General features: G+C 38.7%; 4 protein-coding genes, 1 long non-coding RNA gene and 2 pseudogenes across 8 annotated transcripts; 1 reads left to right on the top strand and 6 right to left on the bottom strand.

Moving 5' to 3' along the window:
* The first annotated feature begins 49,135 nt into the window (after positions 1-49,135).
* On the top strand, positions 49,136-50,201 carry LOC138904587 (calcium-transporting ATPase 5, plasma membrane-type-like). Its single transcript, XM_070193094.1, has 3 exons — positions 49,136-49,224; positions 49,313-49,395; positions 49,479-50,201. The coding sequence occupies exons 1-3, from the start codon at positions 49,180-49,182 to the stop codon at positions 49,579-49,581; spliced, it is 231 nt and encodes a 76-aa protein (XP_070049195.1). The 5' UTR covers positions 49,136-49,179; the 3' UTR covers positions 49,582-50,201.
* Positions 50,202-74,759: 24,558 nt separating this feature from the next.
* Positions 74,760-79,452, bottom strand: LOC104120020 (protein EARLY-RESPONSIVE TO DEHYDRATION 7, chloroplastic-like). Of its 3 annotated transcripts, none has more exons than XM_009631667.4 (4): positions 78,400-79,452; positions 76,883-77,049; positions 75,577-75,661; positions 74,760-75,255 (listed from the first exon to the last, which is right to left on the bottom strand). In XM_009631667.4, the coding sequence occupies exons 1-4, from the start codon at positions 79,446-79,448 to the stop codon at positions 75,066-75,068; spliced, it is 1,491 nt and encodes a 496-aa protein (XP_009629962.2). In that variant the 5' UTR covers positions 79,449-79,452; the 3' UTR covers positions 74,760-75,065. The 3 variants fall into 3 exon arrangements, 2 of the variants coding, with proteins under 2 accessions (XP_009629962.2, XP_070051373.1); XR_011413854.1 differs by having other exon boundaries at positions 75,222-75,255; positions 75,577-75,657; XM_070195272.1 differs by lacking the exons at positions 74,760-75,255; positions 75,577-75,661 and adding an exon at positions 75,903-76,261.
* A 428-nt stretch (positions 79,453-79,880) lies between these two features.
* Positions 79,881-84,592, bottom strand: LOC104103643 (alpha-mannosidase). Of its 2 annotated transcripts, XM_070195270.1 has the most exons (11): positions 84,503-84,592; positions 83,698-83,745; positions 83,459-83,578; positions 82,391-82,456; positions 81,659-81,771; positions 81,472-81,556; positions 81,124-81,234; positions 80,922-81,017; positions 80,786-80,833; positions 80,418-80,486; positions 79,881-80,267 (listed from the first exon to the last, which is right to left on the bottom strand). In XM_070195270.1, exons 3-11 carry the CDS (start codon positions 83,525-83,527, stop codon positions 80,190-80,192), a joined length of 735 nt encoding a protein of 244 aa, XP_070051371.1. In that variant the 5' UTR covers positions 83,528-83,578; positions 83,698-83,745; positions 84,503-84,592; the 3' UTR covers positions 79,881-80,189. The 2 variants fall into 2 exon arrangements, with proteins under 2 accessions (XP_070051371.1, XP_070051372.1); XM_070195271.1 differs by lacking the exon at positions 80,418-80,486.
* A 17,270-nt stretch (positions 84,593-101,862) lies between these two features.
* LOC138891466 (protein EARLY-RESPONSIVE TO DEHYDRATION 7, chloroplastic-like) lies at positions 101,863-106,970 on the bottom strand (annotated as a pseudogene).
* Positions 106,971-107,498: 528 nt separating this feature from the next.
* On the bottom strand, positions 107,499-108,234 carry LOC138906455 (uncharacterized). The gene is made up of 2 exons (XR_011413853.1): positions 107,979-108,234; positions 107,499-107,828 (listed from the first exon to the last, which is right to left on the bottom strand). It is a non-coding gene; the product is annotated as an uncharacterized lncRNA (long non-coding RNA).
* A 16,169-nt stretch (positions 108,235-124,403) lies between these two features.
* LOC138906454 (protein EARLY-RESPONSIVE TO DEHYDRATION 7, chloroplastic-like) lies at positions 124,404-129,866 on the bottom strand (annotated as a pseudogene).
* Positions 129,867-129,970: 104 nt separating this feature from the next.
* Positions 129,971-140,942, bottom strand: LOC104088851 (alpha-mannosidase-like). The gene is made up of 29 exons (XM_070195268.1): positions 140,333-140,942; positions 140,173-140,256; positions 139,811-139,899; positions 139,555-139,729; positions 139,121-139,240; positions 138,955-139,038; positions 138,793-138,864; positions 138,566-138,679; positions 137,981-138,081; positions 137,804-137,897; positions 137,026-137,193; positions 136,828-136,914; positions 136,613-136,678; positions 136,469-136,525; positions 135,522-135,741; positions 135,246-135,379; positions 135,085-135,144; positions 134,936-134,995; positions 134,652-134,723; positions 133,847-133,894; positions 133,608-133,727; positions 132,540-132,605; positions 131,808-131,920; positions 131,621-131,705; positions 131,273-131,383; positions 131,071-131,166; positions 130,935-130,982; positions 130,567-130,635; positions 129,971-130,416 (listed from the first exon to the last, which is right to left on the bottom strand). Exons 1-29 carry the CDS (start codon positions 140,549-140,551, stop codon positions 130,228-130,230), a joined length of 3,021 nt encoding a protein of 1,006 aa, XP_070051369.1. The 5' UTR covers positions 140,552-140,942; the 3' UTR covers positions 129,971-130,227.
* Between the last annotated feature and the right edge of the window lie 3,237 nt (positions 140,943-144,179).

Genomic DNA, 144,179 nt, shown 5'->3' with positions numbered 1-144,179 from the left:
CTGACTTGGTCAATCTATCAACAATCACCCAAACTGCATCAAACTTCCTCTGAGTCCGTGGGAGCCAACAACAAAATCTATAGTGTTCCGCTCCCATTTCCATTCTGGAATCTCTAACTTCTGAAGCAATCCACTCGGTCGTTGATGCTCATACTTCACCTGCTGACAATTTAGGTACCGAACTACATATTCTACTATGTTTTTCTACATCCGCCTCCACCAATAGTTTGTCTCAAGTCCTGATACATCTTTGCGGCACCTAGATGAATGGAGTACCACGAACTATGAGCCTCCTGGAGAATCAACTCACGCAAACCATCTACATTGGGCACACATAGCCTGCCATGCATCCGTAATACACCGTCATCTCCAATAGTGACTTCCTTGGCATCACCGTGCTGAACTGTGTCCTTAAGGACAAGCAGATGTGGGTCATCATACTGACGCTCTCTGATACGATCATAAAGAGAAGACTGAGAAACCACACAAGCCAAAACTTGGCTTGGCTAAAAAATATCCAATCTAACAAACTGGTTGGCCAAGGCCTGAACATCCAAGGCTAAAGGCCTTTCTGCTACTGGTAAGTATGCTAGGCTGCTCAAACTCTCCGCCTTACGACTCAAGGCATCGGCCACTACATTGGCCTTCTTGGGATGATAAAGAATGGTGATATCATAATCCTTAAGCAACTCCAACCACCTCCGCTGCCGCAAATTAAGATTCTTCTGTTTAAACAGATGATGTAGACTTAGGTGATTGGTGTAGACCTCACGATGGACACCATACAAATAATGCCGCCAAATCTTCAAGGTATGAACAATAGCTGCTAACTCAAGGTTGTGGACCGGATAATTCTTCTCATGTACCTTTAACCGTCGGGACTCATAGGCAATAACCCTACCGTCTTGCATCAACACAACATCGAGACCAATGCGCGACGCATCACAATACACAGTATAAGACCATAAACCTGTAGGCAATACCAATATTGGGCTGTAGTCAAAGCTGTCTTGAGCTTTTGAAAGCTCTCCTCACTTTCCTCAGTCCATCTGAACGGAGCACCCTTCTAGGTCAATTTGGTCATAGGTGCAGCAATAGAAGAGAAGCCCTCTACAAATCAGTGATAATACCCCGCCAAACCAAGAAAACTCCGAATCTCAGTAGCTGATGACGGTCTGAGCCAATTCTGCATTGCTTCAATTTTCTTCGGATCTACCTGGATCCCCTTGTTCGTTACCACATGACCCAAAAATCTTACAGAATCAAGCCAGAATTCACACTTTGAAAATTTTGCATACAACTTCTTTTCTTTCAAAGTCTGAAGCACAGTCATTAGGTGCTTCTCATGATCTTCCCGGCTCCAGGAGTACACCAGAATGTCGTCAATAAACACAATGATGAATGAGTCAAGATAGGGCTGAAATACACTGTTCATCAAATGCATAAATGTTGTTGGGGCGTTGGTCAGCCCAAATGATATTACAAGGAACTCATAATGACCATACCGAGTCCTGAATGCAGTTTTCGGGATATCTGGCACCCGAATCTTCAGCTGGTGATAGCCTGAATGCAAGTCAATCTTAGAGAACACCATGGCACCCTGAAGTTGATCAAATAGGTCATCAATGCAAGACAATGGGTACCTATTCTTGATTGTAATGTTGTTCAACTGGCGGTAATCAATACATATCCGCATAGAACCATCCTTCTTCTTCACAAATAAGATAGGAGTACCCCAAGGCGATACACTGGGCCGAACAAAACCCTTATCAAGCAGCTCATGTAACTGCTTTTTTAATTCCTTCAATTCTGTTGGGGCCATACGATATGGTGGAATAGAAATGGACTGAGTGCCCGGTAACAAATCAATGCCAAAGTCAATATCCCTATCGGGCGGCATACCCGGAAGATCCGCTGGAAATACATCGGGAAAGTCCCTTACTACCGGAACTGACTCCATGGTAGGATTATCAACACTAACATCTCTCACATAGGCCAGATACACATCACACCCTTCTCAACCATTCGTGAGCCTTAAGAAATGAAACAACCCTACTAGGAACATAATCTGAGGTACCTCTCCACTCTGGCCGCGGTAGACCTGGCATAGCCAGCATCATTGTCTTAGAGTAACAATCAAGGATAGCGTGATAGGGTGACAACCAGTCCATGCCCAAAATAATATCAAAATTTACCATACTGAGAAATAATAAATCAACTCTAGTCTCAAAACCACTGATAACAATCAAACACGACTGATACACGCGGTCAACAATAATAGAATCACCCACGGCTGTAGATACATAAATAGAAGAACTTAAAAAATCACGGGCTATGCCCAAATACGGGGAAAAATAAGATGACACATAAGAGTAAGTGGAGCCTGGATCAAATAAGACTGATGCATCCCTATGACAGACCAGAACAATACATGTGATAACAGAATCAGATGCAACTGCCTCCATCCTAATAGTAATGTCATAACATCTGGCCTGGCCTCTCCCTTTAGGGTGACCTCTACCTGTCCGACCTCCACCTCTAGCTGGTTGTGCAGGTGGAGTAGCAACTGGTGCAGCAATCATGGCTTGAGAAACCTGAGGGACCTGTGGAATGGGTGGGGCCTGAGAAATCTGTGGAGGTGCACCCCTCCTAAGTCTGGAGCAATCCCTCATGATATGACGAGTGTCACCACACTCAAAATAAGCCCTCGGAGGACGTGGCTGCTGGGACTGGCTTGGGCCTGATCGACTGGACTGCCCGCTGAAAGCACCCCGTACAGGAGGTATAATAGACACTGACGGTGCATAATATGGAACCTGAGGTATGGGAGTAGCCGGAGTACCGCTGGCAGCTGAAAATGCTGAATGAATAGGACGGCCCACATAGCCTCTACCATGATGGACTGCAGCTGGGGCACGAGAATTGTAATATGTTCCAAACTCTCGAGGTCTCTTAGCTTCCCTCTGTTCTCTCTCCCGGATCCGCATACCCTCCAACCTCCTAGCAATTGACACCACCTGCTAGTGTGTGATGTCCATCTCCAGCTCTCGGGCCATACTGAATCTTATACTAGGGTGGAACCCTTCAATAAATCGATGAACCTGCTCTCAAACAGTAGCAACCAAGGCGGGTGTATGCCTAGCCAAATCACTGAATCGAACTGCATACTCTGACACGGTCATAGAACCCTAGCGCAACTGCTCAAACTCTGCGCGCCATGCATTTAAGATTCTGAGGAACATATTCCCTCAAGAACATATCTGAAAACTGAGTCCAAGTGAGTGAAGCTGACTCAACCGGACTATCCAACTCGTATACTCGCCACCACTGGTAGGCCGCTCCTCTAAGCTGGAATGCCGTGAAAGAAACCCCACTAGAATCCACAATACCCATAGTATGGATGATACGATGACATTCCTCAAGAAAACCCTGAGCATCCTCTGAAGCCAAACCGCTGAAAGTGGGAGGGTGGTACTTCTTGTACCTCTCAAACCTGAGCTGCTCCCCCTCTGAAACTACTGCCCTAACCTCGGGCCGAACTGGGACAACTGGCTGCACTGGTATAACTTGTGGGGCATAGTCAACTTGGGCCCGTGGCTCTGGGGTACGAGTGGCGGAAGTCTGTGCTCCTCCCCCAGCCTGAGATGTGGCAGGAGCAAGTGAAATCAACCCTGCCTAAGCTAGAGTGCCAAACATGCTCAAAAACTAGGCAAGAGTCTCCTGAAGTGCAGGAGTAGTAACAGACGTCTCAGGTGCATATTCTCCAACTAGAGCTACTGGTGGTTCCTCTGCAGCAGCTCGTGCGAGTGCTCTGGCTACACCATGTGGTCTTCCTCGACCTTTGCCTCGGCCTCTGCCCTGGCCCCGGCCTCTTACGGCTCCAACAGGGGGCGTGGGTGTCTGATCATCGGATCTAGTTGTGTGTGTCCTCACCATCTGTGAGAGAATGGAAAGATAATGGTTTAGAATTTCGAAGTCAACAATTACGCACGATAAGGAATCAAAGAAATGAATATTTTCCTAACAGTTCCACAGCCTCCCGAAGATAAGTACAGACATCTCCGTACCGATCCGCGAAACTCTACTAAACCTGCTTGTGATTCATAATACCTATGAACCTAGAGCTCTGATACCAACTTGTCACGACCCAAATTTCCCTCCGTAGGATGTCGTGATGGCACCTAACCTATAAGACTAGGTAATAATAATAATGATAATGGGGATGAATCAAGTAAGTAGTATGTCACAATTTAACTACACAGAATAAGGGCAAATAACACATTGCGGAAGGAAAACAATAATTTACAACTTTAAGAAAAATACCAAAATAACCAAAGAAAATGCAACCATAAAGAAATATCAACAAGGGCACTCCCGAGGTACCGTCTCGTAGTCCCAAATCATAAATAAATTTAGAATATCTCATTTCCTTATATCACCGCGGGAGCCTTCACATTTAATTTTAAAGAAAATATTTTTTTCGAAATAGCATCACGCGTTTTAGTTACCCTTATCACACCGCATGACTTTTAGTAGTTCCCCTACTAGCCACGCTTATCAATCCACTTTTATCTCACCGCATGCGTTTCAACACCCAGACCTTTTACCACCGCATGCGTATCAATATCACAATTCACAATATATTACAATTTGCACCTCAAGTGCCCAAATATTTTAACTTGTCAAAATAGATCAACAACAACAATATTGTCCACAATAAGGAGCTCACGACTCAATCACAATGAGTACAAAATCTCACAAAATATTCAGGAATGAATAACTCAGCAAAAATAATATTTCACAAATTTAACACCTTGCCTTAATATCAAAATTGTAAATGTAAAATACTTCATTTTAATAATATTTAAATTAAGAAATCCAACCTTCAAATAATGCACAGAACAAAAGAAATAGAGTTTCAACTAAACAGGTAAAACAGTTAGTAAGAACATGTCAGGCAAATTTTAAATACGAAAATATATTAATGATGATGAATATAACAATATAAAATAATTTAATTAATTTGCAACAGTGCTCTACACAATTTAAGACATAATTTTTCACAGTTAGCCCATGTACACACTCGTCATCTCGTGTACACGACTTTCAATATATCAAAATTTTCATATCAATAACAATCCTAAAGGGGAAATTTCCCCACACAAGGTTAGACAAGTCACTTACCTCAAATTTCGCTCAATCAGTCAAGTGGTTTGCATTTTCCTCTATTTTCTAACTCCGATCGGCTCGAATCTAGTCATAATTAATTCGATTCAATCAATACAAATTATAGGAATAAATTCCATATGAAAATAGAAAATTTCTAATAAAATCCGAAATTTAACCCAAAAATCGCTCGTGGGACCCACGTCTCGGAACCCGACAAAAATTATAAAATATGAATGCCCATTCGACCACGAGTCCAACCATAAAAATTTTACTAAATTTCGGCATCAACTCGACCCTCAAAACTTCAAATTTAACCAAGATGGTTTCCAAACGTTTCCAGCTTAATGCACCAATTAAATGTTAAAACCTACCATAAATTCAGGCACTTTAACCAAAATTGAGTTAAGAATACTTACCCCGATGTTTTCCTTGAAAATCTCCCCAAAATCGCCTCTCCCCGAGTTCCAAATCGGTAAAAATAGAAAATGGGATCAGAACTTAAACATTCTGCTCGGGGGTTTCTTCTTCGCGAACGCGACCATTGCCTCACGTTCGCGAAGCACAAAATACTTCAGTCCAAAAACCTTCTTCGCGAACGCGATGGCCCAATCGCGAATGCAGAAGATCACACAGTTGACCCTTCGCAAACACGGTAGCCTCATCGCGAACAAGTAGGCTAAATCGCCTGGGACCTCATCTGCCCCATCCTCTATGCGAACGCGAGGACCCAATCGCGAACGCGTAGGCCTCACCTCCTTTCCTTAAGCGAACGCGAGCCCCATGTCGCGAATGCGATGAACAACCTCGCCTACCTCCAGTTCCTCTTCGCGAACACGAGGCCCCTCTCGCGAACGCGAAGAAGGAAACCAGGTGCAGATATCAGAAAAATTCCAGCAGCATTCCAAGTCCAAAAATTGATCTGTTAACCCTCCGAAACTCACCCGAGGCCCCCTGGATTTCAACCAAAAACACCAACAAGTCTTAAAACATCATACAAATTTAGTCGAATCCTTAAATCACATCAAATAACGCTAAAATCACTAATCATACCTCAATTCAATCCTAATGAAACTAAGAAATTCCACCTTCTACATTCGATGCCGAAACCAATCAAATCAAGTCCGATTGACCTCAAATTTTGCACACAAGTCATAAATAACATAACGGACTTATTCAAATTTTCAGAATCGGATTTCGACCCCGATATTAAAAAGTCAACTCCCCGGTCAAACTTTCAAACTCAAATTTCTATTTTAGACGTTTTAAACCTAATTGAACTACGGACTTCCAAATAATTTTCCGGACACGCTCCTAAGTCCAAAATTATCATACGGAGCTATTGGAATCATCAAAATTCTATTTCGGGGTCGTTTACACATAAGTCGATATCCGATTAACCTTTTCAACTTAAGTTTTCATTCTGGAGACTAAGTGTCTCAATTCATTTCAAAACCTCAGCGGACCCGAACCAATTACTCTGGCAAGTCATATAACATCTGTAAAGCACAAATTGAGCATTACATGAAGGAACGGGGCTACAACTCTCAAAATGGCTGGCCGGGTTGTTACAATAAATCAATCCAAAATAATTAAATAAAGTTAAATAATTTTTTTCTTTAGTTTTGTCGTCTTTTGCTATATTTTGGATTCATTTTTTCACACAAGAAAGAAACTTGATGTACAGTTAGTCCTCATTTTTAAGACTTTTCTTTGACCCAGTGGTCCGATCAGTGACTGCTTCCTATAAAAGAAAGAAGTTCAGCTGAGACCAATGGCGTTAACCGTGAGAATTACCAACAATAGATGAGTGGTTAGGTGATAATGGAAATAAAGTTCTTCAAATATTATTGAGGCGGCTATAAATTAATCAAAATTACATAAGTGATATAAAATAAAGACCGTAAAGTAACAAGTATAGAGAGAAACTGATATATTATTCAAACTTCAAAGTTATGTACATAATGAACTGAATTCTCCTCTATTTATAGAAGAAAAGAAGTTGTTGTGTAAGTTGCTTGTAAGCTGCTACTGCAAGCTGCTATGCAGGCTGCTTATAAGTTGCTACTCTAAGCTGTTGTGTAAGCTGCTACTGTACCAGATATAGATAATCTTCTACCAGAGGTAATATTTATCCATAACGGAGTACCGAAAGGATAAGCTTCTTCAGGAGGCTTATTTCCAATAGAGTACTAAATAGATAAACATATTTACGGCAGAGTCCCATATGTATAAGCTTCTTCAGGAAACTTATTTACAACGGAGTACTGAATGAACATCCGTAATATAATATATTTATAACACTCCCCCTTGGATGTTCATTAAAAGATATTGTGTCTCGTTAAAACCTTACAAGAAAAAATCCATGGAGAAAATTCTAATGAAGGAAAAAGAGTACACGTATTTCGTAATACGCAATTCTAGCTGCCTCATTAAAAACATTACAAGAAAAATCACATGGAAAAAATCTTAGTAAGGAAAAAAAAAGAGTACAACACGTATTTCACTACCCCTGATGAAAACCTTGTTCTAAATATTTAAGTCTCTGCATTCCAATCTTATATACCATCTTCTCAAAAGTTAAAGTTGGCAAAGATTTAGTGAATAAATCTGCTGGATTGTCACTTGAACGGATTTGTTGCACATCAATGTCACCATTTTTCAGAAGATCGTGGGTGTATAATAATTTTGGTAAAATGTGCTTCATTCTATCTCCTTTTATAAATCCTCCCTTTAATTGGGCTATGCATACAGCATTGTCTTCGTATAAAATTATTGATCTTTTATCACATTCCAAACCATATTTTTCTTGAATAAAATGAATCACTGATCTCAACCATACGCATTCCCTACTTGCTTCACGAATAGCTATTATCTCAGCATGATTTGAAGAAGTAGCAACAATAGATTGCTTTGTGGAGCACCATGATATGACAATACCTCCACATGTAAACACGTACCCGGTTTGAGATTGAGATTTATGGGGACCAGATAAATAATCTGCATCTGCATAACCAATAAGATTTGCACTACTTTTGTTAGCATAAAACAAACTCATATCAAGAGTTCCCTTTAAATATCGCAAAATATGCTTAATCCCATTCCAATGTCTCTTTGTAGGAAAAGAGCTATATCTTGCTAGTAAATTAACAGAAAATGCTATGTCATGCCTTGTAGCATTAGCAAGATACATAAGTGCACCAATTGCACTGAGATATGGTGTTTCAGGACCAAGGAGTTCCCTTTCCTCTTCTAGAGGTCGGAACGGGTCCTTATTCACTTCAAGTGATCGAACAGCCATTGATGTACTCAATGGGTGCGCTTTGTCCATGTAAAAGTATTTTAAGACCCTTTTTGTATAGGCAGATTGATGGATAAAGATCCCATCTGCTAAATGTTCAATTTGCAGACTAAGACAAAATTTTGTCTTTCCAAGATCTTTCATCTCAAATTCTTTCTTAAGATATTCAATTGCATTTTGGAGCTCTTCTAGAGTTCCAACAAGATTTATGTAATGAACATAAACAACAAGTATAACAAATTCGGATGCCATTTTTTTATAAAAATACATGGACAAATAACATCATTTATGTATCCCTCTTTCAGCAAATATTCACTGAAGCGATTATTCCACATGTACCTAGATTGTTTTAAACGTACAAAGATCTTTGTAATCTGATTGAGTACATTTCTCGAGATTTTGAATATGCTTCAGGCATTTTAAATACTTCAGGGATTTTCATGTAAATTTCATTATCAAGTGACTTGTACAGATAAACTGTAACCATATCCATTAGATATATTTCAAACCTTTCACGTAAGGCTAAACTGATGAGATATCGAAATATTATGGTATCCATAACGGGTGAATATGTTTCTTCATAATCGACTCCAGGTCGTTGTGAGAATCCTTGTGCGACAAGGCGAGCCTTGTATCTTTCAACTTTATTTTTGTCATTCCTTTTATGCAGAAAAATCCATTTATGACCAACTGGTTTTATACCAGCAGGTGTTTGGACTACTGGTCCAAAGACCTCTTTTTTAGCAAGCGCATTCAATTCTGATTGAATTGCCCCTTGCCATTTTGGTCAATCAGATCTTTGTCGACATTCTTCGACAGATCGGGGTTCAAAATCCTCACTATCTTCCATAATGTTAAGTGCAACATTATATGCAAAAATATTATCCACCACTATTTCAGATTGATTTAAATTAATCCCATCACCAGTAGAGCTTATTAAAAGTTCCTCGCTCACTTGAGTCTTGGGTTCATTGATTTCTTCAGGAATCTCAGAACTAATTAGATCTTGAGTCTCTTCAGGAGATCCCTTCATAGTATCGTTATCATTTGTCGATTTTCTTTTTCGAGGATTTCGATCCTTAGAACAAAAAGGCCTACCACGCTTCAGGCGTGCTTTAGGTCCACTAGCTCTCATGCTAGTAGATGGTCCTACTGGGACATCAATTCGGATAGGCACATTCTCTGCAGGGATATGTGACTTAGTTATCCTATTCAAATAAGTAAATGCGTCTGGCATTTGATTTGCTATATTTTATAAATAGATGATCTTCTGGACCTCCTGATTACATATAGGGGTACGTGGATCAAAATGAGATAACGATGAAACTTTTCACACAATTTCTATTTTAATTTCCTTTATCTCTCCCCCTAATTGTGGGAAATTTGTTTCATCAAACCGACAATCTGCAAATCGAGCAGTAAATAAATCTCCCGTCAATGGTTCAAGATAGCGAATAATAGAGGGTAATTCAAACCCAACATATATTCCTAACCTTCTCTGTGGGCCCATCTTACCTCGCTGTGGTGGTGCTACTGGCACATATATAGCACATCCAAAAATTCATAGATGGGCAATATCTGGTTCATGACCACAAACTAATTGTGACCGAGAATATTTATTATAATGTGTCGGTCTGAGATAGATAAGTGATGTTGCATGCAAGATAGCATGACCCCAAACAGTAGTGGGCAATTTTATTTTCATAAGTAGTGGTCTTGCTATCAATTGCAGGCATTTAATAAATGACTCTGCAAGGCCATTTTGGGTATGAACATAAGCTACAAGATGTTCAACTTTTATCCCAACTGATAGACAATAATCATCAAAAGCTTGAGATGAGAATTCTCCAGCATTATCAAGGCGAATAGCCTTTATGGGATAACCTGGGAATTGTGACCTTAATCGAATTATTTGGGCTAATAGCTTTGCAAACGTTAGGTTGCGAGATGATAGTAGGCACACATGAGACCATCTTGAAGATACATCTATTAGGACCATAAAATATCTAAACAGCTCACTTGGTGGGTAAATAGGTCCACATATATCCCCATGTATACGTTCTAAAAAGGCAGGGGATTCAATGCTTCATTGGTGATGGTCTAGTGATCATTTTGCCTTGATAACAAGCATCACAAGAAAATTCATTATTTGTAAGAATTTTCAGGTTCTTTAATGGATACCCACTCGAATTTTCAGTAATTCGTCTCATCATTATTGATCCAGGATGGCCCAAACGGCCATGCCAAAGCACGAAAATATTTGAATCAGTAAACTTCTAGTTTACGATAGAGTGTACTTCAACTGTACTAATCTTTGAATAATATAAGCCAAAAGATAAAGTTGATAACTTTTCTACAATGCACTTCTGGCGAGAAATATTTTTTGTAATACAAAGATATTCCATATTCATTTCATCTATCGTCTCAACATGATATCCATTTCGGCGGATATCTATAAAATTCAACAAGTTTCTTCGGGACTTGGAGGAGAATAATGCATTGTCTATTATAAGTTTTGTTCCCTTAGAAAGAAATATAGTGGCTCTTCCGGAGCCTTCAATTAAACTTATATTACCAGAAATTGTTGGAACATTCGCTTTTTCCTTATGCAAATAAGAAAAGTATTTCTGATCTTTGAATATGGCATGAGTTGTTCTACTGTCAATTACACAAATATCTTCATGATTGGTCTTTGATCCAAACATAATTTGAGGATTATCCATATTCTTCAAAATGACATAAACAAAATAAATATGATAGTAAACATCATTATCAAAGCATAACTTTTATTTATGTACAATAATTACATAATCATTGTGAACACCTAATTTTTGACTATATTTAAATTTTTACCACCTTCTACTATGTAAATATTTTTAGAAATTTAATATATTTTTTTTAGCTTTGTTACATTTTTTTTATTATAGGGTTAAGAATTAAAAATAATTTAAAAGGTCAAATTATTACTATTAGTATTATTTTTATTTTTTATCTTTATTTTAAAATAAAATAAATTTAAAAAAACTGAAAAAATTAAATATTGTTTTTAATTTTTGGATGGGAATAAAATAATAGGAAAATTAAAAGTATGAAATAAAAAAGTAAAAGTAAAAGTAGGTGAAAATTATTTAATAAAAAGGTAAAATATAGTGGAAAATAAAAAAAAATAAAAGTAAAAGAATGTGAAAATTTTAAAAAATAAAAAGTAAAATAAAGTTGGAATTAAAAAATAAAGTAAAGGTAGCTGAAAATTTTAAAAAAAATAAAAAGAAAGTGGAAATAAAAAAAAGTAAAATAAGTGAAAAATAAAAAAAAAAAACTAAAATAAGTGGGAAATAAAAAAAGAAAAGTGAAAATTTAAATATAATAAAAGTAAAAAATGGGGAATTATTATTTTTTTTAAAAAAATAAGAAAAATGGGAAGTGAGAATTTTTTTTAATTAAAAATAATAATGATAAAAAAATTAAAAAACAAATCTGAAAAAGTTCCGAAATATTTTCTATAAATAGGAGAGAAAGGAAAAAAGAAAGAGGGAGGAGAAAGAGACGAAAAGAAAGAATTGAGAGAAATTATTTTTCTTCTTCTACGCTAAGGGAATTTCTACTTGTGTCATTCTTTCTTCGTCTTTCTTTCGAAAAATCCAGTAATTCATCACCCAAAACCCAACAAAAATACTTCAAAACATCCCTTTTCACACGCCAAATAGTGAAGTCAATAGTCGAGGTCGAGAATTCCGTTGGAGTTCCGTTCACTAGCTTTGATGTTCTTCTTCGCTTATGCTTGTTCGGCGTTCGTCTGAGTTATTGTACTTGTTCTTGAAGAGTCATTTAATTGGAAATTTTGCATTAAAGGTTTATTCTTTCCTCTGTTCTTTTTATCTTATTTCATGTGATATTATTTATTTGCCTTTTAAAAATTTTAAATAATAATGTAAATTAGTCCTTAAAAGATATATGCTTAATTATATTTTTGGAAATATGGTATTCAAACTTGCTTTAAAGTTGGGAAGATTTGGACCATAATAAGTTTGGGCTTCCATTGTTGGGTTATAAGGTATTGGTAGATGACGGTTTATTTATTCAAATATCTAAAATCATACACTTCTTCCACAAGTAATTCCATAATTCATGACCTCACAATAATCTCAAAGTTTAGGAAGAATAATAAACATCGTTAGAGTGCTTTAGACGCGCTTTTAATTAGTTTATCGCGATTATGTATACGTTTGCGTGGCATAATTATGATTTTCAAAATTAAAACCGAAGTATGTATTCGCGCAACTTTGGTCAAAACAATCTTAATATAATAAAATGCTATTAATTGTATACACGTACGCATGACATTATTTTGGCAAAATAAACAAAACGGATTCACACATGTGATTCGTTTTAAAGATAATTCCATATCTTAATAATTAAAAGCGGATAGATAAAGCATGGAAACTAATAAATCACAGTTTATCCAAAATTAATTCAAGCCAAATGTAGTCAATAAAGTGACCGTGCTAGAACTACGGGACTCGGGGAATGCCTTACACTTTCTCCCCGGTCAACAGAATTTCTTACTCGGATTTTATTTTCGCAGACCAATAATAATAGAGTCAAACCTTCCTTTGACTAGGGATTCAAATAAAATGTGACTTGGAACACCTCAAAAAATCATTTTCAAGTGGCGACTCTGTAAATAAAATAATCTCTACTTAAGTTTATCACTTTAATTGAAAAAACTCTTTAACCCATAATAATTCATAATACATATCTTTTTGGGGGGTATAAAAGGGGTGTGACAACCGTACTATCTACTACAAACAATAAAAATTAAAATATTTATATCTCTACAGATTCATCACCGATCACATGACTTGTTTCTCCTTCCGGGAGTGCAAAGTAATCAGCTACATCCAAATGCATGAAGTCTAAATTATCTTCAGAAATAAAATTTGCTTCAGCATTTTTCTCTGTCTTCTTCAGGGAGGCTTGATAAAGCTCAACCAGGTGCTTTGGCGTACGACAGGTACGTGACCAGTGCCCTTTTCCTCCACATCTATAGCATGCATTTTCTGCCTTTGCTGCTTGCACCGTTTCATGCTTTTGTTCCTTCCTTTTCCACTACAGGTGGTGAGGAGGGTTCTTCGGTGCATTATTATTACCATGATTAGAGTTTCTTCCCCGACCACGGCCATGATCACGACTGGGGCCACGTCCTCTTCCACGCTTAGCTTGGTGGAAGTTCGTCTCATTCACTTCAGGGAATGGACAAGAACCAGTAGGTCGACTTTCATGGTTTTTCATTAATAGCTCATTATGTTACTCGACTCCAAGAAGATGTGAAATAAGTTCAGAATACTTTTTGAATCCCATCTCTCGATATTGCTGCTGCAGGAGCATATTCGAGGCATAAAAAGTGGTGAAGGTTTTCTCCAACATATCATGATCAGTAATATTATCACCACATAATTTCAATTGGAAAATAATTCTGAACATAGCAGAATTATACTCACTGATAGATTTAAAATCTTGTAGCCTTAGATGAGTCCAATCATAGCGTGCATGTGGAAGAACGACCATCTTCAGGTGGTCATATCTATCTTTCAAATTATTCCACAGTATGACTGAATCTTTAATAGTGAGATATTCTATTTTCAAGCCTTCATCAAGGTGACGGCGTGAGAATATCATTGCTTTGACACGGTTTTGGTTTGATGCTTGATTTTTGTCCTTGATGGTGTCTGCCAGACCCATCGCATAAAAATGAATTTCAACATCAAGTACCCAATACATGTAGCTTTTGCCCGATATATCCAGGGCTACAAATTCAAGTTTAGAAAAATTCGACATTATTTTAAAAAAGAAAGTTCGTACCTCTGATATTTTTAAAGTATTTGCTCGAGATGACAGAGTCTCGTGCTGATATCGTGTTATAAAATAAAGACTGTAAAGTAAAGACAAGTATAGAGAGAAACTGATATATTATTCAAACTTCAAACTTATGTACATAATGAACTGAATTCTCCTCTATTTATAGAAGAAAAGAAGTTGTTATGTAAGCTGCTTGTAAACTCTTGTGTAAGCTGCTACTCTAAGCTGTTGTGTAAGCTGCTTGTAAACTGCTACTGTACCAGATATAGATAATCTTCTACCAGAGGTAATATTTATCCATAACGGAGTACCGAAATGATAAGCTTCTTCAGGAGGCTTATTTTCAATAGAGTACTAAATAGATAAACATATTTACGGCGGAATCCCATATGGATAAGCTTTTTCAGGAAGTTTATTTACAACGGAGTACTAAATGAACATACATAATGTAATATATTTATAACAATAAGGAGTATGCTCTTATTTTCTATTTTGGCTTTGATTTTGTGCGTTTCATCCTTAAGAACAGTATACCAGCGACTCCACTCTGTGCATTCATCATCATCCCCCAATTCCTATAGTTTTGCTTCCCTCTTAATTAACACTCACTAATTAATAGTGGTCTGATTTGTGGCTTCCCTTTGATACAAATCAGTTTCCACTCTCCAGCAAAATAAACATATATAGTGCTACGGCTCAAACTATTCTCTAGGTCACATCATCGTCGGCTGCATAATTATTCACTAAGCAAATGTTAAATACAAAAGTTTTACCAAAGAAAAAAAAAAGCTTCAAAGAGATCAAAAGTATTTTTTTCTTGGTAAAAAAAGTACTTTTTGAAAAATTTAAGGCATTTGGCCAAAATAAAAATATACTTTTGAGCCGCAACAGAAGTATTTTTTCTGTTTTTGTGAAGAAGCTACAAATTCTAGCTTCTTTAAAGAAGCAGAAGCAGAAAATTAATTTGTTCAAGACAAAAATAACATTATAATAAATTTATATTTTCAAATTATCCGTTATTAATTTAATATTTTTCTTTTTCTTTTTATTTCTACTATACATTTCTTCTCTTTTTTATTTTAATCATATTTTTATTCTCTTTCTCCTGTTCTCAAGGGTGCATTTTAAATGTATATTGAATGATGTATTTTGACATATTTGAATTATCATGTAAACAATAAGTAATACCAAACACTCAATGTTATTGCTTTCGAATAACTATATTTTATATTAATTGAAATTTTTAATTCATATTTTTTACTTTAAGTTTTATATTTTAATTAAATTCTTTTATAATAAATATTTAATTATTTTTTTCTTTTCTAAATAATACTAATCGCAAATTGAACATTTACTGTCCTTTTTCATAATTTGATACGTAAAAGTGCTTTTTTTTAAAAAGATTGGCCAAACACAATGAGCTTGCAAAAAGCATTACTCAAACGAATTGACCAACCACAATATGCTATTTTGCAAAAATATTTTTTCAAAAAGCAGTTTTGAACAAAAGCATTTTTTAAAATAAGCAGGTTTTGGCAGCTTAGCCAAACGAGGTCTTAATGACATTAAAATATTTAACTATAACCAACGAAAGATTTCCCTTTGAGTCTTATATCCAGTTTTAAGTGATATCTAAGGATGTACATAGACAATGATAATCAAAAAACAAAGTTTGCGATACTTTTGATCGTTAAACAAATCATGAATGAATATAATCTACCACCGGAAAGGACCGAAAAGAAGCTTCAAAACCCACAAAAAAGTTTGGCAATAACGTCAATGTCAATCGTTTGACACTAATTGAGTATTTGATTCGCTACTTTGGTAGTTTGATAAAGTATAATTTATTTTTGTGGCCATTCGGAGCATAGCTAGTGGTACTAATTGAAAAGGAGTGGAAACTTTAAATTCCATGCATTTTACTACTTGTGGGTTGGTACCCGCACTACCCACAGGGAAAGATAAAATAAATTAAGGACATGCCTTTTTCTCTTCAAAGTTCTCTTTTGGTGCCCAATGGCCGTTTCTAAGAGCTGCTTCTCTGTCTCCATCTATTATTACTTGCCATTGTTTAGTACAACAGGAAGTCATATTGTGTAAAAAAAGATTAACAAAATATTCTCATTTTGCTAAATAATATTGGAATAAATATTTATCAAAGATTGATAGGACTAATAAATTTAGCCGGATAGTATTTTTAATAAATTTTTGAGTATTAATTAAAAACTAATTATAATATTTAAGTGCTGGCTGGAACACTACTAAGTTGTTAAGAGTTGAGAGAATTATAATAGAAAGTAACATCAACCATAGATAACGAGAGTTATTGTTCTACCTTTTGGTGAAAAAGTTTTCTTAAATACTTATTTTTCGGAGAAAAAAATTCAAAAAAATATTTGATGTCATACCAAACACATTATCTCCAATCTTTTTGACAATATACAGAGTGCAAACAATGACCTAATTTGCTGATCAGACCCTCATCAAAGTTTTAGTCCTTGACACGATTAACAGCACTGGCTTCACGAGTAGAAAATCAAATAGTGCCATATTTCCAAGAATCCACACAACATAACATGGTTTTAGTCATCTGGGACCCAAAAGTACATAGTAAGATCCGAATGACTAAGTGGAAAACTATCTAAGAACATTAATGGAATCTATTTCATCCATTAAATAACATCAAATGGGGCACTATAGCATACAATTTCATATTATCTTCGTACCCACATGTCAAGTAATTAAGAAGTTTCTAAATGATTATACAGAAAACAATTTTTACCAAACTGATGAGACACATTTTAAAAAGGAGAGTGATTTGTGACATAATATCCAGCCTCTAAAGTCTAAGCCACGTATTATTGTGATAGCCAGATAAGCTAATAACTAATAGACGCTAAGTGACGAGTACAGTCGTGATTATATATTCTTAGGTGCTCTTATTTTAAGAAAAAGTAATCTTACTTTGAGGAAAATAGACATTAGATAGCCACAAATCTTCACAATCGCACTAAAGTTAATTATTTAATATGGAGATGAGAACGCAGTAAAGTAGTTTTAACATTATGTGATGTGATGGTGCAAATATAATATTCCATTGCTTAGTCCAAAGCCACTGAATATGAGAACAGTGGTAAATCTACAGGCACTGCTTGCCAGCATAATATGAGAATAGTGGTAGTTTTGTTTATAGCCAATATGCAGCATAAAACTGGACAGCTAGAAATTAGCAAAATCTTCCATAGAAAGAAGTCCACTTACTTGTATCAGTTCTTCTTTTAGGCGTGTTTGGTATGATTCAAACTAATATTTCTGATTTTTTTCAATGTCTGGTTGTCTTAAATTGTTTGCTTTCTTCAAATAGGTGAAGAAAACTCATGTGTCCTTTATTGGAATAAGTCACTTTCCATATCACTTGTTCCTGCTAAAATGTACCGTAAATGTATTTGGGTACGGTTGAAATCGAGCTTACCTACGACATAACAGGTTAGGAACATGACAACCAAAGACTAAAGATCGATCCCGAGTCCCACCGAGTTAGAACCCGGGGTCATAACGCCTGCCTTCGAGAACATTGAGTCTGTAATCTCGGAGTCGACCTTAGCCCGGATCAAGCTCGAAGAAACATTGTTAGCATAACCAATAGAAGATCGAAATATCCGTGACCGGTCGGATATTACGGCGGGAATCTCGACACGTATCAATAAGGCACCGACAATCATCAAATCAAGAGATTTTTACCTTTTATAGAATTGTACCTAAAGTATCACTCCTCTATTATATAAAGGGGGTCCGATAATTCATTGAACACATTGTAACATGCATTCCAAAGCTATAAATCATTATTGTTTTAAAGCTCTTATTTTTCTGTATCCTGGCACCGATCGGAGCGTATCTGATTCGAGGGTGATTAACTTCCCAAGGCTAAGATCATTTAATTCGTGTGGTTTGCATTTACTTTATCATTATTTATTTCAATTGCAATCTAATTTATCGTTTTGTGTCAAAGTAGTCCACGTATCCTTAAAACTACTTACAAATTCAATTATTATCCGATTTTGAGGGTAAACAGTTTGGCACCCACCGTGGGGCTAAGGATAATAGTAGTTATTTGATACAAATCTCCATAACACACACTACTTTACACTTGTTCTTTGAAGTGTCTTTAATTTCAGGTTAAACCTATAACATCGAACTGTTAATCAGCACCCCTATATGTTGACAACGAGTCCGGCCATCACGGTGAAAATAACAACATAGCGCCCGGTAACGAGGTACCGCCCGTTGGTCATACTAGAATTCCCGTCGCGGGCTCAATTGATGCTAATTCACATGTGGCTATCGACGCAAACTTGCCTACCGACTCCAAGAATAACATCCGTGGTGGAGCCCGATCGGCAACTCAAAACACACAAAATATTGGAGGAGACGAGATTAGTTTACGGGTGATCTTTGAAATGTTGCAGGCTCAACAGGTGACGATAGCTCAGTTACAGAACCAAAGTCGTGCACCGAGCAGGGTGTAAGGCCCTGTTAAAAATTTTCTAATGATTTAAGATTTTAAAGTGCGCCAATAGTATTTGGGAATAACGTGTTCGAGTATTAAAGGATACCCATGGATAGAACCACAATATTTCGAAATGAAAATATATGTTTAAGGTGTATTGGAACATACTAAGGAGTTTTGTGAATGGAAAGAATTTTTGTGGAACGAGTTGGATACATTAAGTGGAAATGATATCTCAATTCGCACAAGATCCTACTTCAAACGCATGCTGTTACCCAAATAAAAAGAATTAGGAGGTGATCTACCTATCAAATGATCTTCGAGTCTAGTTTCTAATGCTTCAAACCGTTCATCATTTGGACACTCCTACAAGAAGTTATGACCAAATTCCCAAAGACTAGCAGAATGTAATTTTGCGGTCAATTCTGCGACCGCAGAATCATTATGCAAACCGCAAAAGTGGTCTGTGGACCGCAGAATGGTCGCAGACCGGACCAGTACAGTTCAATTCTGGGCATCAGTTTTGCGGTCCATTGTGCGGACCACATACCCATTGTGCGGTCCATTCTGCGACCCCAGACCTGAGTTCGGAGGGTCAATTTTCTGATTTTTATAACCCGACCCCATATGAATCTTGGGTGTGAGAGTGTTACTTATGTATGTATGTATTATCAAGGGTTGTGGAAAGATTATTGAACTAGTATGGGTGAACTCTTGGTGTTAAGTTGGTTATGGGGTGAAGAAAATCTTGTAGAAGGATCTTGTAACTCATTTGCACATATAGTGTATGATAAAATGCTCAAATGAGCTGGACTATGAACTTCTTCCTAATTTGTGTACAATTTTGTTATGTCTCAAAATAGACTAGGATTGCTAGGATTTTCGGAATGTTGTAGTAACTTAAGGAAAGCACAAGCAAGGTATGTTGGTTAAACTACTCTCTTAGGATCGAATTCCATAATGTTCCCATAAGTTTCAAGTATTGTTGGCTCAAGTTCCTAATTTCTATGTTTCGGGTTATCCCTTATAAACTTAACTATTACGAATGAGCCTTATGTCAAAATATATATGTTCAAAGTATGGGTTGCGTATTAAAATTAAGGCTTTGAGTCGTGTTTCAAATAAAAGCTAGTATGCCAAATTTGTGTGAGAAAAACTCGATATGCCTAAGACTCTTAGTTGCTCATATGTGTACCTAAAGTTTTGATTGAAAATGTCATGTTGTTGATAATCTATAAAGATGCTTGAAAATGAAATAAGTGAATTGGGGATATAGAGTGTGGCCAACGTGCCAAGAATGAAAGTTATACTTGTGGCTAATGGTTCCAATGAAATAAGATGATGTGAGAAAGATTATGATATGAGCTTTGATTCAACTGTTCCAAAATTATTTCAAAAATAGAATTTTCTAAAAGCTTATGTTCTCAAGTCATACCCATATGTGATTGTTTTAACTAATGCTATGCTTTCTGAGTATTTTCAATGTGTTTTGCGTTCTTACATATTCGTGAGTGTAAATTGTGTATTGCCCTTTTTGGAAAAAAGTATTTCAAGAATAAATGGTGTGTCACTTGTTTATGATTTTAACTTGCGCATCGATTGCCAATCTTTTTACTCCATGCTTGGAAAGATATCTATTGTACTTAAATTCTTCATTTCTAATGAACTTAAAGTTGTGATTTTCGGAATATTATATATGTTGATATTTATGATGATGATACATGAGAGGAAAGAAATGAAAGTGTGGAATATCAAATATGGCCACCGTGCCTTGAATAAAGAATTTTGTGAATGGCCAAAAGAGCCAAGGGAATATTGTTGTTGTTATTGGTTGAAAATACTAGTGGAGATTCATACAATGTGAAAGATGATGAGGTAACATTTGTACCTATGTTACTTTTGTGTGCAAAAACAAAAATAATATTTTTGGGAAGTATCATTAGCAAACCGAGGAAGGGTGGGTTGTAACAACCTACACCTAAAACTACACGTGCCGGTGTAGGAGTAAATTATGATTATTCCTCTTATTTGGGATGATATTATTTGGTTGATATTATTTCCCTAAATTGGGATGAAACTGGTAATAATTTTGGATTGGAAAAGTCAACCCACACGACATATGTGGGAAGGCGGCCTAGTTGATCGGGTGGAGATCGAACGCCATGTTGTGCACATGGTGGTACTACTCTTGGTAACACTTTTCTTTCTCATCACATGTCGAACCACTTTGTTCGTGGGGAGATGGCCTACACGATCGGGCGTGATCGGACTTCGTTCTACAAACACGATGGTATATCGGTGCTAATGATCTCCCAACTTATAATATATATTAATTTCGTATTTTGAAAATTATTATATTTTAACTGGACATTTGGATATTGTTGATTGTAACTTGTTATTTCTATGTTTTAGCCTTTTTTATATGGACATTCTATTTTGAAAGAGGACAGTTAGCTTTACATACTAGTACTATTCCATATATACTAGCGTCCCTTTTGCCGGGGGCGCTGCATCTTCAATGGATGCAGGTGGTTCATAAGCGGCAACTTTGGTCCTCGTTAGCAGTTACTCCTTATTCAGCAGGTTTTGGTGAGCCCTACTCTATTCCGGGCCTGATATCATTTGATGTTGTACTTTGTGTTTTGAGGTATAACCGGGGCCTTGTTGCCGGCATTTCCATATTACTCTTCTGTTGTACTTAGAGGCTCCGTAGACAGGTTGTGGTGGTGTTTGATGTGGGAAATTAAACTAGAAATATTGGTATTTGGCAAACATATTTTTCATTATAGCTATAAACTTGTAATATTTTGGAAATTATGAATGAAGTTGCTAATGGAATAAAATGGGAGTTGTTAATGAAATCTTTTCAATATTTTATAAATGGAGTGCATCTCCTCTTTATTCATGAATGAGTTTAGGTAGAAAGAAATCTAATAGAATTTCTCGGTCGGATTCACTCGGTTGAGCGCCGATCGGGCTCGCCGAGTTCGGGGCGTGACAAACTTGGTATCAGAGTCTAAAATTTTAAAGTATCCTAGGATGTCTCACAGCCGTGTCTAGTAGAGTCCTTCTTATCGGTGTGTTGTCGACCACATCTATAATGAGGAGGCTACTTGGACATTTAGGAATTTCACACTTTTTTGATATTCCAGATCGTGCGATAGAGCTCGAAATAGAAAGCTAATTTCCTCGTCATGTCTCATTTTCCATATAAGTAACCCATAGGTTCGAGGCAGCAAGTGGGGAATGAAAGAACCAGTTTCTAGGGGGAGTGTTTAATGTCACCACATCACCAGATCATGTGGTGAGAGCACCTAAGAAATGAAAGAGGGTTGTTTGTACCAATAAGCCAGAATATTTGATATGAAAGAAAAGCCACTCGGGTTTATTGTAGATGATTCTTGAAATATGTTATAGTTTTGAAAAGAGGGGGAACAAGAAGAACAAATGCCCTAGGTTGGAGACACCCATCCCGATCTGCCCGATATGCAGGAAGGAACATTTGTTGTCGTGTTGTGAGTATGCTCAGGAACATGTTAGGGGTGGCAGGCTTGGGCAAGTCCTAAGGCCCACATAGTAAATCGGTACAGAGATTGTTACTCCCGCCGTGAAGACCTGGAGAAGGATAAGGGGGATGCTTATGATGTATGCAAAAAGGGTAAATATCAGGTAAGTGGGGCGAGTTAGTTTAGCGGACCCATCCTCATTGTGTGAAGTGTATGAGATGTCATTCGTGGGTATGTGGTACTAATGTATGTTTTGGATGTGGAGTAGAGGGGCATCAATTAAGGTACTGCCCTGCCAATCTAAAGTTACCAAGTAAGTCACTCCTTATTATATCATTCCGTGCACCGCATAATTTTCCTTGTTGTATATGAACATCCATACTGAAGGGGCCCTACATAAATATGGTCTTAACCAAAACGTTGAATCACAAAACATTGCATATACCTACTCTTTGAACGAAATGCGTTATTCATGAAGCCTCTTGATCACAATTTTCTTATTTACAACCTCTTGAGGAATTGAGTTTTATAATGATTTCCTTGGAATGAGTTATAACCCTAGGCTAATACTTCCCACTGCTTCCCTAAATTCTCAACAATGGACTATACCTGATGAATTTCTTGCAGAGAACCTTTTGATTCGAATGGATAACATATGCTCACTTGTTCCTGTGCACGCGCCATCATAACATTTACCTATGTGGTATCATATCTAATGTAAAGCAGCCTAGTGTTGAGATCCTTCTTGAGCCACTCTTTTTCTCTCCGGTGTATGTGGCTCCTATTGTTGGAACAATCACTTTACTCCTTTGTGAATATTATCATGAATCCTTTTCACTGTCTAGTAACATGAGAGCATATCTTAGCACCTATCATATGTGTACTTGTCAATTGAAAGGGGTCACTTGTCCGCATAAAGTTTCTGGGAAATTTGAGATTTTCATAAATTCGTCACATGAAGATCTTTTTGTTCACCCATCTCAGTATGACTTTCATGTCCACCTAGATCATGTCTTAATAAGTAACTCACTTTTCTCCTAGTATTGTATTTGCACATGAAGTGGCCTGGTATTGCAACTGGAGAGTTATTATGGCAGAAACATGTCTAGCTCATAGCAAAGTGTTCATTATCTCTAACCAATACATGATTTCACCCCAATATTAAGATGTCCTAGCTACATGGTTTCACTTGTGTGTGATTGAAAGTTAAGCAGCCTTACCATGACTTTTCCCTCCCAACCTCAGGTGGATGTTTAAATTCTAGCACATATCATGAGCATATTGATTGGGAAGACTATTTTGTTGTATCTCTAGTCCTCTCATATAGGATCAACTATTGTGAAGGGTTAAGCTGTCAGAATGATAATAATCTCATAAGTGTTCAACTTTTTTTTTTCATTCTCATGGGCTTGTGGCATAGATTCCTTGTGCTAGTTAGTGCTAAGAGCATAATTCAACGTCATGTATTTTGAAACCCATATCACATTTAGAGTGATAGAATATTCTCATTTCAAGTTAAACTGATTTTTCCTACATTCCAAGAGACGACTGGTGTCACATACTTGGCTATCTCTCTTTGAGGCCTACTATTGCTAAACAAAGCACATATGGAATGAAACAATTATTGTTGTCCTTTTCATGACTCATTTCTTTTAAATCTCAGAATCATGAACATGGTCCCTACATTATCAATGCCTACTAGGCAACTCTATGCCCCATTTGTCGAATCAATGATGTCATCACAATGATTAACTATGTCAGCGCTATTGGTAGTAACCTTCATGTCTCTTAGGATATAACTTTCTGAAATACCCTCGAACCTCGTTGTTCCTATTTATAGTAAACCTATGGGGGTTAAAGGTTCAAACATATCAAAGAAGAAGCATCATCTCGTGATCAAATATATTGGATAGGAAGTTTTATGGTCATATTCAAGATAGCACATCTTAGAATAATTGAAGGTCCCAAAGGTTTAGTTTGGGTGTACACAGTAGAGATTTAGAGTTGAAGAAAGTGAACGAGTTATTCTTAAGATTTTCTCTATGAATATATTGGGTGAATTGTTAAGGAAGGTAAAGTATATGTAGTCACATTAGGCCTTATGGAATATTGAAGGAAATAGGCCAAACTATGAGTATGATATTTTCCTATTATTGTTCTCCGTGTACCCGGTGTTTCATGTGTCTATGTCTAAGAAGGTAGTTGGAAATCCTTTGTCTATCGTTATGGTGAAAGCTAGTGAAGGTGAAGTTAATGGATAATTAGATTATGAGGGGTATCTATTTGCCATCCTTGGTAGATAAGTCTGAGAGTTGAAATTGCCTCCGTAAAAGTGTTATGGCGAAACCAGCAGGTTGAAGAGGCCACCTGGGAGGTCGAGGAAGAAAGGAAGAAGAAGTATCCTTATTTGTTTGAATAGCTATGTAATCGTTCTATGAAATTGTTCCCTATGAATTTCGTATCATTTGTACAACTTATGCTAAAAGTGTTCCTTTTTTGGTAATATATTGTTTATGAGGCCGTGGTTGGTGTTGTTTTTATATTATATTGCATCATCGGGTTATGTATGTGTTGTTAGGATTGGTTTCTGGGATTCTATGACATGTGGATAGGTCCAGTTATAAGGGAGACTCTAGCGAATTCTTTTTGAAATTTAGGGAGTTAGCCAAATTTCGAAACTGCTGGTGTGTGGGAATTACAGTTGGGCCACATTGGATGCTAATGATGGATTTTGACCCTTATTCGAGGATGAATGATCCTAAGTGGGGGAGAATGTAAGGCCACATTAAAGATTTCCTAATAATTTAAGATTTTAAAGTGCGCCAATGGTATTTGGGAATAACGTGTTCGAGTATTAAAGAAGACCGATGGGATAGAACCACATCATTTAGAAATGAAAATATATGTTTACGGTGTGTTAGAACATACTAAGGAGTTTTGTAAATGGCAAGAATTTGTGTGGAACGAGTTGGATACATTAAGGGGAAAAGATGTCTCAATTCGTACAAGATCATACTTCAAATGCATGTTGTTACCAAAATATAAAGATTTAGGAGGTCATCTACATAGAAAATGAAAGCTCTTCGAGTCTAGTTTCTAACTCTTCAAACCGTTCGTCATTTGAACACTCCTACAAGAAGTTACGACCAAATTTCCAAAGACTAGCAGAATGTGATTCTGCGGTCAATTCTGCGACCGCAGAATCATTATGCGAACCGCAAAAGTGGTCTGCGGACCGCATACCCATTGTGCGGTCCATTCTGTGACCGCAAACCTGAGTTCGGGGGTCCATTTTCTGATTTTTATAACCGACCCCATTTTGATAAATAGCCTTTGGGGATTATTTTGAGGCAATCATCTGATGATTTTAGAGAGAGGTAAGAGCATTTTAGAGAGATAAAGAGGTAACCTAACCTTCCAATCATCCAATCTTGAACCAATCTTCAAGAATCAAGGAAGTCAATCACAAGATCTTCATCTAAGAGGTAAGGTTCCATACCTTATTTTTTAATTTCGAATTTGGGGTGGAAGATGGTTAATGGAAAATATAAATCTTGGGTGTGGGAGTATTACTTATGTATATATGTACTATCAAGGGTTGTGGAAAGATCATTGAACTAGTATGGGAGAACTCTTGGTGTTGAGTTAGTTATGGGGTGAAGGAAATCTTATAGAAGGATCTTGTAACTCATTTGCACACATAGTGTTTGATAAAATGCTCAAATAAACTGGACTATGAACTTCTTCCTAATTTGTGTACAATTCTGTTATGTCTTAAAATAGATTAAGATTACTAGGATTTCCAAAACGTTGTAGTAACTTAAGAAAATCTCAAGCAAGGTACGTTGGCTAAACTACTCTCTTAGGATCGAATTCCATAATATTCCCGTAAGTATCAAGTATTGTTGGCTCAAGTTCCTAATTCCTATGTTCCGGGTTATCCCTTATAAATTTGACTATTCCGAATGAGCCTTATGTCGAAATATATATGTTCAAAGTATGAGTTGCGTATTAAAATATTATGGATTTGAGTCATGTTTCAAATGAAAGCTAGTATGCCAAATTATGTGAAAAAAATTCGATATGCCTAAGACTCTTAATTGCTCATATGTGTACCTAAGGTCTTGATTGGAAATGTCTTGTTGTTGATAATCTATAAAGATGCTTGAAAATGAAATAAGTGAATTGGAGATATAGAGTGTAGCCAACGTGCCAAGAATGAAAGTTATACTTGTGGCTAATGGTGCCAATGAAATAAGATGATGTGAGAAAGATTATGATATGAGCTTTGATTCAACTGTTCCAAAATTATTTCAAAAATAGAATTGCCTAAAAGCTTATGTTCTCAAGTCATGCCCATATGTGGCTATTTTAACTAATGCTATGCTTTGTGAGTGTTTTCAATGTGTTTTGTATTCTTACATATTCGTGAGTGGAAATTGTGTATTGCCCTTTTTGGAAAAAGTATTTCAAGAATAAATGGCGTGTTACTTGTTTATGATTTTAACTTGCGCATTGATTGCTAATCATTTTACTCCATTCTTGGAAACAAATCTATTGTGCTTAAATTCTTCATTTCTAATGAACTTAAAGTTGTGATTTTTCGGAATATTATATATGTTGATATTTTTGATGATGATACATGAGAGGGAAGAAATGAAAGTGTGGAATATCAAATACGGTCACCGTGCCTTGAATAAAGAATCTTGTGAACGGACAAAAGAGCCAAGGGAATATTATTATTGTTATTGGTTGAAAATACTATTGGAGATTTATACAATGTGAAATATGATAAGGTAAATTCATTTGTACCTGTGTTACCTTTGTGTGCAAAAACAAAAATAATATTTTTGGGAAGTATCATTAGCAAAAGTGAAGAAGGGTGGGTTGTAATAACCCATACCTAAAACTACACGTGCCGGTGTAGGAGTCGATTGTGATTATTCCCCTTATTTGGGATGAGATTGAGGGGTTGATATTATTCCCCTTAATTGGGATAAAACTGGTAATAATTATGGATTGGAAAAGTCAACCCACACGGCATATATGGGAAAGAGCCATAGTTGATCGGATGGAGATCGGACGCCATGTTGCGCACATGGTAGTACTACTCTTAGTCACACTTTTCTTTCGCATCACATGTCGAACCACTTTTTTCGTGGGGAGATGGCCTAGTCGATCGGGCGTAATCAGACTCTGTGCTACAAACACGGTGGTATATCGGTGCTAATGATCTCCCAACTTATAATATATATTAATTTCGTATTTTGAAAATTATTATGTTTTAACCGGACATTTGGATATTGTTGATTGTGACTTGTTGTTTCTATGGTATAGCCTTTCTTATATGGACATTCTATTTTGAAAGAGGATAATTATCTTTACATACTAGTACTATTCCATATGTACTAATGTCCCTTTTGCCGGGGGCATTGCATCTTCAATGGATGCAGGTGGTTCATCAGCGGGCAACTTTGGTCCTATTTAGCAGTTACTCCCTATTCAGCAGGTTTTGGTGAGCCCTACTCTGTTGCGGACATGATATCATTTGATGTTGTACTTTGTGTTTTGAGGTATAACCGATGTCTTATAGCCTGCATTTCCATATTACTCTTGTGTTGTACTTAGAGGCTCCGTAGACAGGTTATGGGTGGTGTTTGATGTGGGGAATTGAACTAGAAATGTTGGTATTTGGTAAACATATTTTTCATTATAGCTATAAACTTGTAATGTTTTAGAAATTATGAACGAAATTGCTAATGGAATAAAATGGGAGTTGTTAATGAAATCTTTTCAATGTTTGATTAATGGAGTGCATCTCCTCTTTATTCATGAATGAGCTTGGGAAGAAGGAAATGTAATATGCTTTCTCGGCCAGATTCACTCGGTTGAGCACCGATCGCGCTCCTCAAGTTCGGGGCGTGACACAGGGTTGAACCCGATCCACCCCGGTAAGTCACCCGCAGTGATGAACCGGTCGCAGTAAGGTCAAATGAACATGAATCTGGGGCTAACCCCAAGTTCATAAAGATGATCGAAGAGCTGACAAAACGGATAGAATCAGGAGAGAAAAAAATCGATGCTAATGACAAAAAGGTGAAAACCTATAATTCCAGGGTAGACAAGATCCAAGAGAACCGCCAATATTGAAAGGCCTGGATTCCAAAGAAGTTTGTGCAAAAACATTTTTCTCCGAACGCGGCTCCGAAGCCGATCCCTAAGAAATTCCACATGCCCAAGATTGCTAAGTATAACAGAATGACCGACGCAAATGAGCACGTAACCTCTTACACATGTGCCATCAAAGGGAATGACTTGGAGGATGATGAGATCGAGTCTGTCCTATTGAAAACGTTCGGAGAGACCTTGTCAAAAGGGGCTATGATATGGTATCACAACTTACCTCCTAATTCTATTGATTCATTTTCTATGCTTGTATATTCTTTCGTGAAAGCAAACGTCAAGGCCATCAAGGTCGAAACCAGAACCTTTTCAAAGTAAAACAAAAGGAGAACGAGATGCTCAGAGAGTTCGTGTCCCGGTTTCAAATGGAACGAATGGACCTGCCACCTGTCGCTGATGATTGGGCCATTCAGGCTTTCATCTAAGGGCTCAATGTTCGAAGCTCGGTGGCTTCATAATAGTTGAAAAAAACCCTGATAGAATATCCAGCCGTTACTTGGGCCGACGTGCATAACCGGTATCAATCGGATATCACAGTGGAAGATGATCTCCGGGGTCTGTTTATCCCATCAGAAACATCGACAAAGTCAAGAGAGACATCGATCGTGAACCAAGACCAAACAGGGATCGGTACCAGCCGTATAATGGAGACCGAAGAAGTGGTGGGTCCGGGAGAAACTCTATGAGAAATGAAAGGAGAAGTGACTGAGGTCAAAGCAACCAGGGACTCATGAGCAAAAATAGCTTCAATAGGCCCATCGGGCCTAAAGAAGCACCGAGGTTTTTGGAATATAACTTTAATGTCGATGTTGCCGCCATTGTATTAGCTATCGGACTCATCAAAGATACCAAATGGCCTTAACCTCTATAATACGATCTAACCCAAAGGTATCCTAACCAGATATATAAATATCACGGTACTCACGGCCACATAACGGAGGATTGCCGACATTTGAGAGAGGAAGTAGCCCGACTATTCAACAACGGGCATCTTCGAGAATTCCTGAGCGATCAAGCCAAGAATCATTTCAGAAGTAGGGATTTTAACAAACAGACCAAACAAGGAGAACCTTAACATGTCATTAACATGATCATTGGTGGAGTTGATGTCCCTCAGGGGCCGATGTTGAAACGCACCAAAGTGTCCATCACGAGGGAGAAAAGAAGTCGAGATTACATACCAGAAGGAACCTTGTCTTTTAACCACGAGGACGCGGAAGGGATCATGCAGCCCCACAATGATGCACTGGTAATATCTGTAATCGTAAATAAAATTCAAGTTATACGTGTGTTAATTGATCCGGGTAGCTCGGACAACATCATGCGATAGAGGGTCGTGGAGAAGCTCGATCTACAAGATTAAATCGTGCCTGCATTTCGAGTTCTAAACGGATTCAGTATGGCATGTGAAACCACTAAGGGTGAGATAACATTACCGGTGAACACCTCCGGGACCATCCATGAAGTTAGGTTTTATGTAATCGAAGGATACATGAGGTACAACACTGTGTTTGGAAGGCCATGGATCCACAACACGAGGGCAATACCCTCAACTCTGCACCAAGTGTTAAAATTCCCAACACCAGACGGAATTAAAACAATCTATGGAAAACAGCCAGCCACAAAGGAGATATTTGCGGTCGAAGTGGCGATTCTGATATCCATACTTGCAACGACAAAGGGGTCGAGTTCGATCACAAAGCCAGAAACTAAATAATAATTACCGACATCAGCTCCGACCCAACCGGAGAAATAAGGGATTGATGAAGGCGATGATTATGATTACAGGATACCCAGGTCTTTTATATGCCCTGATGATTCCGATGCCACTAAATCGACGGTCGAGGAACTGGAATAGATTGTATTGGTCGTGTACGTACCCGATCGAAAGATATACGTGGGCATGGGGTTAAATCCCGAGCTCAGGAAAAAAACGCATTCAGTTTCTTATAGATAACATAGATTGTTTCTTTTGGTCCCACCTTGATATGTCAGGGATCCCGTTGGAAATAATCACTCATAAGCTAAGCCTGGACCTGAAATCCCATCCGATGAAGCAGAAGAGGAGACCCCAGTCCGAGATCAAACATGCTTTCATCAAGGACGAGGTATCTAAACTCCTTAAAATAGGTTCCATTCGGGAGGTTAAATACCCGAATTGATTAGCGAACGTAGTGGTAGTCTCTAAAAAGGGAATACATTATGAATGTGTCATTACATTAAAAAGTATTTTTAGCGGCAATTATTTAGTGGCAATAAGATAATTGCCAATAACTAGTTTCTTATGTCAAATTGATAGCGGCTAAGGTAAATTAGACGGGAAAAGCTATATTTTTACTGGTAATTAAAAGAAATGGCCAGTAAAAGAACTTTTTAATCTTGCCTCCAAAAGAAAACTTATGTTTTTCATTTCCCTCTCACTTACGCCTCACGCTTCTTCCTTTTTCTTTCTATAGTGTTTTTCTTCTTTCTTCCCATTTAAAACATCTCATAATTTCTAGACCTTTTGGCAATCAATGAATGTTGAAGATAATAGCAGCAACCAAAAAGAAATAAAAATGATGAACACCGACATTATAGCATTGACAAAGCCCGATTAACTAGTTATAGATCAAAACCCTCTTCCTTACCACTATCGTCGGCATATCCATCACTACCAGTTACCTCTCCGATACTTTCACAAATTTTTCTACATGTATTTTTCATTTGCTATCCACATCCTTAAATAGATAGAATATTTTTTGTATTCCATTTTGGTAGAAATTAACTGTTCTCAAATTTGATTTTCGTTTTTAGCTTTGGGTTTGTTCGATATTTATTTTGTAATAATATGTACTAGGTTTAATTCCTTCATTTGCCTTTTACTATATTGCTTGTGATGGGATTTGATTATGAATCATTTGAGTATTCTATATTATTTTAGGAGTTGCTTCTAGAGGACAAAATTAAGAAACCTATTCAGTGTTTGATAAAATATCACAAAGAGATATGTTTACTTGGCTAATAATAATCAATGTGTATGGTGTTTTACTAGTAGTTCTATAAATCTTTGAATGTCTAGACATCGTGTTATTTCCTGACATTTTTAGGTTGAGAAGTTTTAATTCATGTGACCCTGAGTTAGATTAGTATGATTTGAAAAGTTTTAAAGACAAATGCTCTGAGAGAAGTGAAATAGAGCGCAAGCAGATGCAACAATAGATCAAATTAGGAGAAATATAATCGCATGTATCTGTTGTTTGTTTTACCAGATTCTATACAAAAGCTGATGCAACAATAGGCTAAATGAGACCACTCAAAGAACTGATGATGACTAAAGAGAGGTAAAAACTTTTCTAAACATAGTAAACCATATATCCAATTATATGTTGTTTAACTTAGTAAGCAATTGACAGGTTAAATTATTGGTGTTAATTCATTATTTGTGGGCGTAGGGTTGAATTTTAAAGATATAGTGCGAGAGTCCAAGCAAGGATTAGTTATATACTGTGGGTGAGGATTTGAATGGAAGCTCCTTCTAGTTAAAATTACCTTGTTAGCTTGACCCCAAATAGGGAAACCTTCTACTCAATGAACATTCTTCCTTATTATTTATATTTCAGGACAGGGAGAGGCAAAAAATAGAACTTTCTGGGGATTATCACACATTGATAACTCTTTATTTAATCTATTTTCTTGCATGCCATATATAAATAATTGTTTGGATATATTTATTTATAAATAAGTAATTGGATGATAGGCCATTTTTATTATCAATATTTTGTTTGTGCTAGGTTGTTTGCAGTTGTGGATGGCATATTCTGCTTTTTTAAGGCCATATTGAGAATGTATAACATCTAAAGTAACAATATGGTTAAATAATATAACAAATAAAGTAATTATTGTTGTAGAGGCTTACGGGGCTTTAAGAGATAGAAGTCCTTATTATGCAAATCAAGTTGCTAGAGATTTTCATAGAGATTTTGCTTTCATTCTCTATGACAGATCTTGAATAACTACCTTTTTAACTAATGTGAGTGTTCTATATATCTTGATCTTGATCTCAAATTATCCATAATTGATTTGAATTAGACTTACTGCACATTGTTCTTTGCTATATGATGCCGATGGAAGTGTACCCTTCTTCTGGGGTATGCTCCTTTCTTGTAAATAATGTGAAATTAGTTGAGCTTGCATTTAAATATTATTCTGTTGTTGAACCTTTTATAGGAGAAAAAAAATGGATCTATATAAGAAAATTGTTCAATTGGATCAAGATGGCAAGACCGATGGTATCCAGGTTAGTATATTGTTTCGCTAATCTATTTAATAGAGATAAGTTAAACTGTCTAAATTAGAAGTTTCTTTTTTATAGCACCGTTCTAGTTACATTCAGGTGAATTTTGAGGTGCTAGTAAAATGACTGGACGAATGTGGCAAAACTTATGAGTTATGACCTAAACTAAATACACTGCTTGAACTTTCATTTGGTATCTGCACACGTTTTTTTGTTCTTTTTGTGATGATATAAAGTTTCATCGAGTTGTCTCATCTGTTGCTATCTTTTTATTATAAAATCAGTAAAATCTAATAAAAATGATTGTGTCAAAAATATAACCAATTCCTTGTTATTCTTTGCGCTGAATTGGTACTAAGTTATTGTTCCCGAGAAGAATCTTGCTAATAAAAACCTATTTTCGGGAAGAAATTGTGGTTCTAGAAAAGATTTTTTTCTCTTAGAAGAGCCGTTTAAGTTTTATTTTTCTTGGAAGAGGGTCAGTTTCCAGCAATTTTGTTGATTACCTTGTATTTTTCGAAAACCAAATCAAAATTTTCTTGTCTGAATGTGTGTTCTTACTGACTTGATAGAAACTAGCATCGATATATGTGACCCTCAATGAACAAAGAGCTAGGGATGAGAACTTGAAGAGAATCAAGGTTCATTTCTCCTTCATAGTCTACATTTCAACTGTAGATAAGTTAATCATTTTTCATGAGTAGATGCACTAAATTTTTTGCAACTTCTGTTGTGCAGTTTGATTTGAATCTACAGTCCATAAATGTCATGGATGCAGAATCAGTGTCCGACGAATGCAACTTGTTGCCTTATCAAGAACCATCCATGTTGGTTTAAACTTGTCCGGACACACCATATGACTTGGTATCATCTGATTCAAGATGCAAAGTCGATTGAGAATCGTAATAGATGCTTTATTCTATCATATCTAATTACAATATCCTTAGAGAATTAGATGTTGAAATTAAAATAGTGTCGAATAAGGCTTGTCAGATGGAGAAACAATTGATATTGGATTCAAATGACATATATTTTTCTTTTATATTGTTGACACTATTAATGATACATATTGTGCTTTATAGAATGAATGTTAGGAACATTTTAATGTTATTATTTATATGAGAATATTGTTATCACCGCCAAAGAAGGGTAAGAAAAATGGCCTCTAGAAGGTTCTTTTTTTTTTTTCCGGCAATAAACGATACTTGCCATAACAATTGCTACTAAAACTATTAAAAAGGCTAATTTAGGGGTAGCCGCGATACTCTGGATCGGGCCGTACGTCCTCGGCAGAAATCGTGCTTAATTATAATAATTACACGATACTTTAATAATTTATTTCAGCTTGAGAAGCTAATTAATAAATTGGAAAATCCTTAGAATTTAATGAATTATTATTCTTGCTTGTTTATGGAATTAATTGTTACTCCTGTAAATGAGATTTAAATTGATAAATTGGAATTTTTCTGAATTGAAGGAATTTAATTAATATATTGAGAATTGTTACATTTAAAGGAATTTGATTATCTCTGTTAATTAAACAAATTATTGTAAATTCTGTAAATCATGCTGATTTAAATATTCTAGTTATATTTCAGTTATTATTATTGACCTATAGTGAGTGTCAAAGTCGGCTATCTCGTCTCTACCACTTCGAGATTAGGCTTGATACTTACTGGGTACACGTTGTTTACGTACTCATACTACACTTGCTGCACTTTTTGTGCTAGGATCTGAGACAGGTACTAGTGGAGGACCTATCATCACATACCCAAGTCATCCCAAGGCATAGTGGTGAGCTGTCTTTCTGAGCCGTTCTGCAGCTATCAGGGTCTCTTCTTATATTTATATTCTGTCTATTTTATTTCACACAGTATTTAGAGTTTTGTATAATCTACTAGATGCTCATGCACTTGTGACACCAGGTCTTGGCACACACACATTGGTAGAAGTTGGTATTTTATTATTTTCTTAGAATAAAAGTTTAACCAATGTACGTATGACTTATTAGTTGGCTTGCCTAGCTATAGTATTGGGTGCCATCATGACCTATAGGTGAAATTGGGTCGTGACAACAACAAACTAAAGTTTATTAGGAGTCTTATTTCTAAATTTTTAAAAAAATGGAGTATATCTAATAAGGCACTGTGATAAAATTTAGGGTTGCCGTCACATTACTATCGTTTATTTCCCTCAGTTTTTCTTCACATTGGTTCACTCTTCATCGCTGATTTAACAAGAAACTGAAGTTTTCTTTTTCAATGATTGTCACGACCCGAAATTCTCACCTTCGGACCGTGATGACGCCTAACATTTCACTTGCTAGACAAGCCAACGTTAGAATAATATTAACCAATTTTTAAACAATCTTTACATTATTAATAATCAAGGAACCAAAAGCGGAAGCAAAGTTTGAAATATAGTGAAATAATCCATAAAAATAACGGTGTCTAAATACCATCCCAGAATTGGTGTCACAAGTGCACGAGCTTCTAGAATAATACAAATAAAGGTCTGAATAAAATAAAGCTGTCTGAAAATAAACACACAGCTAAAGTAAAATAGACTGGGACTTCAGAACTGCGGACGCCATGCAGTTATACCTCAAATCTCCTCTGAATAGCTGAAATCCGAGCAAGTCTATGGCACGCCGATGGGACCAACTCCGAAATCTGCAGAAGAAGTATAGAGTGTTGTATCAGTACAACCGACCCCATGTGCCGGTAAGTGCTGAGCTTAACCTCGACGAAATAGTGACGAGGCTAAGGCGGGTCACTTACATTACCTGTACGCAATATTAGTAACAACAACAATAATATAAATAAATCAGGTAACTCATTTATAATAATTGAAGCCAACTCAGCAGTCATAACCAATTATCATTTCCATCAATTCTGTTGCAGCGTGCAACCCGCTCTCACAATATATTCACCTACAATTCTGTTGCAGCGTGCAACCCGCTCTCACAATATATTCTTTTAATCAAATCTGTTGCGGCGTGCAACACGATCCCCCAATATATATATATATATATATATGTCGACTTTTAAATAAGTCTGTTGCAGCGTGCAACCCGATCCTCTAATATGGACATTTAATAAGTTTGTTGCGGCGTGCAACCAGATCCTCCAATATGGACTTTTCATAAGTCTGTTGCGGCGTGCAACCGGATCCTTCAATATGGACTTTTCATAAGTCTGTTGCGGCGTGCAACCCGATCCTCCAATATATTCATTATAATTAATTCTGTTGTACTGTGCAACCCGCTCCTCCAACATATTCATTTACCAATTCTTATAGAAAAAAATTCCCCAATAAATGCAACAATTAATATAAAATTATAAGACAATAAGCATACAATAATTATAATTTAATTATGAAACAAACAATGACAAATAGCAGATTATTATAGAAATCAGGGAGAAAATAAGCAGTTTAATATTTAATATGCTAAATGTCAAATAACAATTAAAATACATAATTCAAATAGCATGTAACAATTAATGCAGGAATTCAAGAATTAATATTTGACAAAGAATAGGAGAGAAACAGTTATTATAATAATTAATTTATGATTTAAAATAATTTATAATTTTTTTCAAGTAAGCAGGCAAACAATTATTTGACGACGTATAGACACTCGTCACCCCGCCTATACGTCGTTCACATGCAATTCACATAACAATTAAATTAAAGGTTCTATTCCCTCAAGTCAAGGTTAACCACGACACTTACCTCGCTTTGCAAATTCCAACCAATTACTCAACCATAGCTTTTCCTTTTAAATTTAACTCCGAAAGCTTCAAATCTATTCACAAGGAATTCGATATATTCAATACTAATCATAGGAATTAATTCCATATGAATTTATAAATTTTTCGGATAAAAATCCAAAATTCATTTAAATATTCGAAAGTGGGACCCACGTCTCAAATCCCGAAAAAACTTACAAAATCCGAATACTCATTCCGAGACGAGTCCAACCATACAAAAATTATCCAATTCCGATGTCAAATGGACCTTCAAATCTTAAATTTTCGTTTTTGAAAGATTTTATAAAAATCTGATTTTTCTTCCATAAATTCACGGATTCATGATATAAATGAGTATGAAATCATGAAATATAATCAATATAGGATAAGGAACACTTACCCCAATATTTTTCCGTGAAAATCGCCTTACCCGAGCTCAAAAATGGAAAAGGGTTGAAAATGGGACGAATCCCATTTTCCAGAACTTAAGTTCTGTTTCTGGGACTTTTACCCTTCGAGAACGCAGTCAGTGTCTCACGTTCGCGAAGCACAAATTTGTGCTGTCCCATTTTACACTTCGCGAACGCGAGGGCTACTTCGCGAACGCGAAGCTTGCCTAGCTTGGCCTTCGCGAACGCGAGATGCCCTTCGCGAACGCGAAGCTTTGAACCTCAGGCCTTCGCGAACGCGATCACTCTATCGCGAACGCGAAGCACAAAATGTGCCAGACCCAATTTGCTCTTCGCGAACGCGAAGAAGAACACACTAGAAGCCTGAAGTCTGCAGAAAACCAGATTTCCTAAGTTCGAAAATGATCCGTTAACCACCCGAAACCAACCCGAGACCTCGGGGCTCCAAACCAAATATGCACCCAAGTCCTAAAACATCATACAAACTTGCTCGCGCGATCAAATCTCCTAAATAACACCAAGAACTACTAATCGGACACCAAATCAAAGGAAATTTCCAAGAAAACTTTAAAACTTATATTTCTACAACCAGACGTCCGAATCACGTCAAATCAACTCCGATTCTCACCAAATTTGGCAGACAAGTCATAAATATTATAGTGGACCTACACCGGGCTCCAGAACCAAAATACGGACCCGAGGTCAATAAATCCAATATCAGTAATTTCTTAAAAATCATTAAGCTTTCGAGCTTTTAATGTTTCTTCAAAATTCCATATCTCGAGCTAGGGACCTCGGAATTCGATTCCGGGCATACGCCCAAGTCCCAAATCACGATACGGACCTACCAGAATTGTCAAAATACTGATCCGGGTCCGTTTGCTCATCATATTGACTAAAGTCAACTCAGTTGAGTTTTTAAAGCTCTATTTCACATTTTAATCCATTTTCACATAAAAACTTTCCGAAAAATTTTACAGACTGTGCACGCAAGTCGAGAAATAATAAATGGTGCTTTTTGAGGTCTTAAAATACAGAATTACTTACTAAATTTAAAGATGACATTTTGGGTCATCATATTCTCCACCTCTAAACACAAACGTTCCTCGAACGGAGTTAGAAAAAGTGCCTGAGCTGGAGAAAAGTTGTGGATATTTACTCCGCATGTCCGACTCGGACTCCCAGGTAGATGCCTCTACCAGCTGACCTCTCCATTGCACCCAAACTGAAGGATAACTCTTAGACCTCAACTGTCGGACCTACCGGGCTAGAATAGCCACCGACTCCTCCTCGTAAGTCAAATCTTTGTCCAATTGGACTGAGCTGAAATCTAACACATGGGACGGATCACCATGATATTTTCGGAGCATAGACACATGAAACACCGGATGAACCGCTGATAAATTAGGTGGTAATGCAAGCTTGTAGGATACTTCACCCACCCTTTAAACAATTTCAAAGGGTCCGATATATCTAGGGCTCAACTTGCCCTTCTTTCCGAACCTCATTACACCTTTCATAGGTAAAACCTGGAGCAATATTCTTTCTCCAACCATGAATGCAATATCACGAACTTTACGGTCGATATAACTCTTTTACCTAAACTGAGCTGTGCGAAGTCGATCCTGAATAATCTTGACCTTATCCAAGGCATCCTGTACCAAATCGGTACCCAACAACCGAGCCTCTCCCAGTTCAAACCAACCAACTGGCGATCGGCATCGCCTTCCGTATAATGCCTTATATGGAGCTATCTGTATGCTCGACTGGTATCTATTATTATAAGAAAACTCCGCAAGTGGCAAGAAATGATCCCAAGAACCTCCAAAGTCTATAACATAAGCGCGAAGCATATCTTCCAATATCTGAATAGTGCGCTCTGACTGTCCGTCTGTCTGTGGATGAAATGCTGTACTCAAATCCACCCGCGTGCCTAACTCACGCTGTACAGCCCTCCAGAAATGTAAGGTAAACTGCGTACCTCGATCTGAAATAATAGACACGGGCACACCGTGAAGGCGGACACTCTCACGAATGTAAATTTCAGCTAAGCTCTATGAAGAATAGGTAACTGCGACTGGAATGAAATGTGGTGACTTGGTCAACCTGTCCACAATGACCCAAACTGCGTCAAATTTTCTCTGAGTCCGTGGGAGCCCAACAACAAAATCCATGGTGATACGCTCCCACCTCCACTCAGGAATTTCTAACTTCTGAAACAAACCACCAGGTCTCTGGTGCTCGTATTTAACTTGCTGACAATTCAGACACTGAGCTACATATGCAGCTATATCCTTTTTCATTCTCCTCCACCAATAATGTTGCCGCAAATCTTGATACATTTTGGTGGTACCTGGATGAATAGAATACCTGGAACTGTGTGCTTCTTCAAGAATTAATTCACGAAGCCCATCCACATTAGGCACACAAATACGATCCTGCATTCGCAGAACCCCATCTTCCCCCCACAACAACCTGTTTGGCATCACTGTGCCGCACTGTGTCCTTAAGGACAAGTAAATGAGGATCATCATACTGCCTCTCTCTGATGCGCTCATATAAAGAAGACGGAGCGACTGTGCAAGCTAGAACCCGACTGGGTTCTGAAATATCTAACCTCACGAACTGATTAGCCAAAGTCTGAACATCTGCAGCTAATGGACTCTCACCAACCGGAATATACGCAAGACTGCTCATACTCACAGCCTTTCTACTCAAAGCATCGGCCACCACATTGGCCTTTCCGGGGTGATACAGAATGGTGATATCATAGTCTTTCAACAACTCCAACCATCTTCTCTGCCTCAAATTAAGATCTTTTTGTTTGAACAGATACTGAAGGCTGCGATGATCAGTAAATATCTCACACGAGACACTGTAGAGGTAATGCCTCCAAATCTTCAGCGCATGAACAATGGCTGCCAATTCTAAGTCATGAACATGATAATTCTTCTCGTGAACTTTCAACTGCCGCGATGCATATGCAATTACCTTACCATCTTGCATTAATACTGCACCAAGCCCAATGTGAGATGCGTCGCAATATACCGTATACGATCCTGAACCTGTGGGTAATACCAATACTGGCGCCGTAGTCAAAGCGGTCTTGAGCTTCTGAAAGCTCAATTCACACTCGTCTGACAATCTGAATGGGACACCCTTCTGGGTTAGTCTGGTCAATGTGTTTGATATAGATGAAAACCCTTTCACGAACCGACGATAATAACCTGCCAAACCCAGAAAACTCCGGATCTCTGTAACTGAAGTAGTTTTAGTCCAATTCTAAACAACCTCTATCTTCTTAGGATCCACCTTCATGCCTTCTACAGATACCACATGCCCCAAAAAGGTAACTGAGTCTAACCAAAACTCACATTTTGAAAACTTGGCATATAATTGATTATTCTTCAAAGTGTGAAGCACACTTCGAAGATGTTGTTCATGCTCCTCTCGACTGCTGGAGTAAATTAAGATATCATCAATGAATATAACCACAAAAGAGTCCAAATAAGGCTTGAACACCCAATTCATCAAATCCATAAATGCTGCTGGGGCATTTGTCAACCCAAATGACATCACTAGGAATTCGTAATGCCCATACCGAGTTTGAAAAGTTGTTTTAGGGACATCAGAGGCCCTAATCTTCAACTGATGGTAACCAGACCTCAAATCGATCTTCGAAAAATACCTTGGCACCCTGAAGTTGATCAAATAAGTCATCAATTCTTGGCAGCGGATTTGTTTTTGATAGTGGCCTTGTTCAACTGCCGATAGTCTATACACATCCGCATAGAGCCATCTTTCTTCTTTACAAATAATACTGGTGCACCCCAGGGCGAGACACTAGGTCTAATGAATCCTTGATCAAACAAGTCTTGTAACTGCTCTTTCAATTCTTTCAACTCTGGCGGGGCCATACGGTATGGTGGAATAGAAATGGGCTGAATGCCCGGAGCCAAATCAATAAAGAAGTCAATATCTCTGTCGGGTGGCATTCCCAGCAAATCTGCAGGAAATACTTCTGGAAATTCACGAACAGCTAGTACTGAGTCCATAGAAGGGACATCCGCACTGGAATCGCGAATATAAGCCAAATAGGTTAGACACTCTTTCTCTACCATACGCCGAGCTTTCATATAAGAAATAGCCCTGCTGGCAGAATGGCCAGGAGTTCCTTTCCACTCTAACCGAGGTAACCCCGACATAGCTAGGGTCACTGTCTTGGCATGACAATCCAATATAGCATGATAAGGGGACAGCCAATCCATACCCAAGATGACATCAAAATCTACCATATCAAGAAGTAGAAGATTCACACTAGTCTCAAGATTACCAATAGTAACCACACACGAACAATACACATGATCTACTACAACAGAGTCTCCCACCGGTGTAGATACACACACAGAAGCACTCAGAGAATCACAAGGCACAGCCAAATATGAAGCAAAATAGGAGGACACATAGGAATAAGTAGATCCTGGATCAAATAGAACTGAAGCATCTCTATGGCAAACTGGAATAATACCTGTGATCACAACATCAGATGACTCGGCCTCAGGCCTAGCTGGAAAAGCATAAAATCGGGGCAGGGCCCCACCACTCTGAACTGCGTCTCTGGTACGGTCTCTAACTGGCTGGCCTCCACCTCTAACAGTCTGACCTCCACCTCTAATAGCCTGACCTCCACCTCTAATAGCCTGACCTCCACCTCTAGCTGCCTGGCCCTACCTCTAGCTGGCTGAGCAGGCGGTGAAGCAACCGGTGCCGGTATGATGGCACGAGAATCTTGCCGAGATCTGTTACTCGCCAATTTAGGGCAATACCTCCTGATGTGACCAATGTTCCCACACTCATAACACCCATCCTGATGCCGTGGCTGCTGAAGCTGAAGCTGACCCAGATGGGCCGGATAACCATTGTAGTAACTCTGGAGTGGTGGTGCACTGATATGAGCTGAATGTGCACTGAATACTAGCTGCCCAGAGTAAGGCATAATAGGGCCGTGACTCCCTGAAGCACTGGGAGATGTATGAAGTGCTGAATGAAATGGTCTGGGAGGATGACCCCTACCAAAATTACCCCTGCCTCCAGACGAGGCACCACTGAAACCACCGAACTGACGAGGCCTCTTATCGGACCTCTGCCCTCTCTCCTATTCAAGAACCATCTCGATCCTCCTTGCGACATTAGCAGCCGCCTGAAAAGAAATCTCACTTATGGTATCCTTGTCCATCTGAAGTGTGATAGGGTGAGTGAGTCCCTCAATAAACCTCCTCACTCTCTCTCCCTCCGTAGGTAGTAAAAGGAGAGCATGATGGGCCAAATCCACAAAACGGGACTCATACTGAGTAACAGTCATACTGCCCTGCTGTAGATGCTCAAATTGCTTGCGGAATTCCTCTCTCAGTGTGATACAGCAAAATCTCTTGGCAGAACCCGTCATCTGAAATACAGTAAAATCAACCCCATTGGTCTCAACTATATCCATGTTCCGCAGCACCTCATGGCAGCATTCAAGATAATCCTGTGGGTCCTCAGAAGGTGTACCACTGAAGTGAACTGGAAAGATCTTGGTAAACTTATCCAGTCTCAATAAGGCCTCAAAAGACATGGCGGGCCTATCACCGATCTGTGCAGCAACAACTGACTGAATTACCCCAACTGGCGGGGTTGCTAGAGCCTGATTCTGGGGAGCCATCTGCTCCGGAGTGGGAGTAGTGGGAGTTTGTGCTCCTCCCCCAGCCTGTGAGATGGCTGGTGCCACTAGAAATGTACCATTCTGGGCCACGCCCTCCATAAGACTTACCAAACGGACTAGAGCGTCCTGAAATCCGAGCAAGTCTATGGCACGCCGCTGGGACCAACTCCGAAATCTGCAGAAGAAGTGCAGAGTGTAGTATCAGTACAACCGACCCCATCTACTGGTAAGTGCTGAGCCTAACCTCAACGAAGTAGTGACGAGGCTAAGGCGGGTCACTTACATTACCTGTACGCAATATTAGTAATAACAACAATAATAGAAATAAATCAGGTAACTCATTTATAATAATTGAAGCCAACTCAACAGTCATAACCAATTATCATTTTCATCAATTTTGTTGCAGCGTGCAACCCGCTCTCACAATATATTCACTTACAATTCTGTTACGGCGTGCAACCCGCTCTCACAATATATTCCTTTAATCAAATCTGTTGCGGTGTGCAACCCGATCCTCCAATATATTTATTATAATTAATTCTGTTGCGGCGTGCAACCCGCTCCTCCAACATATTCATTTACCAATTCTTATAAAAGAAATTTTTCCAATAAATACAATAATTAATATAAAATTATAAGACAATAAGCATACAATAATTATAATTTAATTATGAAACAAACAATGACAAATAGCAGATTATTATGAAAATCGGGGAGAAAATAGGCAGTTTAATATTTAATATGCTAAATATCAAATAACAATTAAAATACATAATTCAAATAGCATGTAACAATTAATGCAGGAATTCAAGAATTAATATTTGACAAAGAATAGGAGAGAAATAAATATTATAATAATTAATTTATGATTTAAAATAATTTATGATTTTTCAAGTAAACAGGCAAATAATTAATTTGACGACGTATAGACACTCGTCACCTCGCCTATACATTGTTCACATGCAATTCACATAACAATTAAATTAAGGGTTCTATTCCCTCAAGTCAAGTTTAACCACGACACTTACCTCGCTTTGCAAATTCCAACCAATTACTCAACCACAGCTTTTCCTTTTAAATTTGACTCCGAAAGTTTCAAATCTATTCACAAACAATTCGATATATTCAATACCAATCATAGGAATTAATTCCATATGAATTTATAAATTTTTCGGTTAAAAATCTGAAATTTATTTTAATATTCGACAGTGGGACCCACGTCTCAAATCCCAGAAAAATTTATGAAATCCGAACACTCATTCCGAGACGAGTCCAACCATATAACAATTATCCAATTCCGATGTCAAATGGACCTTCAAATCTTAAATTTTTATTTTTGGAATATTTTATAAAAATCTAATTTTTCTTCCATAAATTCACGGATTCATGATATAAATGAGTATGAAATCATGAAATATTATCAATATAGGATAAGGAACACTTACCCCAATATTTTTCCGTAAAAATCGCCCAAAACTCGCCTTACCCGAGCTAAAAAATGGAAAAGGGTTGAAAATGGGACGAATCCCATTTTCCAGAACTTAAATTCTATTTCTGGGACTTTTACCCTTCGCGAACGCGGTTAGTGTCTCGCGTTCGCGAAGCACAAATTTGTGCTGTCCCATTTTACACTTCGCGAATGCGAGGGCTACTTCGCGAGTGCGAAGCTTGCCTAGCTTGGCCTTCACGAACGCGAGATGCCCTACGCAAACGTGAAGGCAATAATCCTGGCCAGCCTCTTTCCCTTCGTGAACGCGAGGCTTCGGTCGCGAACGCGAAACTTTGAACCTCAGGCTTTCGCGAACGCGATCACTCTGTCGCGAACGCGAAGCACAAAATGTGCCAGCCCCAATTTGTTCTTCGCGTTCGCGAGAGTACCTTCGCGAACGCGAAGAAGAACACACCAGAGGCCTGAAGTCTGCAGAAAACCAGATTTTCTAAGTCCGAAAATAATCCGTTAACCACCCGAAACCAACCCGAGCCCTCGGAGCTCCAAACCAAACATGCACCCAAGTCCTAAAACATCATACGAACTTGCTCGCGTGATCAAATCGCCAAAATAACACCAAAAACTACGAACCGGACACCAAATCAAATGAAATTTCCAAGAAAACTTTAAAACTTATATTTTTACAACGAGACGTCCGAATCACGTCAAATCAACTCCGATTCTCACCAAATTCGGCAGACAAGTCATAAATATAATAGTGGACCTACACCGGGCTCCGGAACTAAAATACGGACCCGAGGTCAATAAATCCAATATCAGTAATTTCTTAAAAATCATTAAGCTTTCAAGCTTTTAATTTTTCTTCAAAATTCCATATCTCGAGCTAGGGACCTCGGAATTCGATTTCGGGCATACGTCCAAGTCCCAAATTACGATACGGACCTGCCGGAGTTGTCAAAAAACTGATCCGGGTCTGTTTGCTCAAAATGTTGACTAAAGTCAACTCAGTTGAGTTTTTAAAGCTCTTTTTCACATTTTAATCCATTTTTCACATAATAACTTTTCGGAAAATTTTATGGATTGCGCACGCAAGTCGAGAAATGATAAATGGTACTTTTTGAGGTCTTAAAATACAGAATTACTTATTAAATTTAAAGATGACATTTTGGGTCATCACAACGATGCAATTGCAAAATTAATTTACAGTATTATGCCAAAAACACAATTGAAAATGTATTGTGGTAGACAAGTTTTTCAAGTAAGCATAGGTTACCTTTTGCTTAGGAGTAAGCATAATTAAATTATAAATATAACTTCAAGTGGAGTTATCTTTATGTTTTCATTGAATAAATGAAAGTACGAGAAAAGATATGTAGTCCGCCTCCTCTTTTTTTTTTTTTCTTTTTTTTTTCTTATCAATAAATCATAATAAACTACATCTTTGTTTTGTCGTATAATTTATGGAATAATATTTGAACAAATGAATGTCTAGCTAAAAAACTTAAGTTTTTCCCAGTTGATTTCTTGTGTTTTCAGTAACTTGCCGTTGGTTCAAGTTGACGTTAACATAAGGAACATAAATTATTAAGTATTTTATACTATTATTTAAAATTATGTGAAAAATATAAGATAGTTAACTATGGTTATATACTAAAAGATGTGATTAAATAAAATAATATGTATCATTTATTTATAGGATGCGCGTAAACACCCGATGCGAGTAAGTATTTACCATATAGACAAGGACGAAAGTGCCAGTGATCTCAGCACCCAAAGCTATGCCGGTTGAGTAGCTTGCGGGAGTTAAAAATCATTTTCCGAGGAGACGCAACCCCGTAAATTTTTTTGCATCGTTTCACATACTTAGGAAAGAGTACAGTTTCTCTTTTGTGTTTTAGCCACGTGGCAATGGTGAAGGCATTACCGACTGTTAACATAAAGAGATTCAAATTTCTTTAGATCAATAAAGCTGTTCATTTTGAAATTAAAACTCTCAGTAAAAACAGGAACTCAACCCAAAATAACATTTATATGCATCAAAATAGAATAATAAAAACTGAGTTATGCAGTAAACAGGTATAACCATGACTGAATATAGATTTTCAATCGAAAACAGTGAGAGGATAGTAAAAAAAAAAAAAGCCCCCAAGGGTCCAAACAGCACTGGCACAAGGCCCAAAATATGGCATTCAGCCCAATTTACAGAAACTCTTTCTAAAACATATAAGTATCACGTAGTTTCAATAAAATATGCAACTTTACAGTTGCCACGGGATGGACCAAGTCACAATCCCCAACAGTGCACGCCCACACGCCCGTGACCTAGCATGTGCGTCACCTCAAAATAGTAGAATGATACGAAATTCGGGGTTTCATACACTCATGACTAGATTTACAATCGTTACTTACCTCAAACCAATCAAATCCATATTCCGCGATGCTCTTGCCCCTCGATTCGGCCTCCAAATGCTCCGAATCTATTCACAATCAGTACAATATCATCAATTTATGCTAAAGGAATGAATTACACAAGAAAACTACTAATTTAGACCAAAAACTCGAAATTGACTCAAACCCGGCCCCCGGGACCACGTCTCAAAATCTGACAAAATTTACAAAACTAGAAAGCCCATCCACTCATGAGTCTAACCATGCCAAATTTATCAAAATCCGACATCATTTGGTCCCTCAAATCCTTAAATTACTCTTCAAAATTTCTAGCCCTAACCCCTCATTTTTCACCCCTAATTTACACTAATTACATGATTAAACAACGAAAAATCACTATAGATAGGAGTATTAGGGCTCAAGCAACTTACCTCACTGATATCTCCTTGAATCCCTCTTCAAAATACTAAATTCGTATGATATTTTAGGACTTGTTGGTATATTTGATTGAGGTCCCGAGGGCCTCGGGTGAGTTTCGGATGGTTAACGGATCAAAAATTGAACTACAACAGCTGCTGCAATTTTCTTCTGCCAGATTCGAGCCCAGAAATCTCTCAGAATCTAGCCTAGATCGAGCCCAGGGTCGAGGGCCATGATCGATCCCAGGGCCGAGGGCCACGATCGAAGCCATGATCGAGCCCAGAGTCGAGGGCCATGATCGAGCCCAGGGTCGAGGGTCACGGTCGAAGGCCGGGTCAAAGACATGATCGAAGACCTAGGATCGAGAATCATGATCGAAGGCCTAGAATCGAGAACCAAGATCGAAGGCCAAGATCGAGGCAGAACCGAGGTTGTCTCGGCAGAATTATAAAAATAAGGACTTCGTCCCATTTGCCATTTTTGACAAATTGGAGCTTGAGGAGATGCGATTTTTGATATATTTTCAAGAAAAACTTGAGGTAAATCCCTTGTGATCATTTCTACTCCATAATATTGAATTATCATCGAATAATCCGACTAGATTACATGATTTTGAGGTGTAAATCGGAGATTGGAACTTAGAAATTTGAAAATAAGATTTGTAGATTTGAGGGTCGAGTTGAGGTCGGATTTTGGTAAAATTGGTATGGGTAGACTCGTGGTTGAATGAGCTTTCGAATTTTATAACTTTTGTCGGGTTCCGAGACGTGGGCCCCACAGGCGAGTTTTGAGCCAATTTCGGGTTTTGGTCTAATTTTAAAGTTTTTCTTGTGGAATTCATTCCATTAGCGTATATTGATGGTATTATACTGATTGTGAATAGATTTGAAGCATTTGAAGGCCGAGTCCAGAGGCAAGATCATTGCAGGTTAGAGATTTGACCGGTTTGAGGTAAGTAACGATTGTAAATCTAGTACTGAGGGTATGAAACCCTGGATTTTGTATCATTCTACTATTTTTAGTGACGCACATGCTAGGTGACGGGCGTGTGGGCGTGCACTGTTGGGAATTTGTGACTTGGTCCGTCCCGTAGCAACTGTAAAGTTGCATACTTTGTTGAAACCATTTGATACTTATATGTTTTAGAAAGAATTTCTGTAAATTGGGCTGAATGCCATGTTTGGGCCTTGCGCCAATGCTGTTTGGACCCTTAGGGGCTATTTCTTACCATCCTCTCATTGTTTTCGATTGAAAATCTATACTCAGTCATGTTTATACTTGTTTACCGCATAACTCAGTTTTATGACTCTATTTTGATGCATATAAATGTTTTGGGCCGAATGCCCTGTTTTACTGAAATGCCCGAGAGGCTTGAGTTACTTATGACTGAGTGAGGCCGAGGGCATGATTTGTGAGGATGAGTGTGGATCAGGGCTGCCCGCCTGTAGCATACTTATGACTGAGTGAGGCCGAGGGCCTGATTGGTGAGGCTGGGTGTGGATCGGGGCTGCCCGCCTGCAGCATACTTTATTATCATCGCACGTGAGTTGTCCGTGAAGATTATAGCGCTTGGGCTGAAGGAGCCCTTCCGGAGTCTGTACACATCCCCAGTGAGCGCAGGTACCTACTGAGTGCGAGTGCCGAGTGCTGAGTGACTGGGAGGCATAAGTGATTGTGAGGTATGCCCGAGTGGCAAGAGTGATTGTGAGGTATGCCCGAGTGGCACGAGTGACTGTGAGGTTTGCCCGAGGGGCTGTAAGATCATCTTATTTCCTTCTTTGTTTTCTTTTTCTGGTCTCCCCCATCCATTTGACGATTTAGGAGCCAATAGAACCTTCATTAGACCATCGAAGATATTTCCTTTTGGAGCATTTAGACATTTTTCGCACTAACTGAAATCACATATTGCAGAAATTTCTATGAGGACAAGTAGTCCTTTTGGTATAACACCTGTTTTTATCATATTCTGTTCTGATAGTTTGCATCATGATATTGTCTACTTGATGATGACCTAGTAATTGAACTTAGCATATGCTGTATTGGAATTGTCATGGTTTTAAAATACTCTTTTTCAAATTCAACTTCAAATATTCTTTCTTTTTTCAACTTCAACTAAAAATATTCTTTCTTTTTTCAACTTCAACTAAATATTGTCCAAACACCTACTAAATGTTTTGTCTACCCTTATCATCATCTCATTAAGCATAATTTTTTTATTTAGGTAACTGGTGTAGGAATCAATACTGAATGGGGATTGTTGATGGCGAGCATATCAGAGGATACCGGTGAAGAAACTCCGTTGCAGGTTATAGTCAAAATGTGCTGCTCATCATTATTAACTTCTTTACTTGTTTTATCCAGTCTGTGTTTAGCTTCCAATGACAATATGGCAGGTGCGCTTGAATGGGGTTGCCACCTTTATTGGCATCGTTGGCCTTGCTGTTGCACTCTTTGTGCTCATTGTTCTTTTGTGCAGGTAAAGGTATTGCGTTCGTTCGAAGCCTTTCTGTATGGTTTGCATGCTAAATATTGCATATGACTTTAAATATTATGTCCCAGGTTCTTCACTGGAAATACCAAAAATCCAGATGGGACTACGCAGTTTGTCCATGGAAAGACCAGTGTTAGTAAATCAATTGATGGAGTTGTACATATCATCTAGGTACTGTCATTCAGAAACCTTTTGTTAATATAGCACAAATGTGGACAAGTGTCATGTCCAATGAGGATTACTGACATGGGAGAATTTGAATCTAATAAGATGCTGTCTATGTTAGATTGAACAGATAGTGCTCTACTTTTCATCAACTCTATTATACAATCTAAATCTTACTTAAAACATGTTTATAACCTATCAATGAATGTAGAAGTGGCGTACTGTGTGTCACATATCAATCAACCAACTATGCCTGAATCCTGAAGGACTCGAAGTAATTGGGGTCGGCTATATGAGTTCTCTATATTCACTTTTTGTGTATGACATATTGTTAGAAATTAACAGTGCATATAAATTGTATTCTTATCATTCGATAGACTTTTTGTCCTTTCTCCTACCTTCTCTAAATGAGGGCCACGGTTTAAAGTTTTGAGATTCTCCAGTAAACTTGCCCTGGATGGACTTGCATTGCACCAAAAAGAGAGTAAGGGAAAGACATGTTCTTAGATTCTCTTTCAAATGGTCTCCCCTTTTTGGACAATATCCTCTTGTACTACATTGTTTGATGGTCAAAAAGTGTGTGGGGAAAAATGATTTAGAGATGATAAAAAATGCTCCAAATTGTGTTCAGCAATCTCTTAGAAGAGCCCACATCTTGTTATTATTCGATTTTGTCTTTGCCTCCAATAATGAACGGTTTGATCCTTTGTATAAAATTCGAGGGACGTGCGGCGCGATCCATAGATGCATCTATCCTGCCGAGGCATTCGGCCCGCTCCACAAGAAAGGAGATCATTTTCTTATGTGCCTCCGGAAGGACAATATGTTTATTATAAGATAAATTTGGGAGGAGAACAATTTCTTTTGACAATTAATTGATTTAAATAGAAATCAAGCCTTTGAGATTTTCATCCCTTAATATCTTTATCAAACAATTCACAATATATTCATATATATTAATTAATATTAATTAATATTAATTAATCAAAGAATACAATTTACACAAGTAATACATGCTTTGAGTCCTAAACTACCCGGACTTTAGCATTAATAGTAGCTACGCACGGATTCTCGTCACCTTGTGCGTACGTAGCCCCCCCCACAATTAGCAACAATTATTTAATCTTAATCACCTATGAGGTAATTTCTCCCTCATAAGATTAGACAAGAGACTTACCTCGTCTTGCTCTAATTTAATCCACTATAAGGCCTTTTTCATGATTATTCAACTCCGACTGGCTCGAATCTAGCCAAAATAATTCGATACAATCACTAAATATTATAGGAATCAATTCTATAAGAAAATACTACATTTTAAAGAAAAGATCCGAAATTAATTAAAAATTCGCCCGCGGGGCCCACATCTCGGAATCCGGCGAAAGTTATGAAATCCGACGACCCATTCAATTACGAATCCAACCATACGAGTTTCACTCAAATCCGACTCCGAATCGATACCGAAATCTCAAAATTTCGTTTCTTTGAGATTTCTAAACTTTTCCAAATCTCAAATCTCAAAACACTAATTAAATTGTGAAAAACAATGATACACTTGTATATGTAGACCAAATCCGAGTTAGAATCACTTACCCCAATATTTTTCCCTTGAAAATCTGCCAAAAGTCGTCTCTACTCAAGCTCCAGTTCGTCAAAAATGGCAAATGGGACGAATGCCCTCTTTTTATAAAACTGCTCAGCAGCCTTCGGAACTGGTCCTCGAACTGGACCTCGATCGCGGTATCGAACATGTACTTTCGATCAGGGCATCGAGGTTGTGCCTTCGATCAGGGCATCGAGCTTGGGTCTCGATCCTAGCCCTCGAGCCATACCTTCTATCATGCCCTCGAGCCTTGCCTTCGATCGCGACTTCGATCACAGGCTCGAGCCTGGACCTCGGTCATGGCCTCGATCAGGGTATCGAGGTTGGGACTTCGATCATAGCCTCAATCATGTCATCGAGCTTGAGCTTTCGATCGTAACCCTCGATCTTGGGTCTCGATCCTAGCCCTCGAGCTGGACCTTCGATCATGGCCCTTGAGTTGGACCTTCGATCATGGCTTCGATACTATAGCTCGAGCCTATACCTCGTCAACCCTGGGCTCGATATCTGGCTCGGTATCTGGGCTCGATCACAGCCCAGAATGTCCAACAGAAGAGGAAAAATTGCAACAGCTTTTTAACTCAAATTTTTGATCCGTTAACCATCCGAAACTCACCCGAGGCCCTCGGGACCTCAACCAAATATACCAACAAGTCCTATAACATCATACAAACTTAGTCGAACCTCTAAATCACATCAAACAACGCTAAAACCATGAATCATACCCCAATTCAAACTTAATGAAACTAAGAGTTTTTAACTTCTACATTCAATGTTGGAACCTATCAAATCAAATTTTACACACAAGTTATAAATTACATAATGGAGCTATGAAAATTTTCGGAACTGGATTCCGACTCCGGTATCAAAAAGTCAACTCATCGGTCAAACTTCCAAACTTTAAATTCCTATTTTAGCCATTTCAAGCCTAAATTCACTACAGACTTCCAAATAAAATTCCGATCACGCTTCTAAGTCCAAAATCACCATACGGAGCTGTTGGAATCATCAAAATTCTATTTCGGGGACGTTTTCTAAAAATGTTGACCGAAGTCAAACTTAGCACTTTAAGGCCAACTTAAGGAACCAAATGTTCCGGTTTCACTCCAAACACTTCCAAATCCCGAACCAACCATCCCCGCAAGTCATAAATCATTACAAGTACCTACGGGAAGTTTTATTTTAGGGAAAAGGGTTCTAAAAGTTAAAATGACCGGTTGGGTCATTACATTCTCCACCTCTTAAACAAACGTTCGTCCTCGAACGGGTTTAGAATTTTACCTGAAGTGCTGAATAAGTTTGGATATCTGCACCGCATGTTTTCCTCGGCCTCCCAAGTCGCTTCCTCGACTGGTTGGCCCCTCCACTGGACTTTTACTGCAGAAATCCTCTTAGACCTCAACTAGCAAACCTGTTTATCAACAATGGTAATTGGTTCCTCTTCATAATCCAAGCTATTATCTAGCTGAACTGTGCTGTAGTCTAACACATGTGATAGGTCGGCATGATACTTCCGGAGCATAGATACGTGAAAAACCGGATGAACTCCCGATAGGCTGGGAGACAATGCAAGCTCATAAGCAACCTCCCCAACTCGTTTCAACACCTCAAATGGGCCTATAAACCTTGGGCTCAACTTGCCCTTCTTCCCGAATCTCAAAATTCCCTTCATCGGCAAAACCTTCAAGAGAACTTTTTCACCTACCATAAATGATATATCACGCGCTTTCTGATCCGCGTAACTCTTTTGTCTGGACTGTGCTGTACGAAGTCGTTCCTGAATCAACTTTACCTTTTCCAAGGCATCCCTTACCAAATCAGTACCATATAACTTAGCCTCCGACAAGAGCCACCGGTTCTTCACACTATTGAAGAAGAAGAATAACTTCTCATGGACCTCGGAGTGCTAACGGGCTTTGGAGAAACTCAAGCGGTATCTATCGAGCACACCGCTGCTCCACACGCCGAAGACAGAAAAATAACTATACTTGTACTTGGCAGTATCAGAGATAGTGGTAAGTGGAGTCCTGGTCCGAGAAGAGCACGGTACGCAATTTCCAATTTACTATGTTAGCAGGACCCTAGGTGAGACCATACTTTCAGTGTTACCCCATATGTATCGTGACTACTTACCCATTGAGGAATGTTATACATAAGCCCGAGCTCTGGGGCTGGTTGGCCAAATGGGCCGTGGAAATCAGTGAGTACGATATTGAATATCGACCCCAGACCGCCATTAAGTCTCAAAATTTGACAGACTTTGTGGCCGACTTTACACCAGCCCTAATACCCAAGGTCGAAAGAGAGTTATTAATCAACTCAGGAACCTCATCGGGGATGTGGAACCTCTTTACGGATGGCGCCTGGAACGCAAAAGGATCCGGACTTGGCATCGAATTGAAGCGACCAACAGAAAATTCAGTTAGACAATCTATTAGGATTATGAAATTGACTAACAATGAGGCCGAATAAGAGGCCATGATTGCAGGTCTCGAACTAGCCAAAAGCTTGGGGGCAGAAGTAATTGAAGCCAAGTGCGACTCCCTCCTTGTGGTAAACCAAGTTAATGGGACATTCGAGGTCAGAGAAGAATGAATGCAAAGGTACTTGGATAAATTTCAGGTAACATTACAACGATTCAAAGATTGGACTTTGCAACACGTACCTCGGGATCAAAATAGTAAGGCCGATGCCCTCGCTAACTTAGGGTCATCGGTCGAGGATGACAAGTTCAACTCGGGGACAGTCGTACAACTTATGAGATCGGTAGTAGAAGAAGGTCATGCAGAGATTAACTCAACGAGCCTAACTTGGGACTGGAGAAATAAATATATAGAATACCTAAAGATCGGAAAACTACCATCGAATCCAAAGGAATCGAGGGCCCTACTTACAAAGGCAGCCCAGTTTAGCCTATCTGAAGACGGAATCCTGTTCATAAGAACATTCGATGGCCCACCCGCGACATGTCTAGGACTAGGGGACACCGAGTATGTTTTGAGGGAAATCCACGAAGGCACCTTAGGAAATCATTCAGGCGCCAAATCATTGGTTCAAAAAGTGATCAGAACCGGCTACTACTGGATCGATATGGAAAAGGACTCGAATGAGTTCGTACGAAAATATGATGAATATTAAATACACGCTCCGATGATTCATCAACCTAGGGAGCTGCTATATTCGGTTTTTCACCATGGTCGTTCATGAAGTGGGGAATGGATATCGTTGGCCCCCTTCCGTGGGCACCGATAAGGCTCAATTTATATTATTTATGACTAACTATTTTTTTAAATGGGTGGAAGCCCAAGCATACGAAAAGGCCAGGGAGAAGGAAGTCATCGATTTCATTTGGGATCACATCATATGCCGGTTCGGAATGCCAGCCGAGATCTTGTGCGACAACGAGAAACAACTCATTGGCAGCAAAGTTAACAAGTTTCTTGAAGATCATAAGATCAAAAGGATCATATCAATACCCTACCACCCTAGTGGGAAAGGAAAAGCATAATCGACCAACAAAACTATACTTCAAAACCTCAAGAAGAGACTGACCGACGCCAAAGGAAAATGGAAGGAAATCCTGCCCGAAAGCTTATAGGCATACCGCACGATCTCGAAGTCCAGTACTGGGGCCACCCCATTCTCACTGGTTTATGGTGCTGAAGCTCTAATACCAGTCGAAGTCAGAGAATCAAGTCTCAGATTCCAATATGCAACCAAGGAATCGAATGACGAGGCAATGAACACGAGCCTAGATCTATTAGATGAAAGGCACGAAGCAGCCCTTATCCTGTTGGTTGCCCAAAAATAGCGGATCGAGAGATATTATAATCAAAGGGCCAATCTTAGACACTTCAATGTCGGGTACTTAGTGTTAAGGAAGGTCACACTAAACACCTGGAACCCAAACAAAGGAAAGCTGGGGCCGAACTGGGAAGGACCTTATTGAATTATTGAGATCACCGATAAAGGATCGTACAAACTCGGAACAATGAACGGTGAGCAACTATCGAACAAATGGAACATAACTCACTTAAAGTGATACTATTGTTAAGGTAAGATCCCATTCATTTGCTTTTTTACATTACGAACTAACACTTGCAGGCAATCATCAAAGAACGATGCAATTTTTAGGCCTGAAAGCACGCATTGCACTCTTTTTCCCTTGAACCGGTTTTGTCCCAAATGGGTTATCTGGCAATGTTTTTAATCTTTTGAGGCCTTATTGAGACTGGATAAGTTTACTAAGCTCTTTCCAGTTCACTTCAGTAGTACACCTTCTGAGGACCCACAGGATTATCTTGAACACTGCCACGAGGTACTGCGGAACATGGGTATAGTTGAGACCAATGGGGTTGATTTTGTTGTATTTCAGATGATGGATTCCGCCAAGAGATGGTGGAGATATTATACATTGACCAGACCAGTTGGATCGCCTGCACTTACCTGGGAGCAGTTCTCTCAGCTATTTCTGGAGAAGTTCCTTCCTATCACACTAAGAGAGGAATTTTGCAAGCAATTTGAGCATCTACTAATGTCGCGACGAGGATCGAGATGGTTCTTGCACGGGAGAGAGGATAGAGTCTGATAAGAGGCCTCGTCAGTTTGGTGGTTTTGATGGTGCCTCGTCTGGAGGTAGGAGTAATTTTGGTAGGGGTCATCCTCCCAGACCGTTTTATTCAGCACTTCATGCATCTCCCGGTGCTTTAGGGAGTCACGGTCCTATTATGCCTTACTATGGGAAACTAGCATTCAGTACACATTCAGCTCCTATTAATGCACCACCACTCCAGAGTTACTACAGCAGTTATCTGGCCTATTTGGGTCAGCTTCACCTTCAGCAGCCACGGCATCAGATGGGTGTTATGAGTGTGGAAATATTGGTCACATCAGGAGGTATTGCCATAGATTGGCGAGTAACAGATCTCAACAAGATTCGCGTACCATCATACCGGCATCGGTTGTTTCCTCGCCTGCCCAGCCAGCTAGAGGTAGGGGTCAGGCAGCTAGAGGTGGAGGTCAGGCCATTAGAGGTAGAGGTCAGGCCATTAGAGGTGGAGGTCAGACCGTTAGAGGTAGAGGCCAGCCAGTTAGAGGCCGTCCCAAGGACGCAGTTCAGAGTGGTGGGGCCGAGCCCCGATTTTATACTTTTCCAGCTAGGCTTGAGGCCGAGTCATCTGATGTTGTGATCACAGGTATTATTCCAGTTTTCCATAGAGATGCTTCAGTTCTATTTGATCTAGGATCTATTTATTCCTATATGTCCTCCTATTTTTCTTCATATTTAGTTGTGCCTTGTGATTCTTTGAGTGCTTCTGTGTGTGTATCTATACCGGTGGGAGACTCTGTTGTAGTAGATCATGTCTATCGTTCTTGTGTGGTTACTATTGGTAATTTTGAGATTAGTGTGGATCTTATACTTCTTGATATGGTAGATTTTAATGTCATCTTGGGTATGGATTGGTTGTCTCCTTATCATACTATATTGGATTGTCATGCCAAGACAGTGACCCTAGCTATGACGGGTTACCACGGTTAGAGTGGAAAGAAACTCCTAGTCATTCTGCCAGCAGGATTATTTCTTATATGAAAGCTCGGTGTATGGTAGAGAAAGAGTGTCTAGCCTATTTGGCTTATATTCGCAATCCCAATGCGGATGTTCCTTCTATGGACTTAATACCAGTTGTTCATGAATTTCCAGAAGTATTTCCTGTAGATCTGTCGGGGATGCCACCCGACAGAGATATTGACTTCTGTATTGATTTGGCTCCGGGCACTCAGCCCATTTCTATTCCACCATACCGTATGGCCCCGCCGGAGTTGAAAGAATTGAAAAAGCAGTTACAAGACTTGCTTGATCAGGGATTTATTAGACCCAGTATCTCGCCCTGGGGTGCACCAGTATTATTTGTAAAGAAGAAAGATGGCTCTATGCGGATGTGTATAGATTATCGGCAGTTAAACAAGCCCACTATCAAAAACAAATATCTGTTGCCAAGAATTGATAACTTATTTGATCAGCTTTAGGGTGCCAAGGTATTTTCGAAGATCGATTTGAGGTCTGGTTACCATCAGTTGACGATTAGGGCATCTGATGTCCCTAAAATAGCTTTTCGAACTCGGTATGGGCATTACGAATTCCTAGTGATGTCATTTGGGTTGACAAATGTCCCAACAACATTTATGGATTTGATGAATCGGGTGTTCAAGCCTTATTTGTATTATTTTGTGGTTGTATTCATTGATTATATCTTGATTTACTCCAACAGTCGAGAGGAACATGAGCAGTATCTCCGAAGTGTGCTTCACACTTTGAAGAATAATCAGTTATATGCCAAGTTTTCAAAATATAAGTTTTGGTTATACTCAGTTGCTTTTTTGGGGCATGTTGTATCAACAGAAGGCATAAAGGTTGATCCTAAGAAGATTGAGGTTGTTCAGAATTGGCCTAGACCTACTTCAGTTACAGAGATCTAGAGTTTCCTGGGTTTAGCAGGTTATTATCGTCGGTTCGTGGAAGGGTTTTCATCTATAGCAAGCCCATTGACCAGACTGACCCAGAAAAGTGTCCCATTCAGATGGTCAGACGAGTGTGAGTTGAGTTTTTGAAAACTCAAGATTGTTTTGACTACGGCGCCAGTGTTGGTATTACCCACAGATTCAGGATCATATACAGTATATTGTGATGCATCTCACATTGGGCTTGGTGCAGTATTAATGCAAGATGGCAGAGTGATTGCATATGCGTCGCGGTAGTTGAAAGTTCAGGAGAAGAATTATCATGTTCATGATTTAGAACTGGCAGCCATTGTTCATGCGCTGAAGATTTGGAGGCATTACCTCTATGGTGTCTCGTGTGAGGTATTTACTGATCATCGTAGCCTTCAGTACCTGTTCAAACAAAAAGATCTTAATTCGAGGCAGAGAAAATGGTTGGAGTTGTTGAAAGACTATGATATCACCATTTTGTATCATCCCGGAAAGGCCAATGTGGTGGCCAATGCTTTGAGTAGAAAGGCTATGAGTATGGGAAATCTTGCGTATATTCCAGTTGGTGAAAGGCCATTAGCTGCAGATGTTCAGACTTTGGCTAATCAGTTCGTGAGGTTAGATGTTTCAGAACCCAGTCGGGTTCTAGCTTGCACAGTCGCTCGGTCTTTTTTATATGAGCGTATCAGAGAGAGGCAGTATGATGATCCTCATTTACTTGTCCTTAAGGACACGGTGCGGTACGGTGATGCTAAACAGGTTGTTGTGGGGGAAGATAGAGTTCTGCGAATGCAGGGTCGTATTTGTGTGCCTAATGTGGATGGACTTTGTGAATTAATTCTTGAAGAGGCACACAGTTTCAGGTATTCTATTCATCCAGGTACCGCCAAAATGTATCAAGATTTGTGGCAACATTGTTGGTGGAGGAGAATGAAAAAGGATATAGTTGCACATATAGCTCGGTGTCTGAATTGTCAACAAGTTAAGTACGAGCATCAGAGACCTGGTGGTTTGCTTCAAAAGTTAGAAATTCCTGAATGGAAATGGGAGCATATCACTATGGATTTTGTTGTTGGACTCCCACAGACTCAGAGAAAATTTGACGCAGTTTGGGTAATTGTGGACAGGTTAACCAAATCAGCACATTTCATTCCAATGGCAGTTACCTATTCTTCAGAAAGGTTAGCTGAAATTTACATTCGTGAGATTGTCCGCCTTCACGGTGTGCCCGTGTCTATTATTTCAGATCGAGGTACGCAGTTTACCTCACATTTCTAGATGGCTGTACAGCGTGAGTTAGGCACGCTGGTGGAAATGAGTACAACATTTCATCCATAGACAGAAGGACAGTCAAAGCGCACTATTCAGATATTGGAAGATATGCTTCGCGCTTGTGTTATAGACTTTGGAGGTTCTTGGGATCATTTCTTGCCACTTGCGGAGTTTGTGTATAATAATAGCTACCAGTCGAGCATTTCGCCAGTTGGCTGTTTTGAACTGGGAGAGGCTCAGTTATTGGGTACCGATTTGGTACAATATGCCTTGGATAAGGTCAAGATTATTCAGGATCGACTTCGCACAGCTCAGTCTAGGCAAAAGAGTTATGCTGATCGTAAAGTTCGTGATATTGCATTCATGGTTGGAGAAAGAATATTGCTCCGAGTTTCACCTATGAAAGGTGTAATGAGGTTTGGAAAGAAAGGCAAGTTGAGCCCTAGGTATATCAGATCCTTTAAAACTCTTGAAAGGGTGGGTGAAGTAGCCTACAGGCTTGCATTACCACCTAGTTTATCAGCGGTTCATTAGGTGTTCCATGTGTCTATGCTCCAGAAATATCATGGTGATCCGTCCAATGTGTTAGATTTCAGCTCAGTCCAATTGGACAAAGATTTGTCTTACGAGGAGGAGCCGGTGGCTATTCTAGCCCGGCAGGTCCGACAGTTGAGGTCTAAGAGTTATCTTTCAGTTCGGGTATAATGTAGAGGTCAGCCGGTAGAGGCATCTACCTGGGAGTCCGAGCCGGACATGCGGAGTAAATATCCACACTTATTCATCAGCTCAGGTACTTTTTTATTTCTAACTCCGTTCGAGGACGAACGTTTGTTTTAGAGGTGGAGAATGTGATGACCTAAATTGTCATCTTTAAATTTAATAAGTAATTATGTGTTCTAAGACCTCGAAAAGCACCATTTATCATTCCTCGACTTGCGTGCACAGTCCGTATAATTTTTCAGAAAGTTTTTATGTGAAAAACGGATTAAAATGCGAAATAGAGCTTTAAAACTCAGCTAAGTTGACTTTGATCAACATTTTGAGCAAATGGGCCCGGATCAATGTTTTGACAATTCTGATAGGTCCGTATCGTGATTTGGGACTTGAGCGTATGCCCGGAATTGAATTCCGGGGTCCCTAGCACGAGATATGGAATTTTGATGAAACATTAAAAGATGAAAGCTTAAAGATTTTTAAGAAGTTACTGATGTTGGATTTATTGACATTGGGTCCGTATTTTGGTTCCGGGGCCCGGTATAGGTCCACTATAATATTTATGACGTGTCTGCCGAATTTGGTGAGAATCGGAGTTAATTTGACGAGATTCGGACGTCCGATTGTAAAAATATAGTTTTAAAGTTTTTTTGAAAATTTCCTTTGATTTGGTGTCCGATTCGTAGTTGTAGGTGTTATTTTGGCGATTTGATCATGCGAACATATTCGTATGATGTTTTAGGACTTGTGTGCATATTTGGTTTGGAGCCCCGAGGGCTCGGGTGAGTTTCAGATAGGATACGGGATGATTTTGAACTTAGAAAAATTTGATTTTCTGCAACTCCAGGCTTCTGGTATTTCCTTCATCGCATTCGCGAATGTACTCTCGCGAACGTGAAGAGCAAACTGGGCTGGCTGAATTTTCCTTCTTCGCGAACGCGAAGATTGGGTCGCGAACGCGAAGCTATGGAGACTTTACCCTTCGCGAACGTGAACCTTTAGATGCCTGGGGGAGGGGTCAGTCGTCCTTCTACGCGAGCGCGAGCACTGGCACGGGAACGCAAAGGACAGGGGGGAAAAAGCATTCGCGAACGTGAAGAAGGCCTGACGCCTGTGACTTAAAACTGAATCAAAACGGGATTTTTCCCATTTTTCACAAACCCTCAATTAGAACTCGGTTTAGGGGCGATTTCAAAGGAGTTTTTCACGATTTCGAACTGGGTAAGTGTTTTTTATCATATAGTGATTGTATTTCATGAATCCATGCCTATATTCATCCTTTATTTCGGATTTAGATGGAAGAAATTGGATTTTTTGTAAAATTTTCCAAAAACGAGAAATTTAGATTTGAAGGTCCATTTGACATTGGAATTGGATAATTTTTGTATGGTTGGACTCGTCACCGAACGGGTGTTCGGATTTCAAAAGTTTTTCCAAGATTTGAGACGTGGGTCCCATTGTCGAATGTTTTAATGAATGTCGAATTTTTATGTGGAAAATTAGTAAATTCATATGGAATTAATTCCTATGATTTGTATTGAATATATCGAATTGTTTGTGAATAGATTTGAAGCTTTTGGAGACAAATTTAAAAGAAAAAGTTGTGGTTGAGTAATTGATTGGAATTTGCAAAGCGAGGTAAGTGTCGTGGTTAACCTTGACTTGAGGGAATAGAACTCTTAAACTATTTGTCATGTGAAATGCATATGAACGACATATAGGCGAGGTGACGAGTGTCTATACGTCGTCAAATTAATTATATGCATAATTACTTGAAAAATCATAAATCATTTTAAATCATGAATTAATTATTATAATAATTGTTTCTCTCCTATTCTTTGTCAAATATTAATTTTTGAATTCCTGCATTAATTGTTACATATTATTTGAATTGTGTGTCTTAATTGTTATTTGACATTTAGCATATTAAATATTAAACTGCCTATTTTCTCCCTGATTTCCATAATAATTTGCTATTTGTCATTGTTTGTTTCATAATTAAATCATAATTATTGTATGCTTGTTGTCTTATAATTTTATATTAATTATTGTATTTATTGGGGAAATTTCTTCTATAAGAATTGATAAATAGATATATTGGAGGATCGGGTTGCACGCCGCAACAGAATTGATTGAAATGGATATATTAGAGGATCGGGTTGCACGCCGCAACAGACTTATTAAAAGTCCATATTGTAAGAGTGGGTTGCACGCCGCAACAGACTTATTAAAAGTCCATATTAGAGGATCGGATTACACGCCGCAACAGACTTATTTAAAAGTCGATATATATATATATATATATATATATATATATATATATATATATACATAGGGGGATCGGGTTACACGCCGCAACAGACTTCATTAAAATGAATATATTGGAGGAGCGGGTTGCACGCCGCAACAGAATTGAATGTGAATATATTGTGAGAGCGGGTTGCACGCTGCAACAGAAATTGATCGAAATGATAATTGGTTATGACTGCTGAGTTGGCTTCAATTATTATAAATGAGTTACCTGATTTATTTTTATTATTTGTTGTTGTTACTAATATTGCGTACAGGTTAAAGTAAGTGACCCGCCTTAGCCTCGTCACTACTTCGTTGAGGTTAGGCTCAGCACTTACCAGTACATGGGGTCGGTTGTACTGATACTACACTCTACACTTCTTGTGCAGATTTCGGAGTTGGTCCCAGCGGTGTACTATAGACTTGCTCGGATTTTAGCTGCTCGGAGGAGACTTGAGGTATAACTGCACAGCGTCCGCAGTTCTGAAGTCCCCGTCTATTTTACTTTAGTTGTGTGTTTGTTTCCAGACAGCTTTATTTTATTCAGGCCTTTATTTGTATTTATTCTAGAAGCTCGTGCACTTATGATACCAAATCTGGGATGGTATTTAGACACCGTTGTTTTTATGAATTATTTACTATATTTCAGAATTTACTTCCGCAATTGTTCTTTGTTATTAATAATTTAAAAATTATTTTAAAAATGGATAATATTATTCTAACATTGGCTTGCCTAGCAAGTGAAATATTAGGCGCCTTCACTGTCCGAAGGTGGGAATTTCGGGTCGTGACAATATCATATCAAAAAATTCATATTAGATTATTTATGGGGTTAGGAAGAAAAAAGTATGGTAGCTAAATTTAAGGAAGGACAGAAAATCAGTACCAAGGAGTTATTTAAGTTTCGGTAATATTTTTACTTTCAGTATATTCCAGTGATTCCTTCTCTATTTACGGTTGTGTTAAACCTGTGTCACTACATATTATACGTTGGCAATACTCTCGTACTTCTATCTCTGTTGAAGGTTGGTTGGTTGATTTGTTCTAAATTTTATGTATAAAAATATATATTAGGTGTATGTGAACATTGACATGTACGTAAGTATAGTGCTTTTTGTAAGTTTTACGTGTAGAACTTTGAAAGAGACGATTGTTCGTGATATATTGAAAGACAACACACGGATAAAATAATATGAGAAACCATAGGGTTTTGCGTTCATGCTCTTATCTACTATCGTTATCAAGTTAGTCGTCTTTTTACCAACTTTAATATAATAATTTGAAATATATCTACTTGCAACTAATTTTATCCTTTAATTATGATAAAACTTTATTAATAAGTTGGTTTTAATTATATATTAATATTCTTTTATTTCAAGGAACTAATTATTATTGAACTTCATATATTAATAACAAGTAGTTTACACAATTAAAAGTGTATTACTTTTGGTACATGTTTAATATTTAGCACAAAATATGTCGGTCACCCACCATCTAAAAACCTTGAAATCATGATGCACACCTAGTGTTTGATAAAATACTTTAATGAGGTGAACCCACGAATATCTTCCTAATTATGATTCACTTTTGTTATATTTCTAAATAGATTAAAGTTGCTAGGATTTTCCGAATAAGCTTTGTGTTGAAAGGTATATGTTCAAAATGTGTCCTGGATGCTCTTATCATATGACGTTATCCTTCGAGAATGTGTTTAAAGCATGAGTTGGGTATTAAAATGTTATGACTCCAAGTAGTATTTCAAGTGAAGGCTATTATGACAAATTGTGTAAGAAGTTTCAATGTGCTTAAGACTCTTAATTGCTCATAGGTGTACTAAAAGTCGTGATTAGAGATTCTTTGTTATCGATAATCTATAAAGATGCTTGAAAGTGAAGTAGTGAGTTGGGGATATAAAGTGTGGACACAGTGCCAAGAATGAAAGTTATACTTGTGGCTAATAGAGCCAATGAAAAGAAATGATGTGTGAAATATTATGAAATGAGCCTTGATTCAACAATTTCAAATTGATTCTAAAAATAAAATTATCCAAAAGCTTATGTACTCAAGTCATGTCCAAATATGGTTGTTCTAACTAATGCTATTCTTGGTAGGTATTTCTAATATGTTTTGAGTTATTACATATTCATGAGTTGATATTGTGTATTGCCCTTTTGGGAAAAGGTATTTCAAGAGTATTCTATATGATGATGTTTATGATGATAATCTTTGAAAGTAAAGAAATAAAAGTGCGGAATATGATATACGGCCACAGTGCCATGAATGAAGAATAATATGTATGGCCAAGGGATCCAATGAAATAATAATGTTGTAAGTAGTTGAAAGTAACTGTGAAGTGATATATGGTGTGAAAGGTTATGAGATTAACGTATTTGTACTTATGTTTCCAATGTGTTATAAGCTCCTAAGTTCTTATGAGTAAAGGTTATGGTGTTTCTAAATGTTTTAAATGCTCTTAATATTTTATGATCACCCATGACAAGTACAAGTAAGTGATAGAATGAACATGAAATGTGGCCGCTTGCCAAGATGAGAATTATGAGGTATTGTATGTCCCAATGGTTTCAATCATAGTATGTATGCTTCTAAAATAATCAATGAAAATGACTTCGATGTTAAGTCCCCAAGAGTCATGAACTTAGCTAATGACCTCAAGATGTCAAGTGAGTGAATAACGAGATGAAAGGGAGATGTCCTATGCTAAATAATGATGAACCTTAAGAAAATGAACTGGGCTCATGTGCCATTGAAATCGACTTATTGATTTACCATGCATGTGCTAATGTAATGAGTTGTGTTTCTCCATGAGGAGCATGAATATGAAGTATTCCAATGATATGGGAAATTACGACCTTAAATGTAATGTTAATCATGCCTCTTTGAGTTTATATATGGTATCATGATACACCTCCACCCACATATATTAGGGTGTGGTATCATGATACACCTCCGCCCGCATATATTGGGGTAAGGTGACAGGGCCGATTTATGTAGAGATTGTGGTATTGTGATACACCTCCACCCGCATATATTGGGGTGAGGCGACAGTACCGCTTTGTGTAGGGATTATGGTATTGTGATACACCTCCACCCGCATATATTAGGGTGAGGCGGCAGGGCCCTTTGTGTGGAGATTGTGGTATCGTGATATACCTCCACCCGCATATATTGGGGTGAGGCTGCAAGGACACCTTGTGTGAAGGTGGTTATAGAGGATCCCCGACTTAAAAAAATGTTATTGGAAGCTCTTAGTAAATTTGCTTGACTTTAACGGCTATCTAAGCCCTTTTATTGTTACCATGATTCATCATATTCATGTTGTATTTCCAAGTGCTTGAATAGGTGTATTGTGTATGTGAACACTATGGACGATCTATGAGACACATAAGTGTATAATATGATATGTGAACACTAAGGGCGGTCTATGAAATGTATAGGTGTAAAATAAGAAAGGGATATGGATGGTCTAGTGAGACGCATGTTAACACAGATAATAAGTCCTTGTTTGTACATGTTGTTTCAATTACATTATATTATGTATTCCACGTATAGTTCATATTGCTCAATTGATCCTAAAAGAAGTTTAAAATGATGCAAGTATAACAAGACTTGAAATTTGATTCTATAGGATGTTTCGTAGTTTCTTGATATACTTTATTTGACTCTTATTTGAGTTACCGTATTTTCATATGTTGTTTTGACTGCCTTACATACGAGTACTATTCCACATGTACTCACGTTCCTTTTGTCAGGGGCGTTGCATCTTTTAATGGATGCAGGTATACTTCTACAGGATGATATGGATCTTTGCTAGGGATCTTCTTCACTACTCAGCTTATGGTGAGCCCGCTACAGTTCTAGTGGGTGTTTGGGTCTAGTTCATTTTATGTATTTAGGTATCTATTGTCATAGAAGCTCCATGTACATTGTGGGTCATGTAATTAAAGATTTAAGTTTTGTCATGTATTTTTGTTCACAATATTTATGAGGCTACACACCCATCATGAGAAAGATTGTAGTCCATTGAGCCAAATGTATTCGATTTAAAAGTCAGATCAAATTATGTTATGGTTAATCTTGCATGAGTAATGATGACATGTCGATGTAACGTAGGCTTGCTCGACTGGGTTTACTCGGTTGAGCGCCGGTCACGCTTCCTCAGTTCGGGGCGTAACAAACTTGGTATCAGAGCATGGTTTAGGAGTCCTAAGGTGTCATGGAGCTATGTCTGTAGAGTCCCTCTTATCGGTGTGTTGCCGGCCACACTTATAATAGGGAGGCTATAACGACATTTAGGAAATGTTTCTCTTCTTCTATCCTCGATCGCTCGTTAAGGTTCCGAGTTAGTCTCGAAGTTCCCTTGTTAATATTAAGGATTGTTTGCACATCGTGCTATGAAATGAGAAAGGCCTAAGTATTAAAGGAATGACTCACGTAACAGGCATCATGTGTGAGGTGCCCAATTGTCCTCGTAATGAAGGAAGGAAACGTCAAGGATACGACCAAGGTAAGCAAGGTCATAGAGTTGTCCACAAGAATCATGGTTGTTGATTTCATGTATATGGTGCAATGTGGTGTTATCTATATGTTGTTCGGGGTTCATTTTAGTGATTCTCTGACAGGTGGATAGGCCTAGTTACAGGGGAAACTCTGTCAAAATTTTTAAGAATTTCTAAAGATAGCCAAATTTTAAGGGCCATAAGTAAGTTGAAATTTTGGAAAGAGAGTATGAGGCCGATGTAGTCATAAGTGCCTATGTATAATGGTTGGAGGTAAAAGGATGGTAACTCTATTCTTAGAAGTGACTTGTAAAATATTCGAGGACGAATATTCTTAAGCGAGGAAGAATGTAGCACCCCGAAAAATTTTGAAGTACTTAAGCGATATTAAGAAAGTTGATGTGTGCTAATCATTTTATTTTGTGTTCATACGAGGACTATTAATATATGATAGATATCAATTGTATATGATAATAAGTGTAGAGGCATATTAGAAGTGATGTGGGGTCTAAGGAGAGCCCTAAGTCTAAGTCAAGTTGGAAATTATATGATAGACTAAAGTTCCAAAGGAGTACGCACAAGACCAAACATTGGACGAGAATATCTACATATATATATATATATATATATATATATCAAATGAAAGATCTTCGAGTCTAGTTTTTAACGCTTCAAACAGTTCATCATTTGGACACCCCCACAAGAAGTTATGACCAAATTCCCAAAGACTGGTAGAATGTGATTCTACGGTCAATTCCGCAACCGCAGAATGGTCGCAAACCTGACCAGTACAGCCTAATTCTGGGCATCAGTTTTGCGGTCCATTGTGCGGATTGCATACCCATTGTGCGATCAGTTCTGCGACTGCAGACGTGAGTTCGGAGGGTCTATTTTTCTAATTTTATAACCCCGACCCCCAATTCATTTATCTAGCCTAAGGGTTCATTTTTGGGGGGATTACCTGGTGTTTTAGAGAGAGGAGAGAGCTATTCTAGAGAGAGGAAAGGGAGGGATAAATATTTCACTACTCAACTTGAGTCAAGCCTTGAAATCGTATCAAGAGGAACTTGTTAGGGCTTCTAAAAGGTAAGAATTGCTTCCCCCAATTCTTCAATTTTGGTTATTGGGTAATAGGGGGTGTGATTCTTGTATGAGAGAGTATTATTATACATGTATGTACCAACGAGATGTATGGGAAGGTTGTTAAGCTCAAATGGGTAACGATTGGGTTGTGGGATGAAGGAATCCACCATATAAGAACCATGAAATCATGATGCACACCTAGTGTTTGATAAAATGCTTTAATGAGGTGAACCCATGAATATCTTCCTAATTATGGTTCAGTTTTGTTATGTTTCTAAGTAGATTGATGTTGCTAGGATTTCTGAAATATTGAAGTGATTTAAGGAAAGCTAAAAGTGAGATATGTTGGCTAAACTTCTCTCCTAGAATTGAATCCCATGATGATCTTGTAAGTCCCGAGCTATTCATTATAAATTTAACTATTCCGAATAAGCTTTGTGTTGAATGGTATATGTTCAAAATGAGTTCTGGATGCTCTTGTCATATGACGTTATCCTTCAGGAATGTGTTCAAAGCATGAGTTGGGTATTAAAATGTTATGACTCCAAGTAGTGTTTCAAGTGAAGGCAATTATGCCAAAATGTGTAAGAAGTCTCAATGTGCTTAAGATTCTTAATTTATCATAGGTGTACTAAAATTCGTGATTAGAGATTCTTTGTTGTCGATAATCTATAAAGATGCTTGAAAGTCAAAGTAATGAGTTGGGGATATAAAGTATATACACCGTGCCAAGAATGAAAGTTGTACTTGTGGCCAATAGCGTCAATGAAATGAAATAATGTGTGAAATATTATGAAATGAGCCTTGATTCAACTATTCCAAATTGACTCCGAAAATAGAATTATCCAAAAGCTTATGTACTCAAGGCATGTCCAAATATGGTTGTTCTAACTAATGTTATTCTTGGTAGGTATTTCCAATATATTTTGAGTTCTTACACATTCATGAGTTGGAATTGTGTATTGCCCTTTTAGGGAAAGGTATTTCAAGAGTATTCTATATGATGATATTTATGATGATAATCCTTGAAAGTAAAGAAATAAAAGTGCGGAATATGATATACGACCACAGTGCCATGAATGAAGAATAATATGTATGGCCAAGGGAGACAATAAAATAATGATGTTGTAAGTAGCTGAAAGTAATTGTGAAGTGATATATGGTGTGAAAGGTTATGAGATGAACGTATTTGTACTTATGTTTCCAATGTGTTATAAGCTCCTACGTTCTAATGAGTAAAGGATATGGTGTTCCTAAATGTTTTAAATGCTCTTAATGTTCTATGATCACCTATGGCAAGTACAAATAAGTGATAGTATGAACATGAAATGTGGCCGCTTTCCAAGATAAGAATTATGAGGCGTTGTATGACTTAATTGTTTCAATCATAGTATGTATGCTTCTAAAATAATCAATGGAAATGACTTTGATCTTAATTCCCCAAGAGTCATGAACTTAGCTAATGACCTCAAGATGTCAAGTGAGTGAATAACGAGAGGAAAGGGAGATGTCCTATGCTAAATGATGATGAACCTTAAGAAAATGAACTGGGCTCATGTTCCATTGAAATCGACTTATTGATTTACCATGCATGTGCTAATGTAATGAGTTGTGTTTCTCCATGAGGATCATGAATATGAAGTATTCCAATGATATGGGAAATTACGACCTTAAATGTAATGTTAATCATGCCGCTTTGAGTTTTTTTATGGTATCGTGATACACCTCCACCCGCATATATTGGGGTGAGACGGTAGGGCCGCTTTGTGAAGAGATTGTGGTATTGTGATACACCTCCACCCGCATATATTGGGATGAGGCGACAGTACCGCTTTGTGTAGAGATTGTGGTATTGTGATACATCTCCACCCGCTTATATTGGAGTGAGGCGGCAGAGCTTCTTTGTGTAGGGATTGTGGTACTGTGATACACCTCCACCCGCATATATTGGGATGAGGCGGCAGGGCCGATTTATGTAAGTTTGTGGTATTGTGATACACCTCCACCCGCATATATTAGGGTGACGCGGTTGGGCTGGTTTCTGAAGGGATTGTGGTATTGTGATATACCTCCATCCGCATATATTGGGGTGAGGCGACAGGGCCACTTCGTGTAGGGATTATGGTATTGTGATACACCTCCACCCGCATATATAGGGGTGAGGTGACATGGCCGCTTTGTGTGGAGATTGTGGTATCGTGATACACCTCTACCCGCATATGTTGGGGTGAGGTGGCAAGGTCTCTTTGTGTGAAGGTGGTTATAGAGGATCCCCGACTTAAAATCTATAAATGTTATTGGAAGATCTTAGTAAATTTGCTTGACTTTAACGGCTATCTAAGCCCTTTTATTATTACCATGATTCATCATATTCATGTTATATTTCCAAGTCCTTGAATAGGTGTATTGCGTATGACTATGTGAACACTATGGACTGTCTATGAGACGCATAGTAGTATAATATGATATGTGAACACTAAGGGCGGTCTATGAAATATATAGGTGTAAAATAAGAAAGGGATATGGATGATCTAGTGAGACGCATTGTTAATACAGATAATAGGTTCCACTTTCGTTGTCCTTGTTTATACATGTTGTTTCAATTACATTATATTATGTATTCCACGTATAGTTCATATGGCTCAGTTGATCCTAAAAGAAGTTTAAAATGATGCAAGTATAACAAGACTTGAAATTTGATTCTATAGGATGTTTCGTAGTTTCTTGATATACTTTATTCGGCTCTTATTTGAGTTACCGTATTTTCATATGTTGTTTTGACTGCCTTACATACGAGTACTATTCCACATGTACTCACGACAGCCTTACATGCAGGTATACTTCTACAGGATGATATGTATTTAGGTATCTATTCTTATAGATGCTCTATGTACACTGTGGGTTATGTAATTAAAGATTTGCGTATTTTCATGTATTTATGTTCACAGTATTTATGAGGCTATGCACCCATCATGAGAAAGATTGTAGGTAGTTGAGCCAAATGTATTCGATTTAAAAGTCAAGATCAAATTATGTTATGGTAAATCATGCACGAGTAATGATGAGAGGTCGATGTAACGTAGGCTTGCTCGACTAGGTTTACTCGGTTGAGTGCCGGTCGTGCTCCCTGAGTTCGGGGCGTGACAAAGACATAATGAATAAAGCAAAAAAAATCGAAATTCTTAAACTATCGAAGGGAAAAACAAGCCTTGTATATTATATACAGTCTTTACAAAGGCCAATGGCCTTAACAAAAATACAAAAAACAAAACAGAGAGTTTTTTACAAAGGCGTCTAAATAGCCTGGTATTCTCCACCCCCGGGTCCATCGGAAACCTCAAAGTCTTCTTCTGCTTCTTCTTCTTCAGGGTAGGCCAACTTCTTGGCCTCGGCCTCGGCCTTGATCCCCTTAGAGATTTCGATCTTGGCTGATAGATCAAAACCCCGAGCATGAATCTTCTCGAGGGCCTCTCTTCGCGACTGCCGCTTCTCATAATCAACAATGCCCTTCAAGCGGTCCTGGGCCGCCTCGGCATCGGCCTTATATTGGGCCGCCATCTCGTCGTCGACGGCTTTAACCACCGTGGCCGCTGACTTGGCCGTTTCAAGTTCCTTGGCCATAATTTTTCGATCAGAGGTAGCCGAACTTAGCCGAGACTGGAGCTCTTCAACCTTTTTGTCCTGCACCTCGACCTTTTCCTTTGCAGCTCGAAGTTGGACCTCGGCCGAAGTCAGTTGCACCCGAGCAGCCTTTTTTTCGAGGCCAGACAATCCATCCTGCCCCTCCATTCGTCGGTCTCGGCCTTGACAGCATCCATCTCAGCTCGCAGTTGATCGATTTGATCGATATTTTGTTGGACCTACGGATTCCGACCGTTAGTCACCGAGCTTAGCTCTTTGTCACTAACCTCAAATATTTTTACCCGCTCGAACAAGTCGGCATGCTACTTTCGAGCCACTTCCAGCTTAGCTCGGAGGCTCTTAACCTCCCCCCGCGTTGCTCACTAAGAAGTTTGTACATATCTTTCTTCTAAGTAAGTTCTTTGGCTTCGGCCTCAAGAAGACTCAGCTCTTCTCGATATGGGAGGAAGGTCTCGTGGTGAAGAACCGAGGCCTGTGAATACAAGGAAAAATGTTAAGATCATTAAAGTAACCAAGGCTGAAAAATGAAAAGGTATGATAACACCTTACCCGATTCAATGCATGTTGTGCTTCGTTGAATAAGCATGGAGAGTCCACCACATTCATCTTTGGCTGGTCTTCTTCAGTCACCAGGCACCGGTGGTAACTAGCTACCCCAACAGGCGCGGAAAGGACCCGGGCGTCCTCCGGAACAGAGATAATGATCGACCGTTTCCGACCGGGATCAACACTCAGGGAAAGGAATCGGTTGACCAATCTCAGTCTCGAGCTAGATCCACCTGTTCCCGAGGGCGGATTTCTTCTTGGTACTTCCAAATCACCCAAGCTAGTGACATCCTCCGTGGAAATAGAGTCCACACCATCAAAAAAAGCTTTGGAGGGGATCGTTCGCTCCTTGGACCCCCTCATTTGAACGCTCCTTCGCCGCTTAAGCTTCTCCGAACATTAAGTCCGTGAACGAAGGCGAGCTCATTATATCGATAACACCGGGTGGAGCAGAACCGGTGTCTTGAGAGTTTTTGACCCTCACTGATGCGTCGGCCTCTTGAGTTTAGGAAAGATTGGCCTCTATCGTCCCCTCTTCAGTTGATCCCCGTTCTTCAGGGACCAATAGCTCCCGGGACACTAAAGTTTCCTCCTCTTCAGACTCATCCCTGAGCCGGTAGAGGGAGTCTAAATCAAGTATTTGGGAGCTGGAGGTTTCTTTTGGCTTGCAGATAAGCCTCCTCTTTGGTTTCTTTTTCTCCGAGCTCGGAGCCCTTTTTATCTTCTTCTCTTCACCCTGTTTCGGAGCAGGGGACTCAGTGGGGAAATCATCACTACCAGATGGGGGCCTCATTTGGACATCCTTGGGTAAACCTGCAAAAATAAATAAAGCAAGTAAGGACTTAATCATGCAAAGGGGAAACCAAATATCACTTATGAAAAGATCTCACAGTGCGAACGCGCCTCCCATCAGCCCTTTGAAAGCTCGCGCCACGAGCGCTCGGAATAAGGCCTTTGCGATACGATACGCTCAACCCACTCCTTGAGTCAAGGAACTGTGTTCGGGATCCGAGCAACAGCTGCACAATCACAGAACACCAATAAGAAGGAAGAAAAAGGGCGATAAATAAAACCTTGGAAGCAAAATTATATACTTACGTTTGATGTTCCACTTCTCAAGGAATGGCATGTGCTCGGCCAGGATCAAGTCTGAGATCCTCACTCGGACGAAACAGCCTAGCCAACTTCAATACCTATCTTTATCGATACTCGAGAACACGGCTTTACTAGCCCGACGTGCGAGCTTGATCAGTCCTTCCCCCTCCCCTCGGTAGAGTCGGGTACTGTATAAGCGCATAAGGTGGTCGATCGTGAAAGGTCACCCTTCGATATTTCTTACAAAGAAGCGAAGGAGGATTACGATCCTCCAGAAAGAAGGGTGAATTTAACTGAGCGTTACCTCGTATATTTTGCAAAAATCAACAATAATCGGGTCCAAGGGGCCCAACGTGAAGGGATAAGTGTAAACACTTAAAAATCCCTCGACATGGGTGATGATGGCTTCGTCAGGTTCGGGAACCACCACATGTTTATTAGCCAAGTTACAATCCTTCTTGACTTCGGAGAGAATATCCTCGGTGATCGAGCAGATGTACCTCGAGACCTCCTCACACCGACCTAGTACGGAGGAAGGCTTTTCGACTTTAAAGTCAGCATTGACCGGGCATCCCCCTGGGATGAACATTTTTATAGGAGGTTCCGGTGCTAGATCCTCGACAACAGTACATGAAGTGGTCTCTTCGGTAGCCGATCGCGAGGTAGAAGGAGTTTCTTTTGGTGAACAGTTTTGGAAGTTTTCGCCATTTCTTTATAGAAAAGAAAGAAGGAAAAAGAGGAAGTTAAAAGAGTACACTCGGTGGTTTGAGAAAAAGTCGAATGAAAGTTCTTATAAAAGATCTCAAAGTAACCAGAATATATGTACTTGGAAGTATTGAAATTTCTTAGGAACGAGGGCAGAAGGTTTGAATGTAAAGTTTGAATGAACAAATGAGGAGGTATTTATAGTTTCTCAGCGACGGTTCACATCTAGGAGTGGCCGACCAGCAACTGACAAGCGTTTAATGCCATTAAAACTTGACTAACGAGACATTTCAACGGTTTTTTCGTTTCTGTCGTGTGATATCGAAGAAAGAATCTGAAGTTCATGTCATTTCTCGTCATCTACTCTCCAAAAAATGAGGGTACTATCTGTGTATGGTCGAAATCGAGCTCACCTACGACATGATAGGTTAGGAACATGACAACCAAAGACTGAAGATTGATCCCGAGTCTCACCGAGCTAGAACCTGGGGTCATAACGCTTGCCTTCGAGAACATTGAGTCTATAATCCCAGAGTCGAACTTAGCCCCAATCGAGCTCGAAAAAACGTTGTTAGCATAACCAACAGAAGACCGAAATATCCATGACCGGTCGGATATTACGGAGGGAATCTCGACACGTATCAATACGGCACTGACAATCATCAAATCAAGAGATTTTTACCTTTTATAGAATTATACCTAAAATAGGACTCCTCTAATGTATAAAGGGGATCATTGAACACATTGTAACACGCACTCCAACGCTATATATTATTATTATTTTAAAGCTCTTATTTTTTCTGTATCCTGGCACCAATTGGAGCGTATCTTATTCGAGGGTGATTAACTTTCCAAGGCTAAGATCGTTCAATTCGTGTGGTTTGCATTTACTTTATCATTATTTATTTCAATTGCAATCTAATTTATCATTTTGTGTCAAGTAAGTCCACATATCCTTAAAACCACATATAAATTTAATTGTTATCCGATTTTGAGGGTAAACAGTAGTCGTTAAGTCTTATTATTCACAACTATCACCAAAAATGTACCCTCTGCCCTATCGCCCTCGTTCTGTTACCATCGTATGTACCTATCTTACCTACCAGTATTTACTGTCTATATTTATTTTCCAGTTTAATGATATGAATGTATCCTGCTTTCATAACAATATTCTCACAAGTAATAAATCTGAAAAACAGTAGTAGTAATAAAATGCGCAGCAGGGAGAATAACATTACATGCATGATTGCAACTAAATATACAATAAATTACATATCACATGTGTGTTTACTCAATGATTAAAGCTACTATCAGAACATGAATTGTTTGCTGGTGTCTATTCCCTCTTCCAAAAATAAATACACTAATGCTAGAGGGTGAAAAGTACAAATGGAGGTGGATTGATGTGGAAAATTGTACCTACAACAAAGACTATAATCCTTATCCTTAATAACATAACATAACATATATAGCATTGGAAAAATCTAAAAAGAGGGCCTCGATTGACAGCTCTACCAGTGAAAGAACAAACAAGATTAGTACTTTGAGCTCTTGGCCTTCTTAACAGTAGCAGCTTTAGCACTAGACTTAAGTTGGGTGGCGCGATTAAAGGAACTTTTGGGGTTAAGAGCCTTTCTGATCTTAAACACAGTCCAGGCAGTCCCAACAACATGCCCTGCCGCATCAAGCCCTTCGGTTGCTACTTTTGCTGCCTCTTCTCCATACCTACAAAACCCATTCACTTATGACATAGTGTGATTTCAGTAACCCAAAAGTTCTAAGCAGATATATTTATCTTATAGTTACATAGTGTGATTTCAATTAGTTGAGTCTGTTGATAACTCATGACAAAACAAGTTCCAATATATTCAAATGGTAAGACTAGACTTAGAAAAAAAGGCATATAGCCAGGAGAAGTCATCGCATACTGAAACATAAGTGTCACCAAAGTTAAGGAGAGGAAACATTTTGCTTTTCCTTAAAGTCTCCTATGTTGTACATTTTTTTCCAGTTTTCTTCAGTACATCTAGAATAGTTGAGCTTTACCTGTGCGAAACAAGCTCAGTCGTCACAGTGGACGATGTTGACATCACATTCTTTCCAGCTACTTCAACAGCGTCGCATATTCTGCCTATAACAAAGGCAAGTTAGGCTCCTCTCAAAAAAAAATATTATACATATGTAGACAACAAACTGACTGCAATTTGCTATAGTTAAACTCAAAATATGTAAACAAATTCTCAAAGTTAAAGTTGTTATTTGACAGTTATGTGCATGAGAATTTGAGAAATCAACTTTTAATGCAGAAGTATTTCAACAAGATGAGTTCATCAATACAGTAAAAGAACTTAAATGTTAACTTATAGTAATAATTTAAACAGCATAGTCTCCTCCTTTTAACATTGGATACAACCCCATCATGGATGGTCCTAGCAACTAAAATCTAGAAGCATACAGAGCTAACATTGGCAGTGTGAATAAAATGATTACTTGTAGTGATGTCAAGAGATGCAAAAAATTTCCTATTCTTTACTTAAGAAATCAAAAATAAAAATTAGGTTCTTTGCTTTTCCTTCAATCTCCTGTTTGTTTCTTTTGGTTAGATTCTCTTCTCTTAATTGAAACATCATTATCGACCAGAAAATCTGCATACACAATCAGGCACACAACCTGGGATTTCTTCTCTACCTTCTCTCTTAGACTCCAGAAATTTAGCCACATATAATATTATCTGTAATAACCAAACTATCAAACTCTAAGTGAGAGACAAAATGGTCAGATATCCAATGTACAACGCAGGACTAACCACACAACTAGAAGAAGCAAATAGCCAACTAGTAATAGTTTGTGATTTAGGAGGAGTTGTTGTTGTAGAAGTAAAACGTGTTTGTCCTAGCTGATATTGCATGTCACTTGTGATAATCTGAAGCTAATCACTATTTGACACTTCAATTGTGATAATTTGATGTTCTTATTCAATAGTGACAAAGTGCTTTTTGTTTGAAGGATGTCCAAGCAAAGAGGGAGTCACAAATGAAGCAAAACTAGAGGATAACAGAGGGATTGGCGCCATAGAGCAAGCCGTAAATATGGAAAAGGATGTAACCATTTATATCTTTCTTGGCAGACATGTCTTCAATTTTTACATTCTCTAAAAATGTCTTATCTGATACATATAAGTGCCTGTGAATGTGATAGTACAGGGACTATGCGACACAGTTAAGCTATAAATTTAATTCCTTTTGTTCTGAAGCTATATTAAAAATAAAATAAGTAAAAATCGCTGAAAAGCAAATGGTATATGGACATACAATCAAACTCGGTCAAGAAAAATGGAAGACTTTTGACTTACAAAATCCATCCAGAGTAGCAAGGACCATCTCCCCTGGCATCATGCGGAAGAACTTTTTTCCAACTATGGAATTTGCAACTGAACTAGTGAAGAATCCTGAAACCTGGAGAACTCCAGAAAGGACTCCAATTGCCACTTTCTCAGTCATCTTAGTTACTCTCTTAACCCTGAAAAACACACCCCAACGTGAGTAAAACGTTTTTTCTTCGCCTAAATAATTTACAGCTAGGCATATGAGTATCCCTGATAATCTTATTGAATGTACATGTACATCAGCAACAGCTAGCTCAAACATAGAAGCCTTGTTTGACATACTTCCTATTTTCCATGTGGGGAAACAATATAGAAGTCTAGGTATTGAGGGATTTAATTTATCTTGTACCATAAATTCTAACTAGCATCTGAAAGTGGCAGCTCCTCATAAAACAGTGCCAATTTACTGGCTTACTGAATTATAAGCTTTATGTACCGAAATAGAAAGATTATCTCAATTGTTGAAGCTATTCAATGAAACCACAAAGAAAGATCCATTAACATTTCAAACTGAAAAAATAGTATCAATACACTTTTTAGTCAAATCTGTCAAAGAGACTTTTTTTTTTGGTCAGACAGTTCAGTAGAGATAATCTGCAATCTCTCTAAAAATGAGACACTGCAAGCATTTGTCATAGTAGTATTCTTTTTTTCATTCAGTAACATACAACTATTCATCCTCTTATTTTTGTTCGATGCCTAACTCAAATGATAATAAGTAAAAGAATCATGGCGATCACCCGGTATCAGTTTGACAAAGTAAAAGTGCCTAAGTAATATCCAACTTTGCTATTCTACTCAGGGACGGATCTATAGCCTCAATTATGGGGCACGTGAACCCATGGTGCCTTCGCCAAACTAGATATTTTATGTGTATATTTTCTAAAATTCGTCCAATATTATGTATTTGCACCCATACTCCATAAAGTTTGAATGGTGTACTTGGTTCAATACTTAATTATTTACTCCAAGAAACAAGGATCAATTCTCACTTTACACTTTTTTCTGATCCTTTTTTTCATGGTGCATTCATATTCTACATATCCTAGATCCGCCTCTGATTCTACTCCTTCAAAATCCCAACTCAATTGATACATGTGAAAAGAAAATAAAGTAGAAACCAAAGAAGAAAAAGTTGAAACTTCCTAGGAAGAAAAGGTAAGCTAAATCGTTACAAAAGAATATAGAAGACCTTCTGCAATGCAATAAATAGTGTGGCTAGTGCGAAACACAATAAAAAACTACACCTATTTTTTCAATGTGGTTAAACAAAATAAAAGATTTTTCTTGGTATTTTGGCTGCTTTATCCATCACTAGAACTCAAGAGGGAGCCTTGGTATAAATTTCAATTACCTGGCAAAAAATTAAGAACCCACTAGAATGCTAATCAAAATTAATAACAATAACAGCAAAGCAAAGATATTAATCTAACAGTCAACATAGTGTAAGCAGATGACCATTAAATATTATAAGGCCACCATACCTTTTGATCCTCCTCAACGTCTCAGGCCTAATCTCGGCCTTAGTCCCTGAAGTCATCCTCTGCTTTAAAACCTCATTTCCTCGCTTCAATCGTTCTATTGACACATCTCCGCACCACAAAATCCCCTTGATCAGCTGCCCTGATCCTGCAGCAACTAACTTTGCAGCTGATCCACTGTATTCCTCCACATTGGGTGCCAACGTGGTCCAGTATTGAGTGCAATGTTCTTCCAACACTTCCTTCTTCTTCTCCGACTTCAAGTCAGCTGGAGACAACTCCCTTGCCACTGTTCCTCCAATAGCCAAGGCCGCCTTTTCCTCCACCTTCTGAACAGAAAAGGTGCTGTAACTTTTCAAAATAGCATCCAGCTCTTTTAACAATGCCTCCTGACCCTTGGAAGCAATCGTCAATCCATAATTCAACGATTCATTCACCGTTTCCTTATCTTTCTCTTTCTTGCCCTTATCTTTTTCTTTTTTACCCTTTTCTTTCTCGTCATCACTGGAATCCGAACCATCCTCTTTCATAGCTTGAAACGAGAAAAAGTAATGCGAATCATCCAATTTCACCGCGGCCAAGTCCTTTGTTAATGGCCATTGGATCTCGTCAGCCACACGAACAAGGATAGCAACAGTATTTTTATCTTGCAGCAGACCAATCAGAGATAAATCTCCGGTGGCTAGCTCAACAGAGTAATGCTTATCGATCAAATGGATGAGGACACCAGGGATAACGAGAAGTGTTTCTTCGAGGGACTCAGGAGGGGCAGATGGAGCAGAAGGAGTAGTTTGATAATCGTCGGGGATGAGTTTTTCGACGAGGTCCTTTTCGTCTATGGTTGGATAAAGATTGGGACGAGAAGAAGTTGATTGGAGATTTGGATCATTATGAATGATCTGTGGATACAATGGGGCTTTCTGTAGATTAGGGTTCTGAGAAGTCATTGAAGAGCTGAGAAAAATATGTTGAGGATGGAGGAAAGAAGAAGAAGAAGGAGAAGATGGATGTTTTGGAGGAATAGCAGGCAAACATGAAGAGACACGTGGCATATTTGTTAACTGCTATAACTGTCGGATTTCCCACGCAAGTCCATTTAGATGTTCTTTTTTTTTTCTTTTTCTAATTTCGTTAGAAGCTAAAATTTTAATAAATTATAAATCATATTTTTTTTAGACAAAATATATTTGAAAAATTATTATCAAAGAAAATTGTTTAAATCCATAATAGTAGCAATATCATATAAAAATGGGACAAAGGGAGTAATGTTTTCTTTTCTTATCCCTCCATTGGCATCCCATCGTCATAGAGTAAATAAATAAAAAATTCTTATTCAGCAAAAAAATAAAAAAATATTCCTTCTGTTCTTAGCACTCATTTTATGTTTTGGACAAAGAATTGAGTATTTCTTTTTGGAAAATAAATCTATAAAGAGTTAATTGACAGAAGAGAACGTTGTAGAATTGATATAGAGGAAATCAAGGTCCAAGGATATGATTCATTTGATAATCTTTATTGGCAGAGTGGTACAATAAGTAGCGGGAGGTGAAAAATATTTTCTTTCTGACTATGCATTTGCTTTGTTTGGCAGACATCAAATTTATTATTATGAATAAATTTGACTAAAAAGAACTATTAGTAGCTCCATGGAGCAGTTCTTTTTAACTTGTTGGGTAGAAAATAAGCAAATTTCTATTCAAAATATAACAACGAAAGTCCGTATTTCCATTGGACCAAGCTCGACTGCGAGACTAGACATGCCTACTGGACCCCCTCTAATTGGTGCAGACTCACTAGACATTCCAACTCATCTTCTTCATCTCATTCTTGCCTTGATTCGCCGATAAGCTTGTTTCCTTGATTGCCTTTATCTGAATACCGCGCAAAAGATGTGTCAATCATTTCATACCCTCTAACAAGATGAGCAGACTGTCCAGGTTAATATCTCTTAATATTCATAAGTTAATCAACACACACAGAGAGAAGCTCCCAATATCAGTAAGATTTTAAAATTGTTTTACCGTTTTTCCAGCAAACATATCCTTCAGTTGAACTTTGGTTATTGTCGAATAATCAGCGTCTTCACCAGCCTATCCACATCCACAACACATATAAACCAAAAGGGTAAGTAGTGATATCAGTTAGCAAGGGACAAGCATAGAGGTCCAACCTATAATGATGTCATGTGTCACACTCTTAATTTTACATTTTCTGTTTCAGAATTCAAATAAATGCAAGCAGTTCATGTTTTTTCAGAAGTAAAGTTGCTGTTTCTTTGTCAAAGTACAACTGAAACAAGGAAATGAGATAAGACTTTCATCAACTTCGAATTCATCCACAATTTTTATGCTCATGTCTATTCAAGAAAAATAACTTAGTTTATTTTTACCTCGTATAGATGAGCCAAACGGAGAAGTACACCTCCATTATCCAACTCCTAGAGAGAGAAAAAAATATATAAATGACTTCATTAATTCATCGATGGAAAGAAATCACTCTAATCACTGCTAGATCCATTTAACAACCTGGAGAGTAATCAATGCAACATTAGGAGGTAGACTATAATTGGGATTCATGATGGTGGCTTTGGTTAAATGAGAAGCTCTCCATTCTTCCTGATTCTGCAAGATCAAGTCGTACAATTTTCAGACATCAAGCAGTAATGTTGATCATTTAATTTCAAGAAGTCTGCAGTATTTGGTCCTCTTCATAATATGTTGAAATTACCTCATGTCCAAAAGCTAAAACAAGAGGTGAATAAATTTCTTGGCCAGTTGTTCTGCGCCAGCGTGAACCATTACCGTTTTTATGAATGCCCAGATAGTAATTCCCTCGAACCTGGCCAGGTGATACGACAAGAGAGCAGTTAAAAAGAAGAATTCAAGCCAGAGGTTGCTACATTTTATATTTAAGAAGGACAAATTCCCTAATTAGTTGTTTAGGTGCATCCAAGTCAACCGTGGTTTCCGAGATCATCTGATTTAGAGTCGTTTTGCATATTCAAAAAAATTCACTGAAAAAGCAGAAAAAAATATGGAGGCCTACTACTGCTTTGGAATGCCATAATAAACATACCGTAAGTCCCTCACATGCAGTCCTCACACAGACAGTCTCATCGAGGGCTTCACCCACTCCTCTAGAATCATCGTAGAGCAAGCGCCTTGTTACAAGTAAAAGCTATTAACTTTCTAAGGCCAACAATTATATTAAACAAAATATCTTTATCACAAATTAAAAGAAAAAACTTCAAATGCTATTGAACCTATGTAGCATGAGTTCTATTTCTCCATCATTAATGCTGGCTCCACCTATTGCACGATCCACCAAGACGGACAATTCTGATTTGTTATCTGTTATATACATTCCAAGATTCACCTGAAAATTATAATTAAACAACTTCTTAGGATAAAAAAGTGACAAAATGCGAGAACTTACAATAGTCCAATAAATGTGCAACCACAGCTTAAATTACATTATATTATGACCATATATAAACTGCAAGCTATATAGATAACTAAAAGAAGACTATTGTATTGGATTCTGAAGGAAAATGCAACTGATTAGACCATTTCATTCACTTGTGGAAAAATTTTACCGTACGCACTAGCGAATGGCACACACAAATTATAAACAAAACAAACTACATATACTGATTGAGCAAACCAAGACCTTGTTTTCATAGTAATAGGAATATCTGTTAACTCCATCATTATTTAAGCACATTCTGGTTTTACATTGCAGTTGAAGATGATGCTTATTCAATTTTTCAAACAAAAGAACAAAAGAAGAACATAGAAGCAACAGATGATTTCAAACAGATACTGTGGACTCGAGCACAATGCATCATTTTCAATCTCAACCCAACATTAGTCACAAATTGAGTTGAATTAAGTCCATCGTAATTGATATTCAACAACATTTCATATAAGACTTCACCGAGTTCGATAAAAGAATTGCAATTTCAATTCAAGAAAGTTTGTGTTAGGAAACTAACTGGATAATAGTTCCCCGCAACAGGTTGAGTAACTTGGAGGTCCCAATCAGCTCTGTAATCTCTAACCTGAAAAGCAAACAAATTATCACTCAAGTTAGCTGTCAAACAAACACAAAATTTGAGGTCAATTGAATAAGAGATGAAGTCCAGTTTTAATCTTAAGATGTAAGATTGAAATCCTGGTAATTATTTTCCTAGTTGATAAATTGCCAATATAAAAATGACTAAGAACATTATTGTTCCAAGCAACACTTATATCGAGGAAATAGAACAGGTAGAAAAGCATGGTCAGCAAGATAGCCAACATCAAAGGATTGTCAATTTCATAATTTTGTTTTTTCTCCTCAAAAGCCTCCTTGAGGTGGAGGGGGGTTTGGCGGTACCCCTACCTGTAAATTAGTTACCCAAAAAGTATACATTTGAGAGGGGGACATTTTGCCTAAACTCTTCATCCTAATTAAGGAATGAACAACATCATTCCTTTACACATGAACTTTCCAGATAATAAAGCCTATCAGGAAAGCTATGCTATTATAGACTAAAAGTAGACTAACACAAAAGTTAACTGAGGAGGAGGACTCCTTTACAATGGTTAAAGTTAGTGATCCCAAAAAGTAGCCTAAATGACTATACATGAATACTAAAGCTTCCCTTTTTTGGTTGAATTCTGAAGGTAGGCATGTTCACTCGGTCCATCCTCACTATGGCTTCAACCTGAGTTGGCATGGATACAGCCGTATTGAATAGATGGGAATACAACTATGAGAACTCCTTGCATGGATAGCCAAGCAGGTATGAGGATTTAATACATTTAGTTATTTATTAGAGTTTTATTTTATAGTATTTCTAGTGTAAGCTGAAGTAAATTTGTCTATGAAAGTGTCAGACATCAAGATGTAAAGACAGTAAGCGTGAACTATAGAAGGAGAAAAAGTGTATTGACAAGATATATGCACGCAGAAAAAAGAGATTATATTACTGAAAAACACAAGAAAAGAGCGTTTTTATGTCTCCTTCAGTTTTCTAGAGCTTTACTGTACTTAAAGAGGAATGAAATGTCAAACTTACTCTTTTAAGAAAGTCCCTCCCATTAGAGTCAGTGTAGAACACTTTATCAGTAGCCATATTTGCTGTCATTCTGGTAATGACCTCTTTTCCAACACTATCTTCAGTCGGTATGGGACCAATCTTCAATTAAAGAGGTGTATTAGATATACAGTATTAGACTACCCTTCAATGTGAAATGACACACTTGAAGTTCGAGAGAAGAACAGACTGAGGCAAGGAAAATGGCGGAGTTGACTTACAGTGAATTCAAACTCAACATGTTCTTTGTCTTTGTAAATCCTAATTACCTGAAACATTGACATATCAAGATGACAAGACATAATACAAACCAAGGCATATAGTTTATAACACAATAAACTGGAATTAATACAAAAATTTTGGTGCTATGTAGAAATGGCATGAAAGGGCAGAGATGTCCCTTTTTGTTATCTGCCATGTCATTTATATCTGATACTATCCGATCTCAGTGTTTCACCCTAGTTTGTACTTAATTCAAATTTTTTATCTTTAAAGAGATCAATCTTTCCATATGATAGAGGCATACATTGGTTGAGAGTGTAGGTTGTAGCTTCTTTATATAACTTTTGGACAATCTTTGACTCATGAGCTACCTTTTGGGGTTCAATTAGAGACAAGGTCCATTATTTTACATTAGAGGGAGTTCAATTGTAATAATTAGCATTAGTTGGGAAGATAAAGTTACAACACCTTTTTATATAAACTTTATAAGCGAATAGGGTGACCGAACTTCCAGAACTTTATCTTGTTGTACCTTAAACTTTATTCCCTGAAACAGATAATGCAATTTATTGATACATTACTTGAATAGGTATTACTAGTCTTTAAATGCTGGCCACGCATGTATTGGGATTTCTTCAGGATACCATTTTACTTCAGTAAAAAGGCTGATCAAAGAACTGTGTACAAACCAAAAGCAGTAGTAAACATAGCTCAGACAGATAACCAAATGGATTTAAACCAAGAGTTTAAACTCTACGCTGTCTAGGATAAGAATGAGTTTAGTCAAGGAACCATGCACCACACCTGAGATATCCATGAGTTAAATTGCTGGTGAATTTCATCGACGAGGGGTCCACGAATAACCTTTATTGGAACCTGCTAGCAAAGAGCAAATTAGTCTCTGGTATGAAGAAAACTTGATAAATGGGGTGAGGTGACATGGCCGCTTTGTGTGGAGATTGTGGTATCGTGATACACCTCTACCCGCATATGTTGGGGTGAGGCGGCAAGGTCGCTTTGTATGAAGGTGGTTATAGAGGATCCCCGACTTAAAATCTATAAATGTTATTGGAAGCTCTTAGTAAATTTGCTTGACTTTAACGGCTATCTAAGCCCTTTTATTATTACCATGATTCATCATATTCATATTGTATTTCCAATTCCTTGAATAGGTGTATTGCGTATGACTATGTAAACACTATGGACTGTCTATGAGACGCATAGGAGTATAATATGATATGTGAACACTAAGGGCGGTCTATGAAATGTATTGGTGTAAAATAAAAAAGGGATATGGACGATCTAGTAAGATGCATTGTTAACACAGATAATAGGTGTCACTTTCATTGTCCTTGTTTATACATGTTTCAACTACATTATATTATATATTCCACATATAATTCATATGGCTCAGTTGATCCTAAAAGAAGTTTAAAATGATGCAAGTATAACAAGACTTGAAATTTGATTCTATAGGATGTTTCGTAGTTTCTTGATATACTTTATTCGCCTCTTATTTGAGTTACCGTATTTTCATATATTGTTTTGACTACCTTACACACGAGTACTATTCCACATGTACTCATGACAGCCTTACATGCAGGTATACTTCTATAGGATGATATGGATCTTTGATAGGAATCTTTTTCACTACTTAGCTTATGGTGAGCCCGCTACATATCTAGTGAGTGTTTGGGTCTAGTTTATTTTATATATTTAGGTATTTATTCTTATAGATGCTCTATGTACACTGTGTGTTATGTAATTAAAGATTTGAGTTTTTTCATGTATTTATGTTCACAGTATTTATGAGGCTACGCACCCATCATGAGAAAGATTGTAGGTCGCTGAGCCAAATGTATTCGATTTAAAAGTCAAGATCAAATTATATTATGTTAAATCATGCACTAGTAATGATGAGAGGTCGATGTAACGTAGGCTTGCTCGACTGGGTTTACTCGGTTGAGTGTAAGGCTGTCCAACGGGATGGACCGTCCCGTCCCGTCCCGTCCCGTCCCACTTAATTCTAAACGGGATGGGCCCATGTTAAACGGGACACGGGATGGGACGGGATGGCCATTTCGTCCTGTTTGTCCCGTCCCGTCCCGTCCCGTCCCGCCTGTTCCGTCCCATCCCGTCTCATCCTGTCCCGTCCCGTCCCGTCCTGCCTGTCCCGCGTCCTATTTTTTTTTGTGCATTATATACAAGAAACTTGTAATCCTGCTTTTCAAGGTTTTCCTAAGACCGCGGTTAGAAATGATATTTTTAAATTTTAAATCGAATATTTTCAGTATATTCGTTGTGTATTGTTTCACTTAGATTGTAAAGTGTCTATCACATCTGATATAGGTCGTAGTTCTAATGGTTGTGATTATTTAACTGTTAGATGTCATTGGGTTGATCATAACTGGAACATACAAAAACGTATTATTGGTTATAAATTTGTTGATTCAAAACACAGTGGAGCATATATTGCAACTATTGTTCTTCAAATTGTTGATTTTTATGGACTCATTGATAAAGTTTTAACTATAACCTTAGATAATGCTTCTGCTAAATACTAACACAACTGCAGCAACTAGCTTAATGAAATGATTGCAAAATTAATCCAACTTATGCACCGGCCATTAATGAAATGATTGCAAAATTTAAAAAGTATGTTTCCCTATTCCCCAAGTTTATTTAATTTCTACTATACTTAACCCATCTTTAAAATTAAGAGGTGCAAATGGACTTGTTCGTAAAATTTATGAGAATTTAGCAATTCAAGAAAATGAACAACCATCTCTCGAACACTGCCAAGCTAACATATATTCTTATGTTAGATCAATGTTTGATAAATATAAATCTATAGAAACAACAAGTGGTGAAACTAGAAAAGAAGAAGAATACAATGAGATACTTAGCACCGGGAGCTATGACGGTATGGAACTCATGGAACATCAATCGACATTGCCAATTCCAGAACAATGTCCGAAAGAAATTATAGATAAGTTACAACGAAGTTATATAGGAGCTTACAAATATTAGTATGATAATTTGTAATTGGCTACTAAGAGGCCTAGTTTAAACAGAACCTTTCCTAGAAAGTGGCTGCGTAGATTAAGTGCTCTTCAAAAGAATTATATTTGTATGTGAGATTTGAAAGTTCTATTAATAAAATAAAAGGCTTTAAGCGTTGAATTATTTTTATGAATTGTCTTACACTCTTACTTAGTTACTTAATGGCTTAAAATTATATTAAATAAATTATAACTCTATTATAAATTTATAATTATTAGAATATTTCATTACAAGTCTTTTGTTTTAATATTTTATAATTCTTTACTTAGTTTCCTAATTTCCGTTTAATTTTTAAGTTTATTAAATAACTCAAAAAACTAGCTGTTGCAAACTTTATAAACTTAGTCATTGTCAAAAGAATAGCGGTTTCCAAACTCAATGCTTAAATAATTATTTTTTTGAAATGGCACTTAAGGCCCGCGAACCCGTCCCGTCCCGTCTCGTCTCGTTTGTTAGCGGGACGGGATGGGCCTACCGTTTCGTCCCGTTTGTCCCGTCCCGTTTCGTCTCGTCCCGCCACCGTCCCGGCTAAATGTCGTCCCGTCCCGTTCCGTTAATTCTGTCCCGTCCCGTCCCATCCCGTCCCGTTGGACAGCTATAGTTGAGTGCCGGTCGCGCTCCTTGAGTTCGGGGCGTGACAAAAACATATTGAATAAAGCAAAAAAAATCAAAATTCTTAAACTATCGAAGGGAAAAACAAGCCTTGTATATTATATACAATCTTTATAAAGGCCAATGGCCTTAACAAAAATACAACAAACAAAACAGAGAGTTTTTTACAAAGGCGTCTAAATAGCCTGGTATTCTCCACCCCGGGTCCATCGGAACCCTCAGAGTCTTCTTCTTCTTCTTCTACTTCTTCTTCTTCTTATTCGGGGTAGGCCAACTTCTTGGCCTCGGCCTCGGCCTCGGCCTCGATCCCCTTAGCGGTTTTGTTCTTGGCTAATAGATCGAAACCCCGAGCATGAATCTTCTCGAGGGCCTCTCTTCGCGATTGTCACTTCTCATAATCAACAATGCCCTTCAAGCGGTCCTGGGCCGCCTCGGCATCGGCCTTATATTTGACCGCCATCTCGTCGGTGTCGGCTTTAACCACCGCGGCCGCTGACTTGGTCTTTTCAAGTTCCTTGGCCATAATATTTTGATCATAGGTAGCCGAACTTAGCCGAGACTGGAGCTCTTCAACCTTTTTCTCCTGCACCTCGACCTTTTCCTTTGCTGCTCGAAGTTGGACCTCGGCCGAAGTCAGTTGCACCCGAGCAGCCTTTTTTTTTAGGCCAGATGATCCATCCTGCCCCTCCATTCGTCGGTCTCGGCCTTGATAGCATCCATCTCTGCTCGCAGTTGATTGATTTGATCGATATTTTGTTGGACCTGCGGATTCTGACCGTTAGTCACCGAGCTTAGCTCTTCGTCACTAATCTCAAATATTTTTACCTGCTCTAACAAGTTGGCATGCTCCTTTCGAGCCACTTCCAGCTTAGCTTGGAGGCTCTTAACCTCCCCTCGCATTGCTCACTAAGAAGTTTGTACATATCTCTCTTCTCAGTAAGTTCTTTGGCTTCGGCCTCAAGAAGACTCAGCTCTTCTCAATATCGGAGGAAGGTCTCGTGGTGAAGAACCTAGGCCTGTGAATACAAGGAAAAATATTAAGATCATTAAAGTAACCAAGGCTGAAAAATGAAAAGGTTTGATAACACCTTACCCGATTCAATGCATGTTGTGCTTCGTTGAACAAGCATGGAGAGTCCACCTCATTCATCTTTGACTAGTCTTCTTCAGTCACCAGTCACCGGAGGTAACTAGCTACCCCAACATGCGCGAAAAGGACCCGGGCGTCCTCTGTAACAGAGATAATGATCGACCGTTTCCGACCGGGATCAACGGTCGGGGAAAGGAATCGGTTGACCATTCTCGGTCTCGAGCTAGATCCACCTGTCCCCGATGGCGGACTTCTTCTTGGTACTTCCAAATCACCCAAGCTAGTGACATCCTCCGTGGCAATAGAGTCCACGCCATCAAAAAAGCTTTGGAGGGGATCGTTCACTCCTTGGACCCCCTCATTTGAACGCTCCTTTGCCGCTTTAGCTTCACCGATCATTAAGTCTGTGAACGAAGGTGATCCCGTTATATCGATGACACCGGGTGGAGCAGGACCGGTGTCTTGAGAGTTCTTGACCCTCACTGATGCGTCGACCTCTTGAGTTTAAGAAGGATTGGCCTCTATTGTCCCCTTTTCGGTTGATGCCCGTTCTTCAGGGACCAATAGATCCCTGGCCACTAAAATTTCCTCCTCTTCAGACTCGTCCCTGATCCGGTAGAGGGAGTCTAAATCAAGTATTCGGGAGCTGGAGGTTTCTTTTGGCTTACGGATAATCCTCCTCTTTGGTTTCTTTTTCTCCGATCTCGAAGCCCTTTTTATCTTCTTCTCTTCACCCTGTTTCGGAGCAGGGGACTCAGTGGGGAAATCGTCACTACCAGATGGGGGCCTCATTTTGACATCTTTGGGTAAACCTGTAAAAAGAAATAAAGCAAGTAAGGACTTAATCATGCAAAGGGGAAACCAAATATCACTTATGAAAAGATCTCACCGTGCGAACGGGCCTCCCATCAGCCCTTTGAAAGCTCGCGCCACGAGCGCTCGGAATAAGGCCTTTGCAATACGATACCCTCAACCCACTCCTTGAGTCAAGGAACTGCATTCAGGATCCGAGTAACAGCTGCACCATCACAGAACACCAATAAGAAGGAAGAAAAAAGGGCGATAAATAAAACCTTGGAAGCAAAATTATATACTTACGTTTCATGTTCCACTTCTCAAGGAATGGCATGTGCTCGGCCGGGATCAAGTCCGAGATCCTCACTCGGATGAAACAGCCTAGCCAACCTCAATCCCTATCTTTATCGATACTCGAGAACATGACTTTACTAGCCCGATGGGTGAGCTTGATCAGTCCTCCCCCCCCCCTCCCCGGTAGAGTCGGGAACTGTATAAGCGCATAAGGTGGTCGATCGTGAAAGGTCACCCTTCGATCTTTCTTACAAAGAAGCGGATGAGGATTACGAACCTCAAGAAAGAAGGATGAATTTAACTGAGGGTTACCTCGTATATTTTGCAAAAGTCAACAATAATCGGGTCCAAGGAGCCCAACGTGAAGGGATAAGTGTAAACACTTAAAAATTCCTCGACATTGTTGGTGATGGCTTCGTCAGGTTCGGGAACCACCACATGTTTGTCAGCCCAGTTGCAATCCTTCTTGACTTCGGAGAGAATTGTTACACCCTATATTTTTGTACGTAAAAATGCATCGTAAGCAAACTAATGTAGGACCAAAAATGAGATAATATTTAAAAGTATATAAAGTAAGTTAATCATGTTACCTCTGAGGTTACAAATATTGAAGATCATAAACAACAAGTACAAAGAGGGTTGGACAGTTCAGAAGCTAAAGCAATTAAATAAAATAATATTTCGTCGAAAGTCGACAAGTTGGAAATGTTATAACATGTACCTTTGGGGTGAGACTAGGGTGATTAACATGATAAGGAGATTATGTTATGATTTATATTAGTCGTATGACATCCGTGTGTTATGTTTTGAAGTCAAGCGAGTTGTGGAACAAAAGTCGATGAAAGTCATCACAAGTTACATTCATAAGTTTTACTGAAACTTTGGGTCAAATGTAACTGCAATTTTCTCCCAATATACTTAGAGTTATGGGGTGTTCCACCCATCAAATTAAAGATCTATGAGTCTATTTTCCAACGCATTAAACCATTTGTCAATACGACATCGGAGTAGAGAGATATGTGCATTTTTGCGATACTGCGCAAGCTGCTAGGTGACAAGTAGGTGTGTCACCTACTTGCTTAAATGAAAGCCCAAAAATGGGCCATTTCGGGTCGTCCAAAGAGGCCTTTTAAGGGCCTATTTTCTTCATATATTAGACTTAAAATAGAGCATAATAACCAGACATAAGCTCTGCAAAGAATCCTCCCAAAAATTTTCCACAAACCCTAATTGATTTTCTCTCCCTTTCAAGTTCTAATTGGAGGTAAAACCTAGAGTTTGAAGAACCAAGCTAAGAGCTGAGTTATCCAACAAATAAGGTGAGTTTACTGCTCTCTTTCATCCAATTTTTCTTCTGTAAATTCATGGTAAGTCGTTCTATACTTGTAAGAACTCACGGGACGGTGATCGGAAGCCGTGAGTTCGAGTTATTCACTTGTAGCGGACTGTTTTGTGGACTGTTTTGTGTTGCTGTTGGGCTGCATGTTTTACTACTATTTTGTGGAGTTTTGGAGGAGTGAAGGGGGTGTAGAAACACCATATAAATGTAGGGTGGTTGGCTGGTCGTTCGTCATAACATTTTCGGGTCGTTTGACACTACTACGGTGGTCGTTTTGTGTATGAAGAGATTGGGGTGTGTTGGGCTGTTTTGTAGTATTTGATGGTGTATATAGGGCTGGAAAATGATGTATATATGTTGTCATTGTTCTGTTCTTGTATTGTTGGTGTTATCTTGAATTTGGAGGAAGTAAGGATTATAGGGGAGATGCTGCCCGTTTTAATACAAAATAAGTTTGTCGTTCGTTGTGCGATAGTTGTAACTTTCGTAACTTAACGATAGTATTATTATCATTCTTGTAGATTAAGGTGCGAAGAGGTGAGTTCAACTTGGTGATTGGAAAGATTGTGATAAGGTATGTTAAGGCTAAGCCTTCCTTCATTTTGGCATGATCTCGTAGCTACATGTGTTAGTAATGAGACAAAAAGAGAAGTTCATATTCATGAATTTATTCACACTATTCTAGTCTCATAAGTTACAATATTATTCCTTATCGAGACTCTATATTCAATTTTAGTATTGTCTTCTTCCAGTCAAGAGAGCAGCAAGCCTATATATACAGTATTACAGTATTTTCATTACCATCGAGCTATAATCGATAGGCAGGCCCCTATTGGGCAACCTCTGATCAGATGAAAAGTTATATACCGAGCCTACTGTGGCTGAGCGCCTATGAGCGAGCCCAGCATGGTCGAGATACATAGCCTAGTATGGCCGAGCGCCTATGAGCGAGCCTACTATAGCAGAGCAGTTATATATACCGAGCCTTATAAGGCCGTACAATTATTTTACAATTATTTTACTTACTATATTAAAGGAGTTTAGTCACTATCAGCAGGTAAGTATATCTCCAGATCATCTTGGACTCCCGGTTACTTCCAGTTATTATATTATCAGTTCAGTTTCGATTTTCAATTATGTTATTGCCTTACATACTCGGTACATTATTTCGTACTTACGTCCCTTTTCCGGGGACGCTGCATTTCATGCATGCAGGTTCAGATAGACAGACGAGTAGACCTCCTCAGTAGGTGTTTCCAGAGTTTAGCCTGATCGGTAAGCTCCACATCCTTCGGAGTTATCGGGTCTAGGTTTTTGTGTGCATCTTATGTATGTATTTATATATATAATATGGGTAGGTCGGGGCCCTGTTCCGATCACAATACATCTATCAGTAGAGGCTTGTAGACATATCCTGTTGGTTAGTGCAGTATGTTGGGTTTGTAGGCCTGGTATGTATATTTGATGGTTTGTCAGCTGTAGTAGCTATGACGGCCTTGTCGGCCTAGCTTTATATTGATGTTTAGTTAGAGCTAGTTTCCATTCAGTTTTATATTTTGCTTCGCAAATTGTCTTGCAAGGTGGCCCCATGGCCAAAGTATGACATTATATGTTCAGAGTCCCTTAGTCGCAATTTGGTACGCCAGGTTAGGTGAGGCACCAGGTGCTTGTATCGCTCCTAGGTTCGGGGCGTGACAAACTTGGTATCAGAGCAGTTCTGTCCTAGGGAGTCTACAAGCCGTGTCTAGTAGGGTCTTGTTTATAGATGTGTTGTGCACCACATTATATAAGCAGGGCACTACAGGGCATTTAGGAGTTGGTTACCCTTCTTTGAAATCTAAATCGTGCTACAGAACTGAGTTATAGGAAATTTGAATTAAACTTATGTGTTGGTGTTTGCATGCACAGATGACGGTGACTAGGAAGACTACGGCTAGCCAGAGGAGAGATACAGCAGTAGGTGAGGGGACCAGCAGGGTACCCCCAGTAGATGGGGCCCAGTCTGAGGCTCAAGGTGAGACCCCTACTCAGCCATTACCGGCTCCTCCACCAACTACGGAGATTCCTAGGGAAACCGCACATCCAGTTCCCCCTCCACTTCCATCAGATCAGGACTTAAGGAGTGCGGTGCATTTGTTGACACAGTTGGTAGCTACCCAGCAACAGGCTAGGGCATCAGCTAGTGCAGGAACTTCTGAGGGGTCTGGGAGTTCAAGGGTCCGAGAGTTTATTGCTTTGAGTCCCCCAGAGTTCACGGGGACAGATCAGAGGGAGGACCCGCAGGATTTCATAGATCAGCTTCACAGGATCTTTCGTGTTATGCATGCCACGGAGAAAGAGGCAGTTGAGCTAGCAGCTTTTCGACTCCGAGATATAGCCATCCTTTGGTATGAGGGATGGGAGAGGTCCAGGGGACGTGATGCACCTCCAGCTATTTGGGAGAATTTTTCAGATGCCTTCCTTGACCAGTACTTACCACGGGAGATCCGACAGGCTCGAGTCGATCAGTTTCTAGCCCTCAAGCAGGGTAATATGAGTGTTCGAGAGTATAGTCTCCGTTTTGACTCATTGGCCAGATATGCACCATCCATAGTTGCTACTATGCGGGACAGGATTCACAGGTTTATAGCAGGGTTAGCCCCAGAGTTAACCGAGGCATGTGCCACCGCTGCATTGCAGGATAGTATGGATATCTCCCGGATTCAGGCATTCGCCCAGAATATAGAAAGGGGTAGGCGTCGGCAGCAGGGTACAGAAAGGGCTGAGCAAGGGCAACATAAGAGGATGAGATTTCCCAGGTCTCAGGAGCAATATCAGGGTAGTTATAGGACCTAGTACTTCGGACGGCCACCTAGGCCTCCGCCACCTCAGTTACAGGGTTACAAGTATGACCGCTATAATTAGTCAGGACCAGGTGAGAGCTCACGGGCGTCGGGTTTGTAGCGACAGCGAGGATCTGCGCAGACATGGTCATTTCCTCCACGGTGTGACATCTGTGGTAGAGGACACTTGGGCCAATGCCGAGCAGGTTCTGATGCTTGTTATACATGTGGGCGTCCAGGGCATATGATGCGAGATTGCCCAAATAGAGATTCGGGGGGAATGGCACAACCAGCAAGTTCAGCAACAGGATCATCTATGTCCGTGCATCCTTCAGGGCGCGAGTCTCAGTCTTCGGCTGGTAGAGGTCGGGGCAGAGGTAGAGGTTCCAGTTCAAGTGGTAATCAGAACCGTATCTATGCTTTAGCGGGTCGACAGGACCAGGAGTCTTCACCAGACGTTGTGACAGGTATATTAACCATTTGCTCTCACGATGCTTATGCTTTGATAGACCCAGGATCTACTTTATCGTATATTACCCCATTTGTCGCGAGGAAGTTTGGTATAGTGCCTGAAATACTAAGTGATCCTTTTGCGGTATCTACACCGGTCGGAGAATCGATTATTGCTAGACGGGTTTACCGAGGTTGTACGGTGACAATTTGTAGTCGTCAGACCTCAGCTGACCTAGTTGAGCTAGAGATGATGGATTTTGATGCTATCATGGGCATGGACTGGTTGGCAGCTTGCTATGCCACAGTTGATTGCCGAGCAAAGGCAGCCAGATTTCATTTTCCGGGTGAGCCAGTCCTTGAATGGGTAGGTAATACACCAACACCCAGAGGTAGGTTTATTTCCTATCTGAAGGCGAGGAAAATGATCGCAAAAGGGTGCATTTATCATATTGTGCGAGTTAGAGATGCAGATGCTGAGATACCTATACTTCAGTCTATTCCCGTAGTCAAAGAGTATGCAGATGTGTTTCCAGATGAGCTTCCAGGTATTCCTCCAGAGCGAGAGATTGATTTTAGCATCGATTTGCTTCCAGGAACTCAACCAATATCCGTCCCTCCGTATAGAATGGCACCTGGCGAATTGAAGGAGTTGAAGGAGCAGTTAAAAGATTTGCTGGAGAAAGGTTACATCAGGCCCAGTACCTCACCTTGGGGTGCACCAGTACTATTTGTGCGGAAGAAAGACGGCTCGCTGAGGATGTGTATCGATTATAGGCAGCTGAACAAGGTAACTATTAAGAATAAGTATCCACTTCCAAGGATCGATGACTTGTTTGATCAGTTGCAGGGGGCTAGATGCTTTTCAAAGATAGATTTGAGGTCGGGGTACCACCAGGTCAGAGTTCGGGAAAAAGATATTCCGAAGACAGCCTTCAGGACCCGATATGGCCACTTCGAGTTCCTTGTCATGTCCTTCGGGTTGACTAATGCACCCGCTGTATTTATGGACTTGATGAATAGCCTATTCCGGCCATTTTTAGATCTGTTCGTGATAGTATTTATTGATGATATTCTGGTTTATTCCCGTTCAGAGGATGAGCATGAGGACCACCTACGAGCGGTACTCCAAACCCTCCGTGATCGTAAGTTGTATGCTAAGGTTTCTAAATGTGAGTTCTGGTTGAAGTCTGTAGCATTCTTGGGGCATATTGTATCAGATGAAGGGATAAAGGTGGACACTCAGAAGATTGAGGCCGTGAAATCTTGGCCTAGACCTACCACTCTGACAGAGGTTCGTAGCTTTCTAGGCTTAGCAGGATACTATCGGAGGTTCGTAGAGGGTTTTTCTTCCCTTTCGGCACCATTGACGAAGTTGACACAGAAAGAAACTAAGTTTCAATGGACAGAGGCTTGCGAGCGGAGTTTCCAAGAGCTTAAGAACAGGTTGACCTCAGCTCCAGTTCTAACACTTCCAGAGGGTCTAGAGGGTTATGCCGTGTATTGTGATGCATCAGGTGTCGGGTTAGGATGTGTCCTGATGCAACATGGGAAGGTAATTGCGTATGCTTCAAGGCAGCTGAGGAAGCACGAGAGGAATTATCCGACCCACGACCTCGAGTTAGCTGCGGTTGTCCATGCACTTAAGATATGGCGGCATTATTTATATGGTGTTCATGTTGATGTATTTACTGATCATAAAAGCCTACAATATATCTTCAAGCAGAAAGAGTTGAATTTGCGACAGAGGCAATGGCTTGAGTTATTGAAAGATTACGATGTTAACATTCTCTACCATCCAGGGAAAGCTAATATTGTAGCAGATGCCTTAAGTCGCCGATCTATGGGTAGCTTAGCACATGTAGAGCCCGAGAAAAGACAATTAGCTAGAGAGATTCATCAATTGGCTTCGTTGGGGATTCGGTTAGTAGATTCTGAGGATGGTGGAGTTGTACTCCAAAACACTGCAAAATCATCCTTCATAGCTGAAGTCAAGGAAAGGCAGTACGAGGACCCAGAGTTGGTCGAGTTGAGAGAGCAAGTTCCGCAGCAGAAGAAGCCACTGTTAGAGCTCAAGGGAGATGGGGTTCTCAGATACAGGGGTCGTTTGTGTGTTCCAGATGTAGCAGGGCTACGAGACAGGATTATGTCAGAGGCACATTATTCATGGTATTCCATCCATCCTGGATCGACGAAGATGTATCATGACATTAAGGATGTGTACTGGTGGAACGATATGAAGAAGAACATTGCTGAGTTTGTTGCCCAATGTACTAGTTGCCAGCAAGTGAAGGTAGAGCACCAGAAGCCCGGAGGGCTAATGCAGACTATAGAGATCCCGACATGGAAATGGGAGGCGATAAACATGGACTTTATCATGGGTTTACCTCATTCTAATCGTAAGTTCGATTCCATATGGGTGATAGTCGATAGGCTCACGAAATTAGCTCACTTCCTACCGGTCAGATCTACATATACAGTAGAAGATTATGCAAAGTTATATATTAAGGAGATAGTGCGGCTACATGGAGTACCAGTTTCTATTATATCTGACCGTGGGGCTCAGTTTACAGCACATTTTTGGAGGTCATTTCAGAGAGGTCTAGGGACTCAGGTGAATCTCAGCACAGCTTTTTATCCACAGACTGATGGACAAGCCGAGAGCACAATTCAGACGCTCGAGGATATGTTACGAGTATGTGTGTTGGATTTTAAAAGAAATTGGGATGAACATCTACCTCTTGTTGAGTTTGCATATAATAACAGTTACCACTCCAGTATTCAGATGGCTCCGTACGAGGCTTTGTATGGGCGTAAGTGCAGATCTCCTATAGGGTGGTTTGATGTTGGGGAATCTAGGTTATATAGGCCAGACCTGGTTCAACAGGCCATAGAGAAAGTAAAGCTTATCCGGGAGCGACTATTGATAGCTCAGAGTCGTCAGAAGTCATATTCTGACGTGCAGCGACGAGACTTAGAGTTCAGGATTAACGACTGGGTATTCTTAAAGGTATCACCTATGAAGGGCGTGATGAGGTTTGGCAAGAAAGGCAAGCTTAGCCCACGGTATATTGGGCCTTATAGGATCATTCGGAGAGTGGGCCAAGAAGCTTATAAGTTAGAGTTGCCCTCAGAATTGGAGTCTGTCCATCCGATTTTTCACGTATCTATGCTACGGAAGTGCATTGGCGATCCTACCCGAGTGGTGCCCACGGATGATGTACAGATTACAGAGGACTTGTCATACGAGAAAATTCCAGTTGCCATCCTAGACCGACAAATCCGCAAGCTACGAAATAAAGAGGTAGCTTCCGTGAAGGTTTTATGGAGGAGCAAGAATGTAGAAGAGATAACGTGGGAATCGGAGGGAGAAATAAAGTCTAAATACCCCCACCTATTTCAAACTAAAGATATGGCTCGAGATGGGATGCTACAACACAGCTCTATTCAGGCTAGCAGGTCATCAGGTAAGCTTTTATTTTTCACTTTCAATATTTATGATTTACGGTCGGTGAGGCAAATTGCTGCTATTTATAAAGATTGGCCATGTGTGGCATGCATAGTATGTTTTCTGGCTGCGTGCAGGTTGGTTTTAACCTAGTGTACGAAGGATACTCTGGCAAAATTTTCCAAAGTCTCTAAGAGTAAACATTCGAGGAAGAATGTTCCCAAGGGGGGAGTGATGTTTCACCCTATATTTTTGTACGTAAAAATGCGTTACAAGCAAACTAATGTAGGACCAAAAATGAGATAATATTTCAAAGTATATAAAGTAAGTTAATCATGTTACCTCTTAGGTTACAAATATTGAAGATCATGAACAACAAGTACAAAGAGGGTTGGACAGTTCAGAAGCTAAAACAATTAAATAAAACAATGTTTCGTCGAAAGTCGACAAGTTGGAAATGTTATAACATGTACCTTTGGGGTGAGACTAGGGTGATTAACATGATAAGGAGATTATGTTATGATTTATATTAGTCGTATGACATTCGTGTGTTATGTTTTGAAGTCAAGCGAGTTGTGGAACAAAAGTCGATGAAAGTCATCACAAGTTACATTCATAAGTTTTACTGAAACTTTGGGTCAAATGTAACTGCGATTTTCTCCCAATATACTTAGAGTTATGATGTGTTCCACTCATCAAATTAAAGATCTATGAGTATATTTTCCAACACATTAAACTGTTTGTCAATACGACATTGGAGTAGAAAGATATGGGCATTTGTGCGATACTGCGCAAGCTGCTAGGTGACAAGTAGGTGTGTCACCTACTTGCTTAAATGAAAGCCCAAAAATGGGCCATTTCGGGTCGTCCAAAGAGGCCTTTTAAGGGCCTATTTTCTTCATATATTAGACTTAAAATAGAGCATAATAACCAGACATAAGCTCTGCAAAGAATCCTCCCAAAAATTTCCACAAACCCTAATTGATTTTCTCTCCCTTTCAAGTTCTAATTGGAGGTAAAACCTAGAGTTTGAAGAACCAAGATAAGAGCTGAGTTATCCAACAAATAAGGTGAGTTTACTGCTCTCTTTCATCCAATTTTTCTTCTGTAAATTCATGGTAAGTCATTCTATACTTGTAAGAACTCACGGGACGGTGATCGGAAGCCGTGAGTTCGAGTTATTCACTTGTAGCGGACTGTTTTGTGGACTGTTTTGTGTTGCTGTTGGGCTGCGTGTTTTACTACTGTTTTGTGGAGTTTTGGAGGAGGAAGGGGGTGTAGAAACACCATATAAATGTAGGGTGGTTGGCTGGTCGTTCGTCATAATATTTTCGGGTCGTTTGACACTACTACGGTGGTCGTATTGTGTATGAAGAGATTGGGGTGTGTTGGGCTGTTTTGTAGTATTTGATGGTGTATATAGGGCTGGAAAATGATGTATATATGTTGTCATTGTTCTGTTCTTGTATTGTTGGTGTTATCTTGAATTTGGAGGAAGTAAGGATTATAGGGGAGATGCTGCCCGTTTTAATACAAAATAAGTTTGTCGTTCGTTGTGCGATAGTTGTAACTTTCATAACTTAACGATAGTATTATTATCATTCTTGTAGATTAAGGTGCGAAGAGGTGAGTTCAACTTGGTAATTGGAAAGATTGTGATAAGGTATGTTAAGACTAAGCCTTCCTTCATTTTGGCATGATCTCGTACCTACATGTGTTAGTAATGAGACAAAAAGAGAAGTTCATATTCATGAATTTATTCACACTATTCTAGTCTCATAAGTTACAATATTATTCCTTATCGAGACTCTATATTCAATTTTAGTATTGTCTTCTTCCAGTCAAGAGAGCAGCAAGCCTATATATACAGTATTACAGTATTTTCATTACCATCGAGCTATAATCGATGGGCAGGCCCCTATTGGGCAACCTCTGATCAGATGGAAAGTTATATACCGAGCCTACTGTGGCCGAGCGCCTATGAGCGAGCCCAGCATGGTCGAGATACATAGCCTAGTATGGCCGAGCGCCTATGAGAGAGCCTACTATGGCAGAGCAGTTATATATACCGAGCCTTATAAGGCCGTACAATTATTTTACTTACTATATTGAAGGAGTTTAGTCACTATCAGCAGGTAAGTATATCTCCAGATTATTTTGGACTCCCGGTTACTTCCAGTTATTATATTATCAGTTCAGTTTTGATTTTCAATTATGTTATTGCCTTACATACTCGGTACATTATTTTGTATTGACGTCCCTTTTTCGGGGACGCTGCATTTCATGCATGCAGGTTCAGATAGACAGACGAGTAGACCTCCTCAGTAGGTGTTTCCAGAGTTTAGCCTGATCGGTAAGCTCCACATCCTTCGGAGTTATCGGGTCTAGGTTTTTGTGTGCATCTTATGTATGTATTTATATATATAATATGGGTAGGTCGGGGCCCTGTTCCGATCACAATACATCTATCAGTAGAGGCTTGTAGACATATCCTGTTGGTTAGTGCAGTATGTTGGGTTTGTAGACCTGGTATGTATATTTGATGGTTTGTCAGCTGTAGTAGCTATGACGGCCTTGTCGGCCTAGCTTTATATTGATGTTTAGTTAGCGCTAGTTTCCATTCAGTTTTATATTTTGCTTCACAAATTGTCTTGCAAGGTGGCCCCATGGCCAAAGTATGACATTATATGTTCAGAGTCCCTTAGTCGCAATTTGGTACGCCAGGTTAGGTGAGGCACCGGGTGCTTGTCTCGCTCCTAGGTTCGGGGCGTGACAAACTTGGTCGGTGATCGAGCAGATGTACCTCGAGACCTCCTCATACCGACCTGGTACGATGAAGGGCTTTTCGACTTTAAAGTCAGCATTGACCGGGCATCCCCCTGGGATGAACATTTTTATAGGAGGTTCCGGTGCTGGATCCTCGACAGCAGTACGTGAAGCGGTCTCTTCAGTAGCCGGTCGCGAGGTAGAAGGAGTTTCTTTTGATGAACAATTTTGGATGTTTTCGCCATTTCTTTATAGAAAAGAAAGAAGGAAAAAGAGGAAGTTAAAAGAGTACACTCGGTGGTTTGAGAAAAAGTCGAATGAGAGTTCTTATAAAAGATCTCAAAGTAACCAGAATATAAGTACTTGGAAGTATTGAATTTTCTTAGGAACGAGGGTAGAGGGTTTGAATGTAAAGTTTGAATGAACAAATGAAGAGGTATTTATAGTTTCTCAGCGACGGTTCGCATCTTGGAGTGGCCGACCAGCAAATGACAAGCGTTTAATGCCATTAAAACTTGACTAACGAGACATTTCAACGGTTTTGTCATTTCTGTCGTGTGATATCGAAGAAAGAATCGAAAGTTCATGTCATTTCTCGTCGTCTACTCTCCAAAAAACGAGGGAACTATCTGTGTACGGTCGAAATCGAGCTCACCTATGACATGACATGTTAGGAACATGACAATCGAAGACTGAAGATTGATCCCGAGTCTCACCGAGCTAGAACCCGGGGTCATAACACCTGCCTTCGAGAACAGTGAGTCTGTAATCCCGGAGTCGACCTTAGCCCCGATCGAGCTCGAAGAAACATTGTTAGCATAACCAACAGAAGACCGAAATATCCGTGACCGGTCGGATATTACGGAGGGAATCTCGGCACGTATCAATAAGGCACCGACAATCATCAAATCAAGAGATTTTTACCTTTTATAGAATTATACCTAAAATAGGACTCCTCTAATGTATAAAGGGGGTCATTGAACACATTGTAACACGCACTCCAAAGCTATATATCATTATTATTTTAAAGCTCTTATTTTTTCTGTATCCTGGCACAGATCGGAGCGTATCTTATTCGAGGGTGATTAAATTCCCAAGGCTAAGATTGTTTAATTCGTGTGATTTGTATTTACTTTATCATTATTTATTTCAATTACAATCTAATTTATCATTTTGTGTCAAGTTAGTCCACATATCCTTAAAACCACTTACAAATTCAATTGTTATCCGATTTTGAGGGTAAACAGTAGTCGTTAAGGCTTTTTATTCACAACTATCACTAAAAATGTACCCTCTGCCCTATCACCCTCGTTCTGTTACCATCGTATATACCTATCTTACCTACCAGTATTTACTGTCTATCTTTATTTTCCAGTTTAATGATATGAATGTATCCTGCTTTCATAACAATGTTCTCACAGGTAATAAATCTGAAAAATAGTTGTAGTAATAAAATGCGCAGCAGGGAGAATAACATTACATGCATGATTGCAACTAAATATACAATAAATTACATATCACATGTGTGTTTACTCAATAATTAAAGCTACAATCAGAACATGAATTGTTTGTTGGTGTCTATTCCCTCTTCCAAAAATAAATACACTAATGCTAGAGGGTGAAAAGTACAAATGGAGGTGGATTGATGTGGAAAATTGTACCTACAACAAAGACTATAATCCTTATCCTTAATAACATAACATATATGCCATTGGAAAAATCTAAAAAGAGGCCTCAATTCACAGCTCTACCAGTGAAAGAACAAACAAGATCAGTACTTTGAGCTCTTGGCCTTCTTAACAGTAGCAGCTTTAGCACTAGACTTAAGTTGGGTGGCACGATTAAAGGAACTTTTGGGGTTAAGAGCCTTTCTAATCTTAAACACAGTCCAGGCAGTCCCAACAGCATGCCCTGCCGCATCAAGCCCTTCGGTTGCTACTTTTGCTGCCTCTTCTCCATACCTACAAAACCGATTCACTTATGACATAGTGTGATTTCAGTAACCCAAAAGTTCTAAGCAGATATAGAGGGTGTTTGACTAAGCTTATAAGCTGGTCAAACTGGCTTATAAGCACCTTCTGGCTTATCTACGCGTTTGGTAAACACTCAAAGTGCTTATAAGCTAAAATCAGCCATAAGTCATAAGCTGGTCACCTCCAACTTATGGCTTTTCAGCTTATAAGTGTTTTTAGTTTGACCAACACTTTTATTAGTTTATCCTTAATAATATTTTCTAATTCACAAAATACTTTTTCCAAAATAAATTTCTTGACTTTCTCTTCATTCCATATTCGTTATTAATTCTTTTCTTTACAAAGAAATTTTTAATTTATAATCTTTTGAAAAAAATTCAAAGGTATTTTAGTCATTTAAACAAAAGAATAGCTTATCAACACTTTTTAATCAAACATATCAACTGCTTATTATTAGTTTCAGCACTTCTATCCAAACACGTAAATGCTTATTTTAAAAATCAGTTTCAGCACTTAAAAAAAACTTTTCAAAACTACAAGCTTATCAGCTATTTACAATCAGCTAATCCAAACAGGCTCATATTTATCTTACAGTTACATAGTGTGATTTCAATTAGTTGAGTCTGTTGATGACTTATGACAAAACAAGTTGCAATGTATTCAAATGGTAAAACTAGACTTAGAAAAAAGGGCATATAGCCAGGAGAAGTCATCATATACTGAAACTTAAGTGTCACCAAAATTAAGGAGGGGAAACATTTTGCTTTTCCTTAAAGTCTCCTATGTTGTACATTTTTTTCCAGTTTTCTTCAGTACATCTACAATAGTTGAGCTTTACCTGTGCGAAACAAGCTCAGTCGTCATAGTGGACGATGTTGACATCACATTCTTTCCAGCTACTTCAACAGCGTCGCATATTCGCAAAATATTATACATATGTAGACAACAAACTGACTGCAATTTGCTATAGTTAAACTCAAAATATGTAAACAAATTCTCAAAGTTAGAGTTGTTATTTGACAGTTATGTGCATGAGAATTGAGAAATCAACTTTTAATGCACAAGTATTTCAACAAGATGAGTTCATCAATACAATAAAAGAACTTAAATGTTAACTTAGAGTAACAATTTAAACAGCATAGTCTCCTCCTTTTAACATTGGATACAACCCCATCATGGATGGTCCTAGCAACTAAAATCTAGAAGCATACAGAGCTAACATTGGCAGTGTAAATAAAATGATTACTTGTATTGATGTCAAGAGATGCAAAAAAATTTCTATTCTTTAATTAAGAAACCAAAAATAAAAATTAGGCTCTTTGCTTTTCCTTCAATCTCCTGTTTGTTTCTTTTGGTTAGACTCTTTTCTCTTAATTAAAACATCATTACCGACCAGAAAATCTGCATGCAGAATCAGGCACACAATATGGGATTTCTTCTCTACGCCTTCTCTCTCAGAATCCAGAAATTTAGCCACATATAATATTATCTGTAATAACCAAACTATCAAACTCTAAGTGAGAGACAAAATGGTCAGATATCCAATGGACAACTCAGGACTAACCACACAACTAGAAGAAGCAAATGGCCAACTAGTAATAGTTTGTGATTTAGGAGGAGTTGTTGTTGTGGAAGTAAAACGTGTTTGTCCTAGATGATATTGCATGTCACATGTGATAATCTGAAGCTAATCACTATTTGACACTTCAATTGTGATGATTTGATGTTCTTATTCAATAGTGACAAAGTGCTTTTTTGTTTGAAGGATGTCCAAGGAAAGAGGGAGTCACAAATAAAGCAAAACTAGAGGATAACAGAGGGATTGGCGCCATAGAGCAAGCCATAAATATGGAAAAGGATGTAACCATTTATATCTTTCTTGGCAGACATGTCTTCAATTTTTACATTCTCTAAAAATGTCTTATCTGATACATATAAGTGCCTGTGAATGTGATAGTACAGGGACTATGCGACACAGTTAAGCTATAAATTTAATTCCTTTTGTCCTGAAGCTATATTAAAAATAAAATAAGTAAAAATCGCTGAAAAGCAAATGGTATATGGACATACAATCAAACTCGGTCAAGAAAAATGGAAGACTTTTGACTTACAAAATCCATCCAGAGTAGCAAGGACCATCTCCCCTGGCATCATGCGGAAGAACTTTTTTCCAACTATGGAATTTGCAACTGAACTAGTGAAGAATCCTGAAACCTGGAGAACTCCAGAAAGGACTCCAATTGCCACTTTCTCAGTCATCTTAGTTACTCTCTTAACCCTGAAAAACACACTCCAACGTGAGTAAAAAGTTTTTTCTTCGCCTAAATAATTTACAGTTAGGCATATGAGTATCCCCGATAATCTTATTGAATGTACATGTACATCAGCAACAGCTAGCTCAAACATAGAAGCCTTGTTTGACATACTTCCTATTTTTCATGTGGGGAAACAAGATAGAAGTATAGGTATTGAGGGATTTAATTTATCTTGTACCATAAATTCTAACTAGCATCTGAAAGTGGCAGCTCCTCATAAAACAGTGCCAATATACTGGCTTACTGAATTATAAGCTTTATGTACCGAAATAGAAAGATTATCTCAGTTGTTGAAGCTATTCAATGAAACAACAAAGAAAGATCCATTGACATTTCAAACTGAAAAAACAGTATCAATACACTTTTTAGCCAAATCTGTCAAAGAGTCTTTTTTTTTTTGGTCAGACAGTTCAGTAGAGATAATCTGCAATCTCTCAAAAAACGAGATACTGCAAGCATTTGTCATAATAGTATTCTTTTTTTCATTCAGTAACATACAACTATTCATCCTCTTATTTTTGTTCGATGCCTAACTCAAATGATAATAAGTAAAAGAATCATAGCGATTACCCGGTATCAGTTTGACAAAGTAGAAGTGCCTAAGTAATATCCAACTTTGATATTCTACTCAGGGGCGGATGTATAGCCTCAATTATGGGGCACGTGAACCCATGGTGCCTTCGCCAAACTAGGTATTTTATGTGTATATTTTCTAAAATTCGTCCAATTTTATGTATTTGCACCCATGCTCCATAAAGGTTGAATGGTGAACTTGGTTCAATACTTAATTATTTACTCAAAGAAACAAGGATCAATTCTCACTTTACACTTTTTTCTGACCCTTTTTTTCATGGTGCATTCATATTCTACATATCCTAGATCCGCCTCTAATTCTACTCCTTCAAAATCCCAACTCAATTGATACATGTGAAAAGAAAATAAAGTAGAAACCAAAGAAGAAAAAGTTGAAACTTCCTAGGGAGAAAAGGTAAGCTAAATCGTTACAAAAGAATATAGAAACTTTCCACAATGCAATCAATAGTGTGGCCAGTGCGAAACACAATAAAAAAACTACTCCTATTTTGTCAATGTGGATAAACAAAAGAAAAGGTTTTCCTTGGTATTTTAGCTACTTTATCCATCACTAGAACTCAAGAGGGAGCCTTGGTATAAATTTTAATTACCTGGCAAAAAATTAAGAACCCACTAGAATGCTAATCAAAATTAATAACAATAACAGCAAAGCAAAGATATTAATCTAACAGTCAACATAGTGTAAGCAGATGACCATTTAATATTATAAGGCCACCATACCTTTTGATCCTCCTCAATGTCTCAGGCCTAATCTCGGCCTTAGTCCCTGAAGTCATCCTCTGCTTTAAAACCTCATTTCCTCGCTTCAATTGTTCCATTGACACATCTCCTCACCACAAAATCCCCTTGATCAGCTGCCCTGATCCTGCAGCAACTAACTTTGCAGTTGATCCACTGTATTCCTCCACATTGGGCGCCAACGTGGTCCAGTATTGAGCGCAACGTTCTTCCAACACTTCCTTCTTCTTCTCCGACTTCAAGTCAGCTGGAGACAACTCCCTTGCCACTGTTCCTCCAATAGCCAAGGCCGCCTTTTCCTCTACCTTCTGAACAGAAAAAGTGCTGTAACTTTTCAAAATAGCATCCAGCTCTTTCAACAATGCCTCCTGACCCTTGGAAGCAATCGTCAATCCATAATTCAAGATTCATTCACTGTTTCCTTATCTTTCTCTTTCTTACCCTTATCTTTTTTCTTTTTACCCTTTTCTTTCTCGTCATCACTGGAATCCGAACCATCCTCTTTCATAGCTTGAAACGAGAAAAAGTAATGTGAATCATCCAATTTCACCGCGGCCAAGTCCTTTGTTAATGGCCATTGGATCTCGTTAGCCACACGAACAAGGATAGCAACAGTATTTTTATCTTGCAGCAGACCAATCAGAGATAAATCTCCGGTGGCTAGCTCAACAGAGTAATGCTTATCGATCAAATGGATGAGGACACCAGGGATAACGAGAAGTATTTCTTCGAGGGACTCAGGAGGGGCAGATGAAGCAGAAGGAGTAGTTTGATAATCGTCGGGGATGAGTTTTTCGACGAGGTCCTTTTCGTCTATGGTTGGATAAAGATTGGGATGAGAAGAAGATGTTGATTGGAGATTTGGATCATTGTGAATGACCTGTGGATACAATGGGGCTTTTTGTAGATTAGGGTTCTGAGAAGCCATTGAAGAGCTGAGAAAAATATGTTGAGGATGGATGTTTTGGAGGAATAGCAGGCGAACATGAAGAGACACGTGGCAGATATGTTAATTGCTATAACTGTTGGATTTCCCACGCAAGTCCATTTGGATGTTCTTTTGTTTTCTTTTTCTAATTTCGTTAGAAGCTAAAATTTTAATAAATTATAAATCATATTTTTTTAGACAAAATATATTTGAAAAATATTATCAAAAGAAAATTGTTTAAATCCATAATAGTAGCAATATCATATAAAAATGGGACAAAGGGAGTAATGTTTTCTTTTCTTATCCCTCCATTGGCATCCCATCGTCATAGAGTAAATAAAAAAAATCCTTATTCAGCAAAAAAAAAAAAATATTCCTTCTGTTCTTAGCACTCATTTTATGTTTTGGACAAAGAATTGAGTATTTCTTGTTGGAAAATAAATCTATAAAGAGTTAATTGACAAAAGAGAACGCTGTAGAATTGATATAGAGGAAATCAAGGTCTAAGGATATGATCCATTTGATTATCTTTATTGGCAGAGTGGTACAATGAGTAGCGGGAGGTGAAAAATATTTTCCTCCTGACTATGCATTTGCTTTCTTTGGCAGACATCAAATTTATTATTATGAATAAATTTGACTAAAAAGAACTATTAGTGGCTCCATGGAGCAGTTCTTTTTAACTTGTTGGGTAGAAAATAAGCAAATTTCTATTCAAAATATAACAACAAAAGTCCGTATTTCCATTGGACCAAGCTCGACTGCGAAACTAGACATGCCTAATGGACCCCCTCTAATTGGTGCATATTCACTGCCTGTGTCATGTTCTATATTCCAACTCATCTTCTTCATCTCATTCTTGCCTTGATTCGCCGATAAGCTTGTTTCCTTGATTGCCTTTATCTGAATACCGCGCAAAAGATGTGTCAATCATTTCATACCCTCTAACAAGATGAGCAGACTGTCCAGGTTAATATCTCTTAATATTCATAAGTTAATCAACACACACAGAGAGAAGCTCCCAATATCAGTAAGATTTTAAAACTGTTTTACCGTTTTTCCAGCAAACATATCCTTCAGTTGAACTTTAGTTATTGTCGAATAATCAGCGTCTTCACCAGCCTATCCACATCCACAATACATATAAACCAAAAGGGTAAGTAGTGATATCAGTTAGCAAGGGACAAGCATAGAGGTCCAACCTATAATGATGTCATGTGTCACACTCTTAATTTTACATTTTCTGTTTCAGAATTCAAATAAATGCAAGCAGTTCATGTTTTTTCAGAAGTAAAGTTGCTGTTTCTTTGTCAAACTACAACTAAAACAAGGAAATGAGATAAGACCGTCCCGTCCCATCCCATCCCGTCCCGTCCCGTCCCACTTAATTCTAAACGGGATGGGCCCATGTTAAATGGGACACGGGATGGGACGGGATGGCCATTTCGTCCCGTTTGTCCCGTCCCGTCCCGTCCCGCCTGTTCCGTCCCATCCCGTCTCATCCTGTCCCGTCCCGTCCCGTCCTGCCTGTCCCGCGTCCTTTTTTTTTTGTGCATTATATACAAGAAACTTGTAATCTTGCTTTTCAAGGTTTTCCTAAGACCGCGGTTAGAAATGATGTTTTTAAATTTCAAACCGAATATTTTCAGTATATTCGTTGTGTATTGTTTTACTTAGATTGTAAAGTGTCTATCACATCTGATATAGGTCGTAGTTCTAATGGTTGTGATTATTTAACTGTTAGATATCATTGGGTTGATCATAACTGGAACATACAAAAATGTATTATTGGTTATAAATTTGTTGATTCAAAATACAGTGGAGCATATATTGCAACTATTGTTCTTCAAATTGTTTATTTTTATGGACTCATTGATAAAGTTTTAACTATAACCTTAGATAATGCTTCTGCTAAATGCTAACACAACTGCAGCAACTAGCTTAATGAAATGATTGCAAAATTAATCCAACTTATGCACCGGCCATTAATGAAATGATTGCAAAATTTAAAAAGTATGTTTCCCTATTCCCCAAGTTTATTTAATTTCTACTATACTTAACACATCTTTAAAATTAAGAGGTGCAAATGGACTTGTTCGTAAAATTTATGAGAATTTAGCAATTCAAGAAAATGAACAACCATCTCTCGAAGACTGCGAAGCTAACATATATTCTTATGTTAGATCAATGTTTGATAAATATAAATTTATGGAAACAACAAGTGGTGAAACTAGGAAAGAAGAAGAATACAATGAGATACTTAGCACCGGGAGCTATGACGGTATGGAACTCATGGAACATCAATCAACATTGCCAATTCCAGAACAATGTCCGAAAGAAATTATAGATAAGTTACAACGAAGTTATATAGGAGCTTACAAATATTAGTATGATAATTTATAATTGGCTACTAAGAGGCCTAGTTTAAACAGAACCTTTCCTAGAAGGTGGCTGCGTAGATTAGGTGCTCTTCAAAAGAATTATATTTGTATGTGAGATTTGAAAAGTTCTATTAATAAAATAAAAGGCTTTAAGCGTTAAATTATTTTTATGAATTGTCTTACACTCTTACTTAGTTACTTAATGGCTTGAAATTATATTAAATAAATTATAACTCTATTATAAATTTATAATTATTAGAATATTTTATTACAAGTCTTTTGTTTTAATATTTTATAATTCTTTACTTAGTTTCCTAATATCCGTTTAATTTTTAAGTTTATTAAATAACTCAAAAAACTAGCTGTTGCAAACTTTAAAAACTTAGTCATTGTCAAAAGAATAGCGGTTTCCAAACTCAATTCTTAAATAATTATTTTTTTGAAACGGCACTTAAGGCCTGCGAACCCGTCCCGTCCCGTCTCGTCCCGTTTGTTAGCGGGACGAGATGGGCCTACCGTTTTATTCCGTTTGTCCCGTCCCATTTCGTCTCGTTCCGCCACCGTCCCGGCTAAATATCGTCCCGTCCCGTTCTGTTAATTCTGTCCCGTCCCGTCCCATCCCATCCCATTGGACAGCTATAGTTGAGTGCCGGTCGCGCTCCTTGAGTTCGGGGCGTGACAAAAACATATTGAATAAAGCAAAAAAAATCGAAATTCTTAAACTATCGAAGGGAAAAACAAGCCTTGTATATTATATACAATCTATACAAAGGCCAATGGCCTTAACAAAAATACAAAAAACAAAACAGAGAGTTTTTTACAAAGGCGTCTAAATAGCCTGGTATTCTCCACCCCGGGTCCATCGGAACCCTCAGAGTCTTCTTCTTCTTCTACTACTTCTTCTTCTTCTTATTCGGGGTAGGCCAACTTCTTGGCCTCGGCCTCGGCCTCGATCCCCTTAGCGGTTTCATTCTTGGCTGATAGATCGAAACCCCGAGCATGAATCTTCTCGAGGGCCTCTCTTCGCGATTGCCGCTTCTCATAATCAACAATGCCCTTCAAGCGGTCCTGGGCCACCTCGGCATCAACCTTATATTTGACCGCCATCTCGTCGGCGTCGGCTTTAACCACCGCGGCCGCTGACTTGGTCTTTTCAAGTTCCTTGGCCATAATATTTTGATCATAGGTAGCCGAACTTAGCCGAGACTGGAGCTCTTCAACCTTTTTCTCCTGCACCTCGACCTTTTCCTTTGCTGCTCGAAGTTGGACCTCGGCCGAAGTCAGTTGCACCCGAGCAGCCTTTTTTTTGAGGCCAGATGATCCATCCTGCCCCTCCATTCGTCGATCTCGGCCTTGACAGCATCCATCTCTGCTCGCAGTTGATTGATTTGATCGATATTTTGTTGGACCTGCGGATTCTGACCGTTAGTCACCGAGCTTAGCTCTTCGTCACTAATCTCAAATATTTTTACCTGCTCTAACAAGTTGGCATGCTCCTTTCGAGCCACCTCCAGCTTAGCTTAGAGGCTCTTAACCTCCCCCCGCATTGCTCACTAAGAAGTTTCTACATATCTCTCTTCTCAGTAAGTTCTTTGGCTTCGGCCTCAAGAAGACTCAGCTCTTCTCAATATCGGAGGAAGGTCTCGTGGTGAAGAACCGAGGCCTGTGAATACAAGGAAAAATGTTAAGATCATTAAAGTAACCAAGGCTGAAAAATGAAAAGGTTTGATAACACCTTACCCGATTCAATGCATGTTGTGCTTCGTTGAACAAGCATGGAGAGTCCACCTCGTTCATCTTTGACTAGTCTTCTGCAGTCACCGGAGGTAACTAGCTACCCCAACATGCGCGAAAAGGACCCGGGCGTCCTCTGTAACAGAGATAATGATCGACCATTTCCGACCGGGATCAACGGTCGGGGAAAGGAATCGGTTGACCAATCTCGGTCTCGAGCTAGATCCACCTGTCCCCGAGGGAAGACTTCTTCTTGGTACTTCCAAATCACCCAAGTTAGTGACATCCTCCGTGGCAATAGAGTCCATGCCATCAAAAAAGCTTTGGAGGGGATCGTTCACTCCTTGGACCCCCTCATTTGAACGCTCCTTTGCCGCTTTAGCTTCACCGATCATTAAGTCTGTGAACGAAGGCGATCCCTTTATATCGATGACACCGGGTGGAGCAGGACCGGTGTCTTGAGAGTTCTTGACCCTCACTGATGCGTCGACCTCTTGAGTTTAGGAAGGATTGGCCTCTATTGTCCCCTCTTCGGTTGATGCCCGTTCTTCAGGGACCAATAGCTCTCGGGCCACTAAAATTCCCTCCTCTTCAGACTCGTCCCTGATCCGATAGAGGGAGTCTAAATCAAGTATTCGGGAGCTGGAGGTTTCTTTTGGCTTACGGATAATCCTCCTCTTTGGTTTCTTTTCTCCGATCTCGAAGCCCTTTTTATCTTCTTCTCTTCACCCTGTTTCGGAGCAGGGGACTCAGTGGGGAAATCGTCACTACCACATGGGGGCCTCATTTCGACATCTTTGGGTAAACCTGTAAAAAGAAATAAAGCAAGTAAGGACTTAATCATGCAAAGGGGAAACCAAATATCACTTATGAAAAGATCTCACCGTGCGAACGGGCCTCCCATCAGCCCTTTGAAAGCTCGCGCCACGAGCGCTCGGAATAAGGCCTTTGCAATACGATACCCTCAACCCACTCCTTGAGTCGAGGAACTGCATTCAGGATCCGAGCAACAGCTGCACCATCACAGAACACCAATAAGAAGGAAGAAAAAGGGCGATAAATAAAACCTTGGAAGCAAAATTATATACTTACGTTTCATGTTCCACTTCTCAAGGAATGGCATGTGCTCGGCCGGGATCAAGTCCGAGATCCTCACTCGGATGAAACAGCCTAGCCAACCTCAATCCCTATCTTTATCGATACTCGAGAACTTGTCTTTACTAGCCCGATGGGCGAGCTTGATCAGTCCTCCCCCCCCTCCCCCGGTAGAGTCGGGAACTGTATAAGCGCATAAGGTGGTCGATCGTGAAAGGTCACCCTTCGATCTTTCTTACAAAGAAGCGGATGAGGATTACGAACCTCAAGAAAGAAGGATGAATTTGACTGAGGGTTACCTCGTATATTTTGCAAAAGTCAACAATAATCGGGTCCAAGGAGCCCAACGTGAAGGGATAAGTGTAAACACTTAAAAATTCCTCGACATTGTTGGTGATGGCTTCGTCAGGTTCGGGAACCACCCCATGTTTGTCAGCCCAGTTACAATCCTTCTTGACTTCGGAGAGAATTGTTACACCCTATATTTTTGTACGTAAAAATGCGTCGTAAGTAAACTAATGTAGGACCAAAAATGAGATAATATTTAAAAGTATATAAAGTAAGTTAATCATGTTACCTATGAGGTTACAAATATTGAAGATCATGAACAACAAGTACAAATAGGGTTGGACAGTTCAGAAGCTAAAGCAATTAAATAAAATAATGTTTCGTCGAAAGTCGACAAGTTGGAAATGTTATAACATGTACCTTTGGGGTGAGACTAGGGTGATTAACATGATAAGGAGATTATGTTATGATTTATATTAGTCGTATGACATCCGTGTGTTATGTTTTGAAGTCAAGCGAGTTGTGGAACAAAAGTCGATGAAAGTCATCACAAGTTACATTCATAAGTTTTACTGAAATTTTGGGTCAAATGTAACTACGATTTTCTCCCAATATACTTAGAGTTATGAGGTTTTCCACTCATCAAATTAAAGATCTATGAGTCTATTTTCCAACGCATTAAACTGTTTGTCAATACGACATTGGAGTAGAAATATATAGGCATTTGTGCGATACTGCGCAAGCTGCTAGGTGACAAGTAGGCGTGTCACCTACTTGCTTAAATGAAAGCCCAAAAATGGGCCATTTCGGGTCGTCCAAAGAGGCCTTTTAAGGGCCTATTTTCTTCATATATTAGACTTAAAATAGAGCATAATAACCAGACATAAGCTCTGCAAAGAATCCTCCCAAAATTTCCCACAAACCCTAATTGATTTTCTCTCCCTTTCAAGTTCTAATTGGAGGTAAAACCTAGAGTTTGAAGAACCAAGATAAGAGCTGAGTTATCCAACAAATAAGGTGAGTTTACTGCTCTCTTTCATCCAATTTTTATTCTGTAAATTCATGGTAAGTCGTTCTATACTTGTAAGAACTCACGGGACGGTGATCGGAAGCCGTGAGTTCGAGTTATTCACTTGTAGCGGACTGTTTTGTGGATTGTTTTGTGTTGCTGTTGGGCTGCATGTTTTACTACTATTTTGTGGACTTTTGGAGGAGGAAGGGGGTGTAGAAACACCATATAAATGTAGGGTGGTTGGCTGGTCGTTCGTCATAACATTTTCGGGTCGTTTGATACTACTACAGTGTTCGTTTTGTGTATGAAGAGATTAGGGTGTGTTGGGCTGTTTTGTAGTATTTGATGGTGTATATAGGGCTGGAAAATGATGTATATATGTTGTCATTGTTCTGTTCTTGTATTGTTGGTGTTATCTTGAATTTGGAGGAAGTAAGGATTATAGGGGAGATGCTGCCCGTTTTAATACAAAATAAGTTTGTCGTTCGTTGTGCGATAGTTGTAACTTTCGTAACTTAACGATAGTATTATTATCATTCTTGTAGATTAAGGTGCGAAGAGGTGAGTTCAACTTGGTGATTGGAAAGATTGTGATAAGGTATGTTAAGGCTAAGCCTTCCTTCATTTTGGCATGATCTCGTAGCTACATGTGTTAGTAATGAGACAAAAGAGAAGTTCATATTCATGAATTTATTCACACTATTCTAGTCTCATAAGTTACAATATTATTCCTTATCGAGACTCTATATTCAATTTTAGTATTGTCTTCTTCCAGTCAAGAGAGCAGCAAGCTTATATATACAGTATTACAGTATTTTCATTACCATCGAGCTATAATCGATGGGCAGGCCCCTATTGGGCAACCTCTGATCAGATGGAAAGTTATATACCGAGCCTACTGTGGCCGAGCGCCTATGAGCGAGCCCAGCATGGTCGAGATACATAGCCTAGTATGGCCGAGCGCCTATGAGAGAGCCTACTATGGCAGAGCAGTTATATATACCGAGCCTTATAAGGCCGTACAATTATTTTACTTACTATATTGAAGGAGTTTAGTCACTATCAGCAGGTAAGTATATCTCCAGATCATCTTGGACTCCCGGTTACTTCCAGTTATTATATTATCAGTTCAGTTTCGATTTTCAATTATGTTATTGCCTTACATACTCGGTACATTATTTCGTACTGACGTCCCTTTTCCGGGGACGCTGCATTTCATGCATGCAGGTTCAGATAGACAGACGAGTAGACCTCCTCAGTAGGTGTTTCCAGAGTTTAGCCTGATCGATAAGCTCCACATCTTTTGGAGTTATCGGGTCTAGGTTTTTTGTGTGCATCTTATGTATGTATTTATATATATAATATGGGTAGGTCGGGGCCCTGTTCCGATCATAATATATCTATCAGTAGAGGCTTGTAGACATATCCTGTTGGTTAGTGCAGTATGTTGGGTTTGTAGGCCTGGTATGTATATTTGATGGTTTGTCAGCTGTAGTAGCTATGACGGCCTTGTCAGCCTAGCTTTATATTGATGTTTAGTTAGCGCTAGTTTCCATTCAGTTTTATATTTTGCTTTGCAAATTGTCTTGCAAGGTGGCCCCATGGCCAAAGTATGACATTATATGTTCAGAGTCCCTTAGTCGCAATTTGGTACGCCAGGTTAGGTGAGGCACCGGGTGCTTGTCTCGCTCCTAGGTTCGGGGCGTGACAAACTTGGTATCAGAGCAGTTCTGTCCTAGGGAGTCTACAAGCCATGTCTAGTAGGGTCTTGTTTATAGATGTGTTGTGCACCACATTATATAAGCAGGGCACTACAGGGCATTTAGGAGTTGGTTACCCTTCTTTGAAATCTAAATCGTGCTACAGAACTGAGTTATAGGAAATTTGAATTAAACTTATGTGTTGGTGTTTGCATGCACAGATGACGGTGACTAGGAAGACTACGGCTAGCCAGAGGAGAGATACAGCAGTAGGTGAGGGGACCAGCAGGGTACCCCCAGTAGATGGGGCCCAGTCTGAGGCTCAAGGTGAGACCCCTACTCAGCCATTACCGGCTCCTCCACCAACTACGGAGATTCCTAGGGAAACCGCACATCCAGTTCCCCCTCCACTTCCATCAGATCAGGACTTAAGGAGTGCGGTGCATTTGTTGACACAGTTGGTAGCTACCCAGCAACATGCTAGGGCATCAGCTAGTGCAGGAACTTCTGAGGGGTCTGGGAGTTCAAGGGTCCGAGAGTTTATTGCTTTGAGTCCCCCAGAGTTCACGGGGACAGATCAGAGGGAGGACCCGCAGGATTTCATAGATCAGCTTCACAGGATCTTTCGTGTTATGCATGCCACGGAGAAAGAGGCAGTTGAGCTAGCAGCTTTTCGACTCCGAGATATAGCCATCCTTTGGTATGAGGGATGGGAGAGGTCCAGGGGACGTGATGCACCTCCAGCTATTTGGGAGAATTTTTCAGATGCCTTCCTTGACCAGTACTTACCACGGGAGATCCGATAGGCTCGAGTCGATCAGTTTCTAGCCCTTAAGCAGGGTAATATGAGTGTTCGAGAGTATAGTCTCCGTTTTGACTCATTGGCCAGATATGCACCATCCATAGTTGCTACTATGCGGGACAGGATTCACAGGTTTATAGCAGGGTTAGCCCCAGAGTTAACCGAGGCATGTGCCACCACTGCATTGCAGGATAGTATGGATATCTCCCGGATTCAGGCATTCGCCCAGAATATAGAAAGGGGTAGGCGTCGGCAGCAGGGTACAGAGAGGGCTGAGCAAGGGCAACGTAAGAGGATGAGATTTCCCAGGTCTCAGGAGCAATATCAGGGTAGTTATAGGACCCAGTACTTCGGACGGCCACCTAGGCCTCCGCCACCTCAGTTACAGGGTTACAGGTATGACCGCTATACTCAGTCAGGACCAGGTGAGAGCTCATGGGCGTCGGGTTTGCAGCGACAGCGAGGATCTGCGCAGACATGGTCATTTCCTCCACGGTGTGACATCTGTGGTAGAGGACACTTGGGCCAATGCCGAGCAGGTTCTGATGCTTGTTATACATGTGGGCGTCCAGGGCATATGATGCGAGATTGCCCAAATAGAGATTCGGGGGGAATGGCACAACCAGCGAGTTCAGCAACAGGATCATCTATGTCCGTGCATCCTTCAGGGCGCGAGTCTCAGTCTTCGGCTGGTAGAGGTCGGGGCAGAGGTAGAGGTTCCAGTTCAAGTGGTAATCAGAACCGTATCTATGCTTTAGCGGGTCGACAGGACCAGGAGTCTTCACCAGACGTTGTGACAGGTATATTAACCATTTGCTCTCACGATGCTTATGCTTTGATAGACCCAGGATCTACTTTATCGTATATTACCCCATTTGTCGCGAGGAAGTTTGGTATAGTGCCTGAAATACTAAGTGATCCTTTTGCGGTATCTACACCGGTCGGAGAATCGATTATTGCTAGACGGGTTTACCGAGGTTGTACGGTGACAATTTGTAGTCGTCAGACCTCAGCTGACCTAGTTGAGCTAGAGATGATAGATTTTGATGCTATCATGGGCATGAACTGGTTGGCAGCTTGCTATGCCACAGTTGATTACCGAGCAAAGGCAGCCAGATTTCATTTTCTGGGTGAGCCAGTCCTTGAATGGGTAGGTAATACACCAACACCCAGAGGTAGGTTTATTTCCTATCTGAAGGCGATGAAAATGATCGCAAAAGGGTGCATTTATCATATTGTGCGAGTTAGAGATGCAGATGCTGAGATACCTACACTTCAGTCTATTCCCGTAGTCAAAGAGTATGCAGATGTGTTTCCAGATGAACTTCCAGGTATTCCTCCAGAGCGAGAGATTGATTTTAGCATCGATTTGCTTCTAGGAACTCAACCAATATCCGTCCCTCCGTATAGAATGGCACCTGGCGAATTGAAGGAGTTGAAGGAGCAGTTAAAAGATTTGCTGGAGAAAGGTTACATCAGGCCCAGTACCTCACCTTGGGGTGCACCAGTACTATTTGTGCGGAAGAAAGACGGCTCGCTGAGGATGTGTATCGATTATAGGCAGCTGAACAAGGTAACTATTAAGAATAAGTATCCACTTCCAAGGATCGATGACTTGTTTGATCAGTTGCAGGGGGCTAGATGCTTTTCAAAGATAGATTTGAGGTCGGGGTACCACCAGGTCAGAGTTCGGGAAAAAGATATTCCGAAAACAGCCTTCAGGACCCGATATGGCCACTTCGAGTTCCTTGTCATGTCCTTCGGGTTGACTAATGCACCCGCTGTATTTATGGACTTGATGAATAGCCTATTCCGGCCATTTTTAGATCTGTTCGTGATAGTATTTATTGATGATATTCTGGTTTATTCCCGTTCAGAGGATGAGCATGCGGACCACCTACGAGCGGTACTCCAAACCCTCCGTGATCGTAAGTTGTATGCTAAGTTTTCTAAATGTGAGTTCTGGTTGAAGTCTGTAGCATTCTTGGGGCATATTGTATCAGATGAAGGGATAAAGGTGGACACTCAGAAGATTGAGGCCGTGAAATCTTGGCCTAGACCTACCACTCCGACAGAGGTTCGTAGCTTTCTAGGCTTAGCAGGATACTATCGGAGGTTCGTAGAGGGTTTTTCTTCCCTTTCGGCACCATTGACGAAGTTGACACAGAAAGAAACTAAGTTTCAATGGACAGAGGCTTGCGAGCGGAGTTTCCAAGAGCTTAAGAACAGGTTGACCTCAGCTCCAGTTCTAACACTTCCAGAGGGTCTAGAGGGTTATGCCGTGTATTGTGATGCATCAGGTGTCGGGTTAGGATGTGTCCTGATGCAACATGGGAAGGTAATTGCGTATGCTTCAAGGCAGTTGAGGAAGCACGAGAGGAATTATCCGACCCACGACCTCGAGTTAGCTGCGGTTGTCCATGCACTTAAGATATGGCGGCATTATTTATATGGTGTTCATGTTGATGTATTTACTGATCATAAAAGCCTACAATATATCTTCAAGCAGAAAGAGTTGAATTTGCGACAGAGGCGATGGCTTGAGTTATTGAAAGATTACGACATTAACATTCTCTACCATCCAGGGAAAGCTAATATTGTAGCAGATGCCTTAAGTCGCCGATCTATGGGTAGCTTAGCACATGTAGAGCCCGAGAAAAGATAATTAGCTAGAGAGATTCATCAATTGGCTTCGTTGGGGGTTTGGTTAGTAGATTCTGAGGATGGTGGAGTTGTACTCCAAAACACTGCAAAATCATCCTTCATAGCTGAAGTCAAGGAAAGGCAGTACGAGGACCCAGAGTTGGTCGAGTTGAGAGAGCGAGTTCCGCAGCAGAAGAAGCCACTGTTAGAGCTCAAGGGAGATGGGGTTCTCAGATACAGGGGTCGTTTGTATGTTCCAGATGTAGCAGGGCTACGAGACAGGATTATGTCAGAGGCACATTATTCATGGTATTCCATCCATCCTGGATCGACGAAGATGTATCATGACATTAAGGATGTGTACTGGTAGAACGATATGAAGAAGAACATTGCTGAGTTTGTCGCCCAATGTACTAGTTGCCAGCAAGTGAAGGTAGAGCACCAGAAGCCCGGAGGGCTAATGCAGACTATAGAGATCCCGACATGGAAATGGGAGGCGATAAACATGGACTTTATCATGGGTTTACCTCGTTCTAATCGTAAGTTCAATTCCATATGGGTGATAGTCGATAGGCTCACGAAATTAGCTCACTTCCTACCGGTCAGATCTACATATACAGCAGAAGATTATGCAAAGTTATATATTAAGGAGATAGTGCGGCTACACGGAGTACCAGTTTCTATTATATCTGACCGTGGGGCTCAGTTTACAGCACATTTTTGGAGGTCATTTCAGAGAGGTCTAGGGACTCAGGTGAATCTTAGCACAGCTTTTCATCCACAGACTGATGGACAAGCCGAGCGCACAATTCAGACGCTCGAGGATATGTTACGAGTATGTGTGTTGGATTTTAAAAGAAGTTGGGATGAACATCTACCTCTTGTCGAGTTTGCATATAATAACAGTTACCACTCCAGTATTCAGATGGCTCCGTACGAGGCTTTGTATGGGCGTAAGTGCAGATCTCCTATAGGGTGGTTTGATGTTGGGGAATCTGGGTTATATGGGCCAGACCTGGTTCAACAGGCCATAGAGAAAGTAAAGCTTATCCGGGAGCGACTGTTGATAGCTCAGAGTCGTCAGAAGTCATATTCTGACGTGCGGCGACGAGACTTAGAGTTCAGGATTAATGACTGGGTATTCTTAAAGGTATCACCTATGAAGGGCGTGATGAGGTTTGGCAAGAAAGGCAAGCTTAGCCCACGGTATATTGGGCCTTATAGGATCATTCGGAGAGTGGGCCAAGTAGCTTATGAGTTAGAGTTGCCCTCAGAATTGGAGTCTGTCCATCCGGTTTTTCACGTATCTATGCTACGGAAGTGCATTGGCGATCCTACCCGAGTGGTGCCCACGGATGATGTACAGATTACAGAGGACTTGTCATACGAGGAAATTCCAGTTGCCATCCTAGACCGACAAATCCGCAAGCTACGAAATAAGGAGGTAGCTTCCGTGAAGGTTTTATGGAGGAGCAAGAATGTAGAAGAGATAACGTGGGAATCGGAGGGAGAAATGAAGTCTAAATACCCCCACCTATTTCAAACTAAAGATATGGCTCGAGATGGGATGCTACAACACAGCTCTATTCAGGCTAGCAGGTCATCAGGTAAGCTTTTATTTTTCACTTTCAATATTTATGATTTACGGTCGGTGAGGCAAATTGCTGCTATTTATAAAGATTGGCCATGTGTGGCATGCATAGTATGTTTTCTGGCTGCGTGCAGGTTGGTTTTAACCTAGTGTACGAAGGATACTCTGGCAAAATTTTCCAAAGTCTCTAAGAGTAAACATTCAAGGATGAATGTTCCCAAGGGGGGAGTGATGTTTCACCCTATATTTTTGTACGTAAAAATGCGTCGTAAGCAAACTAATGTAGGACCAAAAATGAGATAATATTTAAAATTATATAAAGTAAGTTAATCATGTTACCTCTGAGGTTACAAATATTGAAGATCATGAACAACAAGTACAAAGAGGGTTGGACAGTTCAGAAGCTAAAGCAATTAAATAAAATAATGTTTCGTCGAAAGTCGACAAGTTGGGAATGTTATAACATGTACCTTTGGGGTGAGACTAGGGTGATTAACATGATAAGGAGATTATGTTATGATTTATATTAGTCGTATGACATCCGTGTGTTATGTTTTGAAGTCAAGCGAGTTGTGGAACAAAAGTCGATGAAAGTCATCACAAGTTACATTCATAAGTTTTACTGAAACTTTGGGTCAAATGTAACTGCGATTTTCTCCCAATATACTTAGAGTTATGGGGTGTTCCACCCATCAAATTAAAGATCTATGAGTATATTTTCCAACACATTAAACTGTTTGTCAATACGACATTGGAGTAGAAAGATATGGGCATTTGTGCGATACTGCGCAAGCTGCTAGGTGACAAGTAGGTGTGTCACCTACTTGCTTAAATGAAAGCCCAAAAATGGGCCATTTCGGGTCGTCCAAAGAGGCCTTTTAAGGGCCTATTTTCTTCATATATTAGACTTAAAATAGAGCATAATAACCAGACATAAGCTCTACAAAGAATCCTCCCAAAAATTTTCCACAAACCCTAATTGATTTTCTCTCCCTTTCAAGTTCTAATTGGAGGTAAAACCTAGAGTTTGAAGAACCAAGATAAGAGCTGAGTTATCCAACAAATAAGGTGCGTTTACTGCTCTCTTTCATCCAATTTTTCTTCTGTAAATTCATGGTAAGTCGTTCTATACTTGTAAGAACTCACGGGACGGTGATCGGAAGCCGTGAGTTCGAGTTATTCACTTGTAGCGGACTGTTTTGTGGACTGTTTTGTGTTGCTGTTGGGCTGCGTGTTTTACTACTGTTTTGTGGAGTTTTGGAGGAGGAAGGGGGTGTAGAAACACCATATAAATGTAGGGTGGTTGGCTGGTCGTTCGTCATAACATTTTCGGGTCGTTTGACACTACTACGGTGGTCGTTTTGTGTATGAAGAGATTGGGGTGTGTTGGGCTATTTTGTAGTATTTGATGGTGTATATAGGGCTGGAAAATGATGTATATATGTTGTCATTGTTCTGTTCTTGTATTGTTGGTGTTATCTTGAATTTGGAGGAAGTAAGGATTATAGGGGAGATGCTGCCCGTTTTAATACAAAATAAGTTTGTCGTTCGTTGTGCGATAGTTGTAACTTTCATAACTTAACGATAGTATTATTATCATTCTTGTAGATTAAGGTGCGAAGAGGTGAGTTCAACTTGGTAATTGGAAAGATTGTGATAAGGTATGTTAAGACTAAGCCTTCCTTCATTTTGGCATGATCTCGTACCTACATGTGTTAGTAATGAGACAAAAAGAGAAGTTCATATTCATGAATTTATTCACACTATTCTAGTCTCATAAGTTACAATATTATTCCTTATCGAGACTCTATATTCAATTTTAGTATTGTCTTCTTCCAGTCAAGAGAGCAGCAAGCCTATATATACAGTATTACAGTATTTTCATTACCATCGAGCTATAATCGATGGGCAGGCCCCTATTGGGCAACCTCTGATCAGATGGAAAGTTATATACCGAGCCTACTGTGGCCGAGCGCCTATGAGCGAGCCCAGCATGGTCGAGATACATAGCCTAGTATGGCCGAGCGCCTATGAGAGAGCCTACTATGGCAGAGCAGTTATATATACCGAGCCTTATAAGGCCGTACAATTATTTTACTTACTATATTGAAGGAGTTTAGTCACTATCAGCAGGTAAGTATATCTCCAGATCATCTTGGACTCCCGGTTACTTCCAGTTATTATATTATCAGTTCAGTTTCGATTTTCAATTATGTTATTGCCTTACATACTCGGTACATTATTTCGTATTGACGTCCCTTTTTCGGGGACGCTGCATTTCATGCATGCAGGTTCAGATAGACAGACGAGTAGACCTCCTCAGTAGGTGTTTCCAGAGTTTAGCCTGATCGGTAAGCTCCACATCCTTCGGAGTTATCGGGTCTAGGTTTTTGTGTGCATCTTATGTATGTATTTATATATATAATATGGGTAGGTCGGGGCCCTGTTCCGATCACAATACATCTATCAGTAGAGGCTTGTAGACATATCCTGTTGGTTAGTGCAGTATGTTGGGTTTGTAGGCCTGGTATGTATATTTGATGGTTTGTCAGCTGTAGTAGCTATGACGGCCTTGTCGGCCTAGCTTTATATTGATGTTTAGTTAGCGCTAGTTTCCATTCAGTTTTATATTTTGCTTCGCAAATTGTCTTGCAAGGTGGCCCCATGGCCAAAGTATGACATTATATGTTCAGAGTCCCTTGGTCGCAATTTGGTACGCCAGGTTAGGTGAGGCACCGGGTGCTTGTCTCGCTCCTAGGTTCGGGGCGTGACAAGAATATCCTCGGTGATCGAGCAGATGTACCTCGAGACCTCCTCATACCGACCTGGTACGATGAAGGGCTTTTCGACTTTAAAGTCAGCATTGACCGGGCATCCCCCTGGGATGAACATTTTTATAGGAGGTTCCGGTGCTGGATCCTCGACAGCAGTACGTGAAGCGGTCTCTTCAGTAGCCGGTCGCGAGGTAGAAGGAGTTTCTTTTGGTGAACAATTTTGGATGTTTTCGCCATTTCTTTATAGAAAAGAAAGAAGGAAAAAGAGGAAGTTAAAAGAGTACACTCGGTGGTTTGAGAAAAAATCGAATGAGAGTTCTTATGAAAGATCTCAAAGTAACCAGAATATAAGTACTTGGAAGTATTGAAATTTCTTAGGAACGAGGGTAGAAGGTTTGAATGTAAAGTTTGAATGAACAAATGAAGAGGTATTTATAGTTTCTCAGCGACGGTTTGCATCTTGGAGTGGCCGACCAGCAAATGACAAGCGTTTAATGCCATTAAAACTTGACTAACGAGACATTTCAACGGTTTTGTCGTTTCTGTCGTGTGATATTGAAGAAAGAATCGAAAGTTCATGTCGTTTCTCGTCGTCTACTCTCCAAAAAATGAGGGAACTATCTGTGTACGGTCGAAATCAAGCTCACCTACGACATGACATGTTAGGAACATGACAATCGAAGACTGAAGATTGATCCCGAGTCTCACCGAGCTAGAACCCGGGGTCATAACACCTGCCTTCGAGAACAGTGAGTCTGTAATCCCGGAGTCGACCTTAGCCCCGATCGAGCTCGAAGAAACATTGTTAGCATAACCAACAGAAGACCGAAATATCCGTGACCGGTCGGATATTACGGAGGGAATCTCGACACGTATCAATAAGGCACCGACAATCATCAAATCAAGAGATTTTTACCTTTTATAGAATTATACCTAAAATAGGACTCCTCTAATGTATAAAGGGGGTCATTGAACACATTGTAACACGCACTCCAAAGCTATATATCATTATTATTTTAAAGCTCTTATTTTTTCTGTATCCTGGCACAGATCGGAGCGTATCTTATTCGAGGGTGATTAAATTTCCAAGGCTAAGATTGTTTAATTCGTGTGATTTGTATTTACTTTATCATTATTTATTTCAATTACAATCTAATTTATCATTTTGTGTCAAGTTAGTCCACATATCCTTAAAATCACTTACAAATTCAATTGTTATCCGATTTTGAGAGTAAACAGTAGTCGTTAAGGCTTATTATTCACAACTATCACTAAAAATGTACCCTCTGCCCTATCACCCTCGTTCTGTTACCATCGTATGTACCTATCTTACCTACCAGTATTTACTGTCTATCTTTATTTTCCAGTTTAATGATATGAATGTATCCTGCTTTCATAACAATGTTCTCACAGGTAATAAATCTGAAAAATAGTTGTAGTAATAAAATGCGCAGCAGGGAGAATAACATTACATGCATGATTGCAACTAAATATACAATAAATTAAATATCACATGTGTGTTTACTCAATAATTAAAGCTACAATCAGAACATGAATTGTTTGTTGGTGTCTATTCCCTCTTCCAAAAATAAATACACTAATGCTAGAGGGTGAAAAGTACAAATGGAGGTGGATTGATGTGGAAAATTGTACCTACAACAAAGACTATAATCCTTATCCTTAATAACATAACATATATGCCATTGGAAAAATCTAAAAAGAGGCCTCAATTCACAGCTCTGCCAGTGAAAGAACAAACAAGATCAGTACTTTGAGCTCTTGGCCTTCTTAACAGTAGCAGCTTTAGCACTAGACTTAAGTTGGGTGGCACGATTAAAGGAACTTTTGGGGTTAAGAGCCTTTTTAATCTTAAACACAGTCCAGGCAGTCCCAACAGCATGCCCTGCCGCATCAAGCCCTTCGGTTGCTACTTTTGCTGCCTCTTCTCCATACCTACAAAACCGATTCACTTATGATATAGTGTGATTTCAGTAACCCAAAAGTTCTAAGCAGATATAGAGGGTGTTTGACTAAGCTTATAAGCTGGTCAAACTGGCTTATAAGCACCTTCTGGCTTATCTACGCGTTTGGTAAACACTCAAAGTGCTTATAAGCCAAGTGCTTATAAGCTAAAATCAGCCATAAGTCATAAGCTGGTCACCTCCAACTTATGGCTTTTCAGCTTATAAGTGTTTTTAGTTTGACCAACACTTTTATTAGTTTATCCTTAATAATATTTTCTAATTCACAAAATACTTTTTCCAAAATAAATTTCTTGACTTTCTCTTCATTCCATATTCTTTATTAATTCTTTTCTTTACAAAGAAATTTTTAATTTATAATCTTTTGAAAAAAATTCAAGGGTATTTTAGTCATTTAAACAAAAGAATAGCTTATCAACACTTTTTAATCAAACATATCAACTGCTTATTATTAGTTTCAGCACTTCTATCCAAACACGTAAATGCTTATTTTAAAAATCAGTTTCAGCACTTAAAAAAAACTTTTCAGAACTACAAGCTTATCAACTATTTACAATCAGCTAATCCAAACAGGCTCATATTTATCTTACAGTTACATAGTGTGATTTCAATTAGTTGAGTCTGTTGATGACTTATGACAAAACAAGTTGCAATGTATTCAAATGGTAAGACTAGACTTAGAAAAAAGGGCATATAGCCAGGAGAAGTCATCATATACTGAAACTTAAGTGTCACCAAAGTTAAGGAGGGGAAACATTTTGCTTTTCCTTAAAGTCTCCTATGTTGTACATTTTTTTCCAGTTTTCTTCAGTACATCTACAATAGTTGAGCTTTACCTGTGCGAAACAAGCTCAGTCGTCACAGTGGACGATGTTGACATCACATTCTTTCCAGCTACTTCAACAGCGTCGCATATTCGCAAAATATTATACATATGTAGACAACAAACTGACTGCAATTTGCTATAGTTAAACTCAAAATATGTAAACAAATTCTCAAAGTTAGAGTTGTTATTTGACAGTTATGTGCATGAGAATTGAGAAATCAACTTTTCATGCACAAGTATTTCAACAAGATGAGTTCATCAATACAATAAAAGAACTTAAATGTTAACTTAGAGTAACAATTTAAACAGCATAGTCTCCTCCTTTTAACACTGGATACAACCCCATCATGGATGGTCCTAGCAACTAAAATCTAGAAGTATACACAGCTAACATTGGCAGTGTGAATAAAATATTTACTTGTAGTGATGTCAAGAGATGCAAAAAAATTTCTATTCTTTAATTAAGAAACCAAAAATAAAAATTAGGCTCTTTGCTTTTCCTTCAATCTCCTGTTTGTTTCTTTTGGTTAGACTCTTTTCTCTTAATTGAAATATCATTACCGACCAGAAAATCTGCATGCAGAATCAGGCACACAATATGGGATTTCTTCTCTACGCCTTCTCTCTCAGAATCCAGAAATTTAGCCACATATAATATTATCTGTAATAACCAAACTATCAAACTCTAAGTGAGAGACAAAATGGTCAGATATCTAATGGACAACTCAGGACTAACCACACAACTAGAAGAAGCAAATGGCCAACTAGTAATAGTTTGTGATTTAGGAGGAGTTGTTGTTGTGGAAGTAAAACGTGTTTGTCTTAGCTGATATTGCATGTCACATGTGATAATCTGAAGCTAATCACTATTTGACACTTCAATTGTGATGATTTGATGTTCTTATTCAATAGTGACAAAGTGCTTTTTTGTTTGAAGGATGTCCAAGGAAAGAGGGAGTCACAAATGAAGCAAAACTAGAGGATAACAGAGGGATTGGCGCCATAGAGCAAGCCGTAAATATGGAAAAGGATGTAACCATTTATATCTTTCTTGGCAGACATGTGCTTGATGCTTCAATTTTTACATTCTCTAAAAATGTCTTATCTGATACATATAATAAGTGTCTGTGAATGTGATAGTGCAGGGACAATGCGATGCAGTTAAGCTATAAATTCAATTCCTTTTGTCCTGAAGCTATATTATAAATAAAATAAGTAAAAATCGCTGAAAAGCAAATGGTATATGGACATACAATCAAACTCGGTCAAGAAAAATGGAAGACTTTTGACTTACAAAATCCATCCAGAGTAGCAAGGATCATCTCCCCTGGCATCATGCGGAAGAACTTTTTTCCAACTATGGAATTTGCAACTGAACTAGTGAAGAATCCTGAAACCTGGAGAACTCCAGAAAGGACTCCAATTGCCACTTTCTCAGTCATCTTAGTTACTCTCTTAACCCTGAAAAACACACCCCAACGTGAGTAAAAAAAATTTTCTTCGCCTAAATAATTTACAGTTAGGCATATGAGTATCCCCGATAATCTTATTGAATGTACATGTACATCAGCAACAGCTAGCTCAAACATAGAAGCCTTGTTTGACATACTTCCTATTTCCCATGTGGGGAAACAAGATAGAAGTCTAGGTATTGAGGGATTTAATTTATCTTGTACCATAAATTTTAACTAGCATCTGAAAGTGGCAGCTCCTCATAAAACAGTGCCAATATACTGGCTTACTGAATTATAAGCTTTATGTACCGAAATAGAAAGATTATCTCAGTTGTTGAAGCTATTCAATGAAACAACAAAGAAAGATCCATTGACATTTCAAACTGAAAAAACAGTATCAATACACTTTTTAGCCAAATCTGTCAAAGAGTCTTTTTTTTTTTGGTCAGACAGTTCAGTAGGGATAATCTGCAATCTCTCAAAAAATGAGATACTGCAAGCATTTGTCATAATAGTATTCTTTTTTTCATTCAGTAACATACAACTATTCATCCTCTTATTTTTGTTCGATGCCTAACTCAAATGATAATAAGTAAAAGAATCATAGCGATTACCCGGTATCAGTTTGACAAAGTAGAAGTGCCTAAGTAATATCCAACTTTGATATTCTACTCAGGGGCGGATGTATAGCCTCAATTATGGGGCACGTGAACCCATGGTGCCTTCGCCAAACTAGGTATTTTATGTGTATATTTTCTAAAATTCGTCCAATTTTATGTATTTGCACCCATGCTCCATAAAGGTTGAATGGTGAACTTGGTTCAATACTTAATTATTTACTCAAAGAAACAAGGATCAATTCTCACTTTACACTTTTTTCTGACCCTTTTTTTCATGGTGCATTTATATTCTACATATCCTAGATCCGCCTCTAATTCTACTCCTTCAAAATCCCAACTCAATTGATACATGTGAAAAGAAAATAAAGTAGAAACCAAAGAAGAAAAAGTTGAAACTTCCTAGGGAGAAAAGGTAAGCTAAATCGTTACAAAAGAATATAGAAACTTTCCACAATGCAATCAATAGTGTGGCCAGTGCGAAACACAATAAAAAACTACTCCTATTTTGCCAATGTGGATAAACAAAAGAAAAGATTTTCCTTGGTATTTTGGCTGCTTTATCCATCACTAGAACTCAAGAGAGAGCCTTGGTATAAATTTTAATTACCTGGCAAAAAATTAAGAACCCACTAGAATGCTAATCAAAATTAATAACAATAACAACAAAGCAAAGATATTAATCTAACAGTCAACATAGTGTAAGCAGATGACCATTAAATATTATAAGGCCACCATACCTTTTGATCCTCCTCAACGTCTCAGGCCTAATCTCGGCCTTAGTCCCTGGAGTCATCCTCTGCTTTAAAACCTCATTTCCTCGCTTCAATCGTTCCATTGACACATCTCCGCACCACAAAATCCCCTTGATCAGCTGCCCTGATCCTGCAGCAACTAACTTTGCAGCTGATCCACTGTATTCCTCCACATTGGGCGCCAACGTGATCCAGTATTGAGCGCAACGTTCTTCCAACACTTCCTTCTTCTTCTCCGACTTCAAGTCAGCTGGAGACAACTCCCTTGCCACTGTTCCTCTAATAGCCAAGGCCGCCTTTTCCTCTACCTTCTGAACAGAAAAAGTGCTGTAACTTTTCAAAATAGCATCCAGCTCTTTCAACAATGCCTCCTGACCCTTGGAAGCAATCGTCAATCCATAATTCAAGATTCATTCACCGTTTCCTTATCTTTCTCTTTCTTACCCTTATCTTTTTTCTTTTTACCCTTTTCTTTCTCGTCATCACTGGAATCCGAACCATCCTCTTTCATAGCTTGAAACGAGAAAAAGTAATGTGAATCATCCAATTTCACCGCGGCCAAGTCCTTTGTTAATGGCCATTGGATCTCGTCAGCCACACGAACAAGGATAGCAACAGTATTTTTATCTTGCAGCAGACCAATCAGAGATAAATCTCCGGTGGCTAGCTCAACAGAGTAATGCTTATCGATCAAATGGATGAGGACACCAGGGATAACGAGAAGTGTTTCTTCGAGGGACTCAGGAGGGGCAGATGAAGCAAAAGGAGTAGTTTGATAATCGTCGGGGATGAGTTTTTCGACGAGGTTCTTTTCGTCTATGGTTGGATAAAGATTGGGACGAGAAGAAGATGTTGATTGGAGATTTGGATCATTGTGAATGACCTGTGGATACAATGGGGCTTTCTGTAGATTAGGGTTCTGAGAAGCCATTGAAGAGCTGAGAAAAATATGTTGAGGATGGATGTTTTGGAGGAATAGCAGGCGAACATGAAGAGACACGTGGCAAATATGTTAATTGCTATAACTGTTGGATTTCCCACGCAAGTCCATTTGGATGTTCTTTTGTTTTCTTTTTCTAATTTCGTTAGAAGCTAAAATTTTAATAAATTATAAATCATATTTTTTTAGACAAAATATATTTGAAAAATTATTATCAAAAGAAAATTGTTTAAATCCATAATAGTAGCAATATCATATAAAAATGGGACAAAGGGAGTAATGTTTTCTTTTCTTATCCCTCCATTGGCATCCCATCGTCATAGAGTAAATAAAAAAAAATCTTTATTCAGCAAAAAAAAAAAAAAAATTCCTTCTGTTCTTAGCACTCATTTTATGTTTTGGACAAAGAATTGAGTATTTCTTGTTGGAAAATAAATCTATAAAGAGTTAATTGACAAAAGAGAACGCTGTAGAATTGATATAGAGGAAATCAAGGTCTAAGGATATGATCCATTTGATCATCTTTATTGGCAGAGTGGTACAATGAGTAGCGGGAGGTGAAAAACATTTTCCTCCTGACTATGCATTTGCTTTCTTTGGCAGACATCAAATTTATTATTATGAATAAATTTGACTAAAAAGAACTATTAGTGGCTCCATGGAGCAGTTCTTTTTAACTTGTTGGGTAGAAAATAAGCAAATTTCTATTCAAAATATAACAACAAAAGTCCGTATTTCCATTGGACCAAGCTCGACTGCGAGACTAGACATGCCTACTGGACCCCCTCTAATTGGTGCATATTCACTGCCTGTGTCATGTTCTATATTCCAACTCATCTTCTTCATCTCATTCTTGCCTTGATTCGCCGATAAGCTTGTTTCCTTGATTGCCTTTATCTGAATACCGCGCAAAAGATGTGTCAATCATTTCATACCCTCTAACAAGATGAGCAGACTGTCCAGGTTAATATCTCTTAATATTCATAAGTTAATCAACACACACAGAGAGAAGCTCCCAATATCAGTAAGATTTTAAAATTGTTTTACCGTTTTTCCAGCAAACATATCCTTCAGTTGAACTTTGGTTATTGTCGAATAATCAGCGTCTTCACCAGCCTATCCACATCCACAACACATATAAACCAAAAGGGTAAGTAGTGATATCAGTTAGCAAGGGACAAGCATAGAGGTCCAACCTATAATGATGTCATGTGTCACACTCTTAATTTTACATTTTCTGTTTCAGAATTCAAATAAATGCAAGCAGTTCATGTTTTTTCAGAAGTAAAGTTGCTGTTTCTTTGTCAAAGTACAACTGAAACAAGGAAATGAGATAAGACTTTCATCAACTTCGAATTCATCCACAATTTTTATGCTCATGTCTATTCAAGAAAAATAACTTAGTTTATTTTTACCTCGTATAGATGAGCCAAACGGAGAAGTACACCTCCATTATCCAACTCCTAGAGAGAGAAAAAAATATATAAATGACTTCATTAATTCATCGATGGAAAGAAATCACTCTAATCACTGCTAGATCCATTTAACAACCTGGAGAGTAATCAATGCAACATTAGGAGGTAGACTATAATTGGGATTCATGATGGTGGCTTTGGTTAAATGAGAAGCTCTCCATTCTTCCTGATTCTGCAAGATCAAGTCGTACAATTTCCAGACATCAAGCAGTAATGTTGATCATTTAATTTCAAGAAGTCTGCAGTATTTGGTCCTCTTCATAATATGTTGAAATTACCTCATGTCCAAAAGCTAAAACAAGAGGTGAATAAATTTCTTGGCCAGTTGTTCTGCGCCAGCGTGAACCATTACCGTTTTTATGAATGCCCAGATAGTAATTCCCTCGAACCTGGCCAGGTGATACGACAAGAGAGCAGTTAAAAAGAAGAATTCAAGCCAGAGGTTGCTACATTTTATATTTAAGAAGGACAAATTCCCTAATTAGTTGTTTAGGTGCATCCAAGTCAACCGTGGTTTCCGAGATCATCGGATTTAGAGTTGTTTTGCATATTCAAAAAAATTCACTGAAAAAGCAGAAAAAAATATGGAGGCCTACTACTGCTTTGGAATGCCATAATAAACATACCGTAAGTCCCTCACATGCAGTCCTCACACAGACAGTCTCATCGAGGGCTTCACCCACTCCTCTAGAATCATCGTAGAGCAAGCGCCTTGTTACAAGTAAAAGCTATTAACTTTCTAAGGCCAACAATTATATTAAACAAAATATCTTTATCACAAATTAAAAGAAAAAACTTCAAATGCTATTGAACCTATGTAGCATGAGTTCTATTTCTCCATCATTAATGCTGGCTCCACCTATTGCACGATCCACCAAGACGGACAATTCTGATTTGTTATCTGTTATATACATTCCAAGATTCACCTGAAAATTATAATTAAACAACTTCTTAGGATAAAAAAGTGACAAAATGCGAGAACTTACAATAGTCCAATAAATGTGCAACCACAGCTTAAATTACATTATATTATGACCATATATAAACTGCAAGCTATATAGATAACTAAAAGAAGACTATTGTATTGGATTCTGAAGGAAAATGCAACTGATTAGACCATTTCATTCACTTGTGGAAAAATTTTACCGTACGCACTAGCGAATGGCACACACAAATTATAAACAAAACAAACTACATATACTGATTGAGCAAACCAAGACCTTGTTTTCATAGTAATAGGAATATCTGTTAACTCCATCATTATTTAAGCACATTCTGGTTTTACATTGCAGTTGAAGATGATGCTTATTCAATTTTTCAAACAAAAGAACAAAAGAAGAACATAGAAGCAACAGATGATTTCAAACAGATACTGTGGACTCGAGCACAATGCATCATTTTCAATCTCAACCCAACATTAGTCACAAATTGAGTTGAATTAAGTCCATCGTAATTGATATTCAACAACATTTCATATAAGACTTCACCGAGTTCGATAAAAGAATTGCAATTTCAATTCAAGAAAGTTTGTGTTAGGAAACTAACTGGATAATAGTTCCCCGCAACAGGTTGAGTAACTTGGAGGTCCCAATCAGCTCTGTAATCTCTAACCTGAAAAGCAAACAAATTATCACTCAAGTTAGCTGTCAAACAAACACAAAATTTGAGGTCAATTGAATAAGAGATGAAGTCCAGTTTTAATCTTAAGATGTAAGATTGAAATCCTGGTAATTATTTTCCTAGTTGATAAATTGCCAATATAAAAATGACTAAGAACATTATTGTTCCAAGCAACACTTATATCGAGGAAATAGAACAGGTAGAAAAGCATGGTCAGCAAGATAGCCAACATCAAAGGATTGTCAATTTCATAATTTTGTTTTTTCTCCTCAAAAGCCTCCTTGAGGTGGAGGGGGGTTTGGCGGTACCCCTACCTGTAAAATAGTTACCCAAAAAGTATACATTTGAGAGGGGGACATTTTGCCTAAACTCTTCATCCTAATTAAGGAATGAACAACATCATTCCTTTACACATGAACTTTCCAGATAATAAAGCCTATCAGGAAAGCTATGCTATTATAGACTAAAAGTAGACTAACACAAAAGTTAACTGAGGAGGAGGACTCCTTTACAATGGTTAAAGTTAGTGATCCCAAAAAGTAGCCTAAATGACTATACATGAATACTAAAGCTTCCCTTTTTTGGTTGAATTCTGAAGGTAGGCATGTTCACTCGGTCCATCCTCACTATGGCTTCAACCTGAGTTGGCATGGATACAGCCGTATTGAATAGATGGGAATACAACTATGAGAACTCCTTGCATGGATAGCCAAGCAGGTATGAGGATTTAATACATTTAGTTATTTATTAGAGTTTTATTTTATAGTATTTCTAGTGTAAGCTGAAGTAAATTTGTCTATGAAAGTGTCAGACATCAAGATGTAAAGACAGTAAGCGTGAACTATAGAAGGAGAAAAAGTGTATTGACAAGATATATGCACGCAGAAAAAAGAGATTATATTACTGAAAAACACAAGAAAAGAGCGTTTTTATGTCTCCTTCAGTTTTCTAGAGCTTTACTGTACTTAAAGAGGAATGAAATGTCAAACTTACTCTTTTAAGAAAGTCCCTCCCATTAGAGTCAGTGTAGAACACTTTATCAGTAGCCATATTTGCTGTCATTCTGGTAATGACCTCTTTTCCAACACTATCTTCAGTCGGTATGGGACCAATCTTCAATTAAAGAGGTGTATTAGATATACAGTATTAGACTACCCTTCAATGTGAAATGACACACTTGAAGTTCGAGAGAAGAACAGACTGAGGCAAGGAAAATGGCGGAGTTGACTTACAGTGAATTCAAACTCAACATGTTCTTTGTCTTTGTAAATCCTAATTACCTGAAACATTGACATATCAAGATGACAAGACATAATACAAACCAAGGCATATAGTTTATAACACAATAAACTGGAATTAATACAAAAATTTTGGTGCTATGTAGAAATGGCATGAAAGGGCAGAGATGTCCCTTTTTGTTATCTGCCATGTCATTTATATCTGATACTATCCGATCTCAGTGTTTCACCCTAGTTTGTACTTAATTCAAATTTTTTATCTTTAAAGAGATCAATCTTTCCATATGATAGAGGCATACATTGGTTGAGAGTGTAGGTTGTAGCTTCTTTATATAACTTTTGGACAATCTTTGACTCATGAGCTACCTTTTGGGGTTCAATTAGAGACAAGGTCCATTATTTTACATTAGAGGGAGTTCAATTGTAATAATTAGCATTAGTTGGGAAGATAAAGTTACAACACCTTTTTATATAAACTTTATAAGCGAATAGGGTGACCGAACTTCCAGAACTTTATCTTGTTGTACCTTAAACTTTATTCCCTGAAACAGATAATGCAATTTATTGATACATTACTTGAATAGGTATTACTAGTCTTTAAATGCTGGCCACGCATGTATTGGGATTTCTTCAGGATACCATTTTACTTCAGTAAAAAGGCTGATCAAAGAACTGTGTACAAACCAAAAGCAGTAGTAAACATAGCTCAGACAGATAACCAAATGGATTTAAACCAAGAGTTTAAACTCTACGCTGTCTAGGATAAGAATGAGTTTAGTCAAGGAACCATGCACCACACCTGAGATATCCATGAGTTAAATTGCTGGTGAATTTCATCGACGAGGGGTCCACGAATAACCTTTATTGGAACCTGCTAGCAAAGAGCAAATTAGTCTCTGGTATGAAGAAAACTTGATAACGTGCGAGATATGCTATCAAAAATTTAGCATCCTGCAACTGCAAGTACATAGAGGAATAAATAAAACTTACTGATTGATTTAGCAAGAGATGATGAAGCATAATTTCTCTAATCATTTTGAAGTTGTTAAATAAAAGGAATTGAAGAAAGAAAAGGTTACTCACAGATCTTGCAACTATAACTGGGGGTGACCCATCAGGTCTGAAAATGTAGGCACCAGAATTCTGCAATGGGTAATACAATTAACATCCAGACTTATTGTATCCCCATTAATAATACGCTCTATTATACCTACAAGGACATCAGCAAGTACCTGATCTGATTTCTGACTTGAGCCGTACCAAAGATAGCTTTGTTGTACAGGTATATCAACCTGATAAAAGTCATTTGAATTAGTAAGATCGTAACACCAACATAATGCGTGCAATATGTTGCCGTGTTGACATTCTGACATATTAAGAAGTAAGAACTTACCCCTGTTTTAGAATTATATAGACGTTTAAGTTGTCCAGAATTTGAGGAAAAGGACGCCTTTAAGTTCCCTGGTCCAATTTCAACAGTTTCTTTCAGTGGAATCTCCATCTTTGAGACATAGCCAGTGGAGCTCCCTGTATGATTTCAGCAAACAGATGAAGGATGACTTTGTGATCATTTTACTTTTTGAAAACAGGCAATGCCTTCTGACTTTGAGTCATCTATAGAGCACATTAGTGATGAAAAAAGTCATGGAGGAAGAGCATTTGGTAATACCCTCCTGCGATGCTTTAGAAACAAAGTAAGTGTTCCAGCCAAGAGACGGCACAGACACTCGAAAGATGAGCCAATATTTGGCAGCTTGTTTGGGTGATATTCCTAGATACGCCTCAACATAGAACTTTCTCAAGTTGCTGGTAATATTATCCAACTCTACAAATTGTGCCTCAACCAGATTTCCAGCGGAATCTTGTACAATAAGATTAGCATCATTGACCTGTTAAAGCAAATACAATTGGATACCCATCAACAACGAATAGATATTTCCAAAAAGCATAAGAGAAAGAAGATGCTGATTTTTCTTTGTATCTTTTTTTCATTTTGTGGTGTTTGAGTGCTGAAGTGACTCCTCACATAATGCGGTCTATTTCTTCTTAAGTTCTCATGGCCATTATGGACCGATACAGTTCAATGAATCTAACTTAACAATCACTGTTTTGATTTCCTATTCATTCTTACTGACTGACCCTCTGTAATTTCTGATAACTCAAAATCAGCATGGACATGAATTTTATCTAATTACACAGCCATCTAACAAGGTAACTTCTCAGTATGTAATTCTTCCTTCACTAATCAGAAATGTTAGTAAGTTTCTTCAACAGGCTATTCAGCAGCCAAAGTGATTTGAAAGTTACCAGTAAGCATACTGATAAAACTTAAAAGCTAAAATTCGGGATAATCTGATTATTTGAAGTGGACATGGTTTAGGATATTAGAATGGAAAATTCAATACAAATATGTGGTATAGGAACCTTATAAAGAATGGTTGGATATAGGGTCATCATACTGAAGTCAGAAATATAAACCAAGAATATTCACAGCATTCAGTTGCTAACCAGCTATTGTATTAAAGAGGCCATATTCATATACAACTACCTATATTCAGGTCCTAGTAATCATAAACGGAGCAAAGGAAAGAAAGATAGAAAGGATTATTCATTCACCGGGATCTTGACGATATCAGTTCGATTCCATCCAAGAGGATTGTATGCCACAATAACCTGAAAGTGGGAGCATTGGTTTAAAAACATTTTCACCAACATACTCATAATGTTTGAATCAGGTTAATAGGTAGAAGGAAAAATTACCAAATTCTTCCCCTCAGTGATATCTTTTTCAGTTGGTGGACAATAACTTATATTGAGCAGTTGACACTGTTAGAGAAATGAAAGAAAATGGAAAAGAAGGATGTGTCAGATAGGATCCCCTAGTTACTTAAGAGTTCATGCCTGATTTACAACTTCCCCTAAAGCTTCTTTCTTTTAGGGATAGTGAACGGAAACCCAAGTAACTGAAAATTCACCTGGTTGAATGATGATGAAGTGGTAGAACATGGACTTGATGTGGCATTAACCAGGCATGACAGAGCAGAATTCACCACTGCTTCTGACTGAAATTGGGGCATATGAAAAGAACTGAGAATCTAAAATAAACCAAAACAAAAAATCTGAAATCAAAGTTTAGGCAAAAATATCAAGTTCAAAGAATAAGAGGAGCCCACCTCAGAAGCTCCAATAGCCAAGCGTTTTGCATAATCATTAGTTGTATGCTGTTTTGCAGTACCAGTCACAGCATCATGGTGCTGTGTAACTCCCAGAGCATCTCCTAAGCTAAAAGTGTTGAAGCCCTTTGATTTCCTCCCAGTTAAGAATTCAAGTTGACGAGCAGCCTATCAAAGACAAATCCAAGATTTAAGTTTGGCTCAACTTTTATGTTGTCATCGCTTGTACTGTTGAAATTATAGGTTCAAAATTTAATATTTGATGGAACTTCAGATATTTTCACGTATATATCTATGCTCCCATGAAAAATGTTGGGTTCAATTCAACCTGTTGAATCCATATTGAATCTGTTTCTGCGACCTGTTTTGCTTCAAAACAGTTCTAATGTCATTTTTATGACTTCATCCTAATTGAAGTGAAATAAGGGACCACAAAGAATCCGTTCTTTTCAATATTAAGAACAGTCACCAATCATCGTGCACATTGAAGTACAACCTTGCCTAGGATATCCTAATAAGTTCCTAACAGAGTATGGTGGATATTAGGACAAGAACAAGTTTTTCAACTTAGAGGTAACAGTTTCACAATTTCTTATACTACATCCAGGTTCCTTTTGACATGACTGCATGAATGCACAAGTCTGTAACCACTAACCATCATTTCAGTGCCAGTATGATGTGAATAACACCAAATACTGAAATCCAATAACAACAACTGTGCCTCAATCCAGATAATATGCAACTATGGAACCTGAAGAAATAAATTAAGCTGGCTCACCAGATAATATCCACTTAGCATACGAACATATCGCTTAAAAGCTGGTCGACTGGTAAAAAAACCAGTCCAATAAGAATTTGCACCATCTGCATATCTGAAAATAGTTAGAGATGTCAGATGAACTCGATAAATATTCAAGATAAACCAAAAGCCAGAGAATATCAATCAAGTGCTCACGGAAAATAATCATCAGTTTTTAGAGGCAAGGATTGATTGGTGGCATGTTTTGCATCTACATAAATTGATGGAGTAGAGTACAATGCATTAACTCGACCATCCTGTCAAAAAAAAAAAATGAAAGCGAGTCTTCTTGCTAGATTCTCTATGATTTTGCAAATATACGAACTGTAAAAACAACAGCATCTACAATAAGTAAACTGATATCTGGTTGCCAGGGGAGGCAGAATGTAGTACATCCATAAGACTAATTAGAAGTCTAATATTACCTGACTATCACATTCTAGGTAATTTGCTTACTTGAAATTCAACTTAAAGAAGCAGGCCTCATAAAAAAATATGTATAACTTCACTTAAACTACAGTAAATCTAACCTCATGAAGCCCTCTAGCTAGCCGATAAATATACTGGACAAAGAGTCTAGATCAAAAAAGCAGGCTCAGAATCTTGTTTTGGATTAAGACTTGCCTCTTTCGAATAAATTTGTTAGAATATTGAAGCAACCACTCTTAAAGTTGAAGAAACATGTCTAGATTTTGTCAAGGATTTCATTATCAAAATTTTCGGAAGAGCATGAAGTATAACCTTGTTTACGTAGTGAATTAATTTATCCATTTCCTTGAACCAAGACTCAGCATATTGGTACTGGAAATCATCTCCCATGGTCCACATGATGTGATTAGTACGTGTCACATTTGCCTGCATATCACATAATCCAGATTATCACCCATTGCATCAATGTACATGAAAACCTATTTCCTTGCCACTTGTTACTGTTCTATGAGATTAATAGTTATAAAATTAGGGTGTACTTGAGTGATTGCGGCATTGATAAAGTCATTAACGCGTACGTCAACATTGAAATCAAAGATGAAAGGATCATCCTGCAATTCATATGGAAAATATATGAAATTAGCTCTCCCGTTATACAAAAGCAGACTATAAACAGATTACTTCTTGCATTCTGATAGAACCTGGACTGGAACAAAATCATCATCCACTTCAAAATGGAAACCATTCGGTGGACTATAATGTACAGGAAATGCATTGGTAAATATCTGCAAAGCACCCACACATTGTGTAACCACAACGAACAATTATATAAAATAGATGGACAAAGCTCAAGAATGCTTCATGAACCTGGGAGGAAGAACCAAATGTTTTAGAAGCACGCCATATAACCTCAAGAGATTTATCCTCCTTACGTTTTGCTCTGTCTTGATAATCAATACGCGCAAAATGAACAGAATCAAATCCTACCTGTGAAAGAATTGAAAGAAGGATCAATATTTAGAGTCAGACCAGGATGATAAACTTCAAAATACATAATTTTAGTAAGAATTTAAGTTATCTATACTGACAGTATAAAGATTTATGTCCTATCAGTAGTATAGTTTAGCATGTGATAGCGATTCAGTTACCATTTTATAGGTTATCAATTAATGATTATAATACAGATTTTCACTTAAGTACCTTTTAAGTGATCTAATTGTGTAATATATCATCATGCGTAGAATTTAAATCTAAACTACATCAATCGAACGCTCTCTAGCAACACTGAGAAGCTTAAATACCTCAGCCCCAAGAAGGTAAGCTTGAACAGCAGAGTGGCCAAATGGATCGATCTGCCATCCTGCACGAGGAGTGATATTGAATTCATTCTTTATCAGTTGATGACCAAGTGTTGTCTGGTCAATCATATCTATGTAATGGCAAGTTGCTTCATCGTGCATACACCAACCACCATTTCTGTTTCAGGTTTTTCTTTTTCATCAAAAACCACCAAAGAACAGAAATATTAAAAAGTTCACTATATTGCGAGCTACATACATGAATTCCAGCTGACCAGAAGCTACAAGGTTTCTCACTTCTTCTTGAACTTCTGGGCTTTGCCGTATCCACCACTGATGGAAAAATGCCTGCAGTAGGATTTTACTTTTACTAACCAGCCCGGTGCACAAAGCATCCCGCGTTCAAGTAGGGTCCAGGGAAGGACCGCACCCCAAGGTCGGATGTGATGCAGCCTAATGCAAGCAGCAAGCATTAGTGGCTGCTTCCACGGCTTGAACCCGTGAATATAGTAAACAACTTTACCGTTGCTCCAAGGCTCCACTTCACTAATCTTATCAAAGAAATTTTTAAAAAGAATATAATGCACTTATGACTAAGAAACGAAAATAAAAAAGCTTTACCATTTCAGCAAAGACAAACTTCCTATTCAGGTCACGTCGTAATGACATAACAACAGAGTCCAGCACATTTTCAACACAGGCACCCTGCATCAACAATCATTTTTATTAGCAGCTATACATAAACATAATTTCCAATTTCAACATAAGAAAGATGTATGACCTGAATGGTATTATTTGAGCCAACATAGTACTGATCAATAGTCTTTAACCAGCCAACATCATCGTGTGAATGAGGAACCAAATGAACATTCAATTTACCTTCTACAATTCCATCCCCAGTATTGTACTTTACGTACCCATTTACACCAATGCTTCCAAAAGCACAAATAATATAGAAAATGAACAGCAGAACTGAAGCTGGAGCAACAAAAGTTCCCATTTTGAAACCCAACTATGGTTTCTCTTAGAACTATGATCAACTAAGTTGATCACTCTTACATTTATGGGAAGACTTTAAAATTCAAGAATTGTCAACAAGCAAAAGTCTAGTAATATCACAAAACTTCATTGGTTTCTCCTATGGCATTTACCAGCCGTCCTATAACATTTGGAATTTTTGGGGATATTGGATTTCACGTGCAAGTAAATATGATGAGTATATATTTTACTTTTGGCTGTCTTTATTGGTTAACTTTATGGATGCTTTATTAATAATTCCTATGTGAGTTGAGTCTAATTCCCATAAAAAAGAAAAACAAAGATGAAAAGGTCGAGTACTAATTGGGGTGGCGTAAATAAATAGGTATGAATTTGATGGGCTAGTGAAGGAAATCGACACTAGGGACAACATCTCTATAGCACGTAAAGTAAATTATAATCAGAAATGAAAAAGAAGAACTCTGTCAAACAAGAATCTTTTTAGTAAATGCCGTCCTAATGTCCTATCAACAAAATATAATGGGGAAAGGCTATCTGTTTATTTATTTGTTTTATTTTATGAGTTATTGATTAGTTAATAGGAAAATATTTTGTTTGACATTTTTTCACCTTTAGTTGTTTGAACTGTAGGGTCACCTCAACGAATCCCGTGGCCTAGGGCGAAATTATATTAAGAGACCCTTAAATTTATCTTATAAAATTTGTACACTAATAAAAATATTTGATTTCCAAACAACAAATTAATCATTTAAGACAAAAATAGCGAATTTCAAAAAAATATAGTATAAAACGCCACATTTGACCACAATAATCAAGAAAATAATAAGCAACGTAAAGAAAAATGTTATAATCTATTACCATAATCGTTCAGCTTTTCTGTGATAAATTTAAGCATTTGCCATTTCATAACCAACAATACGGAATGGTCATAATGACTATCATTTTATCTAATACTACCAATATAGACTTTTTGAGGAAAAAGTTGAAGAATTTGAGAGAATATAGAAAGGTCCAAACTTGGTCATACTCCTGGATTATGTGTTTATACCAGTGGAAGAGCAATAATTTTGCTCAAAATGGAAAAGGAAACGATATCAAGTAGTTACAACTGAAATCCATCAAATATATTTGAAAGAATAAAAAGGGGGAAAAGATCAAATAGCTACAATTTCAAAGAAGATCCTTATATTGTTTTGGTCAATTTTCACTCATGATTAGTTAATTTTTGAAATTAATTTAGGCACTAGATCCATTTTCTTAAGATAGTACCAAAGACAAAGCCATCCCCTATTATTTAATTTGTTGGGTCCCATGTTATATTATCAGCATTTCAAATATTACACATATTATCTATACTACAAATATCTAGTCCTAAACATGGGGTATGTGTTAGACTAGCTCACATTGGTTGAAGGTAGGGATCTCATATTACTTTGTTCACATTACAATATCTTATATGTATCCATGTCCAGTCTTGAACATGTAGGTGTTAGAGTGTCATATGAGGGTGATGAATAGTCTGGAACAATTTAAATTTTGAGTTAGACACAATGTTCATTTCTCGCCATGATGCAACACATTCACGAAACTGGACCATAAGTCGACATGGTCCTTTAGGCTAACAACTAAATAATTGGATACTAAAGTCAAGATGACATAGACCGCTCCTTTATCATTGTTCAAAGTCGTGGGCTCCACATATTTTTAAAGTACTTTTAGATGTTTGAGGTATATAAAGTTAATTGGTTGCAAATTGTTAAGGATATTTAAACGTCTTTATTGGATTATTTCATTTTCATTACCTTATGATTTGGGTTAAATCTGCAAATTCTGTTGCACAAAATTGGAGCCATATTGTGGTAATCTGGTTCTGATACTAGCAAGTCGCCGTGCTACTATCACAGAAGTGGTAGTCGTAATCGAGTCCCAAAACGCCAAAAGGTTCAGCATCAATTTAAACACATAATTCAGCAATCATTTTAGTGCAATGATTGATGATAAGATAAAGACGTGATATCAGACATCCAAACAACAACAGCTATTAGTTACAATGATGAATGCTTTCTCTTTTAAAAATTGTATGCATGTGAATAACCATCGAACTATAAAACAGCCAGTAAATGATGAATTTTATCAAAAATTATTTTGGAGTTTGTATACGGTCGAAAGATTTCGGTCTTCCTACGTTCGATCGAGTTCAAGTGTTAAAAAGTCGGAGTGAGATTTTGGGAGTGAGTTCCGAAGTCAGTATTAACGAGCCTCGAGTCCAAAGGTCGCTCGAGGAGTTGGCTCGATAACCTTATCGAGCCCGTGACCGAATCGATCCGCAAGGCACTGCTTCGAGGTCGGAAATGCGCAACGCCCATCTCGAAGGACGAACTCGAGCCAAGAACGGAGGGCCCGACCCAGTAACAAGTTCGAGTCAGTATCGAGCTCACAGACAAGAGCCGTTGCAGCCGCACCAAGAGAGAGAATTTTGGCAAGAATCGAAGAAGAGACAAATCATCATGGGTCTTCCACTATATGCTTTATTTTATTATTTTTTGTAATGATCATCTACTATAAAAGGGGCAATCCTTGTAAGCTAGAGGAGGATAGAAAGAAAAAAAAAGAAACACACGGAACAGATTGGAACGAAAAGATCTTTTCTCTTATACAGAGATATCTCCTTGTGCTCATTTTACTAGATCTTATTCATTCTTTCTATTCATCATTGTCATTCTCATAATCAAAATACTCGTGTCGTTATCTTCATATCAAAAAGTATTATGTATCGTTAAAACCATATATATAAATTTAACATTATTCGATTTTTCGGGTAAACAGTTTGGCGTCCATCGTGGGGCGAAGGATAATAGTGATCGTTTGACATAAATCTAAAGTACACGCCAGCTTACAACTTCAAATCAGCAATGGCTTTACCTATCGACCACGAAGCCGGCCTTCAAAATGAAATCAACAACTTGGCACCCGGGGCCGGAAGGCCACTTAACGATGGCACCGAAGCTCGAATCGAAGTACCCGAAAGTCGAGCCGAAGTACCATTGGATGTCAATTCACAAATAGCTTTGGAGGCGAATCAGCGTTCCGAACCGGAAAGAAGTATTCAGGGCGGTACTCGATCTGTAGCCCGAGACACTCATAATGCGGGGGAAATCGGGGCCAGCTTACGTATGATCTTTGAGATGCTACAAGCCCAACAAGTAGCGATAGCTCAGTTACAGAGACAAACTCGCGTACAAAGCAGGCCGGATTCCAATCCACTTCGAGAAATCACCCCCGGAAAGGAGCTCGCCATAGTGAAATCAAACGAGCAAGAATCGGGGACCACTCCGGGAATTTCTATATTGCTTGAGGAACTCACAAAACGAGTCAAAGCCAACGACAAGAGAGTGGAAACATACAATGCCAGGGTCGATCAAATCCCGGGGGCTCCACCAATGATAAAAGGGCTTGATTCGAAAAAATTCATACAAAAGCCTTTTCCCTCGAGTGCGGCACCAAAACCAATCCCCAAAATATTCCGTATGCCCGAAAGTCCAAAATATAATGGTACGACCGATCCTAACGAACATGTCACCTCTTACACATGTGCCATCAAAGGTAACGATTTGGAGGACGATGAGATC

This window comes from Nicotiana tomentosiformis, chromosome 2, assembly GCF_000390325.3.
Source record: "Nicotiana tomentosiformis chromosome 2, ASM39032v3, whole genome shotgun sequence".
Taxonomy (NCBI): domain Eukaryota; kingdom Viridiplantae; phylum Streptophyta; class Magnoliopsida; order Solanales; family Solanaceae; genus Nicotiana; species Nicotiana tomentosiformis.
Note: the sequence above shows the minus strand (reverse complement) of the source record. Positions and strands in the feature narration are given on the sequence as shown.

Coding starts and splice junctions, on each gene's coding strand:
- LOC138904587 (XM_070193094.1), top strand. CDS start 49,180: ATGGCGAGCATATCAGAGGATACCGGTGAAGAAACTCCGTTGCAG. Junction 49,225..49,312: donor GTGAAGAAACTCCGTTGCAG/GTTATAGTCAAA, acceptor ACAATATGGCAG/GTGCGCTTGAATGGGGTTGC. Junction 49,396..49,478: donor CTCATTGTTCTTTTGTGCAG/GTAAAGGTATTG, acceptor ATTATGTCCCAG/GTTCTTCACTGGAAATACCA.
- LOC104120020 (XM_009631667.4), bottom strand. CDS start 79,448: ATGCCACGTGTCTCTTCATGTTTGCCTGCTATTCCTCCAAAACATCCA. Junction 75,662..76,882: donor TGCTACTCTGGATGGATTTT/GTAAGTCAAAAG, acceptor CCTTTGTTATAG/GCAGAATATGCGACGCTGTT. Junction 75,256..75,576: donor ACTGAGCTTGTTTCGCACAG/GTAAAGCTCAAC, acceptor TGGGTTTTGTAG/GTATGGAGAAGAGGCAGCAA.
- LOC104103643 (XM_070195270.1), bottom strand. CDS start 83,527: ATGACAGCAAATATGGCTACTGATAAAGTGTTCTACACTGACTCTAAT. Junction 81,235..81,471: donor CTGCATGTGAGGGACTTACG/GTATGTTTATTA, acceptor TCACCTGGCCAG/GTTCGAGGGAATTACTATCT. Junction 80,834..80,921: donor TTGCATTGATTACTCTCCAG/GTTGTTAAATGG, acceptor TTCTCTCTCTAG/GAGTTGGATAATGGAGGTGT.
- LOC104088851 (XM_070195268.1), bottom strand. CDS start 140,551: ATGGGAACTTTTGTTGCTCCAGCTTCAGTTCTGCTGTTCATTTTCTAT. Junction 137,898..137,980: donor AAAACTGATGATTATTTTCC/GTGAGCACTTGA, acceptor AACTATTTTCAG/ATATGCAGATGGTGCAAATT. Junction 131,921..132,539: donor TTGCGGGGAACTATTATCCA/GTTAGTTTCCTA, acceptor TATAATTTTCAG/GTGAATCTTGGAATGTATAT.